This window comes from Rhinolophus sinicus, linkage group LG02, assembly GCF_036562045.2.
Source record: "Rhinolophus sinicus isolate RSC01 linkage group LG02, ASM3656204v1, whole genome shotgun sequence".
Lineage (NCBI taxonomy): Eukaryota > Metazoa > Chordata > Mammalia > Chiroptera > Rhinolophidae > Rhinolophus > Rhinolophus sinicus.
In genome coordinates, this window is record NC_133752.1 from 112,532,643 (window position 1) to 112,676,821 (window position 144,179).

Here is a 144,179-nt window from a genome sequence, read left to right on the forward strand (position 1 = left end):
ACCTCTAAGATTCCTTCTTCCTCTGAAATTCTATGATTTAATAGTCCCTTGTGTTTTGCCTGGCATCAAAACAGCAAGTCACGAAAAGCCAATTCCTTAAATGTTAGGAAGAAAGGGTCATCCACTTACGGATATATACCTCTAAAGCCCAGGACTGGTCCCTCTGAGAATTTCTGTCCAATACACTAGTGAAAAAAACTTGATCTGGGGGGCAGCGGATGTTTCAGTTGGTTAGAGTGCAGTGCTCTTAACAACAAGGTTGCTGGTTCGATCCCCACATGGGCCAGTGAGCTGCGCCCACCACAACTAGATTGAAAACGACTTGACTGGGAGCTGATGGGTCCTGGAAAAACACACTGTTCCCCAAAAGTCCCCAATAAAAATTTAAATAAATAAATAAAATTAAATTTAAAAAAGGTAGCATTTTCTTCCTACTGACCATTTAATCACCACTTTCCTTAACACAAATATGAAAACCTGAGCTCTTTGCTTTCTCCTGGGTAAATCATGATGATGACATACCAAGCTAAGACCAACTGATTTCGCAGAGGCTGTCCAAAATGATACACAATTATTTTGCCCCAAATGCACAGCAATTTGCCTAAAAAAGGACAAAGGTGAGACAAATGGATAAAGTTCCAGTGCCATCACCACTATCTATTACCATCAACCCCAGATGATTTCAAGGGAGGCGTTTCGGAAAACTTTAATACTTGTACAGGACTGCAGAGATCATGGAACAAGTAAACTGAGTCATTAACAAAGTATGTGGTTTTAACAAGAAATTATGAAAGAACTCGGAGTCTATTTTCAATTATATATTTTATTGAAAAATAGTTAATTTAAAATATATAATTTTTTGAAAAAAACACGTTATTGGTAAAATACTGAACTTTTCATACAAGGATCATTTTAAGTTTTACTCACTCTTACCAAAGTGGCATCTTTGTTTTACTAAACATTTTGCTTAAGAGTAGGGTCTCTAGTGCCCTCTGGTGAAACTTTATGAGATTGGGTCCAAAACGGAATTCAGGCCCTACAGCTCAGGACTGAAGAAAGTTAAACAGCAGAATTACTGCCTATTCACATTTGACAGTTGTTGCCTCTCCCATCTGCCTAGAGAAAGGCAGCCTCAAGGGAAAGTGTTCCTTCTACTGACACTCAACAAGCTCATAGCAAAAGTCCTTTCTTCCTAAGTTTTCATCGTCACTGGCTTTTTACAATTTTTTTTTATTTATTTTCAATTAAAGTTACTGTCAATATTATTTTATATTAGGTTTGGGTGTACAGCATAGTGGTTAGACATTTATATCATTTATGAAGTGATCCCCCACGCCCCCAATTAGTCTAGTGCCCACCTGGCACTATGCAGTTATTACATTACTGACTATATCCCTATGCCGTACTTTACATCCCCGTGACTATTTCGTAACTATCAATTTGTACTTCCTAATCCCCTCACCTTTTACACCCAACCCTCAAATCCCCTGCCCATCCGATTGTCACTGTCTTCTTTAAAAAAGCAAAAACATGTCTTTATAAATAGAAATAAGGGGAAAGTCTCTAAGTAATTTAGGTTATAATCTAGGCCAAAAAACCCAAAAAGGTTAATAGGACAGCATAAATTATCGACAAAGCTTAGCATGAGAGAAAGGCTATTTTGGTGGTCCCTGATTCTTCACCCTATCTTTATAACAATGGACACCTCCACTCTAGTCAACTCTGCCTCGTTTCTGGGAGAAGACGGCCGTGATCTCGGGTTTCAGAAAGCAGACTCGGTACAGGAGAGGGCCACATCTAAAACTAAACATCAGCAAAGTCTAAGTTCATTCTCCAGACCAAATAGTTTGGACTTGAGGTTCTTCAGTTCTCCTTGGATCTTATGTGCCCGTCTATTGCTGTCACGGACCTCACACAGAATGGCGAGATCCTGGTTTGCCCGGGAATTAAGAGTTGCCTAGAGATTTGAAAAAAAAGAGGAAATGGTTACAGCATATGCCAGGAGAGAGACATCAGCCATAACGACTAGGCTACACTGGCTCCTTTTTATAAGACTTTTGGCACACAGGATAGATTCAATCCTTCGTTTCTTTAGTGACTAACTAAAAGAAGGAAAACAGAGTAACATTAAAGCAGAAAAGGCATGAGACTCTCTGCTTTCCCATACAACAGGAAAGGAGCCTTGAGATAGAGATCAATGAACAATTAACAATGAGTAAAAAGATATAAACATTACTGGTAAATTTACCAAAGAATGAAAGAAAGCACCTTTTCTTTTCTATAATCAACTTTGTTTGGAATGTAGTGATCACTTAGGATATGTGAACGACTGATTAAATCTCTTTTAAGAAGGCTTTGAGGCAACTTTGATTCTAAATAAGGCTGAGTCTGAGAGGGAAAAATTACTTTATTACTCAACTACTCACTTTCCCCATTTGTAAAACAGTTTTTTTAATCTATTAGGTTGGTGCAAACATAATTGCAGTTTTTGCATTGCTGAAATTTGCCTCTGATATTGGAATACATTCTTAAATAAATGTAGTTATGTTACACATCATTTTAATGTGCATTTCTCACTTTATGTTTTTTTGCTAATGACTTATTACTTGCTGTTATTTTATATTTATTTTAGACGATGGAAATGTTAGAAAAAAAGCAAATTCGAGCGATTTTCTTATTCCAGTTCAAAACGGGTCATAAAGCAGTGGAGACAACTTGCAACATCAACAACACATTTGGCCCAGGAACTGCTAAGGAATGTACAGTGCAGTGGTGGTTCAAGAAGTTTTGCAAAGGAGATGAGAGCCTTGTGGCTGGCAATCGGAGCGTAGTGGCCAGCCATGGGAAGGTGACAATGACCAATTGAGAGCAATCATCGAAGCTGATCCTCTTACAACTACACAAGAAGTTGCCAAAGAACTCAACGTCAACCATTCTATGGTCATTTGGCGTTTGAAGCAAATTGGAAAGGTGAGAAAGCTTGATAAGTGGGTGTCTCATGAGCTGACCGCAAATTAAAAAAAACCGTCGTTTTGAAGTGTTGTCTTCTCTTATTCTACACAACGATAACAAACTATTTCTCAATCAGATTGTGATGTGCAACGAAAAGTGGATTTTATATGACAACCAGCAATGACCAGCTCAGTGGTTGGACCTAGAAGCTCCAAAGCACTTCCCAAAGCCAAACTTGCACCAAAAAAGGTCACGGTCACTGTTTGGTGGTCTGCTGCTGGTCTGATCCACTACAGCTTTCTGAATCCCAGTGAAACCATTACATCTGAGAAGTATGCTCAGCAAATCGATGAGATGCACCAAAAACTGCAATGCCTGCAGCCGGCATTGGGCAACAGAAAGGGCCCAATTCTTCTCCATGACAACGCCCGACCGCACATTGCAAAATCAATGCTTCAAAAGTTGAACAAATTGGGCTATGAAGTTTTGCTTCATCCACCATATTCACCTGACCTCTCGCCAACCACTACCACTTCTTCAAGCATCTTGACAACTTTTTGCAGGGAAAACAGTTCCACAACCAGCAGGATGCAGAAAATACTTTCCAAGAGTTCATTGAATCCCAAAGCTCGGATTTTTATGCTACAGGAATAAACAAACTTGTTTCTTGCTGGCAACAATGTATTGATTGTAATATGTGTTGATTGTAATAGTCCCCATCTTGATTAATAAAGATGTGTTTGAGCCTAGTTATAATGATTTAAAATTCACGATCCGAAACTGCAATTACTTTTGCACCAAACTAATACTTCTTGAATTGGGATAAAAATTTCTAGGTTTGACTTAGATGAAAGTATAATGATGCAGTCATTCAATTATTTCAGCCTATTTTTGTCCTCCCTCTACTGTGTCCTTGTTAAACCGATTTTAGTGAGGCTTACAGGATGGTGATCCATTAGCACCCGCCATCAGGGAAAGAGCACATCTTTCTTCATGACGTATTGTCTCACTTGTACCCCTTTTCTCCCTTTCAGTATTCAGGATCAGCAATTACCTTATAGAGCATTTGCTCCAAGTCCTTCAGTTTCTGCCGGAGAATCTTAATATCTGTCTTAAAACCTTCGACTTCCAAGATACGCCGCTTCTCCAAGGCCTCGTAGCGTTTTGTCATTACCTGTAAACGCTTCCCCATCTTGTTAGAGCGATCCTAAATTTTGGGAAATGAGAAGGCATTTATGAATGAGGGAAGCATTTCTTGAGCCATTGCACTTCCCACTCCATCATAAGTGGCCGAGAATTTTGTACCTTGAAGATCTCTCTCCTCACTCCTTCTTCCTCACGAATTCGTGCAAGTTCTTCTTCTAGGGAAATGCACTGCGTTTGGTACATGTTAGACAGCTTTTTCTCTTGTAGTAACTTATCCTTTAGCGACTGCCAGTCAAAAGGGAAAATAATTAATACTCAGTTCTATAATTTAGGTCATTCAAATAGCATTTAGGTAAAGAAAGAAAGGAAAGAAAGGATTTCCAGAAGTACAAAATGAGTTAAGGAACAAGAGAACAAGGAACTTTGGAGAACATTTGAAAGAGGATTCTCTTAACCTTTTTCTAGAGTGTACATAGTAGACATTCTTTAAAATAAGACAAATTATTTTTGGCTCTGGGAAGAGTAGATAATGGAGCTCAGAAGTATCCCAAGTAAGCATAATGATAGTCGGCCCTCCAGTAGTGCCCACAGGTTCCACATCCAGATTCAACCATGGAACAAAAATACTCCACAAAAAAGTTACACTGTTGCTGACATGTACTACCTAGTTAGGACTACTGAACATGTACAGACTTTTTTTTTCTTGTCATTATTCCCTAAATAATACAGTATAACAACTATTTTCATAGCATTTACATTGTAGTACGCATTATAAGTAGAGACAATTTAAAATATACAGGAGGATGTGCACAGGTTATACACAAATACTATTCCATCTTATATACGGGACGTGAGCATCCATGGGTTTTGGTACCTGCAGGGGGCGGAACCAATCCCCTGCAGATACCAAGAGACTACTGTATACGTTTGGGACACATTAATGAAGTTCTTCTTTAAAAAGGAAGAAACATCAACAATGCTTACTATACATGTTCCACTGAGTACCCAGAATGATCTTTAAAAATCCAAATCAGATCATGTTACTTCCTTACATACAGGCCCAGGGGAAGAGCATTCCAGGCGAAGGAAGAGCCAGTTTAAAGGCCCTGGAGTATGTTTAAGGAGAAGGATGTCATGGTTATAGAGAAACAAGCAAGGAGGAAGTAGAACACAAAAGGAGATTCGAGTGAGCAGCTGCCAATCACGCAGCGCCACCCCTCCAACCTCCTTGGGTACCACTTCCTCCTTGAGCATACTCTGGTTGAAATTTGCTCTTCTCCTACGTCTGTATGGCAAGCTCAGTCCCATTTTTCTGGTCTCAGTAAAAACACCAGACTTAAGAGTATCCTAGTGCTTCTCTACAGAACTAGACTTCCAGTAACTACATATAATCTTCAAATACTCCTTTTAAATCCTTAATACCTTTTTAAAAATAATCTATCATTTTCTTGGTTGTTAATGTTTCTGTTCTTTATCATCCATTAACATGTAAATGCCATGAAGGCAGACCTGATCTAACTTTACTGCTGTAGCCCCAGAGCCTAGTCCCTAGTAGGAGTGAAATAAATATTTGTTGAATGAATGAACCAAGTTTCATTTTCTAAATCCCCAAACACTGTAAAGAGCTACTCTTTGAAACCTATTTCTTGAGGTTGTTACTATATCTGCTTACTGTACCGTATGGATCTTGTATGACAATTCTTAGGTTCTTTGGAGTTCTGAGTTTTTTCAACTCTTCCAGAAAAACACACAATTTTTTTAAGATATACGGAAACTACCTTAACGTATTCATTTTGCTTATAATGACTCTCATGAACTGGCCAAACTTTTCCAATTTTATCTTCTTTCTTCTTACACTGTACCCTGTATTGCTTAATCTTTGACATCAAATGATCCTTTTCAAGCATCCACGACTTCTCCTTATTTTGGTTTTCAAATCTGAGTTGCAAAAAGTCTTTGGTGCTCTCATAGAGCAGTTCCTGGGTGTGATGGAGACTATGAAAGAAAGCACAAACGTGGACATGCAGATGTATACACAGCAAGAGGACATACAGTTATTCCAAATAAAGGTATGTTCTTTAAAAATTGTACAATATGGAAATTCTGTAAAATATTACTAGCAGTTTTTAAAATATGCTTAATCTGCTCACTGGGAATCTTACATTTTTTTAACTAGACCAACTATAACGTATATACCCATACTCACTGGTTTACAGACTGGTCTTTACAGATATTTTCCCGAGTGCTAATTTCAGGTTATGTAATTAGAAGGACTATAGACATATTCACACAGTCTGCGTAAATATGGACTCTTCCCAGGCACTAGACTTTGTAATAAAGAACGAAACCATGGTGTTCTGATGACAGTAACACAAGTTCTAAAATGTCAAACCCAGTTTTGCTTTTTTTGTTTATGCTGTGCTCCACACGTAACTGCCTGACAGCAAAGCTTGTCTTCTTTTCAAGAGCAACTTCCTCTATGAAATCACCTCGACAACTTTAGCCCACTTCATTTCTTCATTCTCTGAAATTCTTTATCAGTTTAAATCTATACTCTTGTGTTATAATCCAACACTTGCTTCTATACTGTGTCACGTTTTAACGGTCGACATGCGTGTTTATCAACCTGAGTGAAAGTGTACACTTATGTATCATTCATTTCTGCCCTGCAACCATCAGACTGTCAAGGATAGCAGCAATTACTGGACATGTACAGGGTACTAAATAGATTCCTGCTGACGACTGAGATTTAGGAATAGACAAATAATGTTTCTACCTTCAACTAAGAATATCCCTAGAAGTAAACAACCCATCAGTTTAACAACACTTAGAAAAATACTGTCTCAAATAATCAAACTGCTTGTTTGCAAAGAGTATTAAGTACTGTGAGGCAATCACTGTAATTTTCCACTGAACAAATGTCAGATCCACTTAGTTATTTTCATGAGTAATAGAGTACACACATAAGGGGAAAATGATAGCATAATGCTAGGTACAAAGGAGAGTAACTGTCAGCAGATGGGAAAAAAACCCCGTGTGTGTGTGTGTGTGTGTGTGTATATATATAAAATTATTTATATACACACACACTCATATATATGTATGTATGTATATATCAGGTATATGTATGTGTGTATAAAGGAGAGATTGATTCAATTACCACAAGGCTATTTCTTACTTTCAATGAGTTATTTTATTCTATCTGACATTATGTTCTCAATTACAAACTGGGAAAGCATGGTCTTGTTAACGTACAACTGGTTTGAAAGTGACACTGAAAGGTCAGTCATTAATGGTTTTGGATTTCATGCCATTCAATATCCTTAGGATGATGTAATAGAAAGAACTGATCATGTACTCAGATATGCAGATGATGCTAAACTAGGATGGTTACTAATATTCTGGAAGACAAATATAAAATTACAAATTACTGTGACAAAAAAATATTGTTCCCTTAGGCTAGGGGGGGAGGGGGAACAAGGACATAATTACAGTAGATGGTGATAAGTGCCATCATAGTGCTAATCTTTATGGGAATGTGGAGGAAGAAAAAATTCTGCCCGGGGAAGTCTTCAGAGAAGGGGTGACATTGCATAACAAGGTACCTGCCACATACCAAGTGTTCCATAAACAACAGATTTTACTAGTTTGGCTGAAGGACAAAGTGAACTACAGTGACAGAAAACGAGGTGAGACTGAAAGGTTAACTTGGTGCCAGGTGACAATGCATGCTAAGGTATCAGGACTTTATCGTAAGCCAAACAGGGAGCTATCAAATGTTTCTCACCAGCTGATAAGTCCTAATGGAGGACCTACCTCGTAACAATGAGGAGGACTACTAAGAGGGAACAGAGATAGGAAGAACACTTACATTATTGCAACAATTTAAATAAGAATATCAGTTGAACCAATATAGTAAGAGTGAGAGGGCAGAGAATGGATTTGAGAGGCTTCTCAGGGTTACACTTGATAGGGTTTGGAATTAGGGAATAAGAGTGGCGAGTTGAAGATAATTCTGAGGTTTCAAGCTTGGGAAATTGGATGGATGTGATATCATTAAACTAAATGAGGAAAACAATGAAGTAGTAGGTTTGAGAGGGCGGAAGGAGTGCTTGTTGGGACAGAGAAACAGTTTGGTCTCAATCTTGCTAATTTGAGGTGTTCAAACATATTCAACCGAAGATGTCACAGCACAGGTCTGGCCACTGGAGCCAGACAAAAGGCTGAGGCGGGTTAGATAGGGAGAAGAACCAAAAAAGACAGGTGCTGCAGAAATCCAGGGAGATTAATTTCAAAGAGGGAGTGATCAGGTGTCAAATGCACAGAAAGATACTAATTATATATAATGAGAACTGTAAAGAGGTAACTGGTCAGAGAAATTAAGAAGTCACTGATGACCTTACAAAGGGCATGCTTAGTAAAATGGTGGGAATGAAATAATACTGCAGAAAGGTGAGGGAAGGCAGGTAGGTAAGGAACCAAAGCTGAGTACAGAGAGTTTGTGTTTTTTTTTGTACAAGTATATAAAGTCATATTTTTCCATACTAATGAAAGGCCAAATAAAAGAAAAGGGTCCCGGTAGCTCAGGTGGTTGGAGCGCTGTGCTCCTAATGAATGCTGAGGTAACCAGTTCTATTCCCACACTGGCCAGTGAGCTGCGCCCTCTACAACTAAGATTGTGAACAACAGCTCTCCCTGGAGCTGGGCTGCCATGAGCAGCCGGAGGTTGGCGTGAGCCGCCGTGGGCTGCTGTGAGCACCGTGTGCCACCGTGAGTGGCCGGCAACTGCCATGGTCTGCTATGTGCTGCCGTGTGCCACCGTGAGCGGCTGGCAGCCAACGTGAGCAGCCAAGAGCTGCCATGAGCTGCTATGAGCAGCTGACCAGTGACCAACTGCCTCGGCCAGGGGGAGCGCAAGGCTCATGATACCAGCATGGGCCAGGGAGCTGTGTCCTACACAACTAGACTGAGAAACAACGGCTTGAACTGGAGTTGGGGGAGAAGGCAGAAGGGGAAAACAAAAAAGAGTCTCATTATATTGAGTCAGATAAGATATCAGTGGATAAAAGAACATTTCTGAATCAGTGATCAAACTAAACACTAAAATGGGTTTAATAGAGTATGTGAAATACCCACCAGCTCTTCAAGGAAACAGTCAACAGCATTCCTAGAAAAGTCTGGATACCCACCTACACAGAGGCAGGGGTGTCTGATGAGGACAGTTTTTGCAAGGTCCCTTTCAGTTTCATGATCCTGTGCTGCTAAAAGTGCGGAACTGTTAACTTTTAAGCCACTCAGAAAATTTTTTGAATCTGTTACGTACAGCTTTATTTTTTATTTTTTAAAGATTTTATTGGGGAAGGGGAACCGGATTTTATTGGGGAACAGTGTGTATTTCCGGGACTTTTTCCCAGGACTTATCAGCTCCATCCAAGTCAGGTTGTCCTTTTAGTCTTAGTTGTGGAGGGCGCAGCTCAGCTCCAGGTCCAGTCGCTGTTGTTAGTTGCAGGGGGCACAGCCCACCATCCCTTGCGGGAGTCTAACCGGCAACCTTATGGTTGAGAGCCCGCACTCCAACCAACTGAGCTATCTTGGCCACCCGGGAGCTGAGCGGCAGCCCATTGACTTCATCCTAGTTGCAGAGAGCGCAGCTCGCTGGCCCATGTGGAAATCGAACTGGCAGCCCTGTTGCCCAGAGCTCGCGCTCTAACCAACTGAGCCACCCGTCCGCCCCCATATAGCTTTCTTGAACACTCACTTTTTGGTAAGCTCTTTGATTCTGTCCTGATTTCTCTGGTGATGAACTTGTATTTCCTCAAGGCGAATCCGTCTGTCCTCCATAAGCCCTTCAACTTGCTCTTTAGAAAGTCTGGTCTGTTCTTCCAGCTGAGCCTGCAGTGCTTCCACCTAGATAGGCCACGGGGGAAGTGTCCAGTCCTGCCTCGCTTCCACTCATTTCTTAACTCTACAAGTGAGCCTTTCTCCAGAAAAATTTAAAAACAAACCAAAAACCCACAAACAAACAAAAGCACAGCAGCAAAACAAATAGAAGAAAAGCCTCAACTATGTTCTTCATTTAGTGTCACAAATGAGGTTAGGCGACACAAGAAAAGACTGCTCACACGCAGCGAAGCACCGACATCACACAGAGACAGCTAGAAAATCCGTTTCCCCACCCCAAGACTCTCACCTCTTCCCGACAGCCCTTTTTGGACTTTCAGGACTGTCTCACTTTTAAGACTCCTGACTTGCATAGAAATAGAATGACTCTTTTCGTTTTTAATTTAAAGAGTGGAACAAAGTGAGTATAATGTAACTTCCTTCTCTGAGTCTGGCTATCATGACTCCAAATGGAGATACTGGCTACACGTACAACCTGTCATTTAAATCAACAGAGCCTCCTGAGAATGACAGGAACTTGAGGGCAATGAGATGAAAGATCATGGTTGCAAATGACACACAATTACCAAGTGGTAAGAGGGTGATTCATTACTTCCTTAGAACATATGCACTAAATAAACTGATATACCCCTAAAGGTTGATCTATTAGCACAGACAGCTGCAAGTCTATTTATCCCCCAGGCCAACCACAAAGGGAATTCTTACTGTATGATGGTTTTGTTGCCTAGGGCATAGCATATAAGCGGGATGAACTGAAGGTTCAGAATAGCATCTCTAGAATGGTTGAATACAGAATAATGGTTGTAAAATATAATCTGCTATAAATTAGGAATATTCTCAATTTTAATTACATGATGCCTAGATGTAACGTGTACAAGGAGATACTTATACGCTAATGAAGGTATGTCACACAACCTTCCACAACCAGTTGGACAGAAACTGTTTTGGTCTGACAAAATAAATTCTTTACCTGTAGGATCAGTGTTTGTATATCTCTTTGGTATTGCTCAGAACTTTCTTCCTTCTCTCTCACTGCTGGTTTTCTTTTGCTTACTTTACAATCTAAAAGAGAAAAAAAAATGAAGACCTTTACTTAGCTTTTCTTTCTGATATTCGAGTATCAGCATTACCTTTGCAGACTTCATTTTCATTTATCTATAAGAGAAGGAAAGGAAGAAAAAGGAAAACATACAATAATTCCAGTGCTTAATTTTTCAATAAGGGAACTCTGCTAGGATGTCACCTGGATAATAATATCCATCTTTCTGAAGAATAAACTACTAAATTTTCCTTTGGAGTCGTATCTATTTTCTTTGCAGTCTTATTTAATCAGAAAGGGTAAGGAATAAGAAAAACTAAACCTAAACATTTTGGTTATGATGTTATCACCCAATTTTTAAAAGACAAAATTATTTTACAAATAAGCAACACTAAAATTGCATGGAACAAAATGTATTTCCTTGGATAATTCAAGAAGCTCATGCTAAGAGAGTAGATCTTAAAAGTTCTCATCACAAGAAAAAAAAATTAAAACTATGTGTAGTGATAGATGGTAACTAGACTTTATCATGGTGATCACTTCCTACTACCGTGTTTCCCCAAAAATAAGACCTAGCTGGACCATCAGCTCTAATGCGTCTTTTGGAGCAAAAATTAATATAAGACCCGGTCTTATGATAGATAAGACTGGGTCTTGTATCATAGTGAAATAAGACCAGGTCTTATATTAACTTTTGCTCCAAAAGACGCATTCAAGTTGATGATCTGACTAGGTCTTATTTTTGGGAAAACACGATATATACAAATATCAAATCATTATGTTGTACACTTGAAACTAATATAGTATTATGTGTCAGTTATATATCAGTAGAAAGAAAGGGAGGGAGGGAGAAAGGGAGGGAGGAAATTGGGATTTCCATTAAAAGAGAGTGAGAAAATGACTGAGACTTAGAGAGGCTAAGTAATATTTTGTGATTCCAGCGCTGTCCAAATTTTGTTTCATGACTTATCACCGTAAGCATGTTAATTATATATTTATTTCTACTCTATTAAAACATCATGGAAAGGTTTTAAAAAAGGTCAGTAAGATCTTAGACTACCATTCATTATCACTGTACAGTAAGAAAAAGTTTCTAATTTGCAGTTTTTGAATTCTGAATCAATGAGAATTTATAATATGCTTGGTACCTGCTCTGACAGCTGACGATTCATTCTGTTCACATATACCTACAGCCTTCATAGTCTTTTGGAGAATGGTGACCTGAAAAAGCAAAAAGAAGGTATAGAAATAGCCTTCTTGTAAATGTAACTTTTTAGCTTTAGTTCCACGGATCAAACACGATTCATAAATGAAATGGTCAAAACTGACAAAATCATATGAGAACGTCATACATATGAGACAAAGGAGACAAAGTAACAAATTGGATAAAACCCAGGATTGGTGATTTAAACTAAAAAAGTAAAACTTCAGGGTAATTTAGCAATACCTGCTTTAAAAAAGGGGTCTCTGACAAGGGTCTTTAGGAAAGTGCTGGAAACACCGAAGTATACACATGTAAATATACATGCTCACTGAGGCACTGTTCATAGAAGTGAAAAAATGAAATCATATATACACATATAAATATTTCTATATGGATGGAAAAAGAACTTTATCTTTGGAATACAGATTATGGGAGCCACTACTTTTAGGGTAGAATTCTGTGTGTTTGTTTTTAACAAAGACCCTGCATTACTTTTGTAATCGGTATAAATGAAGATTACAAAAGAAACCTGAGTATTGAAACTTGCTCCCACATTAAGTCTGCTCCCGTTTTCCTCTCTCATCTCATCTAAAACACATATTCCTCTGTGCTTTAGGTTTCCAAGTCGTTAAATGGGTAAAGAGTGCTACTTCCCAAGGATTTTGAAGAAAAAGAATAAAATCATAAAGCTCTTTGTAATTATAGAAAATGCTTTGTAAACAGGTAGACACAGGAGGGAGTATGATAGCTAATTCTCCTAACTTTAGCAAGCACCAAAATTGCTCTGATTCTGGACCCTAGCCTGTATTCTGAAAAAGCCATGTTTACCCTGCTGTCTGCACCAAATATTACTTACTTTGTTGGGAGGCTCCTTGTAAAAATAGGTCACTTCTCCAGTGTCTGTTCCCACAAGAGCCAAGAGAGTCTGAATCTTTTTCTTGTCTTCTAGCTCCCTGCAATTCTCATAGAGAGTAAGCACACATTGTGTCCACAGTAAGTAAAATTTTCTGTTTGAAGGATCTCCCTTCTGACTTTTTAAAATAGCCTCAAATTAAAATTGAATAGGATTTATCTAGACCTCAGCTCTAATTTTTAAAACACCAGGTACTTACATTTAGTAATTCAGAGCGAAGTGGCCAGAAACGAATTTCTCAGTTCTAGAAATGCAGTAGATGCTGGGGTACACTGCTCAGGTTCTCCTCCCACGACTGATGGGTTCATTCCCCCAACTGCCAGCAACATTGCAAACTGATGGCTCACAGCTCAATCTGTCCCCAGAACTGCCATGGGTTGAGAGGGCCTGCCTTACCTAATTACATGCCTAAGGGACAGCCTGCACCCAGTGCCTGGCTAATGAGGGATATGAAAGCCAAATCTCCTTGCCTCAATTCAAGATATTTCAGAAGGGTCTTCCCAACTTTAGAGCGCCCTGTGGTATTGGCTGAGTCTGGGTGTAACTAAAGCACAGTTCAACCTCTGCCCAATCAGACTTGCCTTATTCCCTCATAGGAAGTTATTCCTGAGAGCACTCCCCAAGAAATCTCCTGCAAGTAAATCTCCTCTGTTTCCCAGGGAACCCAACGTAAGACAGTTATATCAGAAATGGAGCAAGGGGGGCCAGCCCGGTGGCTCAGGTGGTTAGAGCTCCATGCTCCTAACTCCGAAGGCTGCCAGTTCGATTCCCACATGGGCCAGTGGGCTCTCAATCACAAGGTTGCTGGTTCAACTCCTCGAGTCCTGCAAGGGATGGTGGGCAGCGCTCCCTGCAACTAAGATTGAACATGGCACCTTGAGCTGAGCTGCCTCCCGGATGGCTCAGTTGGTTGGAGCGTGGGCTCTCAACCACAAGGTTGCCGGTTCGAGTCCCGCAAGGGATGGTGGGCAGCGCGCCCCTGCAACTAAGATTGAACACAGCACCTTGAGCTGAGCTGCCGCTGAGCTCCCAGATGGCTCGGTTGGTTGGAGTGCATCCTCTCAACCACAAGGTTGCCGGTTCGACTCCCGCAAAGGATGGTGGGCAGCGCCCCCTGCAACTAGCAACGGCAACTGGACCTGGAGCTGAGCTGCGCCATCCACAACTAAGACTAAAAGGACAACAACTTGAAGCTGAACGGCACCCTCCACAACTAAGATTGAAAGGACAACAACTTGACTTGGAAAAAAAGTCCTGGAAATACACACTGTTCCCCAATAAAGTCCTGCTCCCCTTCCCCAATAAAAATCTTGGGGAAAAAAAAAACAAAGGAAAGAAATGGAGCAAGGAAGCAAACTCTAAACTCTAAAATGAGATTTCAGAGCCTGTGATATGGAGATGATTTATAGGATACAATGTTCTCAGCAACAAGACAGATGGGTCAACACGGTATAGCTTAAACAATTAAAATAAATCAAAGATGGAGAGAGGCTGAGTGCTGTGCCCCACATAAAAATCATGATCTCTGACCCATTTTCCACATCTCAGCCAGTTTTAAAACCCAGGGACTATTACCTGAAGGAGGAACTAGGTCTCCCAGAAGGTAGGACCCGGTGACACCACAGTAAATGTACACAGTAATAATCCCCTTACCCCCCCATCCTTCCCCAAAGGGCCTAGGGCCAATTATTCAAGTAATTGTACATGGGGCAAAAGGAAATACACAGGCATTCCAAAGAAGACTAGATATGGTCTGAGTTCACATTGACACCTGGTGACCCAAAGCATTATCACAAGATTGGGGCTATGGGGACCATGGAATAAATGAAATTTTGGCCCAGGTCCAGCTCACAATAGGTCCACTGGATCCAATTATGGTCATTTCCCCCATCTCCAAATGAATAACTGGAATGAACACATTTGATAGTTGGATAAACCTCCAAATTGGTTTCTTGGCTTCTGGGTTAAGGCAAGTAGAGGCCTCTGAAACTGCCCCTCATCACCCCAGCCAAGATGATAAATAAAGACCTAAAGGATACAGGGGTGGAGGTCTCCATCAGACCCTCATTTCCCTCACAAGTATGACCTATGCAACACCAGGTGGGTACCAGTACACTAGTACAAAGTAGGTCCCAATTGCAGGCACTGTGTCAGACGTAATATTTGCTAGAGCAGATTAACCTGGACTTGGGTACGTGGTATGTGGCTACTGATTAAGCTAAGGTATTCCTGTCCATTCCTAAAAAAGCCACAAGCAGTTCTCAGTCACGTGATGAACAACATTATTTGTTGTAGTCTTTCTTTAGGACCATTGTTAACTTTTCTGCTCTTTATCCAATCAGTCCGGAGGGACCAGGATCTGGCCATTCTACAGATCACATTTGTTCACTATTGATGATATCACATTAAATCAGAGTGGATAGATATGAAATGGCAAGTGCATTAGGACCCTTGGTAAGATACACGTGCTTAAGAGTGTTGGAGGTAAACCTTACAAAGCATATCAGTGAAGTTTTAGGGGTCCAATTTAGGCATGCCAGGATATTCCCTTGAGAATAAAGGACAAATTATTGCATCTCACACCTACCACTACCAAGAAGGAAGCATAATTCTGAGAAAGACTCTTCAGGTTCTAGACACATGTTCCATACTTTGGAATACTGCTCTGGCCCACACATCAAGTGACATGGAAGACGAGATTTCAATGTGGCTCAGAGTTGAAATACAGAAGTTCTGCATCAGGTCAAGGCTAAAACTATTAAGGAGACTGAATCAGTAATCAAAAACCTCCTGACAGGGCCGGCCCAGTGGCTCAGGCAGTTAGAGCTCCATGCTCCTAACTCCGAAGGCTGCTGGTTCGATTCCCACATGGGCCAGTGGGCTCTCAACCACAAGGTTGCTGGTTCAACTCCTGGAGTCCGGCAAGGGATGGTGAGCTCTGGTGGGCTTCGCCCCCTGCAACTAAGATTGAACATGGCACCTTGAGCTGAGCTGCCGCTGAGCTCCCAGATGGCTCAGTTGGTTGGAGTGCGTCCTCTCAACCACAAGGTTGCCAATTCAATTCCTCGACTCCCACAAGGGATGGTGGGCAGCGCCCCCTGCAACTAAGATTGAACACGGCACCTTGAGCTGAGCTGCCGCTGAGCTCCCAGATGGCTCAGTTGGTTGGAGCGCGGGCTCTCAACCACAAGGTTGCCACTTCGATTCCTCGACTCCCGCAAGGTGGGCTGTGCCCCCTGCAACTAGAAATGGCAACTGGACCTGGAGCCGAGCTGCGCCCTCCACAACTAAGACTGGAAGGACAACAACTTGAAGCTGAACGGCACCCTCCACAACTAAGATTGAAAGGACAACAGCTTGACTTGGAAAAAAGGCCTAGAAGTACACACTGTTCCCCAACAAAGTCCTGTTCCCCTTCCCCAATAAAATCTTTAAAAAAAAAAAGAAAAGAAAAAAAACCTCCTGACAAACGAAAACCCTGGACCTGACGGCTTCACTAGTGTATTACACCAAACATTTAAAGGACTAATGTCAACCATTCCCAAACTTTTCCAAAAATTGAAGAAGAGGCAGCACCACCTATCTCATTCTATGAGGCCAGCATTGTCCTGATACCAAAGCCAGACAAAGACATTACAGGAAAGCTACTACAGACTAATATCCCTTTTGAACATTGATGCAAAAATCCTCAACAAAATACCAGCAAACCAAATTCAGCAGCAAAATAAAAGGATTATACGCCATGATTAAGTGGAATTTATTCCTGGAAAGCATGCATAGTTCAATATATGAAAATCAATCAATGTGATACAGCAAATTAACAGAATGAAGGGGAAAAAAACACAATCATCAATTAATACAGAAAATGCATTTGACAACATTCTACACCGTTTTGTGATATACGAGTTCTGACAATTAAGTTCATGAACTTGTTGCAACGCTGTTGCTAACCTTTTATTGATATCAGGGGGATTATTCATTATGAATTTGTACCAACTGGACAGTTAACCAAGTTTACTATTTGGAAGTGCTGAAAAGACTGTGTGAAAAAGTTCGACGACCTGAGCTTTTTGCCAACAATTCAAGGCTCTTGCATCATGACAATGCACCAGCTCACACGGCACTGTCTTTGAGGGAGTTTTTAGCCAGTAAATAAATATTAGAACACCCTCCCTACTCACCTGATCTGGCCCCCAATGACTTCTTTCTTTACTCAAAGAGAAAGGAAATATTGACAGGAAGACATTTTGATGACATTCAGGACATCCAGGGTAATATGATGACAGCTCTGAAGGCCATTACAGAAAAATAGTTCCAAAATTGCTTGGAAGGGTTGACTAGGGGCTGGTGTCAGTGCATAGCTTCCCAAGGGGAGGACTTCGAAGGTGACTGTAGTGATATTCAGCAATGAGGTGTGTAGCACTTTTTCTAGGATGAGTTTGTGAACTTAATTGTCTGACCTTCGTAAACGCTCAACAAACTAGGAATAGAAGGAAACAACTTCTACAAAATAAAAGTCATATATGAAAAAGACCACAGCAAAGTCAATGGTGAAAGACAAAGTTTTTCTCTAAGATCAAGAACAAGACAAAGATGCCCACTTTCACAACTTCTATTTAACACAGTACTGGAAGTCCTAACCAGAGCAAATAGGCAAGGAAAAGAACGAAAAGACATGCAGATTGGAACGGAAGAGTAAAATTACCTTTGTTCAAGATGACACGATCTTGTATGTAGAAAACCTTATGGGTTCCACCACAAGCAAGCAAACAAACCACAAGACACAACTCTTAGAACTGATAAGTGAATTCAGCAAAGTAGAGCACAAATTCAACATGCAGAAATCAGCCACATTTCTGTACACTACAAGGAATAATCCAAAAGGAAATTAAGAAAATAATAATTCAATTCACAATAGCATCAAAAAGAATAAAATACTTAGGAATTAAAATAGTCATGGAAGTAAAAGACTTGTACACTGAAAACAGTGCTGAAAGAAATTAAAGAACACATAAATAAATGGAAAGACATCCCATGTCCAGGGATTGGAAGACTTAATACTAAGTTGTCAAGATTACCCAAAGCAATCTGTAGATAGATTCAGTGCAATTCCTATAAAAATACCAATGACGTTTTTTGCAGAAATAAAAAAATCCATCCTAAAATTCATATGGAATCTCTGGAGACTCCAATGTCAAAACAATCTTGAAAAAGAACAAAGTTGGAGGACTCACACTTCCTGATTTCAAAACTTACTACACAGCTGCAGCAATCAAAACAGTGTGGTACTGGCATAATGACAGACATGTAGATCAATGGAATAGAGAGCCCAGAAATAAGTCCTACGTATATGGTCAAATGATCTTCAAATTTCAATGGGGAAAAGACAGTCTTTTCAACACCTGGTGCTAGGAAAACTGCATATCCATGTGCAAAAGAATGAAGTCGCACCCTTACCTAACACCATGTACAAAGATTATCTCAAAATGGATCAAAGACTTAAATGTAAGAGGTAAAATTATAAAACTCTCAGAAGAAAAAATAGTGATATTGGAGGCAACGATTCCTTGAATATGACACCAAAAGCAGAAGCAAGGAAAGCAAAAATATGAAAATTGGACCTACAAAAATTAAAAACTTTTGTGCATCAAAGAACACAATCAACACAGTAAAATGGCAACCTTCAGAATAGAAGAAAACATTTGCAAATCACTTATCTGATCAGGGATTAACATCGAAAATATATAAAGAACTCTTAAAACTAAACAACAAAAGCAAACAACCCAGTTCAAAAATGGGCAAAGGACTTGCATAGCCATTTCTCTAAAGATATACAAATGACTAATCAGCACGTGAAAAATGCTCAACATCACTAATTAGGGAAATGCAAATCAAAACAACAAGATACCACTTCACACCCAGTATGATGGCTATTATTAAAAAAATAGAAAACAAGTGTTGATGTGCATGTGAAGAAACTGAAACCTTTGTGCACTGCTGATGGGATGTAAAATGGTGCAGACAGTGTCACAAAATTAGCATCTGATCCAGCAATTCCACTTCTGGGTAAATACACAAAAGAACTGAAAGCAGGAACTCAAACAGGTATTTGGGCACCAATATTTATAGCAGTGTTATTCACAATAGTTAGCAGGTGGAAACGACTCAATTGTCCACCTACAGATGAATGGATAAACAAAATGTGATATGTCCATACAATGGAATACTATTTAGCCTTAAAAAGGAATGAAATTCTGACATATGCTACAATGTGGATGAACCTTGAAAACATTATGCTAAGTGAAATAAGCCAGACACAAAAGGCAACATACTATATGATTCTACTTTTCTGAGGTTACTAGAATAGTCCAACACATAGAGACAAAGCAGAATAGTGGTTACTAAGGGCTAAGAGGAGGGGGAATTATTGTTTAATGGGTAGAGCTTCTGTATGAGATGATGAGAAAGTTCTGGAAATGTACAGTGGGGTATGGCTGCACAAAAATGTGAATGTACTTAATGTTACCTAACTATACACTTAAAAATGACTAAAATGGGGGCAGCCACATGGCTCAGTTGGTTAGAGCGCGAGCTCTGAACAACAGGGCTGCCAGTTCAATTCCCACATGGCCAGTGAGCTGCACCCTCCACAACTAGATTGAAGAAAACGAGCTGATGCTGAGCTTCCGGAGGGGCAGACAGATGGCTCAGTTGGTTAGAGAGCAATCTCTCAACCACAAGGTTGCTGTTTCAATTCCCCATGGGATGGTGGGCTGCGCCCCCAGCAACCAAAGATTGAAAACGGTGATTGGATTTGGAGCTGAGCTGCGCCCTCCATAACTAGATTGAAGGACACTGACTTGGAGCTGATGGGCCCTAGAGAAACACACTGTTCCCCAATATAACCCCCTCCAAAAAAGTAATTGCGGTTTTTGCAATTTTTAAAACAAACAAACAAATGACTAAAATGGTCAATTTTATGTTAAGTGTATTTTATCAGAACTAAAAAGAAGTGCACTGTGCTGGAGGCTGTGCAGCACCGCTCAGATGCCACCATCAGGACCAAGAAGCCCCCAAGCTGCTGAGTGCTTCTCAGGACTTGGCTTTGGCTGACGGGGGCTGCCTCTCCCAAGTTTACAGCGCCTCCCTGGTGGCAGCCTACATCCCATGACAGATCTCTGTGGTGGTACAAAGTCTGACTCCGTGGCCTCTGAAAGGCTGTTTTGCCTCAGAGCTCCCCATGGGGTTGGCTAAAGCCTGCTATCACGTGTCACCATTCAAATTTTCCCTTTGCCCAACTCTGCGCACAGATGCTATTCCTGCGAGCCTCCTTACTAACCATCCTGCAGGCAAATGTCCATCTCAGTCCGTTTCCTGGGGAACACAACCTGAGAGTTACCACCGAGAACTTGATCTTGTCGCGTGTAACTTAGAACTATAACTCCAACATTTCCCTTCTCCCACTTGGTACCTGATTCTCAGCCGGTCATTTTCTGAGTAGAGGCGCAAAACATGTTCCCGTTCCTGGAAGAGACAGACCTGCATATCACTCAGAGCTTTCTGCAGTTCAGCAATCTCCTCCTCCCTCTGCTGCAAATCCCATTCTAGTTTGTGCTGAAAGAAAAAAAAGTAGTTGAAAAGATAATGGGCTTCACAGAAGTAACGTCTTACTGGATATGGAAGAGTCAGTTTGTGTAGAAATAGTACAAAGTGAATGGTGTCACTAACACAGAATTCAAATAACAACAAGTTGTGTTTAGACGCAAGTTTAAAAGCCACAGGGTAAGTGTGACGTATGCGTATAATGACAAAGCTCTCTCATCTTCTTTTTAGACGACAGAACCCAGAATACCATATGATTCACCTGTTCTGGTCACACTTAAAAAAAATGCTTTCTATGTAATAAGCATTATGAAATTTTTGAAAATAAAGATACAAAGTATTTTATGGGGAGACAGACATGCAAACAATGAAAGTTACTTAATGGAGGAATACACATGGTAAAATGGCAGAGAGGGGAAAGTACAGCAGCAGTAAAACCTCTGATCCAATCAGGGCCCCAAAGGGTAGGTAGCTCTGCCTTTTTGGGAAGTCAGAAATCAACCTACCAAAAAGTTAAAACTTGAAAAATGTAGACAAGCAGAGGGTGGGCACTCTCAGGAAAGAGAACAGGAATACAGAACCAACAGAGTCTTAAATGTTTGGACAACTACGAGTTTTTCCGTGTTACTGGACTGAAAAATGAGAGGCAGACTGGAGAGGTGTGAGACTAGAAGCTGGGATACTGAGTAAGGAGGACATTTCAGTGTCTCAGGTGAGATACAGTCTGAAGTAGGGTGAGGCAATATGATGAGCATGTTGGAATGGATTAAGGGATATTTAGGAAGCAGAATCAACAGTATTTACATGATTGAATGTAGGGGCTGAGCGGAATTATAAGCAATGATACCACTAACCAAGACACAGAATAAGAGAAAGTTAAGAAATAAGAGATGGAGAGAGGGAAAATGGTAGTGGTCTCTGTGTATGTGTGGGCAGAGTGGAAAAAGCGAGATTAGTTCACATATGTACATATTGTCATGGAGCTCAGGAGAAAAGTGAGTCCGTGTTAGTTATTTTGGACATCAGCACCCCATATGGAGTCGTATGGTTAAAAATGAGATCATTTATGGTGGAATCTGGAAGAACTGTGACGTTTAAGACTGACAAAGGGGAACTGTCAATGCTAACTGAGAAGAACTGTTCAGAGAGGTGAGATAAAAACAGAAAGAAAAATGACATAGAAATCAAGAAAGGAAGAGTTTTCAGAAAGCAGAGGTCAACAGTGACAAACACTGGAGAGGTCACAAAGAGATCATTCTGGCAAATGGGCACTGGAGACCACAGGAGAAGCAGTTTAGTGGAACAGTGAGGATGAGACCAAACTGCAGTCAGAGCGTCATGAGTGGGTGATAAAGTCACACGATTCCAGAAATGGGGCTGAGAGAAGAAAGAGCCATCTACAGCAGAGAGTAGGTGGAGAGGGAAGCACAACTCATGTAGTTTTTTGTTAAAAAGTCAGGAAAGACTTGAGTATGTTTATACACAGTACTGAGGAGAAAAGGCCAATCTAGGCAAGAGTTTAAAAATAGAACACACAGAGAAGAGAGATGATGAAGGGTTTTTTAGGAGGAAAAAGGGATGGGGCCAGGGACAGTGGAGGACCAACTCAGCTTGAAGAGGCAGAGCTATCCCTAAGCTGTAAGAAAAAGAGAGATGGGGAAGATGTAGGTAACTGTGGGGATGGGCAGGAAGGAGTTCATGCATGATGGCTGGTACCTCCTCTGTGACCTAGGAAGCAAGACTGCTGCCTACTGAGAGGGCTAAAGGGCTGGAGGACAGCAGGTAAGGTCTGGCGCACATGCAGAGCGAGAAGGAACCAACTGGACCGCTAAGGAAATGGCTGTGGAGTGATTGAGGACACAGGTGAATTTCTTTACCATGTTTTATTCTTTAATGGTTTGTGACCTTTCTAGGACAGTGGTTCTCAACTAGGAACCATTCTGCCTATACGCCAGGAGAAATCTGGTATCGTCTGCAGGCACATCTGATGGTCACAACTGGAGGTGTGTGTGTGTGTGTGTGTGTGTGTGTGTCACTGGTATCTAATAAGTAGAGGCCAAGGAGGCTGCTAAACATCCTACAATTCAGAGCACAATCCCCACAACTAAGAATTATCAAGCCTAAAATGTCAATAGTGCCAAGGTTGGGAAGCCCGGCTGCAGAGACGTAGGTGCAGTTCCAGCGAGGGTTTCACTATGAAGTGGAGCACGAGAATAAGGCGTAGTTATTGCTGAAGTGAAACACAACGGGGTTCAGGTGAGCGGGGAAGGACCTAACGTCAGAAGCTGACACGCAACACTTACAAGGCTGCCAAGTCAAGGAGCCTGGAGGTGATAATGAAGCGAAACGAAGTCAGGTGCGAGGGGTGAAAGAACCGGAAGTGACAGAGACCGAGATGCAAGAGTTAAGATTTTAGGGGTGGCTGGGTGGCTTGGTTGGTTAGAGCGCGAGCTCTGAACAGGGTTGCCAGTTCAATTCCCACATGGGCCAGTGAGCTGCGCCCTCCACAACTAGACTGAAGGACAATGACTTGGAGCTGACGGGCCCTAGAGAAACACACTGTTCCCTAATAAAAAAAAGTAAAAAAAAAAAAAAAAAGTTTCCCTGTTTGTAGGGGGAAAAAAAGATTTTAGAGGTGGAGCAGTTTGCCGGGGATTATGATCCAATCAGGGCCCCAAAGGGTAGGTAGCTATGCTGGGATAGAAAGGAATAAAAAATAAAGTTTTCTTAATAAAACATCTACTTATGATACAAACCAGTACTTCTAAGATCTTCTCTGGTAATGAATAAATGTAACTAGAGTCCTAAGAGGGCATGTAGCATCTTTTGTACCTGTCCTTCACAAGCTTCTCTGTACAGCTCCAGTTTCTTCAGTAGGTCCTCATTTTCTGCCTCACACTCAGTCATCTTCTTCTGATAATATTCCAGAAGCTCCTGAGAAGGGCAGAGGATGGCCAGACGATCTTCGATGGAAGGCAAGGGAGTTGACTCCACTGAATCTGAGAAAGACACTCCCTTCCACCTGGTGGAACCACTGAAGGCAGCACCATGTTTGGAGACAGTCGTCGGCCTAAGTGAAATTAGAAAGGACGCGTATTCATTAAACTGTCTAAACATTAATGAGACATTATAAGTTCTTACATAAAAAGGGGGTTTATGTTCTTAAGGTGCTTATAATTAAGGTGCTCATAAACCTTAAAAATTTGATGCTACAGGTTAGTGAATAATCTTATGAATTGCTTTCCAAGTATTAGAGGTTTAAAGTTGAATGCAAAAAATACATGTAGAGTATAAAAACATCATTTAAAAAAACAGAATATAAAGTCGAAAGATGTAACAGAAAATTTAATACCACAAGACATACAGCAACAGGAACACTTGTACATTGCTGATGAAGTGTAACTTGGTGAAACTACAGAGTAAACTGGCAGAAGCTACTAAAACTGCAATTCCTCGTCCTAAAGAAACTCATGCACCTATGTACAAGATGACACATAAGAAAATGTTGATAGTAACATTATTTGTAATAACAAAAACAGTAAGCCTTCCAAATGTCCATCCAATAGGATAATAAACTATGGTATGTTCATTCAATGGAATATTATTCAAAGTTATCAGAAACTGTGAAATAGATATACATGTATACATATGAATGAATCATCCAAACAATACTAAATGAAAAAATGTATGTAGATGCATATATAAAAGATATTACCATTTATTTAACACTGGAACTTGCAAAATGCAAGTATTTTTAGGTATAGGTATACAAGTGGCAATATTAAGGAAGGGAATGACAAATATGAGAGTCACAATTAGAAAATAAGCCTGTAACTAGGCTTATTTTCTAATTGTGACACTCATATTTGTCATTCCCTTCCTTAATATTGCCACTTGTATACCTATACCTAAAAATACTTGCATTTTACCACACAACCACATCAGGTCGTAATGTCTAGCACTAGAGACGTTTGAATGACACAGATAAAGACTAGACAACAACTAAGGCCAATCAAAAGCTGGACAAGAAGTTTTGTTCTTTGTTTGCTTTTAGCAAACAAGAGACTTAAGCTAAAATAACGAAAGTTAGAAAATAAATGGTATAGAAGAAACCCTCATGTGAAAACTAATCCATGTTGGCTAACTGCCTGCAATTTACAACACAACAAAATAGAAAGCAGAGTGAAGAACGTTTAGACCAGAAGCCCAGAATTGTAGTTAATGAGGGTTATGGTCAGCATTTTAATAGGTGAGCCTGTGTGGAACAGATACTAAAATGTACTTTCAGTTAGCATGAAGGAAAAAAACCACTATTTTCTCAATCATTTCTCAATCGGCTCATGACAGGGCCAGCCCGGTGGCTCAGGCAGTTAGAGCTCCATGCTCCTAACTCCGAAGGCTGCGGGTTCAATTCCCACATGGGCTAGTTGGCTCTCAACCACAAGGTTGCCAGTTCAACTCCTCGAGTCCCGCAAGGGATGGTGGGCTCTGCCCCCTGCAACTAAGATTGAACACAGCACCTTGAGCTGAGCTGCAGCTGAGCTCCCAGATGGCTCTGTTGGTGGGAGCGCGTCCTCTCAACCACAAGATTGCCGGTTTGACTGCCTCAAGGGATGGTGGGCTGTGCCCCCTGCAACTAGCAACGGCAACTGGACCTGGAGCTGAGCAGCGCCCTCCACAACTAAGATTGAAAGGACAACAACTTGATTTGGGAAAAAAGTCCTGGAAGTACGCACTGTTCCCCAATAAAGTCCTGTTCCCTTTCCCCCAATAAAAAATCTTAAAAAAAAAAAAAAAAATTTAAAAACTCATGACAGAAACACTATTTCACGTGATGTTTCATGTTTTCAAAGGGGGTTACCTGACAACAACCCTGGGAAATAGGTTAGTAGGTGAACTTAGAGGTATTTCTGAGATTGTACAGATGAGAGCTGTGGCAGTGAGGATGAGGAAGATGTGTCACGCAGCAAGGTGAAGGCAGAACCCGAATTACAAGTCCCCCCGTGTATGCTGGTTGTTTGCTCTGCAAACCAGGATGCACTGGCACTGTACTAGGCCTGCTCACACTGCCTGGACTTTGGTATTAACATTTAGTACGTCCTCGTTTTCTATCTAAATTTCACATAATAAGGATAGAAAACAGAGTCTAACATAGTTCAAACCCAGAGTTTGGAAGTCTGCTGCCAAAACTCTTCTAGTTCCTAAGCTAACTTGTTACTAAGGCTACAGAAGTCTTGATTCTTTATTTTAACTCAAAAAATAAGCAAATGTCTTACTTTCTGCAGACAGGGGTATGTGTTGGCGTAAAGTTCATGCTGTCTTTTCCACACCTGTCAAAGACACAAAAATTCAGAATGAGAGGTCAGGAACAGAACGAACAGTAGAGACTACACTGACAGGTTCCCTCTCCAACATCGCATGAGCCTGCTATGAGAAAGGGATGTTTTAAAATGCAGTTCCAAGTCCTCAAGGTCTACAACTTTTGAATTTTCATAAGGTATTCTTTCTCATTATTTTCAAATAAAATCAGAATGGTATTTAATATTTGGATGGATAACACAAACAAAAAGAAAGCCTCCTTAGTGTAAGGATTATCTGCAACAGTGCAAAACAAATTATTATAATTCTTTCGGTGAAATTACAAGAAAGGGAGATGCAGCAAGTTTCTAGAAGAGATAGTAAGTGGAAATTTAGGTAGAGGACCCATTACGCTAAATTTAAGATAAATACAAAGTGATTGATTTTATCTTTATTTAGTGTACTATTATTTCATTTTAGATAAAGAAAAAAATTACTTATAAGCTTTCAGTTTCATTCACAATCTCCATTCCAACTGATTAGATAGATCTTGAGTGCCTCTACTTTGAATAATATTATCAGAGATTTTCAGGAAGATAAACCCTCTCCTCCAGAATTCCAATGTCACTTTGATGAAGTTCTCCCTGCTGCTCTGGCATTGCCTTACCACCTTCTTATCACCATCTGACATGTTGTGTTTATTTTGTGACTCTCCTCACGGGAATGTGGAAACTCACCAAGGGCAGGCATTTTTTATGTCTTGTGTTCACTGCTGTATGCCCAGTAACTAAAATAGTGCCTGCTTCATAGTAGGTGCTCAACAAATTTTTTTAAATAAAAACAAATGTAAATCCTCAATATGAATTTGATTCTGTTCAACATCTTTTTCTTCTACTGGTCAATCTATCCGATCTCGTTAGAAAACCTGTTTCTGATTCTGTCACTCCATTTGCTTTCTCTTACCAGCCGACCTTTTAAATATGCCATCTCTTCTTATTCTACTTGCCTCCTTCAAATTTACCTCCTTCTACAAAACCTCCAAATTCAGCCAATTTGCCTCTTGTGAAAAATAATCTAGAAAATAAAAATGGTAGCTGGGTTGGTATGGTTAAGATTATGGGTGACATTTTTAGAAAGTTTTATTGAGATGTAATTCACAATCCATAAAATTCACTCATTTAAAGTATACACAGATTCACAGATTTTCGTATATCACAGATAGGTCCAATCACCACCACAATTGACTGCATAACTTTTTTTTTTTTTTTAAGGTTTATGAAAGAAATGCAAGTCAACATATTTGCACATAAATATCCAGGTGTAACTCAGCTTTGTTTTCATTTCAGATTGCCTTACACAAATATTTTTATAGAGAAAAGTCACAGTTTTGCTACTGAGAGCCTTATGCTGTGCTTTGACTCATTGTTTCTTGGGAGGTAATCAGCAAAGGGTGTGAGGAGGCTGGGGCGCTGCACAAAATGTGGAACGCTTCAGAAATCTGCGTGTCATCCTTGCACAGGCCACGCTAATCTCCTCTGTGTCGTTCCAGTGTTAGTATATGTGCTGCCGAAGCAAGCACCAGAGCATTTTCTTAATCCATAGAGATTTTGCTTCCCAGCAATTGTCCTCAGTTTGGCTCAAATAAACTGATTAAAAATTCTCTACAGGTTTGGAATTTCTTACGTCAACAAACAATGAATAAAAGGGCTGAGCATAGCGTATGATACATACAAGCACTCAATAAATGCATATTATTATTTTTACTGAAAATATTCCTCTCTTGGTTCAAAAGGTTTTGTCTTCAATTTTCTTGACTACTTCCTCTATCCATTTTTCGGAAACATTATTGCCACTGCTTTTATGATTACCTCCATCATCAAAACATGACTACCTGGCATAGAGTAACAACTACTTGTTGAATGAACAAATGACCTCTTTCAATGTCCTGATTTGAATTTCCAATTATGTAATGGGCATTTTCACATATATGTCCCATTGGAGCTTGAAATGTTTAAGAAAAAAAAAAAAAATCAAGTCACATTCTTTAGCACCTCAAAGCTAACATTTCCCAAACCTAACACATCATCCTTTTCATCCAAACATGCTTCTCTGACTTTCCTATTTTAGTAGTAGCATCTTCCAAGCAACTTGGATTTGAAAATTTAAATTATTTCTTTCTGTTGACCCTTTTATCCAACCATGTGAAAATCATCTAAATTCTATCTCAACAATAACCATTCTAACTGAGAATTTCCATATCTTCTTACCCACTCTACCACAATGGCTTAATTGTTCTACCCACCCCTGGTCTCCCCTGGACCATCTTCTCAAAAATCATAAATTTCATAAGCAGCTCCTCATGGCCTAATACATTAAGTCAAACTCTGCTTAGAGGTCACTACTTCTAAGGACCAAACCTATCCCTCCTACCTCATTTCCCCTCTACTCCCCTAACCTCAGTTTCCAGATAACTTTTCTTGCATCCACACTTTGTTCCTCCAGATGGAACATAGCTCCCTCCACTCATTAATTTCATTTAATAAAATTCTGTCTGCACACAAAAACTCAAACACTACCTCCTTCATCTCTTGCCTGAGTCTCTCCATCCAAAATGATCTTTCCAAATGATCTAACTGTAAAAGAACTGCATTGTAATCTTCTACAAGTTAACACATTAAAGTTCTCTATTGCTGTCATTTCTCCCAAGATAGTGCATATTCCTTGCAGATAGAAACTGTGCCTTATTCATTATTGTATCTCGCAAAAGAACAATGGCCTTGCTTATAAATTAACAGGTTTCAGCTAGCTTCCATTCCTCTATCTCTGCAATATCCTTGTTTAGATATACGAGGTGTGATCAAACAATCTGGTGAATGTTTAAATAAAAAAAGTTTATTACGGTAAAAGACCCATTGCCATTAATCCCCCTCAACATACTCCCTCTCGTTTCGAACACACTTATCCCATTGTTCTTGCCACTTTCTGAAGCAGTTCTGGAAGTCCTCTTTCGTGAGTGTCATTAGTTGGGCTGTTGTGGCTGCCTCGATATCCTGAATCATTCTGACTTTGGGAAAGAGCCGGAAGTGGCACAATAAATAAGGTGGGTGAGGAAACACCATAACGTTTTTATTTGACAAACTGTCGTACCAGAAGTGATGTGCCACACAGAGCGTTGTCATGATGGAGGATGATTTACAGCACACTTTAAAACACCCCTTCTCCCAACCGTAGCTCACACCCAACTGACTGCACCAAACAAGTTGAAACTTGTCACACACTGTTACTGAGGTTCTATGCGCTGCTTCTGGTATTGAAGATCCCTGCCTTTCCGTTGGATGGCTCTCGGCTGCAGCATTCACCGTATTTTATGATCACAACCGTGTCACAAATGGCTTCTGATACAATTTGTCAAATAAAAATGTTACGGAGTGTCCTCATCCCCCTTATTCACCAGATCTGGCACCGTGAGACTTCTGGCTCTTCCCCAAAGTCAAAATGATTCAGGACATCGAGGCAGCCACAACAGAACAACTAAAGACACTCACGGAAGAGGACTTCCAGAACTGCTTCAGAAAGTGGCAAAAACGATGGGATAAGTGTGTTTGAAGCGAGAAGTATATTGAGGGGGATTTGTGGCAATGTGTCTTTTACTGTAATAAATTTTTTTATTTAAACATTAACCATATTTTTTGACCACACCGTCGTATTTTTTTATAGCTTGTCTTCTTACAGCTAACCTTTATTTAGCACTCAGACATTTATTATTTTATCTATGCCCACAACGCTGTGAAGTATTTTTATTATCCCTTAATTTTACAAATGAGTAAATAGAGGCTTAGACTAGCGTGGGGGGAGGAACTACCAGAACCCAGCTCCAGGACGTCCAAATTCTGTACTTTTCCCATTTCATCCCATTCTTGACTCCCTCATCTCTATAGCTCCCCAATCCTCCAGCACCCCCTAAATCTTTCCCTTTGCAGATTCTAACTTTTCTCTTCCGGCCTCAGCCCTGCTGCTAACGACCCCCATATTTTCAGGCTCACATCCCTCTCTTCCGTACTGCTTCCACAGTTACTCCTCCCTCACCAGGTTTTTCCTTCCCAAGTCCCCTTGCCTATCCCTCTCACCCGAAACCCGAAACTTTATACTCACGCCACACTAAAGCCACCGAGGCAGAGAATCCAACCGAAAAACAAATGTTAAATCAGGGAGCGCCGCAGCGCCACCGGCCGTGCACGAATCCGTCCAATCACCCAAAGGTTTACACGGCCCTTTGGACTGCGCACCAATAAAAAGGCTAATTACAAGAGGCACGCCCCCTCCATTCCCGCCCTCCCTCGCGCGCTTCTTACAGTGCAGAGATCGTCGGGAAATGTAGTTTCACTTCTGCACACAACTGTCCGGGCTGAGGATGAAAGTCGGCTTCAACCCAGCTTATCCCAGGACTGGTGGTAATATGTATGATGTTTGGGATCAGAATGAACTCGTTCTGGGCACCCCCCAGTTTATGCTTGTTCAACTAGTTTGTTTTCATGAAAAATGATGCAGAAACGCTATGCATCGTTATGGAAAGGATCACAGGATTATTATGTCTTATAACGTACAAGCTTATAAGAATCTTCACCAAGAAGATTCTAAGACAGTTTCTCCTTCATGATCTGGTGTCCTAAGCCAACATAGGAACTTTGGTTCAACTTGTACAGTCAGGGAGTTATGTGTCTAAATGCTACTGTTTTTGTCAGATAGCAGACCCTACTTTCTTTTCCTGAGAGGTGTGAGAAATTGGCTACAATAATATAAGCTAGTTTAAAACTCAGTTGTAGTCTCATCTTTCCAGAAAAGCAAGGTGTCACAGGAGTAAGGGGAAAGGAACCTTAGTCTCAGAGATGCAGCTACTGCTATGGAAAAGCTGGAACTCACTGGTGTAAAACCTAAGGATGCCCCGAAGAAACTTGCCATCTTCTCTGAAATCTGCCTTTTTCCCTGTTGTGATTTTCTCTATTAGTTATATCAAGATCTTCCCAGACACTTTGGCTCAGTATTTTTATCTCTCTTTTGGCCCTTACATTTTAAAAACCCAAATCATAGTGATCTTATGTTCATACTGGTTCTCAAATATATATCTTCCTGTTTATTTCCACTCCAGGTCTCATTACCTTTCAGTTGAACTACTACAATAGGTTTCTAACTAGTGTTTTTGCTTCGAGTTTTTCCTTCTCCAGTCCATTCTATAAAAGATGATTATTTTTTTTAAGCACTCTTCTGGATGTGTCACACTCGTGCTCATAGACTTTTGGTGATTCCCCACACCTAGAGAATGAAGTCCAGATAGTAATATGGCATTCAAACACTACTATAGTCTGACTCTACTTATCTCTATTATCATAAATAACTGGTTATTTCCTGAATATAGCGTGTATTTTTCAGCATTGTCTCACACTCTTCCTTTTATTTGGATTGACCCTTTCCATGAATCATCACCCATAAAATTCCTACAAAGGCCAACACAAGCACCATCTCCTTGATCGGAAGTAATCCCTCTGCTTTGATATTCTTGTCCAATTTGTCATTGTATGTTTATAGCATAGCTTCTGTTCAAATATCATCAATCTTGAGCCCTTCTCCGACTACCCTATACTCCTTTACCACCCTCCCTTCTCTCCTTTTCAAAAGACCTTATACCACCTAAAATAGTATGTATTTATTTACTTGTGCTTATTATTTTATCTCCCCTCACCACTAGAATATAAGCTCTATGAGTGGAGATAATTTGTTTTTGTTGTGGTCATATATCCAGCATCTGGAAGAGTGCCTGGAACATAACAGATGCTCAATAATTGTTTTTGAATGCATGTATAACATTTCTCCCTACATATGTGTTGCCTCTCCTGTTAGGTTGCTCTCTTTCATTCTATATCTAGGTTAATGTGTCATCATTCATTCAAATGCCAAAGTGTCATTCTCAACCCATCCATCTCTTGCAACCACCCAACATCAGATTGACAATTAACAACAACAAAAAGTCATTACAATGGCATAGGATGAATTAAGAACAATGCTTGAAGATCTGGGAGGTTACAGTGATAATTCATATGAAGGCAAAGGCCTAAACAAGGGTGGCAATGATGGAAATATGATGAAAGAAATGGAAGATATTTAAAAGTTCCAACTGACTGGACCCGAGATAGGGAAGCTAGCTAGAGAAGCTGACATTAATCAGAATGGGAAGCACAAGAGGAAGAATGTATTTGTAGGCTGTGAGAAGAGCAGCCTGGGGAACACTACCTTTATATATTCTCCTGCCCCAGGGTTTTACTTTCCTACCCCGCTTAGTGCTGGGGTGCATACATTTGACTGTTCTTGCCAATAATCTCACCTCTTTTTCTTTGCCTTCCTGTTGTAACTGTGCTGATAATCCCTGCACTTAAGATTATTCTTACTATCCACCTTCTATGTATGCTGCTGGAGAATGGCTTACATTTATGGGAAATGGTATCACCATAAATTTATGGTCTCCAACCTTAGTTAAGCCCTCAGAAGTAAAGAACAACACTTCACAGAAAATGTTTGCTCCTCATTTCCACAGCAGCCATTTTGGACATTCATTATTTGCCTCAAGCCCCCAAGGCAGCCCTCCCAATACCTTCCTCTCTATTTCTCAATTCACCAACTGTCTCAACTTCTTGGCATTTCTGTATTTTTACTTCCTTCCTTCTTTCCCCCTGCCTTACAAACAGACGTGTTCCTTTCTCTTCATGCTCTCCTTTCTTTGATCTCTTTAGGGGCTTTGGTTTTTCTCATCTATTCAACCTCCATTTCTCCAGTAGTTCTTTCTTCTCAGCACTTAGACAAACTTATCTCTCCTAGTTTGTGAAAACTTTCTTTGGTTCTCCTTTGGTAACTTCCATCTTCCCATACCCTGCTTTTCCTCTACAACCAAGGAATCTTCAGTCTATGCTTGGCTCCTTTTCTTCACCTCCCAACTCACTGGAGACTGGATTTTGACTCCGTAACTTTATTTAAATTGCTCTATGATCTACTAATTGCTAAATTTAGTGATAACTTCTTATCTTGTCTTATCTCACGTGATCTTTTTCTGGCATTTTACACTGTCACCAATTTTCACCTTTTCTCCAATTTGATGCACATGATGACTATGAAAACACTCTCAGATCTCTCTCTCCATTCATTCTTAGCATTGTATGCTGGTTTTTCTTCTTCTAGTGAAGGAACCATTACCTTCCTGGAAAAAATTAACTTTTAATTAGGTCAGTAGAAATAACTGAAGAGCAAACTTTTAGTTTCTCTTAGTTGTGTAGGAGAAACCATGGGCTTCACAGCAATAGTATCTCTCAGAGTAAGAACCAATTTAATTGAAGGAGCATATATTTAGTATGCTCCCATCTTCATTTAATGCTAAATTTAAGAAATAACAACTCTTGTCCTCTGAGAGATCACAAAAAACAGGCAATGCACATACAAACACATTAAAAGAAATATGAGTACACAAAAAATGCATAGCTGTTCAGGGAGCCTGCACCAAGAAAACAAAGAAATAATTGCTAAGCATATTTTAATTTTGAAAAATCACAGAGTAGAGAGAAGATAGAAGACTAATATTTATCATCTCTCTATTATTATTATTATTATTTTTACTCTCATGTCTAGGTTGGTAAATAGAGAAAAAGGTTTCTGTTACCTGTCTCCTGTAAAGTCATGTGTGATATAGGAAATTATTATTAAAGTCCTTGAAATAAATTTGGGCTAGTCCAAACCAATTATGAGAAAATACTTCACTCAGTTTTTTAATTAAAAACTCTTGGTACATTTTGGTATATTACTTCACAAATTACACAAATATTTTGGCAAAAACATATTTAGAGATTAAAATGATATGTTTTACCTAGCTAAATGATTTTTTTTTTACAGTACACTTTGAATGTTACACTAGTTAGTCTATGGAATAAACGCAATTTGTCGTTTACCCCCACTTGCAATAGGGGATATCAAATTAAAATTCCAAACTAAATCATAATCCAAGAAAGACAGCAAAGGACGTTGTAAACCGAAAAACACAGACTATTTCCATAATATATATCCATGGTCTTACTGCTGACTAGAACAATTCACAATGCACCCAAATTCATTGATAATCTTGTACCTTGCCTTACAACAGCCTTTTAGCTCCTCTGTAGAAAAGAATCGGTGATTAGGAATCCATTAAAGGTCATGTAAGTGTAAATAATATTCAAGTAAATAATACTGATGTCTTGGGTAGAACAGAGCTGTGTGTACTTTGAGGGAAGGTAGACAGACTGAAAAGGAATGTGCAAATAATCTGATTGTAGATACTTTAATGAAGGGAGGACAATAGAGAGTGATAATTGACAAGTAGTTTCTGTAGACCTCAATTTTAGGTGCAAATATTTTCACTCATTATCTTGAAGAAGAGATAAAAAACTTGTTTCAAAAATTGTGGAACTTTAAAGCAATGGTGAAACCAAGGATAAAGTTCAGTTAATATGGGATAGTATTCCCATACTGGAGAAGAAAAAGAACGCATGTACAGAAGAGCTTTGGTTAACAGACTACATTTATACCAGAATTTTGAACATAGTGACTAACAGATCTTTCACTTAAACATTAAGATGTATAAAAGGAAGTTATTAAGGAAAGGATTAGTTCAACAATGCATGGCAGTATTTCATAAGAATTTGGAGATAACTTATAAATCTCAGGCCTACATTATGTTCAATGGCTCTCATAATCTAGGTAGTGATCTAAAGATTTTTAAATGCAGTATTTCAAATGATGATTGTTTCCCCGCCCCCTTCTTTCACCTCCCGCCCCCCTCCGGTTCAAGCCGTTGTTTCTCAGTCTAGTGTAGGACACAGCTCCCTGGCCCATGCTGGTATGATGAGCCTTGCTCTCCCCGGGGCTGAGGTAGTCAGTCGCCAGTCGTCAGTGGGCCACTCACAGCAGCTCTGGCCGGCTGCTGGTCACGCTTGCTGCTGCCACTCACACCGGCCGCTGATGGCAGCACACAGTAACCCACAGCAGCCCAGCTCCAAGGAGAGCTGTTGTTCACAATCTTAGCTGTAGAGGTGCAGCTCACTGGCCCATGTGGGAATCAAACCAGCGGCCTCGGTGTTAGGAGCCGGGGCACTCCAACCACTTGAACCACTGGGCCCGCCCACAAGTATGTATTTCTATTAATTGAGTCTGTTGGCTTTTACTTTCTCTAGTTTGTTGTATAAATAACAATTTTTGTCTGTTTTCTAAATACTAAATCTGAGTTTTCTAACAATAATGCCTTTTCCAAACCCTACTCTGACACACAGTAAGAAGCACCGGTTTAAAATGATGTTCAAACATAGCACTGGTGGGAGCTAAATGGAAATGTTTACTGAACTGAATTGTTGAACGTAATCGAATTCAATCACAGATCACCAGATGCAAAATAAACTGTCATTATTTTGGCCTAAATGAATTTAAAGGTTTGTCAACTATATTTGATTTCTTGTACTGTTAAAGTATGTAAGAGAACCCATTTTAATGCATTTTGGAAGAATCTAGTGTAAAATTTAAATGTTTAAATACTTAATAAGCAAAGACCTGTTGTTGAAACTGTTGCTTTCATACGTTATTTACTTTTCTTTTTAAAGCAGGTCTCCGCCAGCCTTTCCATCCCTTATTATGTTAATTCAAATTATAGGACAAACCAGCAGTGCTCAAAGTGTTGTCCACAGATCCCTGTTTGTTCTCAGACCCCTACTGGTCCCTGAAATACTTTCTGAAGATCTCGAAGTCAAAATTGTTTTTATATTAATACTAAGATGCTATTTGCCTTTTTTCCTGTTGACTTTTGCACTGATGGTACAAAAGCAATGTGGGTAAAACTGCTGGTCCCTTGGCCATGAATTATGGCAAAGACACCAAACTATATTAGTAGTTATTGTCTTTTTTTTTTTTTTTCAGGACTTTATTGGGGAACAGTGTGTACTTCCAGGCCTTTTTCCAAGTCAAGTTGTCCTTTCAATCTCAGTTGTGGAGGGTGCCATTCAGCTTCAAGTTGTTGTTCTTTCAGTGTTAGTTGTGGAGGGTGCAGCTCAGCTCCAGGTCCAGTTGCCGTTGCTAGTTGCCGTTGCTAGTTGCAGGGGGCATAGCCCACCATCCCTTGCGGGAGTCGAACCGGCAACCTTGTGGTTGAGAGCCCACTGGCCCATGTAGGAATCGAACCGGCAGCCTTTGGAGTTAGGAGGATGGAGCTCCAACCCCCTGAGCCACCGGGCCGGCCCAGTAGTTATTGTCGTAATCACACACACTCATGGTTTGTTTATTATGTTTTTTTAAAGCCAGTTTCACTTAAGAATTCCCATGATGAAGCAGCAAAAATGATTAGTTTTAATACACCTTGACTCTTGAATATATGTCTTTTTAAATAGTCTGTGTGATGAAGTAGGAAGTACACATGTAGCACTTCTGCTGCACACAAAAGTAGGAGGGTTTGCTCAAGGAAAAGCACTTATGAGCTAAACTGGCCACTTTTTTCATGGAACATCAGGAGGCCTAACAGACAGACTATGGCTATTCAGATCTAAGTATTTGAAAGACATATTCTTGAAAAAGAAAAATATGAGTCCAACTCTTCAATGGAAACAACTAATGTTACTTGATGGTGAAAATTTCAAATTTCAGGTGAAAATTACAGTTTTGGAAACTTGTTTCTGTCACTAGGAATTTGACAAATTTTCAGAAGATCGATGAGGATATCTTTGTGATTCTTATAACTGAAATATAATGATATGTGTCAACATTAGGAAGAACTGTATAACTCAGTGAACCAATATTTTCTAAACGATCAATGAATGATGTTACAAAATCATAACTGAGTAAAAAAATCCATTCAAGGGCAATGTTGATTACCATTCTAATGTAACAGAGTACAAAACATCCATTGATAAAGTTTAAATTCCACATTGCCAACCTTTAAGAAATAACAGTTATGTGAAAAAGCTAAATATTTAAAATATATTTCTCCCTTTTTCCAACTACATATCTGTGTGATGCTAGATTTTCGTCATATACTTCAACTAAAACAACATATCATAACAGATTGAATGCAGACTGATATGAGAATCCAACTTGATCCCCTAAGCTAAATATTTTAAATTTTTTCAAAAAATGTAAATCAATGCCACTCTTCTCATTAATTTGTTTTGGAAAATATTATTATTTATAAAATATATTTATATTAACGTGTGTAATAGCTATTTTATGTGTCAACTTGGAACGTGTCTTTGGATGAGATTAACATTTAATCAATGAATTTTGGGTAAAGCATATTTGCCTGCCATACTGTGGGTGGGCTTCATCCAATCGTTGAAGGACTGAATAGAACAAAAAGCCAGCCTCCCAAAACAAGATGGAATTCTCCTGCAGACTGCCCTCAGCCTTCATCTGTACCATCAGCTGTCCTTGGCCTCTAGCCTGCCAGCTCACACTGCAGATTTTGGACTTGCCAGCCTTCATAATCATGTGAGCCAATTCCTCATCATAAATTTCTTTCTATCTATATACACATCTTATTGGTCTTATTTCTCTGGAGAATGTAATCCAACATGCAATGGGTTTACTATTTTTAATGAATATTTTAAACACTTAGTTTTAATTTCTAATATAATAAATACCTACATGTAATCCATAAACAAGACCTTTTTAGGGTTTTCAATTATTTTTTAAGACTGTAAAGGGATCCTGAATCCAAAATGTTTGAGAACCACTGGTAAAAACTGTTTAAATAAAATGGCCTTAAAAAGTAATTTTGGGGGCAGCTGGTTAGCTCAGTTGGTTAGAGTGCAAGCTGTACTTAGCAACAAGGTTGCCAGTTTGATCCCCACGTGGGCCACTGTGAGCTTCACCCTTCACAACTAGACTGAAACAACTATTTGACTTAGAGCTGATGAGTCCTGGAAAAACACATTTAAATAATAAATAAAAGTTTTAAAAAATATTTTTTAAAAAAGAACTGTTCAAATAATGAAAATAACACCTTTAAAACTGCAGCTATACTCAACTGTTCTGTCCAGAGACTCAAATACTATTGACAGTCAATTTAACATCCTGTGTGCAGAATACCCTCATAAGAGCTGATAAAACATGACTTTTGCATTGTTACAATAGTGATTCTCAAAGGGGTGGGCATGAGGGGTGAGGCTGGGTAAAACTCCTTGAGGGGAGCATCAGAATCTGAGGTGGGTAAAACTGGAGAAGGTTTTTCCATCCCCAGCAGAGATATTTACGGCCCTTCTCTTATAGACTCACGGTTAGCAGGAGAGACTGCTACAGATATCTCAGGAGTATCAAAGCAAATAAAAATGACTGAGAATCTTACTCTATGATTTTATACTCTACCAGGGAAATAGTTTAAAATAATAGGTATAAAGTATTACTTGAAAGAATAACAGGAAATAAACGGGATCAAACCTTTCACAAGTTTGTGCTTATACTGAGGGTCTATCAGGGCCTTGCTGCTCTAATAATAAAGCAAAACCATTATATTTTAATTCAGTATTTCATGAAATTAATTATTTCAATATTATTTGTTTTACTTAGAATTTCATTATTTCTCCTTTTGTGTGTGAATAATATGGTGTCCAGATTTAAGTAGTAAAAAATCTTCGATTTTGCTGTGTATCATTATAATTGTATGTAATGAATCACACCTTTCTTTCTCTACATCTCTTTGCAATGTTATGTTGTTGCTCTTCCTGTCAAGAAATGGAAATAATTTTACTACCCTCTTGAATCAGGGCTCGCCGTATGACTTGCTTTGATCAACAGAATGTGATAGAAGTGACCTTATATATTTTGGAGTCTAGACTTTAGGCCTAGGCATCCACTGTCATACTCTTGGAATGTTAAGATGACATGCTATGAAAAAGCCCTGTCTACCTTACCAAGGATGAGAAGTCATGTGAACTGAGCCTTCCCAGCCAACATGCCAGACATGTGAGTGAGGTCATCTTGGATCCTCCAATTGCAGTCAAGCTGTCAGATGACTGTAACAGCATGAATGATCCCAGGTGAAACCATGAGATCACCGGATTGCCAGCCCATAGAATTGTAATAATAAAGTTTTCATTTTCATCCACGAAGTTTTGAGATGGTTTGTTACACAACAAAGGCTAACAAACAGAACTATCCCCTCAAAGTGTTTGTGTATGGGGTTTAGATTGGTGGATATGAGCAACTGGGCATTAACTTTTGTGGATGCTATAATCAAATGGAGGGATACTATATATATCACATCCTAGTAGAGTCTCAAATAAAATTTATAGTATGCAAATGTAGGATGAGGCAATGAAACACAAGGTAAATTTATTGGGTGGATCTATTCATTCGTTCAACAGATATTTATTGCACACATTCTAAATACCGAGCACTATTCTAGGAGCTGGGGTTAAAAAGTCAGTAAGACAGACACTTCCCCTGACTTCGTATAGCTTACAGTCTGTGGAAGAAAGGCAATTAAACAAGCAATTTCAAAAAGTTTGAAAAGAAAGTACAGGCTCCTGCTGACTAAACAAATTTAGAGTATTACGAATGGCTTTCCAGAGGAAGTGGTCTTTAAGTTGATAATGGAGGAGGAGTAGAAATTTAGTCAGAAAGGGGATATGGGAAACTGTGGGGTGGGGTCAGGAGTACAAATATGTTCCAACAGAGGAAATATTATTTATAAAGGCTCAGAGGTGAAAGTATGGTGCATTAAAACCACTACAAAAATTTCTGTGTAGCGTGTGGAGAAGTGTATGAGATGAAGGTTGGGAGTAGGACAGCAAATAATAATTCGTTTGGAGGTGTTGAGTTTAGCAATGAAAAATGACAAGATGAATTACAGATTTTAGACAAAGCAATCTGACAACTGAATGCAGGGAGATTTGACAGGGGCAAGAACGGAGCTGTTAACATAGTTCAGATGAGAAAGAATTTCAATTAGGACAGTGATAAAGATGGAGAGACGTGGGTGGATTTAAGACTTTTAGAATCTCCAGTCTTGAAACACAATTGTACAGGGGTATTAACCGAGCAGAAGTTAAGGATTATTTTAGATTTTTGGCTCCGGCAACTGAGTAGATGGATGAAGTCATGGAAACTGGAAACACCGAAAAAACAGTGGGGGATTAACTGTGAGTTCATGGTACTTTAAGTTTACCAACTGGAGTTGTCTAGTAGGTAGCTACATGTACTGCCTTACAATTTAGGAGAGAAGCCTAGGATGGAAATAGAGATTTGAGAGTCATCAGCCATAGTTGGCAATTTAGGTCCTGGGGGTAGCTGAGAGCACAGGGAGTATGAGAACGAGCCCAGGGAAGTAAGTCTTTTCAACAAATACCAGGAACTACACTCTCACGATTTCTTTAGTCCTTTCTGCGTTATTCGCCACGATTTGGAGGAAGTGGTGATGGACACAGGCACAGAGATTTTTGACAGGCAAGGTCAGAACAGTTGCGATAACTTTTACACCAAATTGAGAAAGGATTACTGAGTATGTGGTGCTACAGGAAAGTGATTGCTGTTGCGATGACTTGGGGGTTGGCAACTGTTGGAAAAGCAAGGTCAAGAGCCGCTGGTCCTATGCGGGCAAAACGTAATTCTGCCGGCCCGCAGGATTTGGGGCATGGGTTCCACCCGAACTTGTTGTCATGGAGACATAAAGTGGTCAAGAGACACTAACAGTCAGAAGACTTAAAAAAAAAAAAAAGAAAGAAAGAAAAAAAAGAGAGAAAACTGAAAAGGTTAGTTACTTGGAAAATGTCAGACAAGTAGGTTAAATCAAGCCACGAAGCATTAGCAGTAAAGTAGGGTTAACCTGGGTTTATTTTTCCGTCCATTTATACACAAAGGGGAACCGGACCCACCTCACCGGAAGCAGAACCTCTGCCCTACGGGCCATTACACATTCCTCCGCGCCGGAAGAGCGCGTGCTGACTCCTTCCGAGGGCTTCTCGTCTCAGGCGAGCTCGCGGGACCTTCAAGGTGTGCGGCTTGCACTGGTCGGACAGCGCGGAACTTTCACGGACAAGGAGACAAGGAACAACGCTGGGCTGCGGGGGAAGGGAGGGAGAAGGACGGTGGTTCACGAGGCGTCGCGTTGCCGCGGAGGGATTCTGTTTCTTGGGGTGGCGGAGGGATTTTACAGTACGTTAACTTCCGGAAAGTCCTGGCCCCGTGAGGAAAAGCCCCGAAGGAAACAATAACAAACGAGAGGAGGAAGCGATTCTGGGGTTCCTGTGTTGAGCAGTTCTTGTCCGAGAAGATGAGCTTTGGCCCCTGTCAGGGGACGTGAACGGATTTGGTGGGCTTCAGCCAGCCTTTCTTCACCTGTTTTCCCCACTGGGGCCCCCTGGGTATTGCCATGGCGGGCGTGGGGACGGGGGGCTACGCGGCGGAGTTCGTGCCACCCCCGGAGTGCCCAGTCTTTGAGCCCAGCTGGGAGGAGTTCACAGACCCGCTCAGCTTTATCGGCCGCATCCGGCCTCTGGCAGAGAAAACCGGCATCTGCAAAATCCGACCGCCCAAGGTACCGGCCTCTGAGGAGCGGGGAGAAGAGAGAGTGGGGGAGTCGATACACTTGGTTTAGCTGTACTCTTCCGCTCCTTCTGCCCTTTCATATTTGCTGTCCTTCATTTTTCTCAACAACTAGAAGCCAAGTTTCTGGATATTTTTGCCTTGGTTTCTTTTGATATAGGCTTGTCTGAACGCGAGAGTGGTGTCCCTGGGGCCTTTCCGCCTAGAACTCGGGAACTGATACTTTTCTTCTTTGGATTGTGGGCAAGGATGACAAGGCTTTAGGCCTTTCGTTGGCGGTTAAGGTGTTTGAAGAATTATCGCATGACACGTCCTACACTCATGTTCAGTCCTTGTTACGGTACGATAGTAAAAACTGCCCTCCGTCGGCTATTTATCCCAGCCCTATGAACGCTTAATTTACTAAATATTTGCAGGCCTCATCTCAGGGCTAAGATTTCTTAGACGGTAATTTGAGCTCTAGTTGTCCCCTAGGATGGTATCACCAAACAAGAACCCCAGACTGATTACTGCCGCAATGAAAAAGTATTCCCCCGTGAAAGAGAAGGGACAGCATTTAATTTTGAAAGTGTAGAGGTTTAGGAAGAATTTGTCAGTGATGCATGTGGAAGAAAACGTTGAAATATTTTGATAAAGGGATCCATGGGTCAAAGATTTACGAATCGCAATTATTGCAAATACCTGGGTTTGCCTATAGGTTAATTATTCTCAGTCTTTAAGGTAAGGAAAGCAGATACTACTCCTTGTTTGGGGGAAGTAGTGCCTCAAGAGGTGGAGTGATTTGGTCAAGGTCAAAGGATTTCTTGACCCATTAGACCAGCGCTTTCCAAATGATGTCCCTGGTGCACCTGCAGATTGCTAGGCTCGGTTCCCAGACTGGAATTATAATCGTTTCTGAATGTGGAAGGTCTAGAATCTGCTTTGCTCGCAAGCATTCGCACGTGATTTTTTTTCCCGTCGTAAAGTCGTTTTATTTAGATTCCAAACAAACCAAAGCAGAGAAGAGGTGACCATAAGTTAATCCATTCACTCAGGAGCTGGGAAGCTTGCAGATGATTCTTAATGCATATTCAAGTTTGTGCCTTAGTGCTTTTTAAAGGGATGCCTTGCTTTATGTTTTGTCTACTAGTAATAAAAATAAAATATTAAGTACCGTTACCCATGTTGCATTTTAAAAAACAGCTGCTCTAACCAGACTACTATAGTGGTGTGCACCACAGTAAATAAAAAGTTTAGATGGGTGGGAGGAGGGAGAAACTAATTTAGCACTTACTTCATTTAATGTTCTTTGAAGCCCTAGTAGGTAAATAAAGTCTCAATTTATAGATGATGCAGGTCTGGATAAGTTATGAAATGTATGATTTGGGGCATGTGGCAAAGTAGATTTTGTACCCAGCTCAATCTGTTTGCTTCTAAAACCCAGACATGCCACTCCCATTATAATAAATGAATTTGATTAAGATTATAGACTGTTATTTAGAAGCAAAGCATTAACAGATAATTGCTATGATGAGTGATGATATTTGCATTGCCATCCTCCAAAAGCTTCACTTAACTCTTTTTCTATCAAAATTACCTAATATTGACAAAAAACTTAAGCACTGCAGTGTTTCCTAACCCATATTTTCATCTACTCTGTTGTCTTCATGAATTGGAAACTCTGTTCAAGGTCCCTTTTGGTTAAAGACAAAAACCCCAAACAATATACTTTTTTTACTACTTAAAAGAAGGTTGACAGACTTTATATATAGTCACGTTATTGAAAATTTCAATTAATTTCATTTCAGTATTTGTGGATTTCTTTAGTTTCCAAGGTAAGATAAATTTTTGTAGTACCCAGATTTTTAAACATATTTATTATTTAGGCCAAATCAAGCTATGTTCTCAGAAACCCTACTTGAAATATGCTATCTCATTTCAGTTATACCACGTCCCCAATCTGGAAATTGTCCTTGTTCTAGTGGGTTTGCTTATTTTTATTTATTTTTTTAATACTTGGGTGCCCAGAAGCTGGGGTTTGAACAAAACATTTATATAACGTAGACTGTAAAGTGCTGTGTCACATTACACACGAATGAAAGAAACATTACCCAATTATATAAGCACATTAAAATACTACTTTTTAATCTTTAATTGTATCCTTTTTTGTTTCTTTCAAATTCTGTTTTCCTTTTTAATTTGTAAACTTGAATGTTTACTGGACACTATTGAGATACATATGCTCACTGCATACCACTTGAGTAACTGGGGATGTAATTGTAGGCTGTAAATAATGGGACTGGTGAGATTTGACGATTTATAGATAAAATAATTTTAATACTAAGAATGTTAGAGATACGTAATTGGAGATACTAAAAATATTACTCTTTCTGTCTCTACAATAAGGAAGACTTATACATTGTTGTTATCATCATGATTTCTGACAACTCACCCCTTAAATTAAAAGAAGGAATAATGCATTCCTTGCTTGTATACCAATATGCTTAACAATCTTTCTATTTAGGATTGGCAACCTCCATTTGCATGTGAAGTAAAAAGCTTTCGATTCACTCCCAGAGTCCAGCGCCTGAATGAACTTGAGGTGAGTGTTACATCACCACTTCTGCCTCCTGCTTCAATCTTTATGTCAGGGCTCCAGGTAGAGAACTTTGAGAAACTCATGCACGAGGGCTCAGAATTCATGTGAGTTAATTGGGATTGAATGGAAGGAAATTTCTGATTAAAAAAATTGTTTCAGGTGGCTGTTATAGTTTTTCCACTTAACTGGGATTATGGGAGACTATCTCAAGCCTTATTTTTCATAGCTTAGTTAGTGTCAAAGATCTGGAATTCTTAAGTTGTACTTTCTTCAGTGTTTATTATTCTAAAATATTTTGTTAATGTTGGAAGATCCTGCCTCCTGTGGTCTTTGGAAAATGGTTTTTAAAATTCTATAAATATTAAAAAAACACTTAGTTTTCAGAGGTTTTTTTTGGGGGGAGCTTTAAAAGAACTTTTCCAGAACTGTTAATCTGATTAAGATCTGACTTTGACTATTACTAATCTCTCTAAAGCATTGTTTTTCTTGTCTGTCAGATTTTCTGTGTTTATTTTTCAATGATTCCACTTATCTGAAATACCTTTTTTTAATTGTCAATTACAATTGATATTCAGTATTTTATGTTAGTTTCAGAAGTACAGCATAGTGGTCAGACATTTATATAACTGACAAAGTGATCCCCCTGATAAGTCTGGAACCAACCTGGCACCATACATAATTATTACAATATTATTGACTATATTCCTTATGCTGTACTTTACATCCCTATGACTACTTTGTAATTACCAATTTGTATTTCTTAATCCTTGCACCTTTTATACCCAGCCCCCTATGCCAGATTTTCAGAAGATTCCTCAGTGTGGTTAAACACTGTTTCAGAGTACAAAAGAGAAATTTTAGCTAAGGCTTAATATGTCATGCTGAGGTTTCTTTTGTTTTTCTCTTCATGCTCCTAAAACATTTCCTGAGATTTTAATACATATTTTATTTCCTTAAGTCTCTTGTAATTAGATACTTCACAAAGGATCTTAATATCAATGAGGTAGAGAGTTAGTGTATCTTAAGTATGTATATTATCTGCAGATGAAATGGCAGATTCAAAATGCTTAGAAATAAAATAATCCGATTTGCTAAATTTTCTAATTAGCTTAAAGTTAAGCAAACTTCCAAAAATTGCTTTGATTGGTAATAGGAGAACTGTTCACATATTTTAGAGTAACTGTTTTTACTTTAATGAATAAAGTTTATTAGAAATATTTTGCTTTATTATTAGCTTGCTTTACAAGGTTGGACTAAGTAATAATGTAAAGTGAATTTTTTTAGAGAAATGAATATCTTTATTAAATAAAACACATTTATTTTCAACTGTAACATATTTCTAATTTCTGTATTTTAATCTTAGGCAATGACCAGAGTGAGACTGGACTTCTTAGATCAACTAGCAAAATTTTGGGAACTTCAAGGATCTACTTTGAAGATCCCTGTGGTGGAGAGAAAAATCCTGGATCTGTATGCTTTGAGCAAGGTGAGGCTTTTACTTGGTTTAGAAATTGGAGCAGAGATTAGTGACTTTATAAAGTTAGGAGTTTCAAATAAACTAGATGGAAAACATCACTTCCTGTGTAGGATTTGTTTAATAATGAAATGCAAGCATGACTAAATGGAAGTGAGAGATCTAAAAGTTATTTGTCAAATAAACTACTTTATAATTTATTATGATATTAATATTTAATGATTCACTCAGATTAGTAGGCTTTGTGAGACACAATAATGCAAAAAAAATGACACAAACCTACCAGTATTTTGTGTTGAGTGTATAATGTCTTATGTTGAACTTGTTATCTTTTTTCCGATTTATTAATTGTAAATTTGGTATATTAAACAGATTCTTACATGTGGTTTTCATATCAGTTGCATTAATACCTGTAATAGCGTTAATGGATAACTGAGGTCAGCATTATCCAGTAGAATGAACAATAGCTCAAAAAATTAAAGGTGAAGTGTTTAGACTTCACCTTTTTGCTTAAATTTAGGTTAACTTTATAACATTATATTATGAAAAAATAAAAAAAAAACTAACTGACCTGCACCAGGGTTTATTCGTTTATTAAATACTTTGAAGACATATTTTGTTATACAGTAGTAAAAATCTACGACTCTTGTAACTTGTGAGTGAAGACAGCTTGATTATCTGAGGAATTCTGCAAAACCACTTTTTTCTGTGGCCTTGCATATCCTATGATTGATATACTATTTTGAAATAAACTTTTATTCTCATTTAAATTGCAGTTAATTTTGGAAGGTTTTACTTTCATGGAAAAAAGCGATAATTGAAATTACTTTTTATAATACGTTTTAAAATTAACATCAGGTCAGAATTCTCTAAAAAAAATTTTTCATACTAATAATTCTGGGAAATGTAATCTTATACTAAAATACAGTTCTAGGTTTGTTTTATCAGTTCGGGAATGATGTCAGTAATTAAGCACTGTGCTAAGAATTTTCTACTTCAGTTGTATGAAAATCTTATGATACCAAAGGGCAAATTACAGTGGATTTGAAGGGTGGGTTTGTATCTTGTAGTGAACCATTAGGGTAAAAAATTTGTTTTAAGAATTCTCTTTTTTGACAATTAAAAGATAAACATTAGGTTTACTCTGATGGTAAATTAGGTTGCATTGTTGGTTTTACAGAGTTATAGGATTTCAAAATTAGAAAGGGGCTTTAGAAGTAACCTAATATGAATACCTTGTTCACAATTCTATGTAACATTTGTCATCTGGACTGTTTAACGCTGTCTTGAAAAATCCAATTCCTTTTTGTGCAAAGGGAAAATACTAATATCTTGTTCAAGTACTTAGAAAATGTATTGCAAATATATTGATTAAAGGTTAAGTTTGATTGTCCTGAGGCTTATTGTAGTCTTACCTTTAAGTCCCCACGGACAGTTCTTTCCCCTAACCTTTGAGAATGCTTATAAAACTGAAGATTTAAAGATAAAAGGCAGACAAATTTTAACTTGTAGTAATTTTGTTTATATTTCATAATCTTTTGTTCCCGAAATGTCACAGTGAGATTGCTGTCTCTCGATGTACAGTTGGATAAATCTTTATATAGGTGTACACTTGTGGAACCACTACCCAGATCAAGATATATAATAGAACATTTACAGCACTCTAGCGGGCTCCTTTATCTCCCTCCCAGTACTTCTCCTCAGAAGTAACCACTGTTCTGACCTCTATCATTGGGTGACTATTTCATCAGCATGCCATTTTGCTTTTTAGCAAGAGGCTCAGGCTGAAAACTGCAGAAAATATTCAAAGTTCTGATATTTTTAGTTTATTAGGTATGCCTTTAAAAATTTTTTTTGGCTGACAGCTGATGAGCAACTTTCTTTTTTTTTTTTTTTTTTAAAGATTTTATTGGGGAAGGGGAACAGGACTTTATTGGGAACAGTGTGTACTTCCCAGGACTTTTCTCCAAGTCAAGTTGTTGTCCTTTCAATTTTAGTTGTGGAGGGTGCCGTTCAGCTTCAAGTTGTTGTTCTTTCAGTCTTAGTTGTGGAGGGCGCAGCTCAGCCCCACGTCCAGTTGCCGTTGCTAGTTGCAGGGAGCACAGCCCACCATCCCTTGTGGGAGTCGAGAAATCAAATTGGCAACCTTGTGGTTGAGAGGACGCACTCCAACCAACCGAGCCATCTGGGAGGCAGCTCAGATCAAGGTGCTGTGTTCAATTTTAGTTGCAGGGGGCGGAGCCCACCATCCCTTGTGGGACTCGAGGAATTGAACTGGCAACCTTGTGGTTGAGAGCCCACTGGCCCATGTGGGAATCGAACCAGCAGCCTTCGGATTTAGGAGCATGGAGCTCTAACCGCCTGAACCACCGGGCCGGCCCCTGATGAGCAACTTTTGAGTGTGTTATTATAGACATGATTTTTTTTTTTTTTTAAGATTTTTTTATCATTGGGGAAGGGGAACAGGACTTTATTGGGGAACAGTGTGTACTTCCAGGACTTTTCCAAGTCAAGTTGTTGTCCTTTCAATCTTAGTTGTGGAGGGCGCAGCTCAGCTCCAGGTCCAGTTGCTATTGTTATTTGCAGGGGGCACAGCCCATCATCCCTCGAGGGAGTTGAACCGGCAACCTTATGGTTGAGAGCCCGCGCTCCAACCAACTGAGCCGTCTGGCCGCCCGGAAGCTGAGCGGCAGCTCATTGACTTCATTCTAGTTGCGGAGGGCTCAGCTCACTGGCCCATGTGGGAATCGAACCGGCAGCCCCATTGCCTAGAGCTCGCGCTCTAACGAACTGAGACACCTGTCCACCACTAGACATGATTTTGAAATACTTCGATTCAACTGCTTTTTAATGGGAAGCAAATTTTCAGTCTTCTGAGTCATTAAATTGTTATTGTGATGGTTTCTTATTTTGATTAAATCGCTTTGTCTTTCTCCCTTTTTTTTTTTTTCATTTTAACAGTTTTTAATGAAAGCTGTATATAAGATTACTTTATTCCTGCATTTTCTCAATTGTTTCTTCCTTATATTTGCCCTTTTCCTTTCCTACTTGGCGAGATTTGGATTTCCGTTCAAGGATCTTTTTGCGGTCTTTGTCCAGCTTTAGTCTAGTGATAACCACCTTGCTGGGGTGAATGCCCACATGAACTGTCGTGCCATTTGCCTTCTCCCGCTGCACTCGTTCAATGTAGATGACATATTTCTTCCTGTAAACCTGGACTACTTTGCCAATTTGCTGCCCTTTGTAGTGTCCTCGGACAACCTGAACTTCATCATCCTTTCGGATGGGCATGGATCGAACATTGTACTTCTGTCTCAGCTCTTTGGAAAGAGGAGAAGACATAATCTTCCTGTGAATGTGGGAAGGTGCATTGAAATGTCTTTTACGGTTCTTGCTCCGGTCAGAAGTCACAAAGGGGTTGAACTTCATTTTGGCCGCTGGCGCTTCAGCGATGGCCGCAAAAGGGAAGAGTCTCCCTTATTTTTGATAAAAGTATTACTTGGCAGGTATAATTTAATGGAGTTTTACATTAACAATTACTGGTTTATAATCAGTGCAGCAAGGAACATTCATTCTAGGCCTTTAAAATTATTATTATATATTTTTTTATTGTAAGACCAGGTTTTCCCTTCCCCCCTTCTTCCGCCTCCCCCCCACCCCGGTCAAGCCTTTGTTTCTCAGTCTAGTTGTGTAGGACACAGCTCCCTGGCCCATGCTGGTATTATGAGGCTTGCGATCCCCCTGGCTGAGGCAGTCGGTCACCGGTCAGCAGCTCACAGCAGCTCACGCTGGCCACCAGCCGCTCATCGCAGCACATGGTAGCCCATGGCAGCTCACACTGGCTGCTGGCCACCGGCCGCTCATGGTGGTTGCTGGCCACTCACACTGGCTGCGGGCCCGCGGAAGCACTCAGCAGCTCATGCCAACCTCCGGCTGCCCACGGCAGCCCTGCTCCTGGGAGAGCTGTTGTTCACAATCTTAGCTGTAGAGGGTGCAGCTCACTGGTCCATGTGGGAATCAAACCGGTGACCTCAGCATTAGGAGCATAGTGCTCCAACTACCTGAGCCACTGGGCCGGCCCAAAGTAATATATTTAAAAAAAAAAACAGCATTCTTCCTTCTCCACCTCTCTATTCCCATTTCTACTCCTTAGAACTAATCAGTTTCACTTCTTTTAGTTATTTCTGATGTTGATCTTCGTATTTCCTAATAATATATTTATTATGCTATTCATTTTTCAGTTTTAAATATTATATACTGATTTTCTACTGTTGGAAATGGGGGATGAGTGTAAGAAATCTAAATCCTCACATATTTCAGGTCCCGTACTCCTTTCTAGTGATTCGATCAATTTTTATTAATTAAAAATTCTATTTGTACTCGAGCCTTGTAGTGTGCTGATTGTTTCCTTATACCAGTTTTTATTTTCCTTGGAGTTAATAAATCCCCTTCCCTTTTTTCATTTTGTATGTTTTCTTTGTAACTTTGAAAAATGTATTTTCTGATTTTCCAGCAGAAGTATAACTTTCTCAGTATGCTTTTACCCATCAGATAGTCTATCAGTTTCATTTTCTTGGAGCCATTCCTCTGGAGTTTTCTTTCTTGTTCCAGCCCAGGCTGGTTGTTTTTCAAGGTCAGCTGTCAGCCTTGAACTTCCTTTCAATATTATCATTCTGGGAGTTCCTTTTACCTCTCCTTGTTTCAAGTCTTCCTATTACAGTAACCCCCACATAACATGGTTGTTAGGTTCCTAAAAAATGACATGTTATGCGAATCTGTGTTACACGAAACAAAGAGCTAGTACAAAAAAGGGGGCTAGGGTTAGGTTCCAAAAATTAAAAAAGCATACTATTACATTTTTATAATTAGACAAATATCTTTATTAAAGCAGTTTTCACCAAAAGTATAACATATTAATATGTATTAAATAATAGTTTCTTCGTCATCACTGCTAAGCACCATTAACCGAGGGCATTTTCTTTTTGACAAGATATCTTCATCCTCAGAAGTTAATACTCCACGAACAAAATGGATTTAAAATTCTGCAGTCAAATCTTATATGACATGCACACTCAAATGAAAAATTTCAAATGAGATATCTTTTGCTCTTAAAAGCCCTTATTATGCTCCGTGTTGTTCAGGGATTTCTCTAATTCTCAAACCATGTTAGAGTGAAACCGTATTCTAGGATGCCGTGTTGTGCAAGGGTTTCCCTCAATTCTCAAACCGTGTTAGAGTGAAACCGTGTTCTAGGATGCGTGTTATACAAGGGTTTCCCTCAATTCTCAAACCGTGTTAGAGCTAAACCGTGTCATAGATATGCCATGTTATACGGGGGTTACCTGTACTTTGTTTACTCCTATTTTGGTGAAACATTTCTTCTACTAGTTTCATGAGCAAGAAGGTAAAGGAGATGTAAATTTTTTGTTTGTCTAAAAATGTTCTAAAGCTTTATTAGTAGTTTGGTGGGGGTTAGAAGACTAAATTGTGAATCATTTTACTTCAGTATTTTGACTGCTTTACTCCATAATCTTCTGGCTTACAGTGTTGCTGTTGAAAAGAATGATGCTATATTATTTATTATTCCTTTGTATGTGACTTTCTTATTCTTGAAGATGTTAAGATCTAATCTTTATTACCAGTGGTTTGAGATTTCACAGTGCTATGCATTGGTACGTGTTTATTTTTATTTAATATTTTTATTACACTTGATAATCTCTAACCTGAACTCATGTCTAAGTTCTTGTAACTCTTCTTGTGTGCTTTGACAATTTCTTCCACTTTTTCCTCTCTTTGAACTCTTATTAGTTGGATGTTAGACTATTAGGCTGATTAGACTATGAGACTGATCCGATAGTTTACTTACCTATTTCTTAAGGTAGAGTCTCTTTTCAAACTCTCCTGAGAATAAATCTCCAGTCTTCTGCTGCTGGGGTTAGAGAAGGAGAGTTGCCTGGCTGTGCTGACTGGTGGTGGTCTAATTGCTTTTGTACAGGTTTTCAGCCAATCCTGTTCTCTGTTCATCGCCATCCCTAATTTTACAGGTACTCCTGCTTCCATTTCTTAAGTTTATTCAGGTTCTATGTTGCAAAAGCTTCTCCTTGGCTTTCTTCTATTGCAGGTGCTTGGTTTTTTTGTATTTTGTTTGTTTTTTGCCTGCTAGGTTTTTCACTCATACACCTGCTTTCTCTTGGTCTGTTTTCCCTCTTGGGAGTATGCCTTTGTGTTCCTTTTCTGTCTTGTTAGTGGAGTTTTAAGAGGGAGCTTTTAAGTATAATACTGCTAGTACTTTATGTCTGTTAAAATTATCTGTTACTAGCCAGACTTAGTTTGTTATTGGACGGAAATTTTGGCCTTGATCGACATTACTCTTTGGTCAGTTTTGACTGAAGGCTTCTCTTTATTGTCTTCAAGCACATGTCATGTATCTTTATAGGGCATGGTTCTTAAGTGATATATTTCTAGTGAGAATGCTGTGATACATTGCATGGCAAATGCTTGGAATAAATGGTTTATAGTTTGAAATTATGTATGTAATTCTTGAATCTGTCAGCTGGAGAAACACAAGTGTAAAGTTTTGTGTTTTTATAGTATTAGGCTTGGTTAGATTGTTAGGGTATTGTGCTTATGAAGCCAAAGTCATGCTTTGATTTTTTTGTGTGAGATAGCTTTGTCGTATTCCTTGGCCATACCTCACTATGCTGGCTGTCATTCTCCCAGCTGTTGTGCCAGTGATCAGAACTGGGTAAGAAAGCATGGCTGCACCCATGCAGATATATCAGTACTAATGGAAATTTAGCTTGAAGTGCTTTGACTACAAAGCAGATTATTACGTAATGGTGGTAATTGCAGTGGATAATAAACATTACTGAGAGGACTTCTGTTTCCTCTCTGACTTCTTTACTACTCCTCCCCACTTGTCAGCCACATTGGCTTTCTTACTGTTCCTCAAACACTCTAGGCATGCTTCTTAACTTAGGGCTCTTGCTCTGGCTATTCCCTGCTTGGGGAACTACTTTACTTCCTTCACATATTTGCTCAAATGTCACCTTTGTAATGAGGCTTTTTGTGACTGTTTAAAACTTCAATTTACCCTCATTCTTCTACTCTTGAGGCCTTTTAACTGTTTTAAAACATTTCTTCCACAGGATTTATCACTTCAAAATTTATATATTATGTTTAATTTCCTCTTTTCTCCCACTAGAATTTAAGCTCCAAGAGGGCAAAAATCTTTGTTTTATTCACAGATAAATCTCAAGCACTTAGAATAGTAGTTGACAGTATAGAAGCACTGGAAAGATGTGAAAGAAAGGCATACTCATTCATCCATTTGCTTCCATACAGCCTTTTATCTAACCCCCCATCATTCTGTCTTCTACACTACAAAGTTTGAATAATGAATGTTTTTCTTTTCTCCTGTTAGCTCTTAACAGAGGAGCTTCTCTGAGGTATGATAAGAGAAGCTAAAGAATTAGAGATGTGTTCAACTCTTATGCATGTGAATTTATGTGTTTCTATCAAGTTTTCAGCTATTTCACTAGTGGAAAGTCTTGCTTTGACTATAGGTTCATCTTTGTAGTAGCATCCTAGAGCACAAGAGTTGGTGACATTTCTCTTCACTTATTTATAGCATGTGCACCACCTCACACACACACACACATTGGCCCATACACATAAACATTTATACTATAGCTAACATTGAAGTAGCACTTACTGTGTCCTGGTTCTTTTCATGTTTTATTTATTTCATTTGTCTTCACAGTAGCTTCATAATGAGGTGCAGTTACTGCTGTTACTACTTTTTTAAATAATAGGAATCAGAGATGCAAATTACATAACTCAAGATCATACAACTATTAATTAGCAGAGCTGGAATTTGAGCTCTGGTAGTCTGGCTCCAGAGTACATACGCTTAACCTTTTTAGAAAAATTATGGTAAAATATACATAACATAAACTTCACCATTTTTAAGTGTACAATTTCATGGCATTGAGTATATTCAAAATGTTGTACAACCATCACTACTATCCATTTCCAGAACTTCCCCCCTCCCTGTAGCCCATGGTAAAACCTCTGTTCTACTTTCTCTATGAATTTGCTTATTCTAGGTATGTCATGTAGGTGGAATTACACAACATTCATCCTTTGGTGGTTGATTTATTTCACTTAGCATAATGTTTTCTGGATTAATCCATGTTGTCACATGTATCATAATTTTATTCCTTTTTAGGTCTGAATAATATTCCATTGTGTGTGTATACCACATTTTATTCATTATTTCTTGATGGACATTTGGGTTGTTTCCACCTTTTGGCTGTTGTGAATTATGCTGCTGTGGACATGGGTGTGCGAGTAGCTATCTGAATCTCAGCTTTCAGTTCTTTTGGGGATATATCTAGAAGTGAAATTGCTGGATCACGTGGCAATTCTTTGTTTAATGTTTCTCTTTTGTGTAGTAAAATACGGTAATTATATTCAAAGAGGATAATTATTTTGAGTTCAAATAACTATGTCACAGTCCTCTGTATTCTGTTGTCAGTGAAACTGAAAACTGCCTATATTTTAGCGTGTGAGAGATGTCAATATCAGCTTCTGGAAGATAGGGAGCCTTGATACATATACATTCTGTACAGTGCCAGATTTGATGTGAGCATTCAGTTAAATTGGCCAATTTATCTCGTCACTTACTACCTTAATACATTCTATGCTACATTCCAGTAAATCTGCTGTAATCTGATCTTTTCGCATCACTCCTTTATAATCTTTCATGCAAAACTTTTCTTCTTTTGAAAAATTATAGCCTCTCTTTTAAAATACCCTCTGAATCCATTGTTTGGTTGATATTTTTGTTAAATTTTATAAGTTATTTGGTACATTTTCTAATTTCAGGATCATGTTTCTTTTGTACTATATAACTTACATTTATTCTCATATCTATTTTTGGTCTATATTCCTATTTTGTATTTTGAGTTCTTTGAGGATATGGGGTACAGATATATGTTTAGTTTTCTCAAGGTGTATAATGTACAAAGTGTAAATGTTTCATTAAATGTTTTTAAATGCCTGGTTCGTTTAAGATAGGCACAATAACAAATGATAGTTTAAAATTTCCAAAAATCGCCGTCTCATTCCATATTTTAAAATGTTGGCAGGTTTCCGTTTTGTCAGATATTTGTTGAAAGGAAATATGAAATCTGGGCCTAGAATAATTTTTATATTTAGCAAGCAAGATGTATCTACCTTCTTTCCCTAAATAATTTTTACTTTCTTTTCAGGTTGTTGCCAGCAAAGGAGGTTTTGAAATGGTCACCAAAGAGAAGAAATGGTCTAAAGTGGGTAGCCGCTTGGGATATCTGCCAGGAAAAGGAACTGGGTCTCTTCTGAAGTCACACTATGAAAGAATTCTCTACCCATATGAGCTTTTCCAATCTGGTGTCAGCCTTATGGTGAGAGGCATCATTTTTTTAGGAGTGGGTAATTCCAGTGAGCCAAATGTAAACTTTGGACTGTTTTCACCATAATAAGTTAGTAGTTGACTATGCATAGCAAGTTAAAAAAGATTTCTCCCAGTACCAGAATTTGGGGGAGCAAGGTGTAGTTTAAAACCAGCTATTTTTGGTGGTTTACAAGATAAAGGATAATGGGAATGTTTTCTTATTTATTTAAATAAGTCCTTTTGTTTAAGCTTTTTGAAAAATTCCTCCTCTTGGTTTCATTTATTTTTTTAAACAGCTTTATTGAGGTATAATTTAGTGTAGAATTCACCCATTGTAGGTAAGCTTTAATAAATTATACACCACACTCTAGTTTTAGAACACTTCCATCAGCCCCAGAAGTTCTTTGTGTTCCTTTGTAGTTGGTTCCTGCTCCTACCTCCAGACCTAGACAACTCCTGATCTACTTTCTGACTCTATAGTTTTATCTTTTCTAGAAATTTCATAGATGGAATCATACAATGTGATTTTATATCTCGCTTTTTTCACTTAGCCTAATGTTTTTAAGGCTCATCCATGGTTTAGTATGTATTAGTACTTTGTTCCTTTTAATGGCTGAATATATTCCATTGTATGGATAGAACACATGTGTTTATCCATTTACCAGTTGATGGACAGTTGGAATGTTTCCAGTTTATGGCTGTTATGAATAATGCTGTGAATATTCATGTATAAGTCTTTGTGTGGACATATGTTTTCATTTCTCTTGGGTAGATACCTAGGAGTGGAATTGCTGGGTTATATGGTAAGTTTATGTTTAACTTTTTAAGAAACTGCCAAACTGTTTTCCAAAGTGGCTGAACCATTTTACATTCCCACCAGTAATGTAGAGGCTTCCAGTTTCTCCACGTCTTTGCCAGCACTTGGTATTGTCAGTTATTTTGCTTTTAGTCATTCTAGTGGGTGTGTAGTGGTATCTCATTGTGGTTTTAGTTTTCATTTTCCTAATGACTAATGGTGTTGTGCATCTTTTCATGTGCATATTAGCCATTTGTATATTTTCCTTTATGAAGCGTCTGTTCCAATCTTTTTTTTTTTAAATAGGTTGTTCTCATACTTGTTCTAAGAGTTCACTATATATTCTAGATACAACTTCTTTATCAGAAAATGATTTTACAAATATTTTCTCCTACCTAGTCTGTGATTTACCTTTTCCTTTTTATAATGGTACCTATTTGAAGAGTAATTTATTGATTTTTTTTCCCTCCCCATTTATGGATCGTTTCTGGTGTCATAGCTAAGAAATCTTTTCCTAACCCAAGACCACAAAAATTTTCTTCTTTCTTTTCATCCAGAAGTTGTATAGTTTTAGCTTTTATGTTTAGGTCTTTGATCCATTTTGAGGGTTTTTTTTTTCCTGTATAGTATGAGGTCAAGGTATGTAAGTTTTATTTTGGGGGAAGGGTGTATGACTATCCAGTTGTACCAACACCATTTGTTTAAAAGACTACCCCTTTCCCGTCGATTTACTTTGGTACCTTTGTTGAAAATCAGTTGACTTTAAATATGTAGGTTTATTTCTTGTCTCTGTTCTGTCCTTTGTTCTATATATTTATCCTAACACCAGTACTATGCTGTCTTGAGGTACTATAGCTTTATAGTAAGTTTTGATATCCAGTAGTATAAGTCCTCCAGCTTTGTTCTTCTTTTCTCATAATTTCTAAACAATTTGCATTTCCACTTAAATTTTAGGATCAGCTTCTCAGTTTCTACAAAAGCCTGCTAGAATTTTGATAGGGATTGTCTTGAATCTATAGCTCAATTTGGTGGGAGAATTGTCATCTGGTTTCATGTAGTATTAGTGATTTATTGGAAATTTATTATTTTTCCCCCCGAGTCTCAAACCTGATCTCTTATCAGTGAATCTGGTCTCTTTCTGTGCTTTGATTCTTTAGGGTGTACAAATGCCTAATTTAGAGCTTAAGGAAAAAATGGAGCCTGAGGTTCTTGGCACTGATGTCCAAACTTCCCCAGAGCCGGGCACAAGAATGAACATTCTGCCAAAGAGAACAAGACGGGTCAAGTCTCAGGTATCAATTTCTGTGGGCTATTTTAACAGGAGTTTTCAGGGCTTTGACTGCAGAATTTGGTTATGTGAGATCATTTACATACTTTTGTTTTTTGAAACTTGAAGAGACCTATTTTTCATTTACTTTTGAGATTAACAGAAGAAATTATAAAATTCAGTCTGATTTTATTTAAAAAGCTTATTGTTAGTTTTGAACAGTTCTTGTCAGGGATGACAAATCAGAGGGTGACTGGATACTGTAGGGCCAATTTCACAAACGTGCACAAATGAATTCTAATACATTTTATTTTCATGGTTAGCAGAAGTGAGAGGACTAGGAAAGTGGTTTTATACTTGTCATTCTTTTAAAAACTGGAGAATAAGTTTCTTAGTATCTGGATCATTCCAATGTAACTTCTACTTATATAGTGTTCTTATAACCTAAAATGATTTCAAAGCCTAATGAATGCATCAGAAGAAAAGTGCCCGTATTTCTTTTTGTCTGCCCCTCCCACCCCATTCCCATTTCTTTGTGGTCCTCAAATTTGTATTTTTTAAGGTTTTTGGTAAAGGTCAATCTGTCGACTGGGACAGTGAGGTGCCCTTACAACGCTGAGATGTGGTCCATTCAAATTAAACATATGAGTGGACCAAAATAGCAACTTAACTGGATTCCAGTCATTGACTTTAACGTGTCTAAAAAAACAGTGTGTTAAAAGAATGGAAATGGTGTACATTGAAAGTGGGAATAGAGAAGGGAGATTGTCTACTACAAGAGACATTGTATATGGGGTGGTAAGGAGTCCTGTCACTGGAGAGGTGGCTAGTGATACTTTATCCTGCTTTTCTAGAGCTCAGGGGATATCTCTCTTTCATGCCATGTCTCCTTTCCTTTTCTGAGTTTATGCTTATTAAATAATCTCCTGATTAATAATTTAGCTTCTTAGGTATTTTGATAGCAGAAAGGTAGGTGTCTTGGATGGGGAATGTGAATTTAATGGAAATTCATTGGAAAGTGATAGCCCCACTATAAATTGGTAAGCTCTGGTTTAGTCATTAAGTGATTTTTATTACTGTGATTGATCTCAGAAGTTCTGATCATCTTTGGGTACATAGTGATAATCTATTTCAAGACGTGAAACTCTTGAAGACTAGTCTCTGACATGATAACTCAACCTGAAGAGTTGCCCTGGGTGGGCTTGTCTAATCAATTGCCAGCTTGCAATGAAATCCCTTTTGATGTTCCTTCTCAATTATTTTTTCATCTCTTCCAGTCTCTGTGGACAAAGTGTACCTTTCTCTCCAAAGATAATCTGCTTCCATCCTTTCTGGCTTCTTTAGTGATTTCACTATATCAGTTATAAAATCTGTCTCTTCTACCTCCTCTGTCTGCTAAATCTCCCCTCCTCCCATGTAAATGTGTTCAAGTCTCTATCATCTTAAAAGCCTTCTCTATGAATAGTGCGCTACTCCTTGCCTCTTTTCATGGACAAGTTTTTTTAAAAAATAGTCTATATTGTCTGTTTTCTCAGAATCTATTTAGTTTTTATACTCTGGAATCTGACTCTAAAAAGTTCATTGAAACTGCACTGTACAAGTTACCACTGAGTTAGTAATTGTGGGATGTTGAGAACCTCTTTTCATTTCTTATCCTACTTCTTCGCTGGTCATGTATACATTTAATATGGTGGCTTATTTCTCTCCTTGAAATTTGATTAACTTGATTTTTTTTTTTTGGCTTCTGTGACACTGTTGGTTTTCCTCTTCACTCTGACCACTCCTCAGTCATCTTTGTTCTCCTCTCTGTTCTTCATGTGGTAGTTTCAGTCCTTTCCTGTCTTTACTCTCCCTAGCAATCTTACCTACCCTGTGATTTCAGTTACTGCCTATACACTGAGGCCTCCTAAATGTGCCTTGACGTGCTTTTCTGTTCACAAGGGTGAGGGTGTGTGTGTACATACACGTGTACTCCTTGGGGGCCACAGCTCAGGTATGCCAAATTCAGAATGTCTCAAACCAAACATTAATCACCTTTTCTCAGTCTGTTTTTCCTTTAATATTTTCTAGCCTGGTGACAGTGACAGGCACAACCATCCAATAGTCTCAAACAAGAAACAAGTTATGAAAGTTATCCTACTCCTCTTTCTTATTGTCTCTTATCACATCGCTTACCATACTGTGTTTTCATCCGTGACCTCACTAGAGTGAGTTCCTTGAAAGCTGGGATCAGAGTTTGTCTATATGAAGAATTAACAAATCCTTAGCACATTTATACATTAGGATGAGTCCATAATGCCAATATGTCCCATTATTGATGATACTAAGTTTAAGCTTTCTCCATTATAAAGCATGTATTCTCTTTGTAATAGAAGTAATCAGAGTAAACGTGAGACAGTGGGAATAACCTCTTTTCCAGTTTTATCCAGTGGTTTTAAGATTCATTGATGATCCTTGCCTGAATTAGTTATGTTGGTGATTGCAAACTGGGTGGTTTTCTACTTGTGTCATTCCTTCTGCCTTTATTAGTTAGCCTTTTTCTTTAAAGAGCAACCCATACTTTTTTTTTTTGAGCTGTATTTTTTATACAGTAAACTATATATCTTAAGTGTACATTATGATGAATGTATATACCTGTGGAACCATGTCTGACCTCCCTGCTTTTTAGTATCATTGTTTAAGATTATGGGCTTGTTTATTTATTTTATTAGTTTCTGGTAGATCTTTTTCTTAATACATAATTTATTCCTTTTTGATAATCAAATTGTTCCAAATTTGGCTAATATGAGCCCTTCAGCCTGATTCTTGATGTTCTTTTGACTTTTCTCCATCAGTTTTTGAAAACAAAAAAGGTTCATTGTCTTTTTATCCTGCCTTAGACCTGGAATCAGTCATTTATCCAAAGAATCCTGGTTCGTTTTACTGTGAAGTGGTATTTAGAAACCAAGATCTGAGCATGAGGTGTACTTGTTCCTCCTGGGATTCCATTGTTCATAGGCCCTTTTAGTGTCAGGGCTGGGAAAATCAATTTTAAAATTATTGTGACTTAATATTTTCAGTTCATCCTGATAATTCCAGTTCTAATCCAGCCTCACAGAGTTCTTTTGGTTTATGTTACAGTTCTTTTCCTAGCATTTTGAGTTGGGAACTTCATTTATTTCTATTCTTTTGTTTTGATTGATATATTTAAGACTATAAAATTTCCTGTGATCACTGCTTTAGTTCCAGACATTCTGATATATAGTCTTTTTATTATCATAATTTTAAACATTTTTTTTTTTTAATTGGGGAATATTGGGGAACATTGTGTTTTCCCAGGATGTCAAGTCGTTGTTTTTCAATCTAGTTGTGGGGGGCGCAGCTCAGCTCCAAATCAAGTTGTTGTTTTCAGACTAGTTGTGGAGGATGCAGCTCACTGGCCCATGTGGGACTTGAACCGGTGACCTTGGTGTTATGAGCACTGTGCTCTAACCACTGAGCCAACCAGCTGCCCACCAGCGGCTCAGCTCCAAGGTCAAGCTGTTGTTTCCCACTGGCCCATGTGGGAATCGAACCAGTGGTGACCTTGGTGTTATGAACACTGCTCTAACCACTGAGCGAACCAGCCTCCTTATTATCATTTTAAATAGTAAGTTTAAAAATTCCAGGTGGAAGGGCCTTTTGATTTTTATTTTGTTATTTCTAGTTTTATTCCAATAAGATCAGATACTGTTATTTTATTATTAATATTTCTACTTTTTTGGAACTTTATTGTTTGTCTGAAAAGATTGTAAGGATTGATTAAAATCCTTTGACATAGCACATGTTATATACTCAATGCTAGTTTTTATTATTACGTACTTTGCTTTAGTAGTGGTAAAGAGTGTGTAGCGTTGTGTTTATCAATGGACTATTTGTAGAGGTTGATAAGTATAGCCAAATCAATTTACTAAAGAATTTTGAAATGCCATTTTGGTCAGTTTGATCCTTATGACTTTTTATTCTAGTCCGCATACGTCAGCTGTTATATAGCCATAGACTAGTAAAGTAGTCAGTTTTGTCCTGGTTTATTTTTATTCTTACTGACTAAGGATATATTTTAAATAAACTTTGATTATTAGTCTACAGTCAGAGAAATTAGGGTTCATCTAAATTCAAGATGTAACAGTGGTGTCTGGCAGGATGCCAGTACTAGAATACCAAGTGACAGCTTAAAGTACTAGAATACCAAGTGACAGCTTAAACATTAATAACACAGTTCTCACATAAGATTTTTGGAGATACAGGTAGTTCTAGGATTGATATAGCTGCTGCGCATTGTCGTCAAGGGCCTCTGCCTTGTTTTCTTCAGTGTGTGGATGATACAGCTCCTAATTGCAGTGTAGCTGCTGCAGAGTCTGGCACTATGCTTTCACCAAGCTGAGGCCCTCCTACCAGTTTGGAAGGAAGTTGGGGCAAAAGGGCTTACTCTTTGAGAAGCTTTCTCTTTTATTAGAAGATGAAAATCTTTCCCAGAGGCTTCCAGTAGGTCTCCCTTCTCATTGGCTAGACTAGGATAACATTCTCTCCCCCCCACCCCCGTAGCTACGTCATCACCAACAGAGAGAAATGGTATTGTCATAATTGGCTTAGGAAAATCATATTTATCTCTTGGGGTGGGCATATTGCCCTCTAATCACAGTTAGTGTCTATTAGCAAGTTAGAATTAGAGATTTCTATTGCGTTATTACCAGTTATTACCAGTAGCGTCTGTCTGCACAGAACCTAATGGACAACTGTGCTTTTATGAAAGATAGATTTTCTTTCGTGGGACGGGATCTGGCTGTTGCATAGTGCTTTGATGACACGTATTCAACTGTTGTAATCAGGCAGCCAGTGGAATTAGAGGAAATCAAATAATTTTTTTCTTCATTTGAAGAGGATCTTGAAACTTTGGTAAGAAATGTGTGAATGAATCAGAATAATTAGACTAATGTGAGTTTTATTTTTTAGTCAGAATCTGGAGAAGTAAATAGAAACACAGAATTGAAGAAACTTCGTATTTTTGGGGCTGGGCCTAAGGTCGTGGGCCTGGCAATGGGAGCAAAAGATAAAGAAGGTAAAATCTGTTATTTGGTCATGAAAAGAAATAAGGTACAACAGTATGGTTATGGCATGATTCAAATAATCTTTGAATTGCAGTCTGCTTTGGGCTTTTCTTAAGAATTGTAAACTTGCGACATAGTTCCTAGACAGATTGCCTTTTTTATGGCAGAATCTTAAATTTAAGGTGCGAGGAGCCATATTATGTTGAATTATTGTAACATTTTGGAAGAGAAATTTTCCTCCTGCGTGTCTAATATGTGGCACAGGAATTTATTATAGTTTTTAAAGGCTAGTTTATGAGAGAATGGTGAAATTAATGGTTCTCACCTGGTGATCTAAAGCTTTTAAATTCAAAGAGAAATAGAGGATTCTCTGACTTTTAGTATCAAAAGATAGTGGAGAGTGCTTATGACTTAAATTCTAATTATAATGTGAGATATAGATAATGTAATATAGAATTGTACACCTGAAATCCATGTAACTTTAGTAACAATTGTCGCCCCAATAAACTTTAATTTAAAAAAAATTCTAATTTTTATATTTTCTATAAATTACCTTAATATATCACTTCATTTAAATAAACTGAGGAAAGCCTCCTATTCTCAATTTAATGTGTTTGAAATTCTGAGTAAAATTCTGATGAAAGATTAAGGTCTACTTTTCTGTCTGTATACGTGTCAGTTTTAAAACTCAGTTCAATCAACAAAGATTGTGTTGGATATGTTTTTACTGTATAAGAATTTAATGAAATGTTATAAGCACAAGTCATATTAACTATACATTTTATGATCTCAGTAATTAAATCATAATTCGGATTGTGGACTGAACTCGTGAGGGTCATATAATATTGTTCTATCATTCTCAAAATGTGATAGGACTTACAAAATACATTATAATGTTTATTATTACCCTTTTAAGAATTAAGCACTTTCATTATCTTTTCCATTCTTGTAATTATTGTATTGGCTAGCAGTGATCTGAAAACTAGTCTCAAATTAGTCCCTGATAAGTACTACATACAGTCAGTATAGAATTAATAGTTAAGCTCTCTAGAGCTTTATTGCCTGAATAGAATCCCAAATCTGCCACTGACTGGCTGTGTGATTTTTGAGCAAGTATCTAACTTCTCTGTACTTCCGATTCTTTATCTTCAATGGGGGATAATAGTATATCTGCCACATAGTGTTGTGAGATTTTAACAATTTAAACAATTTTAAATAGTGTCTGGTCCAGAGTAAGTTCTCAACATTAGTTTTTACTATTATTATATAACTATTTTTATTTTAAGATGAGGTCTCCCGAAGACGAAAAGTTACCAACAGGTCAGACGCATTTAACATGCAAATGAGACAACGGAAAGGAACTCTCTCTGTTAACTTTGTAAGTGTTCTGAGATGTGTCAGGAGGGAAAGGATTTATTTTTATTTAGTTTTGCACTTTTTATCTTGCTCTAGTATCTTGGTATGCCGTTTACTTAATTCATTTGATTAGAAGACTTGATGGTGACTCCAAAGTTGCAACTTTGGTTTATGTAACGTTAACCTTGCTTTGTCCCGTATACGTAGGCTGTTCCCCTAAGTTATAGACCTTGTGAGTAACTAAGTGAGAGAATAAATATGAATCTGTAAATCCCTGAGCTGTATTATAGACAGTGCTCAGTATTCATTCTCTACCAAAGAGTATTTGTATTTAGGAAGGATGACATGGTATATTTTAGCTCTGTAAATTGACTTTCAAGTACCCTAGATTTGTAGGCTTTCTTTATTCTAATAACTTGATTAACATGCCTATTAGAAGCTCTGAGGAAATTCAGGAAGTTCTATGAAAGCTGTTTGAATACAATTATTTAAAAAAGGATTCAGGATTTAAGTTATGTTTATTTTTTAGTGTACGTTATTTTGTTTCAGTTGAGTTCCTGGTAAAAATTTAATATTACTTATTACAGAAAATACACTTTCACTTTGTTTTTTAACAGGTTGATCTCTATGTTTGTATGTTTTGTGGTCGGGGAAATAATGAAGATAAATTGCTTTTGTGTGATGGATGCGATGACAGCTATCATACATTTTGTTTAATTCCCCCACTACCTGATGTGCCCAAAGGAGACTGGAGGTGTCCTAAGTGTGTTGCTGAGGTACAATTTACGGATTCTTTATAAACTAAGAACAATAACACATGCATACACACATAGAGTAAACACATTCCCCAAAGCTGCTTCCACTCTCTCTTTGTTTCTCAGTGTTTAAAATCTCCAGGATTTTTAAACAGCGATACTGAATGGAACTGTAAAAACGGTTTTGTGGCACCTTGCCTTTCAAAGTTTCTTTTTCTGACTATGGTTTGACAGATCTGTTTATTGCCGCAGATGAATGAAACTTTTGTTCAGAATGTTCCTATTCCTGGAAAACAATACAAATGAAGAAAGGCTGTAGGGTATTTCTGGTTTTTTTTTTTTTTAATTAAAAAAAAAGTCACACATGAAACTCTAAAACTTAGGAATTGTGCATTATTTTCTTGCTACCAGATGAAATGATGGTGTCTATCAGCTTGTTTAAATTTTTATTTGATCGTAAAAATTATTTTTATTGAAAGATTATAATGTCATTGTCATGAAATAAATGCCTAGGCTGTTTACTTATTTTAACAAAACGGGACAGGAGGGGAAGGAGTTGGCTGTATATAGAAGCTGTATGTAGAAAGCGTATATAGATGTATTCAGAGATCTTTTATGGCCTTTGAATTATTACTTATTCTCAAAGTTGGGTGATTCAGAAGCAGTTCTATGCGAGTATTTGTGTTAAGATATTGGTCATGATGATTGAGTGTGAAAAGAAGAGAAAACATTCTTCTAGCTAGATATCCTAGCAATCCACTGTATACACACTTATGAATTACCTTCCTTCCTTCATGAACATTTATTAATATGTTCTGCATAGCTAGATCTACTGGTGTTCTGTGAGTGATAGGCATCCCTGGGCTTGATTCCAAGTGAGTCGTCCTCTAGGTGCCAGAGCATAATGCCAATTCAAAAGTTTAAAGGTGTCTTATTACCACCTTCCTACAGGAAAATTGAAAAATGCAGTTAAGGTTCTAGAACTTTATTTCCTGATTCCATATTGCAAGTAATTAGTACTTGTTTTGCTGTCTGTGGTTGATTGGATTAGCTTCACCTAGGGAAATGGTCAGAGAAGATAGTACCTGAAAGTCTTATTATACTTGGTTCAGGTCAGTTTCAGTGAGTTAATCTTAGATGTTTTTCTTTCCAGGAATGTAATAAGCCTCGAGAAGCCTTTGGATTTGAACAAGCTGTACGAGAATATACACTTCAGAGTTTTGGAGAAATGGCAGATAATTTTAAGTCTGATTATTTCAATATGCCAGTCCATGTGAGTATCTGTCTTTAGGTCAGTTTTGGGAGGTAGGGAGTCTAAAACTTTTGGTTTGCTTTTTACTTACGTTATTTTGTAGAAAACAGGGACCACATGAAAAAGATGATAGACCACCAATTCTGAAGCCTAGGGGCCTGGAATCTGTTTCTGTTTCTTTCACACACTTATGTGGCAGTATCCACTCTCCTGTTGAGAAATCTACTTTGATCTTTGAATTGTTTATTAGTCCTCTGAGTTATCTTTTACAGAAAAGCATGAAGTATGTGGTAGTTGCTGCTTTTGTTCAGTTATTTATAATACGAAGTTTGCTTCTTTTCTTAAGGGATCTTGGACTTTTTAAAATTTCTAGCAAAAAAATTTGCAAAAGCTATTAAAATTTGTTTCCCTTTTTTCCTTGATGGCCTAGGTCATCTTTATCTGTCTTAGTAAACAGCTTGCAGAAAAAGGCAATTCAAGTTCATTATGTTTTTCTGAACATCTGAGTTGTCTTTAGCTTTTCCCCATCCTCAGTGGAAAAAGCTAGGACTCTCAGACAGGAGAAGGTTTTATGTTTTATCAAGGGTTTGTGTTTACTTAACCTGCATATTATGTTACAGTGCGTTATGGTTATAGTGAGTTAGTAACATATAATCTTTGTTTTCCTTGTGTAGATGGTTCCCACAGAACTAGTAGAGAAGGAATTCTGGCGGCTGGTGAGCAGCATTGAAGAAGATGTTATTGTAGAATATGGAGCTGATATCTCCTCAAAAGACTTTGGAAGTGGATTTCCTGTAAAGGATGGTCGGAGAAAGATGCTTCCAGAAGAAGAGGTGCAGAGCAGATAATAGTATCTAAACTTCTGCTTATCCCCCAAGCTGATTTAATCTTTGCATGGTTGAAAATCACATTTCTCTAAACATGAGGGACCGTGTTCATTTAAAATATTAAATATGTAGGATTTGGACGTTATAAATAATCTTCAGTTTTAAAAACAATAAATTCAAAGCAACTTTAAAAATTATTTAATTTTGCATTTTAAAACCAATTTAATTAGTTTAAAACTAACCCCATTTAAAAAAAAAAAATCTGCTTAGCTGTTTCTCTTTGAAAATCTACAAGGTGATTTAAGATTAAAAAAAAAAAATTACATTTCATTGCTAAGTCCACAATTTAGATTCCTTCAGCATCTGAGCAGGTAGGTTTTCAAATACATGTTCAAACTGGAACATATAATGAAGTCCCATCACATAGGAGATGACCTCTCTATGTCGAAAGCTGAATTAAGATGATCATTCAGTTCTTTTTACTTTAGTCCTTGTCACTTTTTCTGTCCCCCTATAATTGGCGGTGATTAAAAGTTTTATTTCCTATTAAAAGACTTATACATAGTTTTAAAAAAGTTACATAGTGACATAGCAGAAGGATTACAATTAAAAGTATAGCCACTCCAGCTCTTTTAAGGTTACCATTTCCATGGTAAATATTTTTCCGTTCTTTTACTGTTTTCTTATGTCTCATGTCTTTTGTTCCTGTTTCTCCATTATGGTCTTTTGATGTTAAGCAGACATTTTTCATAATACTATTTTAATTCCTGTGGGGTTTTTTTTTTGTCTATATATTTTTGAGTTATTTAGCGGTTCTGAGAATTATGCATCTTTTTTTTAAACAGCTTTATTGACAGTGTACATCTTTAACTTATCAAATGCAGCAACTTCGAAACCGTCTCTCTTCATTTCTTCCTCTATCTTGTGCATTGTGTCTACATAGTATATAAACATGACAGAGCAATGTAATTATTGCTTTAAACCACCTTATTTTTTTAATTGAGAAGAGAAGAAATACACTTTTTTACATAATTATTCAAATATTTACCATTTCTGGTGCTCTTCATTCATTCTTGTGGATCAAAGTTACCATGTGGGGTAATTTTCTTTCAGCCTGGGACTGCTCCTATTTGTAGTGCAGGTCTGCTAGCCATGAATTCTTTCAGTCTTTGCTGCTTATCTGGGAATATCTTTATTTAGCCTTCTTTCAGTTTTTCAAGAGTAAATGGCTTCTCAGTTTGGTTTTTGCCTTTGATTAATTTCTAGTGCCTTGAAATGGTTGTTCTCATAATCTTTTTTTTGCCCCCTCTTCCACCTCCCCCCAACCCCCACTCCGGTTCAAGTCGTTGTTTCTCAGTCTAGTTGTGTAGGACACAGCGCCCTGGCCCATGCTGGTGGTATTATAAGCCTTGCACTCCCCACCCCCGGCTGAGGCAGTCTGTCGCCAGTCATTGGTCAGCCGCTCATGGCAGCTCTCACCAGCTGCCGCCCGCTCATGCTGGCTGCTGGCCACTCACCTTGGCCGCTGGCTGCTCCTGGCAGCTCACAGCAGCCCACGCCAACCTCCGGCTGCTCACGGCAGCCCAGCTCGAGGGAGAGCTATTGTTCACAATCTTAGCTGTAGAGGGCGCAGCTCACTGGCCCATGTCGGAATCGAACTGGCGACCTCGGCATTAGGAGCACGGCGCTCCAACCACCTGAGCCCCTGGGCTGGTCCTATTTTCATAATCTTGTCCAGATTTGTCCTTGTTTTCTCTGAAGGGGAATTTCCCAACCTCTTCACATTATCATTTCTGGAAGTCCTTTCCGATAAAAGGTCTCCCTCCTACCCAGATTTATAAGCTGATAGAGGAAAACCCTATTTTATCTTCTAGTGTGTCCTTACAGATACAATGTATCTATACAGTAGTTATATATCATGCATACAGAGTTACATATTCCTTTTTAAACAGAACTGGGAGTATTACTTTCATGGTTCTGTACCTGGCTTACCTTTTTTATTTTTGGAGTCCCTTCATGGCCTGTCCAGTCCATTCTAATTCCTTATAGCGTTACCTACCCAGTTTATTCATAGTACCATCTCATTTTTTTGTTATGCTAGCCATCCATTCAGAAATATCTGAGTACTTGGTATGTGCTGAATGAAGTTTTCGGGTTTTTTTTTTTTTTTTTCTGATCGAATGTTGTGTCTTTTGGCTTCTTATTTTAGCCTTACTGATTTTTTTTCCTCCTTTGATGGTAAAACACAGGTTAGGATAATCAGATTAGGATAATACCATGTTTCCCCGAAAATAAGGCTGGGTCTTATATTAATTTTTGCTCCAAAAGACACATTAGGGCTTATGGTCAGGGGATGTCATCCTGAAAAATCATGCTAGGGCTTATTTTCTGTTTAGGTCTTCTTTTCGGGGAAACATAATACTGATTTGAGAATAGACACTGGATTTTACTAAGGGAGTGAGAAATGATCACAATGGGTGGAGAACATAGATTATACATGGATGGTTTCTATAGGAGGAGTTCAGTGTTGGGACGTATACGAGTATTTGTTCAATATGACTAAATTAAACCTGGATTGTGTAAAGTATGAAGAATGGCATCAGTCTGGGGTTCTTTGTACCCTTTCATTGGCAAATGGTAGGCAGTTATCTAATTACTGGGAAGAGACTTCACTTTATAGCTCTTTTTCTGAATTATTTGCTGTTTTGAATGTTTAAGTTGTTCTTGAATAGAATTTCATCTTGTAATCTTAGAAGGTTACAGAATTTTTAAACATTGTCAACCCTAGGTAACTAATATTAATAATATAAATATGAATCCTTCATATTTAAATTTTGTATGAACATTCATTTTATCTATTTCTGCTTTTGCACCATTCACCTTCATGTAAGAATGTGGAGAAATGCTAGGCTTGAAAGACACCACACATAGTATGAAGAGATAGGTGATACAGCCTTTTTTTCCTAGACTGGGTCATGGATTTACTCTTTATTTTCAAAATAATAATGTTTAACTCAGAATTCTGTTTTTATGTTGTAAAATGGAATGAGAGAACACATTTAGCACAAAAAGATTGTAAGGATTAATTAGAAAATATGTGTAAAACCTTCAGACTTTTTATACTTACATTTTATGTCAGTTTGATACTCTCCTCTGAAAGTTACTCTGTTAGAATGATAGATAACTACTAGTTTTTCACCGGGAGTTGTACATTTGTGTTAAACCTTCTGTATGAGTTAGTCTTTTGGTATCTGATAGCACAGTTCTCTGGTATCATAATTCAGTGGAAAAGTACTTTCGAAGTTAATACATTTGTCTTATGAATACAATGTGCTTGACAAACAGGGCTTCTGAGGAATAAAGATAGCATGGAACTTGAAACCTTCCTTGGAAACATTTTTTCTTCTTTTCCTCATTCCATATTAAATCATTGAATCCTGTTAATTCATTCTTCATTATTTTCTATAGGACTGGCCTCTTTCCATTCCCACTACTACCATCTTTGTCTTGGTCCTCTGTCGGGATGATTGCCATGGTCTTTCTTACATAATGACCACTTGTGATGGGGATCCCCAAGACCATCTCCAGGTTCAGGGATTTTCTAGGAGGACTCATGGCTGTGATTTATTACAATGAAAGGGTACAAAGCAAAATCAGCAAATGGCAAAATGCACGATCAAAGCCCAGAGAAAACCAGGTATAAGCTTCCAGGAGTCCTCTCCCAGTAGAGTCACACAGGATGCACTTCATTACTTCAGTATCAAATTAATGACAGGTGAAGGTTGCCTACCTACCAGGGAAGCTCATTAGAGACTCTGTGCTAAAGGTTTTTACTGGGGGATGGCGACATAGGCATCCTTTGCCCAACATACAGCAAAATTCTATACTCCCAGAGAGAAAGAAGTGTGCATAAGCCACATTGTATAGTCTGGGCACTGTGACCCACTCTATCATTGTAGGGCACTGTTTACCATGCAAGTTCTAATGCCACCCAAGGGCCAAACTTTAAGCAGACCTTTTGAAGGATAGGCGTCGTAGGCCTGCTATATTAACTGTTTTCTGCTTATTGCTTCTCTCTGCAGTCTTTCTTACATATTTCATTTAAAGTTTTAAGATTGGTGAGTCTTTGGGAATTTATTATCTAATTCTGTCTACTCTTGTTGAAATTTTCTATAATCAAAGTTTAAAAATATTTAAGATATATTTGTTTTCCTTTTGAATATAAGATTAAATTCAAGCTTCTAAGTTTGAAACTTAAGATTAAAGATACAATCTTTTTTTCTAGCCTTATTTCCTGTATTACTGAGTATGACTAGTCCAGTCTGCCCCTTCACCAGCTAGACGAGTATATTCTGTCTCTTTGTCATTTACCTTCAAATTTTGTCTATCCTTTCAAGCTCTACTCATGTTCTTCCTTTTCCATGAACTTTTCTTAACAATGCAAACCCACAATGATTACTATTTTGTTGTCCTTTGAAGAACTATATAATTTACTCTTTTGTCTGTAATTGGAATTTAATGTATAGTGCCTTATCCTGAAACTTTTTCTATGTAGCCCTATCTCTAACTAGATTGATTATTTTTATCAGCCAGCCAGCTGACCAACCAGCTAAAAAATGTATTGAGTAGTATTCTTTGAAAGCCTTTTTTTTTTTAATGCCCTTTGAGGGTAAGAATCATATCTCTTATTATTTTTTATTGGAATTCCTAGTTAAACCTATGTTGGGCTTTATCCTCTGATACTCATTTTTTTTCCTTTTTTTTTTTTTTTTAAAGTTTATTGGGGTGACAATTATCGGTAAAGTTACATAGGTTTCAGGTGTACAATTCTGTAATACATCATCTATATATCACATTGTGTGTTCACTACCCAGTCAGTTCTCCTCCTCTGATAATTACACTTCTATAGTTTCTGTTTGTCTAGTTACAGATTCAGTCTCTTCAGCTTTGTCACTGGATGTTTAACCTCTTACGTTGAGGGTTTTATTTTCAAACTCTGTATTATAGAAAGTCACAAATGTATAAAAGTAAACATAATAGTTTATTTCCCTCCCTCCCTCAGTACTTGGCATCCAGGTTCAACAGTTATGAACCTTCTAATGGGAGCCAGTTGGATTCTGCTGGTTGTTTCTACATTCAGTCATTGCGATATCACATATCTTGTGGAAAGCTCACACTACATTCCTGCAAGAATGGTAGTGAAAAAGGCAAATAACATCTCAGAATTATTATAAAATAGTTGGACTTTGCAGATCCTCTTAAATAGTCTTGGGCTTCCCCGACCCTGCTTTGAGAACTGTCCTCCACAAGGATGATAAGAACTTTGAGTCTCTACCTCATATGGCTTTAGGAGTGGGTGTTTGAAACTCAGTGACAGGTGTTTATTATATTCAGTTAGAAACCTCTATGAAAACAGACAACTGCTTTCCTTTTTTCTGGCTGTACTCCCTTTCTTTGTTTCTGGAAACTGGGAATTCTTTTCTCTTTTGAATTCACCTATGAAACAAATGTTTTTGTTATTGTTACAATTTAATATTTCTAGATGAGCTGGTAGTAGGTGGTGGTGGTGGGGACTTGCAGTATTATCTGTCTTCAGTGTTGCCACAAATTCAGGATAATGTATCTCATTAGGTCCTCAGTATCTGACGCCGTTCTGAAAATACAGTGATAGACATCTTGGGAAGTTATGCTACTGGGGATCAAGTAGAAACATAATAGTGATCTATTAAAATGAATCACTATTGATAAGCTAGGATGAGTAATAAAAAGCCTTGGTTATATGCTTCAGCGTAAACGAGGTATCTGAAGTAAAGGGAAATCTATTATAAATAACACCTAGACAGCAGATAGGATTCAATATTTAGGTATATGTTAAATGTATTCAAGAGCAGGGAGTGCAAACTCTCTGGATTAGATTGTAAATATGAAAGTTTTACTTTTTTTTTTTTTGAAGACTCCCTTGAGATTTCTATTAAGCACTTGTCATTTCTGATACCTCATTTACGTTTTCTTTACAGGAATATGCGCTTTCTGGTTGGAACTTGAATAACATGCCTGTTCTAGAGCAGTCTGTTCTTGCACATATCAATGTAGACATCTCTGGTATGAAAGTGCCATGGCTCTATGTGGGAATGTGTTTCTCATCTTTTTGCTGGCACATTGAAGATCACTGGAGTTACTCCATCAATTACTTGCACTGGTATGTACAGTCTTTGTTAACAGCATACATACTTAGTAACCTTTTTAAAGATGTAGTAATATTAGGTGATATATTATGGAGAGCTGAATTTCAACGTATTTCGTACCCAAAAGTAGGACAATATATTGAAGAAAGAAGTCTAAGTGGTCTAAGGATACATCTCACGCACCTTCCCTTTTAAAGTATGTGCATGCCCAGAGCCTAGAAGTATAGACCAAATGATACCTGTTTGGTATACATGAAAATTACTTTGGTATATCTTTTGATATGCAAAGTAGGATGTTAAAAGTTTATATACTGAAGATCTAACGAAATCTTTAGAATTAGAAATATTCAAATGATTTTTTCCTTTTAATAACATTTTCCCTAAAAATGCTTAAGTTACATGTGTATTCATTAAATTCTTTTGTTGACTTTTTGTATCTTACAGCTTTTATTTACTTACCCAGTTCCTTGTCCAGATTATTATCTTAACTAAATGATACTTTTTCTCTCCATTTGGAAAATAATACTCAGATAACACAGGAAAATAATACTCAGATCACAGTGGAAAACTCGAGTGATTTTCTTTCTCTGCTTTAGTGCTGGGCTGTGTAATATGATAGCCGCTAACCACATGTGGCTATTTCAATTAGTTAAAATTAAGTAAAATTAAAAATTTACTCAGTTGGGTTTCAACAATTTCTAGCCTAGGCTTATTTCCTGGCATAGTAAAATTGAACTCAGTGAAGTTATATAAAGGTATTCTAGAGAACATTGACTTTTACTTTGATCATTGTGGAGGTAATTAGAATATACAATGGACCTATGAATCGAGGAAGTATGTCAGTATCCTTTGGAACAGTGTGTACTTTTCATATAGTATCTTTCCTGTGTGAAGATAGTGTTTACTGACTCACCTTAAAGAGTTCATGTGTTTAGAATTACTTTTCTAATAGCAGTGATAAGTATGTATCTGTCTATCCATACACTCTTACCTCCTATTATGAACAATAGCACAGATGGTTGCAAGGCTTCAGGGCATGTAATCTGTGGCCATGGAACAAGACAAAGTTAATTTTAATTTAGTGGATTTGAATCAGACTCTGGCCTCATTGGCACCATGCTCTACCTAGCTAAACAGTGATTTCTTTTGCTAGGGGCGAGCCAAAGACATGGTATGGTGTGCCATCTCATGCTGCGGAGCAACTGGAGGAGGTGATGAGGGAGCTGGCCCCTGAATTATTTGAATCCCAGCCGGATCTTCTACATCAGTTAGTCACCATCATGAACCCCAATGTGCTAATGGACCATGGTGTGCCTGTGAGTCTTTGTGTCTCCCTGCAGTATTTTCAATTCAAAGTTATTTTAGCTTTTGATTAGATAGAATCACAACATATGCTTTGTTTTGTAACTGGATGTAAAAGACCATATCACCTTCTAGCTAAATTAGATTTATATTCTGAAGGGAACAACATTTATTTGAATGAAAGGGGTACTTTAAAATATGAATCACACTTTATATATAGCTATTAAAATAGCCTTCTGTTTTCAGTAAACAATTATATCCTGGTTTTTACAAAAATCTTAATTCTTTATTATCCCTATTTAATCAAAGTTTAAGCATATTAAGTGGTAGTTTTAATAACTAATACTTTATCCTTTTGGAGATCATTTAAAGATTTCACAACTTTTTTTTCATACGAGATGATGAAGTAAACATGAATACCTTTTCTACTTTTCCCCTTAGTTTTGGAAATGATTAAATTTAAGCTACTAACACCTGATAAAGTATAAATTTAATAAGTTTGTTACATATAGTTAGATATTTATTGTAACCTTAATGAGATAGTACATTAGTAGTAGTGCTACTTTGTCTTTAAGGAGTGAGTTTATACTAGAATCTGGGACTTTCCAAACACACTTAGTATTATCATAAAACAAAGTGAGATTCAGGAAGACTGATATTTGGGATCTCTCCATATTACATATGAACTCATCAATTACTTAGTTTCCAAAAAAATTAAGAGTGGCAAGTTCCATCCTTTACCTCTGTTTACAACACAATGATACAAGAAATAAAAATTTCTTAATTATAAAAATTTTATCAAGTTAGGAAACTGGTAGCTCAGTGGGAGTAATGTTTTCTCTTTGAGAATTTCTTTTGGTGGCTAATTCTTGTCATGAATTATTATTATTTTTTTTTTTTTAAAGATTTTATTGGGGAAGGGGAACAGGACTTTATTGGGGAACAATGGTCAAATTGTTGTCCTTTCAATCTTAGTTGTGGAGGGTTCTGTTCAGCTTCAAGTTGTTGTTCTTTCAGTCTTAGTTGTGGAGGGCGCAGCTCAGCTCCAGGTCCAGTTGCCGTTGCTAGTTGCAGGGGGCACAGCCCACCATCCCTTGCGGGAGTCAAACCGGCAACCTTGTGGTTGAGAGGACAGGCTCCAACCAACAACTGAGCCATCCGGGAGGCAGCTCAGCTCAAGGTGCCGTGTTCAATCTTAGTTGCAGGGGGCAGAGCCCACCATCCCTTGCGGGACTCGAGGAATTGAACTGGCAACCTTGTGTTTGAGAGTCCACTGGCCCATGTGGGAATCGAACCGGCAGCCTTCAGAGTTAGGAGCACGGAGCTCTAACCGCCTGAGCCACTGGGCCGGCCCCTGTCATGAATTATTATACCTTGTTATCAGTGACCATTTTAAGAAGGTGGAATTCTGGCTGCTGCTTAAAACTTTATCATCATCATCTGATGTGTGTAGATTAATGCTTTATTGTTTTCAAGTTTAGAAAATACTTCTGAAACTGACTGATAAAATCTGTCTCCCTTTTTTTTGTTGTTTTTATTTTGTTTTTTTTTGTATCACTGTTCTCAATTTGCATTTAGGTGTACAGGACCAATCAGTGTGCTGGCGAGTTTGTTGTGACGTTTCCTCGTGCCTATCATTCTGGATTTAATCAGGGCTACAACTTCGCTGAAGCGGTGAACTTCTGTACTGCTGACTGGGTCTGTTCTATAGCAAGTAACTGTTGTACGTCTACTAACATCCCTGACAAATGCACCTTAGTTGCCATTTCCTTAGTTGGGGAGGTTGGGTTCATGAATATTTCAGTAGAGACTGGAGTGGCTGTGGTAATTTAGAAAGTTCAGCTAGAGTTCCCATTACAGTTTTTATTTGGAAGATTTTGTAGTTCTTCTTATTCACTCATTATTTTCCCCATTCTGTTTGAATATTAAATGGCCATTTGATATTTTCTGAATCTTTTCTCAGAGAATATGGTTCCTCTAAGGTCCTTCCTTTCTCTGAACACTTTTGGATTTTGTAAAGATACCCAGATGTTTTCAAGAATTAATTCTACTGTATTTTCAAATATCTAGCTCTGTGACTTTTATTTTAAAATACTATCTTTATTATTTCCTTCTGATGGACAAATAGGTGATTTTATTCTTCCTGCCGTTTTATGTTTTCTATATTCCCTCTTTAAAAATCTATTCTAAAGAGTAACTGTAGTATTTAGATATCTGTGGGCTCTACTTCTGTGTAAATGATGCCAGTGATTACTATTTTGCTTTTGTATGAGGTAGTTATCAAAAAATAATTAGTTATAATTATGTCATATTGGTTGGGACAAGACTGCAAATTTATAATACACTCTTTGCCTTTAACTTTCTTTTAGTGATACTTTTTGCCACCTCTCAACATTTGGGGGGATATTCATTAGTACTACTGGATCTTATGTTTTCTGTGGGTACCTTAATTAAATTTCATGATTCACCATTTTTGTTTCCTTGGCTAATGAATGAAATGATATAATGAACAATCTTATTTGATGTAGTAATTTTAAACTTCTTTCTTAAGCTTAGGAAGCAGCAAGAGCAAGATCAAACTTAGGATTTTGCCGGCCTTACACTCTATTTTTAAAAATTCAGCTAACATTTGTTAAGTGTTTTTGATTACTTGCTCTTTGGCAAGGTGTAGGGTGGGAAATGGAGATTCAGAAATGAGTTAGAGATGGCTTCTCCCTTTACTGTGTTCACTACTATTGATGTTTGGTCTTGGGCAGCTTTTATTTTTTCACTTCTCTTTTTCAATTATAGTTGACATTCTGTATTATTTTATATTAGTTTCAGGTGTACAGCATAGTGGTTAGACATTTATATAATTTATGCAATGATCCCCCTGGTAAAATCTAGTACCCACCTGGCATTATACATCCCTGGGCAGCTTTTTAAATTTGGGCCTAAATTTTTTACCTGGTATGTAAAGATGCTAAGATTCACTTAATAACCTTGAACAAGTGAAATGATATACGTGAAAGACCTGGATACTCTTTACAAGAAGAATATGTTATAAATGAAAAGTTACATCAGCCTTATATCTGGAATAAAATGATAATACTAATTTTTATAAGTCACAATGGATAATCAGCTCTGTTTTGTGTGGCTTCTCTCATATTGTAATAATTGAGAACTGTACATCTCACAGCTTTATTTTCTCTTATGAGAAATGTATTAAGACCATATGAGAAATGTTTGAAGAGTAAATATGTAAAAATCAAGAAAAAAAGTTGTATATCATTAATGGACAAATATTTTCTTATCATAAGTTATATATATATTTTCTTGGGTAATACTTTTTTCTTTGGAAGAGTATGGAAATACAGGTTTATTCAGAGATAGTTTCATACTCTTGAACTGTGATTCCTGTTATTCCTTTCTGAAAATGGAGGTGAATTCTGGAAGGTTCTTAACGGTCCATTTTCTTATTTTTTCTATTGTACATACAGTTTTCAAAGACAAAAACTCTTTTTAGCCACATAAATTTTTCAACTAGAGTGTAGGAAAGAAGGAGAGAGAGAGAGACAGAGACAGAGACAGAGACAGAGTGTGTATAGTACAGCTAGTATTTTCATTTGGTGTAAAACTTGGTAGTTAAAGAAATTTTCAATATTTAGCTCATGGAATGTATCTGTTGATTTATGAAAAGTGATCATTTAGTGACTTATTTCACTTCGGGAAAAGCAAGTATATAATCTCAAGATTTACTCTGAATTTGTATTTTTTGTAGGCCAGACAGGTTTTTTGTTTTTTTCAGGAGGGTGCAGCTCACAGTGGCCCGTGTGGGGATCGAACCGGCAACCTTGGTGCTACCAGCACCACGCTCTTAACCAACTGAGCTAACCGGCCACCCCCAAGTCAGGTTGTTTTTAAAAGAATTCCTAAATGCAAAAATCTAAATCATCTTTTGCTTTGGTCCTTATAAAAAAATTAAGTCAGTGTGAATTGCTTAAGTAGTACTCCCCCATCTCTCCCTTCTTCCCTCCTTTCCTTCGTTCTTTCTTTTTTACTTCTAATAACATATGTGGAAATGTCAATGCTGAATATGTCCACCGACCCCTTTTTAGCCTGACTTTTTGTTTCTTTTTCTTATAAGGGTAGCCTTATGTTAGACTGGTCTAAAAGAGTTTGCTACCTCATTTATGTATATCAAGGAACTTGTACTTCTTGATGTAGATAATGAGTACAAAGTCAGCAGTTTATGCCTGAAGCTTAGCATCTAAAAATTAAGGGAATTTTCTGTAGGAAGTCCTTTGAAATTCCTGCTGGGCCATAAAGGTTTAATATTTACACTTGCCCTTTATATTCAAATGGCATTTGTTATTCTGTCTTCTTTATAATAAAGGAGAGGATCTGGCGGGTAAATATAGGTTCTGTTTTGGAATATGCTATAAGCAAGTAATTTAATTCGAGACTCTTGTCTTGTTTCAGTTGCCAATTGGACGACAGTGTGTCAATCATTACCGACGACTAAGGCGCCATTGTGTCTTTTCACACGAGGAACTCATTTTCAAAATGGCAGCAGATCCAGAATGCTTAGATGTAGGGCTGGCCGCCATGGTGTGCAAAGAATTGACTCTCATGACTGAAGAAGAGACACGATTAAGGGAGTCTGTTGTACAAATGGTGAGTTTGCTGAGCACATTTCCTGTATTTGATATTGCTTATGGAATGTGAAAAAATTAAACATATAGAAGAATTCATTTTCATCTTTGATCCCTTTAGAAGTTGAATGCAAAAATCAGTAGTTTGGAAAAGGTTTCATATTTTTAGACTTGCTGTTTTGGTTTCAAGTTGAAAAAGTATTTTTTTAAACTTTTCTTTTTTTAATTTTTCATTGGGGAATATTGGGGAACAGTGTGTTTCTCCAGGGCCCATCAACTCCAAGTCATTGTCCTTCAATCTAGTTGTGGTGGATGCAGCTCAGCTCCAAGTCCAGTTGCCGTTTTCAATCTTAGTTGCAGGGGGCGCAGCCCACAATTCCAAGAGGGAATTGAGCTCGTGCTCTAACCAACTGAGCCATCCGGCCACCATCTGGAAGCTCAGCAGCAGCTCATTGTCTTCTATCTAGTTGTGGAGGGCACAGCTCACTGGCCCATGTGGGAATCGAACCGGCAGCCCTCTTGTTAAGAGCTTGTGCTTTAACTGACTGAGCCATCTGACCAACCATCCCTGGCTATTTTGACCTTTGTAATAACTTCCTTGCATTTTTAAAAGTTTTATCAGTCAGATGTGCATTCTTAGACACCAAGTTTTAGTCTTTCCCACTTAAAAAATATTAGTAATGATTATTTTTAGAAAGTATTTTGATGATGTGCCATTGTACCTCCCATGTTTATATCTTAACTCAGAGATTTACCTGTAGGAAAAAATACATAATAAGTTAATTGCTGCTTGAAAGACTAGAAAGACTTGATCTAATGACATAAATTGTATTTCAGGGTGTCCTGATGTCAGAAGAAGAAGTGTTTGAACTTGTCCCTGATGATGAGCGACAGTGTTCAGCATGCAGAACCACATGTTTTCTCTCTGCTCTCACTTGCTCCTGTAATCCTGAGCGCCTTGTGTGTCTCTACCATCCGGCTGATCTGTGCTCCTGCCCCATGCAGAAGAAATGTCTTAGGTATCCAGAAGTTTCTCGTGTAACTTGCATTACCTTCTTTTAAAGCCCAGTATTGATGCTGCTCTCTGTAAGTCCTCTGTGTCTGGGCTGGTGCCTCCCTGCTCGCCCACCACTCCTTTAAATTTGGCTCTCAACTTGGCAGCAAAAATCAGTTCTTTATCAGTTGTTTTCACATGTCCTTGTCTGCCCCTGTGGTGGAACTCTGGCTTTGTTGATTTTCTCTTCATTTGTACAGGATCCCATTCTTCGGGCTGTTGTACTCTCCTTAAGCTGATTATACTTAAATTTAATTGACTTTCAAGTTGTCAGTTTTTGAAGTTTTTATTTCCATGTTTTTTGTTTGTTTTTTTGTTTTTAGATATCGCTACCCATTAGAGGACCTCCCTTCTCTGCTATATGGTGTGAAAGTCAGGGCACAGTCCTATGACACGTGGGTCAGTCATGTTACAGAAGCATTATCTGCCAACTTCAACCACAAGAAAGGTTAAGTCTCCTCCTTTAGTTTGTATACACTGGAAATTGTTTTCACTTTGAAAGAGGCCTTGTTTTATGTGTGTTGCTCCATTAAGCAAAAATCCTAGGCTTCATATGAGATTTGAGACTAGTGGATTAGTTGATTATAGTCCTAATTTTTTATTTGAGAATCTTTTTTTAAGTGAAAAAATTGATATGTATAAAATAGGACAGATAACTAATTTGCAGTAGATGCATATTTTGGGGAGCCATTGTTATCAGTGGACTAACATTAAAGACTTACTGAGATAGAGAAATTGCCTTACCTGAGAGACATTGTCTATAAGGATGAGGAATAAGCACCTGGTCATAAGCTTTTATTGCATTGGTGAGATTTTTCACAGCTGCAGTGTGTTTTTGCTAATAGGTTGATGACTCCCTTGAGAGAGGTTGGTGAAGGTTTTTAAACGACTTTTTGTATCTGTGGTCATAGTATGTGGCTTTTTATTTATTTTTACAGATTTGATTGAATTACGAGTAATGCTGGAAGATGCTGAGGATAGGAAGTACCCAGAAAATGATCTCTTCAGAAAACTCAGGGATGCTGTAAAAGAAGCTGAGACCTGTGCTTCTGTGGCTCAGCTGCTTCTGAGCAAAAAGCAGAAACACAGGTAAGACTAAGAAGAGTTTAATTCTTCAATGGTTTCCTGCTTTTTTCACAGTAAAAGCCAAAATTTTAACTGGCCGGTGAGGTCCTGCATTATCTTTGACCTCTTGTGGCCATGTCCGTCCCTCCTCCGGTAATGACCTCATGTATCTCCTGCGCCGCTGCTTTCTTGCCCAACTCTGCAGTCCTCTTCCCCATAGCGTTCATGCGCACCAGCATTCCTGGTTCGGGCCCTCACACTTGCTCTTCGCTCTGTGTGTACTTATCTTCCCCTGAGATCCAGGTGGCTTGTTCCCTTGCTTCTTTTGAGTCTTTTTTCAGATTTCACATTCTTCTAGAAGCCTTCTCTGACAACCCTTTATAAAATTGCCACCTTCTTATTCTTCTTTTCTGCTTTGTTTTTCTCCTAGCCCTGTCACTTTCTGATACACTAATTCACTTATTTATTGTCTGTCTCCTCCTTTCTTGCCCAGCCCCACTAGAATGTTTGGTAGACTAGAATGTCGTGAATTTTTATCCTTTTTTTTCATTACTATATTTTTTGTTCTTAGTACAATGCCTGGCACATAGTAGGTGTGCAATAAATATTTGAATAAATTTACAATGTTACAGGCTGAGGGTAGGTTGTAGCAAAGAGTAATAATCTTCATGGATGTAGAGGAAGCTGTTACTAAGGAGTATAGAAGAATGCATCCTTGATTTAATGTAATTCATATGTGTTACATTTTCTGTGGTATTGTTTCATATTCATTCCATTCCTTGTATCTGAATGGCTTTTTCTATAGCAATTCACATTAGGTTTTAAATTACTTTGTGCATTTTTTATCTAACATTTCATCTGAAAACTTTCCTTAGAGACATTGATCAGCAAATCTTTCCTTAGAGACATTGACCAGTCATTGGGTCACTGATCCCCTTAGAAATCTGGTGAAAGCTTAGGAACCCTTTTTTAGGTAAATGCACATACAAACAAAATTTTGAATCAGTTTCACAGAGGATTTATTGTCTCCTAAGCCAGGTTAAGTGCCTTGTTCCTCATTTTAAGCTTCTTGAAATAGAGGATTCTGTTTTATCAATGAACATAATACTTTACTGTGAGGAATTTATTGAATATTTGAAATATTTAATACTTGTTAGCTAGGAAGAACTATAACTTGGAGAGATGAATCTTTAATCATTAACTAAAGAGCTAAAAACCAAATTTAGAAGTGATCACCATTGCAAGGGGAATCCTTTAAATACTAGTATTCTTAGAAGCCCCTTTAATATCAGAAGGATCGTGAATTTTTCTTACTTATGTCATATTATTTTACATCAGGCAGAGCCCAGATAGTGGGAGGACTCGGACCAAACTGACAGTGGAAGAATTGAAGGCCTTTGTCCAACAACTTTTTAGTCTTCCTTGTGTCATCAGCCAAGCTCGACAAGTAAAGGTGGAGTATTACATTCTTTTCTTGGGTTATATCCTTTGTAGTATGGGCTACGGTTTTAGGCAAACAGAATAGAGCATTTAGACTAGTTTTGTTCTGTTTGTTTCTTTTCTCACTTAAGTGCTGCTACTTAAGATTTTTTTAGTAGGTGGTAAGAATTTCTTGATTTCATTCTTAGCCTGTAATTCCTCCTTTAGTATTCTGGAATTAAGACTAGCTTAGAGTTTTCTGTATTAATTTTAAGTCAGAAACCCCATTTAACTTAGGTTTAACTGAAACACACGAAATTGGTTAAAAGAATCTGAATGTATCAGTGAGTTTTTATTTAATGAGCTTTTAGAAAGGCAGAGCTCTGAAATTACCAGGGCCCTAATGGTTTAATGAATATGTAAAATCCCAAAAGTATATGTCAAATATAGTAATCTGCATAGTTAGTAATCTTTTGATAGTTTGTGTTGTGTTTTTGTGATTTGGTGGTGGGTAGGTTATCTAAAATGGTTTTTATCAAGGTTATCAATTTTTGTTTTTGTCTTATTCTGTGTCATAAGAGCATTTTGATAGTTGACCATACTTTCCTTCCTGAGAGATTTTTCTCCTCTAAACATCTGTGACACCACACTCTGGTTTTCTTACACAATTCCTTCTCTATACTCTTCTTTGATGATTGTTTTCTCCTTGGCTGGAGTCTCACCCCCTTTTTTACTCTTGGTCCTGATATTTGTCGAGTCACATTAAGTATTACCTATATCCTGTTGAGTCCCAGATCTCCAGCTCTAACTGCCTTTTTTCTTTTCCAAGACTTGGACATCTAGTCGTATACATTTCTCTTCGGCAGACTAAGGCATCTTAAAAGCCTTTTAATGAATCAAAATCCTTGATTCCTTTATTTCCCTTATACCCTACACCCAATGTCTATAAACAAGTGCTGCTATTATCTCTAAAATGTATCCTAAAGTATATCATTTGTTGTCAGCTCCATTGCTTAAACCATGTTCTAAACTGCAGCCTCTTAACTGGTCTCCCTTCTGCTCTTGTCCATGACAGTTTATTTTCATTTAGTACCCAGAGTGATCGTGTGAAATATAAATCAAATCATATCACTTCCCCATGGTTAAAAATCCTCCATTGGTTCCCCAAAGCCATTAGAATGAAATCCAAACTTAGAATCTACAGTCCCTTGTCCACTTGCTCTCCCATCATTCACTTTGGAGCAAGACACCAAGCTCATTTCTATTTAAAAGCTTTTGCAGTTTTTATTTGTCCTGTCTGAATTGCTCTTTACGCAGCGTTTCATAAGGTTTCCACCTCTACCTTCTCATTTTTGTTTTGGTTCATCTGTCTTCCATTTGCAAAGTAATATGTGCCCCCTTCCAGTCATTCTCTAGTGTGTTGCCCTATTTCATTTTCATAGCACTTAAACTAACGTTTTATTCATGTATTCAGTGGCCACTTACATTGAAATGTATGTTCCTTGAAGACAAGGACTTTCTATGTTTTGTTTGATACTGTGTCCCTAGAACAGTGCCTGCCTACATGTAAGTCAGTAGTCATTAAATATTTTTTAATCATGTTTTAAAAGTAGGAGTGTGTAAGTCATTACAGAGAAGCATATTTATGCCCTTCACTATCGTATCTATTTGGTACTATGGTGGTGAGATTATTAGATGGTCTAGAATTTGATAGTTCTGTCAAAACTGTGTCTATTCTGTTGCCTATCAAATATGTCTATTACATACTCATTCTGTGTCTTTTAAATTTACTTTTTATTTTTATTTTTCTGATCTTTTCAGAATCTGCTTGATGATGTGGAAGAGTTTCACGAACGTGCGCAAGAGGCCATGATGGATGAAACCCCAGATTCTTCCAAACTCCAGCTGTTAATAGACATGGGCTCTAGTCTCTATGTGGAGTTACCTGAATTAGCCCGACTAAAGCAAGAGCTACAACAGGCTCGATGGTTGGATGAAGTGAGACTGACTCTGTCAGATCCACAGCAAGTCACTTTGGATGTCATGAAGAAGTTGATAGACTCTGGGGTGGGGTTGGCACCCCACCATGCTGTGGAGAAGGCCATGGCTGAACTACAGGAGCTCCTTACAGTCTCTGAGCGATGGGAGGAAAAGGCTAAGGTCTGCCTACAGGCAAGGTGAACACATATGTTGGTGACTGTTGCCTCTTTAATAACTAAGAGAGTAGGACGGGAGGAGGAATAGAAGTGTCTGTTTCATTAAGTATTTATTTAAATGTTTTGTGCCTTCCCTGAACAATCAGTAAGTTATCAAATGAGTCTGCATGTAGACAGTTTCAAATTTTATGTGCATACTATATGCAGAGTACTTTGTTAGGTACTTTAAGTGATATCAGGTGGTATTTTGTTTAGAGCCTTCCATTACTGATATTATTGCTAGGAGCTAAGAAATATAAAGCTCATTACACTGTGTTATTAACTGAGAGGTACAGAAAAATGCTGTAGGAATTCAGAAGAGGAGAGATAATTGTTAGCTTGGGTGATCAGAAGATAATCTTGAGAGAAAAGTAAGAACTTAGATAGATCCTTGAAGAAGGAATAGGATTGAAGTGGGGGGGCAGGGAAGGGAAATGTCATAAGCTAAGTTTAAGGAATACCTAGGGTCTATTCATGTGACAAGTTAAATGGGTTTTACTGGAGTGGAGGATTTATGCAGGAAAGTAATGAGAGGCAAGCATCAGACATGAGAATGTTAAGCAGTTGAATTAGCATTGGTACCCCATTGGATTTCTGAGTTGTAAGTAAAGCATTCATCATATTTGACTGTATATCTATCAACTAATTTGACTAATGTTCTTTTCAGCGGCTAAGGTTAGAATTTATATAATTTCTATTGTGAGGATGAGGAAACGGATTCATAGAGAGCTCACATAGTTATTAAATAACACAGCTCAAATTTAAAGCCTTTCCATTTTATTCCAGAGTCTCTATGTACTTAACTTATTTTGAATGAATTTGGTAGGGGGAAAAAACTATTTGATTATTTAATTAGCATAGTTCTTCTCAGCCAAGAAAATACTCCGTATTTTGCTCTCCAGATGCTATGGAGAATACATACTATATTTATTCATAGCTTCTTATCCAAAACGTTCAAATTACTCTGTGTCTTCAGATTCATGACAGTTAATTCCAGGAGGTAGGAGCATATTAAATGGGAAAAACTAAATAACTTTGGAGTGCAAAACATGATTTGCATTCCAAATATTATTTGTATATCTGATGCAACTGATCATAGTCTGAATGAAACTTTTTTGGTAGTATTTGAAAACTCTTTTCCGTTTTCCTACATTTAATTAGTCACCAGTTTTGGGTGATTTTGCCTCCCAAATGTCTTTAATATGTATCTTCTTCAATTCCATTGTCACTGACCTAATTAGAGTACTCATCTTTCCCCTTGACCATCACAATTCAGTGAGTATTTACAGAGTACCTACTACATGCCAGGCATTAATTCTAAGTGCTTTGCAGGCAGTAGGGGGAAAGACACACAGGGTCCCAGCTTTAAAATATTAGCGTCAACATTCTGGTGGGGAGAGATAGTTGCATAAGTGAAGGAATGAATAAATTTCAAATATTTAGTGTCATGAAAAAAATAAAATTGGTAAAGAAGTAGAGGGTGATGGCATCAGTGGGAATAGTGGGAAATAGAATCTTCCCCTTTTCTGTCAAAATTACCTTTCTGAAACACATCCTTAATATTCTTCATTTCTTAGCGTTGGTTAACTGCTGACCATTCTTTTCTTGATATCCTCCTCTTTGCATTTGACCTTCTCTCTCTGACTCTTAAATAATGGCTTTCCTCAAGATTCTGGCCTAGACCGCTTCTTTGCTCGTTTTGTACATCTCCCTGGAAATTTCATCTGAATTCTTGTCTCCATTTACCATCTTTACACTGATTAACTCCAAATTCTCATCTATAGCATAGATTTTTTTTTATAGATACCATCTGCCTTTTAGATAATTCCATTAGATATCCCATCAGTACCTCAAATTCCTGTATCCAAAATTAACTCCTTCCCATAATCTCTTCCTTTGTTCCTTTTTTCTTTGAAGTGTACCATCTTTCACTCATTTGAACAAGCCAGTACTTTGGAAATTAACTGTGACCCCTGCCTTCCATTTCCTTACCCTCAAACTTAGTTAACTACCAACTCATGCTGATTCTGTTTCCTCGATGTTTCTCACTTTCTTTTTCTCTGGGCTGCTATCGTAGCTGGTCTGGGTTATAGCAACAGGGTGAGATCTGTGATCTCACCCCTCTCTAATCTGTTCACAATGCAACTAGTATTTTCCTAAAATACAGGTGTGACTATCTGCCTCTCTTCCTTAAAGTCCTTCATTGTTTCCCATTCCCCTTGGGATAAAGTTCAAATTCCTTAAGCTGATTTATAAGCCGAGCTGTAATCTAGCCCCCTGTTTAAAATAGCTAGCCTCATCCCTTGCCATTCTTCCTCTTGCATTCTATGTTCCAAACATAGTGACTCCCCACCGCCACACACACACATCAGTTCCTCAAATGTGCCATGTTCTTTCTTGTCTTTGTACCTTTTGCCCTTCTATGAACGGTCTTCTCTGTGCTCATCTCCTGTGGTGCACCTCTATCACCCTTCCCTCCCCCTGGCCCCAGCTTTCCTGACTGATTCCGATTCAAAAAGAATAAGAAAGCTTAGAGATCACTTCTGGGAATCCTTCCTTCACCTGCTAAGTCAGTCAGGCCCTCCTAGTATATATCCTGACAGTATCTTTACTTTCCTCCATCATTGCACTTATAGTGCATCATAACTCCTTATTAATAATCCCTTCCTCCACGAGATTAAAAAGTTTCATGAGGCAAGGACTGTCAGTTGTGTGCATTAATAATCTCTAGGACCTAGCACAGTGCTTGGCACGTAGTAGGATTTCATGGATGATTACAAAACTTTTCTTATCCTCAGTAACTTCCCATTGCTTACATAGTGAAATTCATGGCTCTCAAGACAAGACCTCTTAATCAGTTTGCATCTTTCTTTCCTCCCAAATCCCCCTACTTCTTGCTCTTACTCTTTACTCCTTCCCTCCCCTTGGATATTCACACCGATTCCTCATTTTCAACTAGTACCAACTCACGTTTCTCTTTGTCTTTGTTTATTATATTCCTGTATTTTTTTTTCCCATTAACCTTTCACTTGACAAAATCACGTTTCTTAATGGCCTAGCTCAAAGCCTTTCTTTATCCTCCTAGGCAGAATTAATCACTACCTTTAATAGTAGTGAGCCTATGGTAATTGTTCTTAGTGCCCAGTACTGTTCTTATCTTGTACTCTGATTAGTTGAGGATAAAGATCTGTATTTTATTCATATTTGTGTAACTAGGTGTTAATGAATATAGTTGAATTAAATATACATAGTCAACATTAATGAATTTCTAGACTATTGCTTTCTACATTGCTATCTAATGTATATCTGACAATTTTAGGTATTGTGGAGAACTAAAGTAGAGGAAATTTAGTATAGTGAAGAGCATGGGATCTAAGACATCTGTGTTTTAGCTGTGCCATTTACTACATTAAATGACTTTGGGGAAAATGATTTATCATCTTAAAGTTATATGTAAAATGGAAATAAAGATAATACCGTGTTTCCCCGAAAATAAGACCTAGCTGGACAATCAGCTTTAATGCATCTTTTGGAGCAAAAATTAATATAAGACCCAGCCTTGTTTTAGTATAAGATCAGGTATGATGTAATATGATATATGATATGATATGGTATGATATAATATACCAGGTATAATGTAACATAATATAATATAGTAATAGTATAATATAAGACCGGGTCTTAACATTAATTTTTGTTCCAAAAGACTCATTGGAGCTGTTTGTACGGCCAGGTCTTATTTTCGGGGAAACACGGTAGTTACTTTGCCTTCCATATAGGATTGTGGTAAGAATTAAATGAAATCATGTATATGAAAGTTCTCGAAACATTCTAAAATGTTATGTAAATGTTAGTAGCAGTTTGACTTTTTGTCATGCATCGGCCCGGTTTTTGTATTTTTTAGACCACGGCACAGCGTGGCTAGTTTAGAAAGCATCGTGAATGAAGCTAAGAACATTCCAGCCTTTCTACCCAATGTGTTGTCCCTGAAAGAAGCCTTACAAAAGGCTCGAGAATGGACAGCTAAAGTGGAAGCTATTCAGGTAAGGAGCCTTTAGAATTATCCTACCACTTAGATAATGCTGTTTCACAGATGAATCCTTTAAGCCTTTAATTTTTTAGAATAGAATAACCATGATAAAATAATTGTACTACTTAAAATTCACTTGTTCTTCCATCTGACTTTATAATTCAAAATACGTACTAGCTATTTAAGCATTACTTGTTTCTCTGGACTCCCTGCTGTAAAAGGTGATGGAATTAGCTATTTATTTAACTCTGAGCAGTAGGGAGTTTATACCTTGCTGTATTCTTTGAATCTTTTGCCATATGCACAAATTACTTTTTAAATAAGAGGCAGAAAAAGCAAATGAAATTAACATGTACTGAATACCAAATATTCATGGTACTATTCTAGTTGTTTGGGAGCAGAAATGTAAGGCAAGGGTGTAAAGATAGGACTCGGGCTCTCAGAATAGCATATTCTCTCGTTGGAGAGACATGTATATTTGTAATTCAAAACAGAATGAAATAAGTGCTAGACAGAGATGAAAGTATGCTTGAATACATAATGTTTCTTCTGAATTATAAAAACCATTAAGCAGCATTTACAGTACTCAGTATATAAGTGCTCTTTATTATAGAACTATACTCAGAAAAAGGAAACCAGCTCTCTTCTACTGAACTGCTGCACCAGCAAAGAACATATTCTAGGTGTCAAGTACTAATGACTTTTTTTTTGCTTTCTCTTCAATTGACTTTTCCTGGGACCTGCTTAGCTGCAACTCTTTCTTGCTATTTTTAAAAATTATTTCTGTTTTCATCAGGACAGCTCCTCTGTTTGTTTCATCTTTGACCTATTTCAGGCAGTTGGTTGTCCTCAAAATGTCTGATAATCCTTAGCTAGCTGTTTATTTATGACTGAAGGACTAAGTCAGCAAATATAAGTAGCTGTCATGTGTTTCCTCTGTGATTTTGAAGGACTTTTTGTCCACCAAACCCTTCTTTTCAGTAGGACGATTGATTTGTAGACTCTTAAGTAAGTGGACAGCTTCTGTTCACAGGTGAACTCTTTAGGATAGCTTGGGAGCAGACTTTGTCTAGGCTTAGAACATCACAAGATATTCTGTAGTTAAATGGTTATAGTTGGGCACAAGAAGGGAGTACTAATCAATGTGGTTTTTCTTGACCCTGTCTGAATCTGAGTTTTCTGTTTTCTTTCAGTTAGCTGTCTGTTCTTAATTCTAGTACTATGGTGATTTAAATATACCATTATAATACATTAGGGCTAAAACCTTCTTACATACTACACTCTTTTAAAAAGTTTCTTGCCTATGTATTTTTCCACATGTTTCAGTATAACTTAAAATGAATTTGTAGGTAGATAAGTCAGTTAATACATGGGAAATAACCTTTTAATAGAATGTCAATATTTAGCACATAATACTATGCCTTTCCTTCATAGCCTCTGAGTAACACTGAATGTAATGGGAATATATACAGTTTCTTAGAGGAATACTTACATGTTTTGTTTGCTAGGGGATTCATCCAATCTAAGATACCGCTCTGAATTATTGTCTGCAGGTTGCCAACCCACTTCAGGTGTTCTTGCCAAGACCCTGGAATGGATTACATGTTAACCCTCTCACCTGAAATGATTCAGTTATTTAGTAAATTTAAAGCAGTATGTTAAGTTCTAAAAACAATGACTTCCTTAGATGGAAATACTGGAACATTGTGACTTAGAGGGAAAACACCTATTCTCATCTGTGTTTGTATAACATGGTTATTAGAACTAAAGTACTGCATTGTAGTTGTTGGAAAAATTGTGAAAGACTTTGAAATGGGCAAAGAGATGTCCTTTCAGTGGAATACTGGATGTGGTCTAGTGGACACTCCACAATTATCTGATTCTAGGAGTGTATGCCTTAGATTTTCTTTGACGAAGCTATTTTACAACTGTCAGTTATTAAAAAATGATAGTAATACAAATGAATTATGTCTGTAGAAAGGCAATTAAGTTTGTCTTTGGATATGGAACAATTGATTCCACACTGTAGAAAAGATAATTGCATTGTCCTGTATGACATTAAGCATCTGTTTCCATCTATTAGCAAATTCCTCTCCTCATTCCTAATTACATATCTACCGTGTTTCCCCGAAAATAAGACCTAGCCTGACCATCAGCTCTAATGCATCTTTTGGAGCAAAAATTAACATAAGACCTGGTCTTATTTTACTATAAAATTATATTATGCCCAGTCTTATATAAGACCTGGTCTTACCTACTGTAACATAAAACCAGGTATGATATGATATGATATATATAATATAAGACAGGGTCTTACATTAATTTTTGTTCCAAAAGATGCATTAGTGCTGATAGCTAGGTCTTATTTTTGAGGAAATATGTTATGTCTATTCTTTAGATTGTGTTTTGAATTAGTTTTTACATCTTACTGGTCCCCTCATTGATTAATAAAATTAAAATCTTTGCCAACGTGAATTTACAAAAACAATTTTTAAGATTAAATTTATTGGGGTGACATTGATTAATAACAAGTTTCAAGTGTACAATTCTATAATACATTATATATTGCATTTACACAGACTTTTTATTAATAAAAAGGACATTGATAGCTCTATTAATTGAAGAGATACAATTAGATTTAATTAATAATGTTTGATTAAAAACAGTCTGAACTCTTTGTGAGGTCTTCTGACAACATATTGCCAGATTGCATAAGAGAATGCAAATTGTGTGAAAATGTACTTTTGTTTTTCAGAGTGGCAGCAACTATGCTTACTTGGAGCAACTGGAGAGCTTATCTGCCAAAGGGCGCCCTATCCCTGTGCGTCTTGATGCATTGCCCCAAGTAGAATCCCAGGTAGCAGCAGCTCGGGCATGGAGAGAACGAACTGGGCGGACCTTTCTTAAGAAGAATTCTAGCCATACATTGTTACAGGTAGAGAACAGTTTACTTTATATATACTTTCTTCAATACCCTCATCAGAAGGTAGCAATGTTATTGATGGGGTTTGTTTTCACTTTATCTGGTCATGGTTATACAAGTGATTCCTGTTAGGTAGTATCAAATGTTGACCCAAAATTGGAGCTTTAGGCAGACTTATTTCCAGTTCATCTTGTGCTGTGTCCAGAAAAAGCAATCAGCCTGGATCTTATCTCTGTTGTTAATGGACTCTGTCACTGAGAGATCTTATTTCTCAGAAGCACACATTTAAATACTCATTATCCTGTTCATCATGAGCATTTAAACATACCATTTCTCCGAAAATAAGACCTAGCTGAACCATCAGCTCTAATGCGTCTTTTGGAGCAAAAATTAATATAAGACCTGCTATTATATTATAGTGTATTAATTATATTGTATTTCTATTATAAAGACCCGGTCTTATATTATATTAAAATAAGACCGGGTCTTATATTAATTTTTCTCCAAAAGACACATTAGAGCTGATGGTCCGGCTAGGTCTTATTTTCGGAGAAACACGGTAGAACTTAAGAGCATAGGCTCTGGAATAAGATGATTTCATGTTTAAGGATGGCCTCCCTAAGGACTAACCCTGTCTTTGGGTAAGTTGTTTCCTTTCTGAGCCTCAGTTTCATTTGTTTGTAAAAGACAGATAATACTACCTACTTCCAAGGGTGTTTGTGAAGATTGAGTTAGATCATGTGTAAAAAGTCCTTACGAAAGTGCCTAGGACTGGGTGGGTGGTCGATTAATGGTTCCTTCTATTATTTGCAGTTTTAAAATTGTTTTAAAACCAGAGCTCATTATTTGATTTTATTTTTGTAGGTGCTAAGTCCCCGTACTGACATTGGTATATATGGAAGTGGTAAAAACAGAAGAAAAAAAGTAAAAGAATTAATAGAAAAAGAAAAAGAAAAGGATCTGGACCTTGAGCCTCTGAGTGACCTAGAGGAAGGATTGGAGGAAACCAGAGATACAGCCATGGTGGTAAGAAATTACGTAATGCATCTTGCGTTTGCATGGCGAATACAAAATTCTGTGAAGATATTAGCAGATTCACTGTTTTTATGTTCTTAACTGTTTTTATTTTTCTATACTTTGTCTTTGGCCTACGTTTATATATATTTCACATGTTTTTAAATATTTATAATCAGTATATAAAAAGTTTATTCTGCTCTCCCCTTAAAATTGTCTATTCCATATCTCTGTTGTTTTTAATAGTTGTCTAATATTCTATCAGATTGTCTATAATTTGCTGAACACTTTCTGATACTGAACATTTGTTTGTTACTAAGTGTTTGCTATTATGGCTGTCAAAGAAGTGAACTTCTTTGTATACCCTTTTCCTTTTGTCAAATGATTTCGCTATACTTGACTCTTAGGAATGGGATTACTGGGTTAGAATTATAACATTTCGTGACGCTTAATACTGTTGTGCTTTTCAAAGGAATTGTTATCAGCTTACTGATAACCAGCTACTGTTTAAAATGTCTCCTTTCTCTTAGCATTCAACAGTAGGATGAGTGCTCAATAAAATATTTGTAGCTAATTATTAGAATTACGGGTTTGTTTTGGAGAGTAGAAGAAATATGTTAGGATTCCTAAGAGCCTGAGGAATAGAGAGAAAATAAAAATGAGTTTGGGCAATATGTAATAGTAGGGAATTGCATACCTTATGTAACTCTACATGGCTGTTTCTGCCTACAGATGATCCTGTTTAGAAGCCCGTGGAAATGATTGCTTATTAGAGAGCCTGCCTAAACAGGCCAGTCTTGCCAGACAAGTAGGATGGGAAATTATTTCAAAATTGTTTCAAAGCTATGAGAGTTTACAAGATAATTAAATTTTCTTTGCTTTTATTTGTTGAAATGAGTTACACAAAATCTTGTTATGATTGGTTATTCTACTTCTATGCAAGTTGGAGAAGCCTTCTAAAAAGAACTGAAAATTGATTTGTATAGAACTTGCCCCCAAGGAATGAATTACAAGGGAATGAAGAACTAGTATTTATTGAGTGCACCAAGTTAGGCATTTTGATGTGTTATTTTATTTAATGCTTAAACAACAAAGTGAGGTTGGTGTTATCCTCATTTCTCAGAAAACTTGTGCCCCAGATCAACAGTCTATAAGCACAAGAGCCAGGCTTCATACCTAGGTTGTTTGACTTCAAGGCATACTGTACCCTACAAAAGAATTGAAAGTATTCTGCTGATGTCAGTTGTCAAATATGGTAGCACCTCGCCCATTTCACAGATGAGGAATGTTTGCATGGAAACTGTCAGGCTGCCCCAAATTTAGGAAGTGATTGACATCTGATTATTTTTTAAAGGACAACACTTTGTCACCATGAGGCCACAACTTGGAGATGATTCCTCAGCCTTGGGGATTTGGTATTTTTGGAGTATTTTGCAGTGACTCCTTTCAATTAAATGTTTGTTGTGTACAGGTGGCAGTTTTCAAAGAACGGGAGCAAAAAGAGATTGAAGCCATGCATTCCCTCAGAGCAGCCAATCTAGCCAAGATGACAATGGTGGACCGCATAGAAGAAGTAAAATTTTGTGTTTGCCGCAAGACAGCCAGTGGGTTTATGCTACAATGTGAGCTCTGCAAAGACTGGTTCCATAACAGCTGTGTTCCCCTGCCTAAATCAAATTCCCAGAAAAAAGGGTCTAGCTGGCAGGCTAAAGAAGTAAAATTCCTTTGCCCTCTTTGTATGCGGTCTCGAAGGCCAAGGCTAGAGACTATTCTGTCACTTCTGGTATCCCTTCAGAAGTTGCCTGTACGGTTGCCTGAAGGAGAGGCCCTGCAGTGTTTAACAGAACGTGCTATGAGTTGGCAAGATAGAGCACGGCAGGCCCTGGCCACCGATGAACTGTCCTCTGCCCTGGCCAAGCTGTCTGTGTTGAGCCAGCGTATGGTGGAGCAGGCAGCTCGAGAAAAAACTGAAAAGATCATCAGTGCAGAACTCCAAAAAGCAGCTGCCAATCCAGACTTACAGGCAAGTTTAGGATTTTCTTTCTATTTCTATTACATGGGATAATAATATATAAATAGTAAATCAAACCTATGTTACCAGTTGATTTGGAGAACAACAGTAAGTTGCCAGCAACTATATTATCCACAGTATCTTCTTTCTTCGTATCCCCATAGGGTTTTCTTTGGATTCATACCTTGGCCATTTTAGTGAAATACAACCTGGAAATATCATTCAGGTTGATCTTGGCATCACAATCAAATAATTTGACCTGTACTAACTGGTGAACTGTGTTAACCGCTTTGCAAGTTCATTACATTTTGGTGGTCGTAATCACATATTACTCATGTTTATTTAGTATGTCTCTGTTCATTTTGAAATTGTTTGTTGTTTAGGGACATTTACCTAGTTTCCAGCAGTCTGCTTTTAACCGGGTGGTGAGCAGTGTATCTTCTTCCCCTCGACAAACAGTGGATTATGATGATGAAGAAACAGATTCCGATGAAGACATTCGGGAGACATATGGGTACGACATGAAGGTAATTACATGGTCAGGTTGTGTGGGTACATACCTTACCTCTGAGTTTGTTGAAAAGTTACTGAACACTCATGTTTGAGGCCTGAGAGTGGAAGAGAAAGTTAGTCATCTACTTATCTTGAGTTTATGGTGATAGCGTTTTTCAAAGCTCCAAAAAATGTACTCCTATATTGATGAAACAATAATTGTTTTTAAAGGATAGAATTTTCTAAATCTATTTATTTTCCTCACCTTGTAACTCCCTATCGTTAGAGGGATTAGCAAAATTATGCATTTAAGCTACTGAAAGCTTTCATGGCTGATTTCAGTATTTTTTTCTTTGGGTTGTTAACGTCTGTATAGTTGTATTTTAAGAATCCCATTCTGGCTATGCTTTGAGTCCTTTACTCTGGTCTCTCATCTGGATGGTGATAGAAAGAGTGTCATATTCAGAGATGGGTCATACTTGGGCCTGCAGTTTGAATTCGCAGCTACAGTTGCATTTAGAATATATTATTTGCCCTCAGTATTATTTTGATAATGACCGCACACTGGTGGTGAAGAGAAAGTTTTGTAAGTTTGTTTTATGTTGGATTTTATTGGCCTTTTGTTATTTCATGTCAGGCTGAAGTCTTTGTTTTTAACCAAGTAATATGACTATTGATTGATTTGTTTAGAATCTATGCCTGTATCCAGGGTGTTTGCACTCTTAACATATGGAAAAACTAGAGTGCAGTCTTTTCCGTATCTCTTAACTATCTTTTCTCTGTCTTTTCAGCATGCAGATTAGGTCAGTAAGCTCATACCATCAGCATTAAAACTCCCAGGATACAGAATTAAAACCATCCATCATAGATGCTTGTAAATTATCTGCTGGAAAATATTTTTCTCGTGATAAAAGTGGATCTAGGGGATGTTTTAATGAGGAAATTTTTAGTTACATGAAGTAAAGACTTGAGAAAAGTTGAAACTTGAATTACCCTGTTTAAATAAGGCTCTAAGCACCTTGTTACTCTGAAGTTAATGACCATCTTTGGTTATAAAGTTGTATAGGATGACCAGGAACAGTAAAAAGGGAGTGCAGCCCATGCCTCATATAAGTTAGTTAGCTGACACTAGAATTGCCTGTTTGCCATAGCTTAGAGGCCTCCAGTAATCTGGGTTATCTTTCTACCACATTAATAATCAACCACTACTCTAGAATTGCTGAACATTATGGACTTTGCTTGGAAGCAAATTGGTAACCTATGAAAACAAAACATCACAAGTAGTACATGATTTCAGGGCTAGGGATCAAAACTGGTTTGATCTGGTTTATATGATGGATGGAGTAGTCTTTTTTCATAAAATTTGTATGAAAGTCTCAGCCTTCAGTCTCTTATTTGGTAGGGGGCATTGGCAGAGTAGAAGAATAAAATTATGGATTTTATAGTGTTAACAGTGTATTATTTCACAGCTTAGAAGAGTAAGAATGGTGACAAGACTTATGGTAATTCAAAGTAAAAGTTAACTTTGATGTAGGTATCTTTGCATTAAAAAAATTATACTCCTGAGTATTTTCCCACAGAGTAAGCACTGATTGTAATGAAATTTTTATTTGCTAATTTATTTGCGGTTGGCTTGGTGATTTTTCCCTTTGTATGGTGTTCCCCTGATTGCAACCATAAGTTCATCCTTAAAATAGTTTTAATTGAATATCTTTGCTTGAGGAAGAGCCTCTTACTGGTTTAGGAAGAAGAGTAGGTAATTATGCAGAAAAATAAAATCAGTCATTTGATCTTAGTAATCGTACCATTTAAATGTTTTAAACAGATGGTTTGTGCTTTGCATTGTTTGGTTACTTCATTGTGCATGTAATATCCTTTGATCACCTCTAAAATACTCTGAGCAGCAATTTGAGAAAATCATTACTTAGGAAAATATTTATTAATGGAGCAGTCTGTCACAGATCTTTTGTGATTGTGTCTGGGATAACCTTTCAAATATTCATATTATTTTCTTTTAAGGCATATTGTTGACTTACTGAAACTGTTCCTGTGTATTATAGTTTGTTTATACTTTGCAAATGCTTATATATGCATAATTACCCGTCAGAAAGGAGTAGCTATAATCTCACAGGAAGTTTTTTTTCTTTTGTATTTCAGTAATTGCTTATTTTAGAGAAAGGCAAGTTAAGCACTTAAATTCATTTATGTTTTTTTTCTTCTCCACCCTTGTTAATACTTGCATTACTTGATCTTTAGTGGAAATAGAGTAGATTTTGTTTTAGACTTTAGTCTGACCTAATACCAGGTAAGATGGAGTGACGGATCCACCATGTTTCCCCGAAAATAAGACCTAGCCAATCAGCTCTCATGCATCTTTTGGAGCAAAAATTAAATAAGACCTGGTCTTATAGTAAAATAAGACCAGGTCTTATATAAATTTTATAATTATATATAGTTATATAATTAATTTATATAAATTAATTGTATATTAATTTTTGCTCCAAAAGATGCAGTAGAGCTGATTGTCCATCTAGGTCTTATTTTGGGGGGAAACACGGTATATATAAAACACATTTCTCCCTGAGAGGCTATTCTACCATTCTTGCATATTTGCAAAATTACAGTTCAAGTGGGCCTGAGCTGTAATTTTCCGCCTTGGGAAAGTGATTTGTTTAAGCTTCCTGTTTATCTGTCTTTTACTTCTAACCTATCTGTGTCTGTATATTTAAAGTGTGTTTCTTATAGACAGCACATATTAGTAGGGTCCTTTATTGTCTGTATTCTGCATATGTATGTATAAAATAGTTCGAGTCTTGTTTTTTTTTAATACTACAATCTCTATCTTTTTAACGGGGTATTTAGTCCATTTACATTTAATGTAATTGTTGACATGGCTGGTTTTAAGTCGACCATCTTGCTATTTATTTTTCATTAAGTTCTTTGGTTTTTTGTTTCTCTGTTTCTCTTTTCCTCCCTTTTTTTGGGTTAATTGAAATTCTAAAAAATGTTCCATTTAATTTTTTTGTTGGCTTTTTATTATACCTCTTATTTTTTTCAGTGGTTGATCTAGGGCTAACAATGCATCTTTAACTTACCTCTTCACATTTCATGCTTCACCTTGGGGAAGTAATCTTTTTTAAAATTTCTTTTTACCTGTCATTACTTTACATCATTATTTTCTCATCACTGTCCTTTCCATTTTGAAAGCTTAACAGAAAGTTCCCTGTATGAATTACAATGAAGTGAGTAGAGTCAAGGTCATAAAAGACAGTTCCAGTCACTAAGAAGAAGCATCTGGGAACTAAAATAGGAAGGTACAGTAGTACTACAGTACTCCCATCTGGTGCTTTTTAGGACTTAAATTTTGACTAGGGAAGAAGACTTTTGAACTGCTATTCCTAAATTTTCAGTCAGAGGCGTTGTCTTCCAGAATCTTCTTATAAAACCCTTTAAATATCCTGTTTAATTAAGGGTAGTCTCATGATAAGGATAGTCCTTTTACACATCCTACAAAATCAGGTATTATGTAGTCATTAACCTGTTTTCTCTCTTCTAACCCATTCTTTTATAATCTGCTTTGTGTTGCTGGTACTGGGACTCTACTCCAGGGTTGGTAAACTTTTTCTGTAAAATAATATATATTAATATACATTATTATGTTACTACCTACATAATAATGTATGTTAATATATAATAGTCTATGTAATAATGTATAGTAAATATTTTAAGGTCTCTCGCATATTTTTTTTTAACAGTTCTTTAAAAGCGTAAAAATTATTCTTAACTCACATTCCATACAAAAAACAGGCTGCCAGCTGGGTTTGATCCACAGGCTGTGCTGTGCCAACCTCTACACATTTGTCCTTTGCCTGCTGCCTCCCTTCTGCCAATCGAGAACATTAGAGAAAATTAACGGTCTGAATAGTGAGAAGGGACTTGATCTTTCCCATTTTATTCTCCATTCCTGCCATCATCTGAACTGCATGTTTTTTTGGTGTTTTTTTAATCCTGGCAGTGGCAACTGTTTCCAATTTCTAGTTGTTGCCTTTTCCACACACATCCGCCAGCCCCAAACCAACCACATCATGTTCCATTAGAGACAGCAGAACTACCTGGCCGTGCTTCCTCCTCACAGATCTGGATCCCAACTCTCCAGTGCTCCTCCTCTGAGTTTTTAGGTTCAAATAACCCCACTTCCCTTTGTTACCTCAAGCCCTTGGGATGACAACTCTTTTCTTGTAATTATCTTGGTCTTACCTCAGTGTTTTTCTTTTGCCTTTTCAAGCCTTTAATATACATTTAACCAGTTTATTTTTTTTACATATTCCTTGTTGAAATACATGTGATTTCTGTCTTTCTAATTGCACTCTGATCATTAAAGCTCTGACGTGAGTTTATGGAGGCTAACACAGCAGAGAATCATCGGAGACCTAATCAGAGCTGTCAGAATTGTATAATTTGAATATGGTCAGTCAGGCTCTTTACTGTCTTAAGTAAGAGCAATTGGTAAGTTTCCAGGTTTGAAAACCTTTAGAGAGGATTAAATGATTTGTGTCCTTAAGATATCACATCTAAACCTATCTTTTCCTCCTAAGTCCATTTTATTTTTTTCAAAGGGTCAGAGTTCTTAAATTGTGGGTATAGGAGTTTCTATGAGTTGTAGACTATAGAAGGCAAATTACTTAATAGTAATTTTGTAGCTGTATTATCTCTGTGGATTATTTTTGAGCTTTTTCCCTTTTGGCATGAAACTGGTCATTACTATTCTTTTCCCTACTGGACATTTTCTGTCTTATTTAATATTAACATGACTTTAATTTTTAAAGTCATATTTTTCAGTGTAATATTAGAAGTTTTAACCTGAAAGCCTGTATTTGTATTTAAATCCTTGTCATAGGATAAGTGGTTCTAATTCTGGATACCCCTCTTTGTTTCTTCTTCAGGACACAGCTAGTGTGAAGTCCTCCAGTAGTCTGGAACCCAATCTTTTTTGTGATGAAGAAATTCCCATTAAGTCTGAGGAGGTGGTCACACACATGTGGACAGCGCCTTCATTCTGTGCAGAACATGCTTATTCTTCTGCTTCTAAGACTTGTTCTCAAGGTATTACCCTTTAAAACAGAGTGGAGAAGATAAGGCTGAAACCAATGAGAAAAAAAATGTTGTGGTTAACCAAGACTATTAATCTCTCTTAAATACAAATGTTTGCCATGAAATGCTGCTAGAACCTGAAAATGCAATTTTGGTTAGGAAAAGCTAGTCGCTATTTGTATTTTCTGTCATTAGGTGATAACCTGAAAACTTACATGAAATTATTGAATCTTAATTAGGAGAACTTTAGAGGCCATCTAGTCTCATCTCTTTTTTTGTTTTCATTTTATAAAATAAGGTTTATTTATAATAACTATCTTTAATAACTATATGTTTACCCTGGGAAATGCATAAGTATAGATATTGCTAGCTTTAACATTTATTAGAAAGGTGTACTCTTTATATTACTACAAAAAGATAAGCCTCTTCTTCCCACTCTAAAAATCTCTTCTTTACTATAAAGAATTCTCAGTGCACCTGAACTGAGACTCCGGAGCACTCAGCAGAGGGGTTTGGGGTGACTGATCAGAACCAGTAGGATTTCTCCCTCCTCAGTTAGGCAGCTGAAAATAGGAACTCTAGTTCTAAATATTAGAAGCCCTGTCTAAATATTATAAAATTAAAGAGGGAATATAACAAGCTGCTTCCAAATATACGCCTGGCGTGAGGAACAGCTTGTACTTTCATTCTGTGGCAGCTTCCGGATTAAATCTTCTTTGGTTTTTAATCTTTCGGTTTGTATTTTGCCAGTCTTTTCCTCAGGTCTTTGATTTGGTCATTTTCTTGGTAAAAATGTCTTTCGTCGTCGTTCTCAATCTAGTTGTGATGGGGGGCGCAGCTCACTGGCCCATGTGGGACTTGAACCTTGGTGCCTCCCACAACTAGATTGGAAAACAAAACAAAACGATTCGACATCCTGGAAAAACACACTGTTCCCCAATATTCCCCAATAATAATAACAATAATAATAAATCTCTTTCATATTTTGTTAAGCTGTTTTTTCTTGGAATTTCTTATCTAATTCCTTTTCAGCCATGCTCAGCTGCTCCTGAGCCCTGAGTAGGTCGTGCTTCGTTGTCGCTAAACTCTCCTCCAGGGACTTCCGGTTTTTTTCTGTCTTGTCATTAAGTGTCTTCTGAAACTCACTTTAAAAAAAAATACCTTTTATTTATTTATTTATTTTGAATATATTTCCCCCTCTTTCTTTTGCCTCTTCCCCCCAACTCCGGTTCAAGCCGTTGAAACTCACTCTTGAAAGTGGCAAAAAATCCTTTTGATTTCCTTGATCAAGATGTAAATCTTGCAGTGCTCTTTCTCATTTTGACTCCTCATCCAGTGCATTTGTAGCCTGTATTTCAGTGGTTTTCAGGCTTGACTTCAGTTTCTCCTTCTTAAAGTCTTAAAATGTCCTTGTTTTTCAGCTTTATGATGTCTATGATGGGCTTTTTATTTGAAGATGTAAATTCTGCAACTTGTTCTAATAATTCTGTTTTCAAGTGCAGAGGTATCTGTGGCTTGAGATACCACTTCTCAGCTTGTGAGAAAAGCTGTGCAGAAGTAGCACCTTGGGAATAGGCCGTGCTGATGAGCTCAGACTCCACCGCACTGTGGAGCCTGTAAACTGCTCAGGAATTTGGGGATTGTATCTAGTGAAAGTCTCCTCCACCAGCCTGCTCTCCTTGAGGTCTTGGAAGCAGGAATACACGGTTTTGAGTTTCAGGCCTCTTTTTGAATGAGCGAAATGTATAAAATTAATAACTTCCTTTTGATGGTGCTCATTTAGGCCCAACTCTGCCATTGCAGCGGGTGGGAGTCACAGCCTCAAGGAGCAGGAGCGGCCAGGCGAAGCCTCGCTGAATCTGCAATCACAGAGGGTGGTTGGACCACAGAGGATGAGGAGAGAGGTTGGGCTCATCTCTCACTTGTATAAAATCCCGAGTAGTAGTCATTTAGCCTCTATCTGTTCATTACCAGTTGTTGAGGAACTTGCTGCTTTCTAAGAATATTCATTCTGATTTTGGAAAGCTTTAATTGTTAGAAAGTTCTTCCTTTCCTTGATAGATAATTTCTGTGTTGTGTTCACTTTTTTTCCCCCCAGTGAAACTAAGTCACAGTTTTAGGTGACACCTCTGAAAAATGGTGGGTGTTTATCTCTTCACAGTAAAATTTAGAATTTTATGGGACAGCATATTACAATTAACCATCGAAGAACGAGGGGCTTAGGGGAACCGGGTCACCACAGTTGATTCCTATATAACGTAAATTGGCTCTGCATACACAGATTCCCAATTTTGGATTAAAAATACAGTTGACCCTTGAGCAAGGTGGGTTTGAACTGCACAGGTCCACTTCCACTTATACGTGGATAACTGTGTTGGTCCATTTAAATGCGTTGTGTTTTTTTTTAAATCCACGTATAAATGGACCTGTGCAGTTCAAACCCGCCTTGTTCAAAACAATTGTCTGTTTATTAGGGAAAAAACCGTTTATTTATCTAGGGTAGCTATATGCTTAACCTTTTGACATCCTCTAAAAAGGAGAGAGAGAGCATGGGTTAAGAAATTGTTTCTTATTCCCCTTCCGTCACAGTATAAAGGATCAAGGATCAATAAGAAACCAGTTTTTTTACTCTAAACCAATTTTTTAGAGTGGGCATTAGAATTCTAGATCTTTCTGTTCTGTCTTTGTTTCTAATTTCATTTTCACTTTCATACTGATGCAATGAATCCAGATACATCTGAGTAAGTATTGGGGGAGAAGGAACCATTCCCCTAAATTTTTTCTTTGAAAACATTGCATTTTTCCCCCCACAGTTTTCATTTTTTGTGTTTGTTTTGTTTTGAAAGGTTCTAGCACCCCGAGGAAACAACCTCGGAAGAGCCCTTTGGTGCCCCGAAGTTTGGAACCTCCCGTGTTGGAGTTGTCACCTGGGGCTAAAGCCCAGCTGGAAGAACTTATGATGGTTGGAGATCTCCTAGAAGTATCTCTGGATGAGACTCAACACATATGGCGGATTTTGCAGGCCACACACCCACCCTCTGAAGACAGATTTCTGCATATCATGGAGGTACAGATTTAAAGCGCACTTAAACAGTGGTTGTAAAACTGTTTAGAATGCCCAAGTTCCTTGGAGGTACCACAAATGCTGGCAAAGGGGGATGGCTGAATGGGTAGTATTCTGGCTATCCTACTTTCCTTCCCATTAAGTCAAAGTAGTTCTACTTTGTCTTTCGTGTGGTATTTAATTGGGGTTGGGGGCGGGAGGTCATTTCTGTTAAAAAGAAAGGGGAGTACTGAAAACCACTGGTTGTTCTAAACCAGTTGTTTAGAACACCTCTCTCTATTGAAAGGCCCAAACGTTAGGCAAGAGACAATACAGTGGTCAAAAAAGGAAGCTTGCCAAGGAAATAGTTAAATAGAAGTGGAGAGGTAGAGTCCACATACGTATATTACACTTGCATAACAGTTTATAATTTATACAGTGTTTTTATATCCATTATCTCATTTGATCTCCACTATAGTCCTGAAGAGGAGAACAGAAAGGATAGACAAGGCAAGCATTTAGCCCTTCTGCATATGAAGAAATTAAAGAACAGAGAAGTGGAAACTTGCCTAAGGTCACTCATCTAGTAAAAACAAAAAGACCTGGATTCTAATCAACTCTGGAATTTAATTCCCCATTATTCATTTCATTGTTCTTTACTTGTTTCCATGTAATGGAATGATAAAATGTTCACCATCATTTGATACTGTTTTTCCCCAAAAATAAGACCTAGCCGGCCAATCAGCTCAAATGCGTCTTTTGGAGCAAACATTAATGTTTGCTCCAAAAGACGCATTTGAGCTGATTGGCCGGCTAGGTCTTATTTTCGGGGAAACACGGTATAGGTATACTTAGCATATGGCTTTTGATTTGGAAGTCAGATTGAAGGTAGCCTAAAATAAATCGAGTTTTCCAGTCGGCAGAGCATTTTTTCACATTCATTATCTCATCTGATCCTCTTTATTTTACATATAAGGAAACACAAAGTATTGAGAAGTTAAATATCTTGTTCAAGATGTGATAGACATCTATAAGGCAGTGTTTTTTTGGATTCTGCAGATTCTTAGGTTCCTGTCAAAGATTTTCCCGTCGCAAACCTGTGGAAAAATGAATTCTCAAGTGTTGTTTTCTAAGTAATTATCAAGCTTATGTTTTTCGGTATTTCTTTTTTCTGCCTCCCACTTGTTTCTGTTACCAGACATACTTTAACTATTAAAATTTTTAATGTTTATTACATTGGCACATAATAGCAATAATATTAGAAAGTTGAAAATAAAAATAATAAATTTTTTTGCTTTGTTGCATCAACAATTTTCTAGCCCTTGTCAAAGTCACTACATCCCTCTATAATGAGGTCATGGATACCATCTTATATGTTTTGGTAACATTTTAAATAACATTTTTTTTTAATTTTCTTTTTTAAGATATTAGCAAATTGCATCTGACAACATTTTTTTTTTTAACTTTTTAAATTTATTTAAGTGTGTTTTTCCAGGACCCGTCAGCTCCAGGTCAAGTAGTTGTTTCAATCTAGTTGTCGAGGGCACAGCTCACAGTGGCCCATGTGGGGATCGAACTGGCAACCTTGTGCTCTAACCAACTGAGCTGACCGGCCGCCCCCTTAAATAATTTCTTAACCTCCAAGAATTTACTGAGTTAATAAAATACTTTAGTAGTGGTAGATGAAGACCAAAAAAATTATTACATAATTTAGCATACATTTAGTACATTTAGCTTTCTGTGTACATTTCCATCTCTATTAAACAGAGGTACTACAGACTATTAATATATGCTAACAGTGAACTTTTTTTGCCCCCTTTTGCCTCTAGCAAGCTAAAAATAAATGAGACATTTTATTTAGGGCTTGCCCTTATGATCTACTGTTGAGTTATCTTCATCGAATATTATATTTGCCTTCTTAAAATGTCTTTTAAATATCTTTAGAATATTTATTGTGATATAGGGTACACAACACAAAATTTACCATTTTAACCCTTTTAGTTCACTTGTGTTAATTACATTCACAATGTTATGCAATGATTACCACTGTCTATTTCCACAGGTTTTTAAACATCCCAAATAGAAACTCTGTACCCATTGAACAATAAATCCCATTTCCTCCTCTCTGCAGTCCCCACTAACCTCTGTTATACTCTGTGTCTATGTATTTGACTATTCAAGATACCTCGTGTAAGAGAATAAAACTTTTTAAATGTGTTGCTTTAAAATTGTTTCTAATTCTGTATTTTTAAAGGATGATAGCATGGAAGAGAAACCATTAAAAATAAAAGGCAAGGATTCTTCAGAGAAGAAACGGAAACGGAAGCTAGAAAAAGTAGAACAGCTTTTTGGAGAAGGAAAACAGAAGTCCAAGGAGTTAAAGAAAATGGATAAACCTAAAAAGAAGAAATTAAAATTAGGTGTGGAAAAATCAAAGGAGCTGAACAAACTGGCCAAGAAACTAGCAAAAGAAGAAGAGAGAAAGAAAAAGAAGGAAAAGGCTGCTGCAGCCAGAGTTGAACTTGTCAAAGAGGATACTGAGAAGAAGAGAGAGAAAAAAGTGCTGGACATCCCCTCCAAGTATGACTGGTCAGGAGCAGAGGAATCTGATGATGAGAATGCTGTGTGTGCAGCACAGAACTGCCAACGGCCCTGCAAAGACAAGGTGAGTTATCACTAGGTACAGTCAAATGTGAGCCGGCAAGAGGCAGCTTGTGGAGATGTTTGATAAATGATAGTCTGTTTTTGATGCCAGGGTTTGGGGTTCCAACATAGTATGTTTTCTACAGTTTCTATAAACTGTTTTGAATTATGAGGCTGCTTAGTAGAAGAAATATTGTTTTTAAAAAATCACATACTTAGTGAACATAATGAGACAAGAGCAGAGAGAAGCTGTGGTAACGGGGGGGCAGCAATGCATTTCATAACCAGTTGGCATAACAAGTTTCAAAATGGTCTTGTGCCTTCCTTGTAGGGTGACTTGGGGAACTAAGTACCTTGTCAGTTAGCCACAGTGGCCTGAAAAAATCCTGCGCCAGTATTCTAAGACCTCTGGCAAATAGCATTAAGATTTGGTCTAACAACCTAAAACTAAGGGGTTAAATCTTCCCTTTCGGTCTGTGTCTTATCCACACTCAGTCCTCTGCACTCTCCTAAGTGGAATATGATTTTTTCAGATGCCCTTATAAAAAATAATAAACAAGGTGTTACTTTAAATTTTCTAGCCCTAAATTTTAAGTATTGTTATTATGTGTAATGGCCGTTCTTTAGGTAACATAAACGTTCTGAGAAAGATGGATGGCCTTGATGAAAAATCCCAGTTCATTACATGACTGGAGGCATCTATTATAGTTCCCATCAAGATTACTTGTAAATTCATAGTTTTAATGTTATTATGCTTATTATACCACTTGATATTTAGAGTTTTAATAGCTCTTCAATTTGAACATATGAACAAAATAAATATAACTGCATTATTATTCCCTCACTTCCCTCCTCAGTCAAACACTTGTTAGAGCTTGAAAAGGTCCCATTGTCCAGGGCTCTTCATTTTACAAACAATGAAACCAGGACTCTGTGAAGATAAATGATATGACCAAAGTCACAGAGCTAATTAGTGGCAAAACCAAAAGTAGAAGCTTGGTTACCTGGCTCGCAGAACAGGTTCTCTCCATTAATTCCGCACCCTACCAGTAACTGAGATGGAAGTAAAAAACACATTCCAAAGCTTCATGACATTTTCCATATACATATTAAAGATTTTCCACTCATTTTTGGAAAATAAATATGTAGCAAAATATATATTCCATAGTCTGACCTTACACTAACTACAAATATTTTTGTGTCTCCTTCCAATCCTTTTTCTATATAGTTTCTATAAGTTTATTTTATATCATGTCATACTGTCTATTTTGTATCTTTATCAATTTCGTAAGCATTTTTACATATTATAAACATTAAAACATTTTGGTAGATACATTATATATGTGTGTACTATTTTTATCTTTTATTTTAAACTTGAAATGATGAAAGGTTAACTGTTTCTTTTTGGGTACCAAAGTGTTAGCAACACCTTCTCTCTTTTCGTTCTCCTTTAATTAATTTTATGGTAGTTTCAGTACTGTCAGCAAAATACATATCTTTTTCAAGCTTTATTATTATCTTTCTTAGAGTGTTTATAACCATCATGAGCCTTTTACTTTCTGTTTTTTCTCCTTTTCACTTAATCTCTTCCCTCTCTGCTCAGAATTTTAAATATAGCTTAGTTCATCTATTATCCCTATTATTATCTTCAGGTAGTATATAAACACTACAGGGAGTTTTTTTCTCATCTGCTGTAAAGTTGTTAAATTAACCCATGCCTTGCTTACTCTTGGGGTTATGCGAATGAGTGAAATAATCTACATGAAAGCACTTGTTAACCGAAAATGCAATGTAAATGCTAAGATGTGATCATTATTTTTAAATGAGCTCTGATATTTGCTCCTAACATTATAGATTTTTTTTTGAAACTCTAGAAAGTTATCTCATTTTAATGGAGCAAAAGGACATTTAACTGAATATTCAGAAAAAATATCTATTTTAAACTGTTAAGACACACATAAAGGTTAGCAGTGTTTGCTTTAACCTGCCATTAGTAAATGTTGTATTTCTATAATGTGTTTAATTTTAAACAAATTATTTTAGATTTTAAGCATTTTGTTCATCACTACTGTTTTACAATTTTTGTCGTTCTCTTGAGTGTTCCTGACACCAGTTTTACTACATAAAAGGTGTACTTCTTTTTTTTTTTAAATTTTATTTTATTAAATTTATTGGGGTGACAATTGTTAGTAAAATTACATAGATTTCAGGTGTACAATTCTGTATTACGTCATCTATAAATCCCATTGTGTGTTCATCACCCAGAGTCAGTTCTCCTTCCATCACCATATATTCGATCTAGGTGTACTTCTTTAAAAACTTTGTAGAGAATTTTACAACTTTCTCAATTTGAAGTACAGTGTTTCTCTAAGAAAACCAAATTAATGCATGGCACACATCTTTCGAACATAATGATGACAAGAAAAGAATAATTTTTAGGGAAGTCTGTGTTCTTTAAAATACACAGCAAAAAAATAAAATAATTTCTAGGGTTAGTTCATATTTAGGTAAATGGACATTTTCCATTTTTCTAACCAATAATTACTATTAACTTTTTCCCCAAAATGCAGATTGAGAAAACTTTGAAGGATTAAATGTTACCTAGATTAATAAGGCTAGATAAATGTTACCTAGCCTTAATTTCAAGATGTCTTAGAAAGACAAAAGAAAAATATATCAGAATAATGTAAAAGGTTTTTTAAAAATATCTCTCCGCATCATTGTCAGATTAACTCCAAGGTGAAATTAATTTTTAAAATAATAATGAAAAATTATTTTTAAAAAATTAGTTTTAAGGTTCAGAATCTTTTTCTGTCTAAACTCTGCCCCTTTCATTCAGTCTTACAGGTACTAAGAGTAAAACAAGTTAACTTGAAGAAGCGTATTTTTTTTTCTACATGAGACAGAACTTTATTGATATAGGGCTTCCTGGGGAGGGGTGTGTGGGCCTCAGGGCAGGGCCTGTAGCACCATGATGGGGGTGGCTGGGATGTTGGGGTCCCCCTGGGTAGGCCAGGCACAGGTTGGGGTGGATCTTCCCAGCTCTGCCCCACTCCTGTAGCTGGTCTGGTCAGGGGGAGGGTGTTGGGGGTGCTGCTAATCCTCTCCCCTTGGCAGAGACAGACCCCTTCCAGCTCAGAGTGGAGGGCTAGGGCCGTGCTGGAAGTCAGGGTTAGCACTGGCTAAGCCCCCTCGCCCACTCCCACTCTTCACAGTACATATTCTAATCAAAGGTGGGAGGCGTGGGGGGGATCCCTAGGGGTGGGTGAAAAGGACGCTAGTATGAACAGTTGTTCCTCCAACCCGCCCCAGTTTTTCACTGTGGACTGGGAGAGGCTGAAGAGGAGCCCTGGGGGTGGCGAAGGCACATGTTCTTTCAAGCTAGTATTTAAGTAACTTGTTTTTGTTTATTAGAATAAACATTTAATCATCTTATTTATTAAAATAGACTTTTTTCCCTTTACCTTTTATATCCTCTTCCTGTGGGCCTTTCCCTTACCCCTTACTACTTCCATAAGAAGTTTGACATGGTAAATAAAGAGAGATTAAGTTGATAAACTTGTATTTCTCCCGTTTACTATTTGTTAGTCACTCTGATTTTAAAAGCTTTTTGCCCATTAGTCTTGGGCAGACTGGGAGGTTAGTTACCTAATGCTGAGATCACCAAGAAATACAAGGATTCTGAACATACGTTATGTTGTATTTCATTAAGCAGATTGTTTTAATTTTTCAAACCTGACTTTTGCAAGGAACCTTGGTACAAAAAAGATTGAATGGCAAAATAACGAAAGCTCAATTGGGTAACTAAGCTAAGAATATCAATAAATCACCAGGCTTTCTTTTTTCATAGTGCAATAATATGCTCTAAGGAATGAACAAAATATGCCAAATATTTTTCTTAAGTGAAATTTTGAAACCATACAGTAAAACCTGAAATGTCAAACTTACATGATTTCCTCTGTTTACTATATTTCTCTTTTAAACATTCAAATCCAAGCCCAGTAACCTATTTGTACTATAATGTTAAATCTCTAATCAGTTGATATTTGAACAGCTCATACCTATAAAGTTTTTAAATAATTATTTTTGTGATTTGATAAGTACATCTCCCAGAAATAGTGAAAGGGGAAATTATTATTAGAACTTAATATGCAGTTAGCCAAATTCTGTGTCCTTGAATTTTTGGACTACTACAGTCTGTTGCCTGTGTGTCAAAATTTTCTGTGGATTCAGTTGATATTTCAAACTTTAGTTTGCTCTGTGATCCTGTGGATCTTTTCAAACAACTGGAATTTGACTGTTAGTAGATGAACATGATAAAAAGATATCAGTAAGAAAAGGACTGTTTTATCCCTGCTAGATTATCAGCGTAAATTGTTATCTAACCTATAGCCTGGGAGAGAATCTGTGTACCAGTGAATATCTCAAGAAGTTATATGCTTTTTGGAATTGTGGGAGAACTAGGCCTAGGAATGGACCTCTAGCCAAAATCAAAAAAGGGAAAATGTTGTCTTCCTTATTTGAGAGTGATAGATTTAGTTTTTAGAAACGGAGTCAGTGAGTATAGTGCAGAATTAGGTTTTAAAAGACATGAGACCACTTTTCTTGGCAGAAGATACTGGTAAATTAGTAACTTTCTTACTCTATGGATTATCAAGACTGGGGACTGGACTGGATTAAGAGGATTGGAGGTAGGAGTAGAGTTATCTTCATTCAGGGGTGGCATCACAAACAGGATAGTATCTCAAATCTGGGTGGCCCAAAGAAACAGTTTATCTTTCCAGTTTCCTTCACTGGCTCCAAATAGCCAAAACACTTATCCTGAGTTTACCTGTTGTCAGATTAGCACTGTAAATCTTTACCTGCTTGCAGTACCTTTATTTTGTTGCACAGAAGTCATCTCCCTTTTCTATCCATTTTGATCAGTTATTTTCTTTACTACAGATTTCAGAAGCTAAACATTTACACAATTACAGAAAAAAACCATTGTGTTTTAAGAAAGAATTACGTTGCGCTGAATTTACAGAGAGCAATATCACAGTGTCAGTGATGATCAAATTTACAATGTATAAGAAATTATTAAAATAATTTAGAATATATAAGAATTACATGGGGGCTGTAAAAATGTAGGCTTCTGGTTTGTACCCCCAAGATATTCTGAATCTGTAGGTTTGGGATGGGTTTCAGCTACACTTTCAGCAGTTATTTCAAGGTGTAAAATGTTTTGTGTAAAGTAGGATAATGAGTAGAGCCCGGAAACTGATATTAAAAAGTGCCTCCACTATCCCAGGCAGTAACTAGGTGTTTTGCCGTACGTTATTTCATTTGGTCTCCTAAATAATTCTGTCAACAAGATGTTATCGCCACTTTACAGATAAGGAAATTGAGCCTTAATGAGATTAAATGACTTGCCATAAATTATACACATTGGAACTCAGAACTTCTGACTGAATTCAATCATCTTTATACTACACAATATAGTTTCTTAAACTGTAGAACTCGAGAATAGGAACAGTAAAAGCAGAAAGCTTATTTTGACAAATGATTTCTCCCACCCTTTATAATAACCCTAAAACTACTAACATGACTGTCATAGTTTTGACAAGTTTTTATAGTACATGGAAACTAATTTTGAAAACTCATTTTCCCTGAACTCATTTACCTAGCTAAAACCTCCTTCCTCTGTTTTTTTTTTCATAAGCTGTGCTGGGGTACTTACTTGATCCCTTCATACTGCTTACTTTGATATCTGGCAATGCTCATTGTTTTAAGCGGCTTCCTACATTGCCAGTGAAATGATCAGCTTTTGTACTGGGGAGAGAAGAGTAGCTCTTTTAATTTTAAAGGTTCTCATCTGCCATGACATCAGCTTTAAAAACTACCACAGTCACCTTCCAAATATACAAGCCAGAAATTACCTTATTTTTAATTCTAGGCCCAAGGCTTAAAGTCATCAGATGACAGTCCCTTTCTAGCCTCCTGTAATCATAGTATTCTCTGAGGGGTCAAAGTTCACCTGGCATCTGCCACTGACCTATCAGTTATCCACACTTTAATTTTAAACCCCAGAGTGATCTATTGACCTGTGTCTTTTGACTGTTTTAATTGGTTAATTTGTAAGATTTGACCTCTGATATTTGCTAACTTTTTATAGGGAGTTGTATTTGTAACGGAAGAAGAGAAGAATAAAAAATAGTAGTTTTAAAAGTGGCCTATGTGACTGCTTTTCTAAAAAGGTATTTAATGCTCTTAGTACTTTGGCTTATCTCTTTGAAATAAAGCTAATACACAGGATTGCCTTCACATTGTTGTACTCTGCCTTTCTTGATTGATAATTGCATTGTCTTAGAGCCTAGAAATTGTTAATATTAGCTAAAACTACTTGGCTGCTCTATTAGAAGTTCCTTTTTTGTCAAGTTTTTCTCAAACATGTTTCTGCCTCACAAGGAGCCCCAGGTATTATGAGGTAATGCAGTACCTACGAGGCCTCATTTAGTGGACACATTCTGGTAAAAATACACTTTTGGGGTATTCACTTCCTAGCTTCTTTCTTTAAAAAAGAACCCCATAAGAAGTCATTGTCTATCTCTGGACATCCTGATTATTTGCTATCATTTAAGCCAAGAAAGCTTTTTGGTTTGCTTTTATTTTAGGCTCAGTGATTATGTAATTTAACCATTTCCCAATCTTGTCTTCTGCAGGTAGACTGGGTACAATGTGATGGTGGCTGTGATGAGTGGTTTCATCAAGTCTGTGTGGGTGTATCTCCAGAAATGGCGGAAAATGAAGATTACATCTGTATAAACTGTGCAAAGAAGCAGGGGCCAGATAGCCCAGGTCAAGCACCAGCTCCCTCCTTCATAATGAGCTACAAACTACCAATGGAGGACCTTAAGGAAACCAGTTAGCAAATGCTGGGTTAGTTTGGGACATGGGGAAAATGGACCACATTGAGAGACCTTAGGCATCAAGTCAGGTGGTTTAGATCCACTCACAGTGTTGCTTCCAAAGACGAATGGCCTTCAGAGCAAGTCTTCTTAGCTGACTTCCTCTGCATGGATTGTGTGATCTACGTTCTGTATCAGCACATCTGTGCAGAGGGTGTCTTCTTTGGTACAGCAGCCAGTATTTCAGTTCGTGTCTCCTCTGAGTATGGTTTGTTAAATTAAGGCCAGACATTTGATTGAGCTCCAGGGTGGCCGGCTGGCATTAAATCCATTGGTGTGCCGCAGGGCGTGTGGGGTGTGGCTTAGGGCCAGTTGCTAGCAGTTAGAGGTTTACAGCCTGGGGTAGCAGCATCTGGTGGTGCTGGTTATTGTATCTCCTTAGTTAGGATAGTTGCAGAGGAGTCAGAGTTCCACGTTTTTCCCACTGTTACCTGGCATTTAATGCCCTGCAGATACAACTAGGAGAGGAACAGGGCTGAAGTTAACTCCTGTTAGATGTCTTGAGATTGTAGCACAGTCCGTATATCTCAGCTACTTGTGCTTGTTTGTACCAAGAAGAAAACCCCAAATGAGAGGCAGGTCACCATATCTTCCTAAGGAGGAGGATGGCATCTAGTTCAGAAATCTGACCAGATTGGATTCTGGGAAGAGGAGCTTGTATTATTTCTAGGCAAGGAGCCCTTTTTGGCTTAGAGAAGTCTTGCTGTCTTGGGTCTACATTTTAGAGAAGAGCAGGTACACGGATCCAGGCTTCGGCAGAAAAGAAGAAGACAAGCCAATGTTTTACTGAGCCACAGTGATGCATGCTTTTTGGGGAGCCTTGCATTCCCCAATACCAGATACCACCAGGCTTCAGGCATGGCCGTGAGCAAGACCAGCACATAACAGCTTTTGCCTTGCAGCCCTGACGCCATGTCTACTGTGCCCACCAGGCGATTCATTCCTGATTGTGGCCACAGCAGATGCTGCTGAGTAACACCATGGCTTCATCAGAGGATGTCGGGCTGGAGGACCTTGGGGTGATGAAGTTGTTTTAGTAAATCCATTTTTTTTAAAAAAAAAAAGGACTTGTTTTTACTTTTTTCTAAATGTCTCTGACTACTGACTATTCTATAAATAGATTATTTTTCCTTTTTTAATATACATATATCAATATATAAATATATATATTTACTGTTACCAGCAGCATATGACAGAGTTTCAGTATCAAAAATCCATTTGGGGGCTTGCTTACTCTTTGTTTGCTTTTCAATAAAGAAATCCCATTCCTTCCTTGTAGTACAAGGAGTTAGCACTTCCTTCTCCATCCTAGCCTGACCAGATCTTCCATATTGTTTTTGTTCAAATAAATAATTATATTTCCTTTGTGTGTTGGGACTTGTCCCTCTCTCTTGGGAAACTTGGTCTTACTATATCTGTGACAGCTATTTTATTTTGTGTTTGTATGTGAATGTGAATGTTTGAAACTATGGTGCTGTGTTTCCTCCCTCCTGTTGTGTTATCTGTTCTTGCTAAGGTGTTAGGTAACCTGTGTGGAAACTCTTATTAGAAGGGTGAGAAGGGGACTAAAATTTTTTTTTTAAGAAAAAAAACCAAACAAGCTAAAACTAGTGTTTTGTCTTCACTATCCTGTGTCCCTTTAATTTGGTTTAAAAATCTGTGGTTTGACTTAAATTCATCAGTTTTACTTTTAAAAGGGGGGCAGCGTGGTGGGCCTAAAGAATAGCTTATTGTCTCCCCTTCCCATTTTGCCCCAATTTGTTTTAAAGAAATGTCTTCTAGTAACTAGAAGTGAAATGTACTGTCCAGTTACAGTTTCAGTGGGTACGAGATTTAACTCAAAAGGCATCTTACTGAAAAGAAAAAAAGCTCTTCTATAAAGTCCAGTTGTGTAAATGCTTTCGCTGTCGTTCATACAACCTATTTTTTTAGCCACTCTTTCCTTAATCGTGTATAACATTTTGAGTGTTTTGACCTGTTAAGAGGTTCACAAGCATTGCTCTGCAGGTGTCTTGAGACTCTCATGTCAAGTGTGTGGGATTTAAGATTTCAGTGGATATTGCAAGATAACCAATTTCATAAGTTTCCATTTTGCCAAGCTATATAAAGATATTACTTAGTTAAGAATTTCATTTGGTTGATGTTATAGAAGAAAGCACAATATTTTTTGCCTTTTGGTCTTTGTAAAAATCTTCCAATACTTGTGGGTTAAAAATTGAACGCAGTTTTAAGTGATGGCTGTGTGGAATACATAAAAAAATTCTATTTTTCCTTCCTAGTCACCCATTAACTACTCCATCATCAGTGGAGGGGCATGAGGAAGCTGAGAAAGCTGGCTGAGGTGCTTTGCTTCCTGGAGTATGGTAGATGAATATAGGTGGCTGTTTAGGGAATACTTTATGTTCTTAATAAGGTATTTGCCTTCTAGAGAGACCTGAGAGAAAAAGGCAGGGCAGTTTCCAACCATGAATAATAGCTTCCTGTTTTTCTTCTGACATTTTGAAACATATATATCATTTAATTGATAATGTTGGATTTTCTGTATTTATTTAAAAGTCTTAAGAGGATTTGGTATGACTCTTGACCATAGATTTAGACCAAGGTCGAGAAGAACAGGTGAGAGAAATTAGTTTAAGAGAGAGAGAGAGAGAAGAAAAATTAATGTGTACAAATCTACAATTTTGGAATTGAACTGAGATTCATCTATTTAAAGAATGCTGATACTCGAATATAAAACATTGGTTTCAGTTAGAGGAAATTACTGTTTACAACTTAAAAATGGTAGGTCTTTGGTAGTTTCAAAGTGTAGGTCATTGGAACTATGCAGACCCAAGTTTACAAATACAACTAAAGCATTGGTAGTTCGTAGCTTTCTTGTTGGGGGAGGGACTAGTTTCCTCTCACAGGTGTTTATTTCCCTTTCTGATAATTACTGCAACAGTTGTGTTGAGATGTAGATACTCAGCTTGCTACAAACCAGCTTTGCACTACTGATTCAAATTTGTGTCTCAGTAAAATTATAAATTACTGTATATCATACTTTGAATAATTGAAAAGGCAAACATTAAATCTGTGATTGCATACCATGTACTTTAATAATCAAAACCCTAGCAAAGGCTAACAGACTTGTAAGATTAGAACAGTATTGCCTGTGCTTCACATCTGTTCTCTGGTTTGTTTTTTGTTTTCCCTTTAGCAAATGTCCAAGAAATTACTTGTTTTTCTTAATTTTTAGATTCTGGGTGTGATTCAGCACAGATAAAACAAACTCACTGCTTGTCAGTATTTTAATTCTATAGTAATTTGTGTGAACATCAGCCAGAACTTAAGATAAAAGGAGAAATTCAAGACCTTCTTTTAAAGTGGGATTATCCACCTTTTAAAGAAAGTGACAATTTGAAGTGGAATTTGAACATTGTAAATTGTGGAAAAATTAGGCTATCAAAGCCCTACATATAACCAGGTTCAATAAAAATTTATATATGAACAGGTATGTAGAAAGTTGCCTTTGCAGTAGGTCCTTAAGTATAAATTTTTAAAAGCAGGCAATTGATTTAGTGTCCCCCCTACCCTTTCTTTGAATTGAAGCATATCATTATTTCTTTGGATAGCATAAGAAGGAAAGAATAGATGTCAATATACTTTGGAATTGCAGCCTTCTTCGCCTTGGATCATATCTAGTCACCACTATGCAACAAATGATGTGTATGGACTGGAAAGGTTAAGATGGGTTTTTAAAGATGTATTCTGCCTGTTTCTTTTGAAATATTCCAAGATGTCTAAACAGGAATGTCTTGTAAACCTCAAGACCCTCTATTGATTATTCCCTTACATATTTATTTGTCAGTGAGACACTTAAATATAATATGGATTCTAATTTACCAGGGTTTTTTGGTGGTGCCTTATGAAAAGTATAACCTGATTTCTTGTTTTTTGAGCATGTTTTGCAATTTTCTTTGTTTTCTGAAAGAATATTAGATATGGTTATTTGCATTACATCTAAAAATAAAAAACATTTGTGTGTGTGCTCAGGTTACCCCCTCCTTCGTCATTTACATTGGTGGCAACTCTAAATGGTAACCAAGTAAAGATAAATTTTGATGATGAATACTAATGATCCTGAGAAAAAGTAGCGATTATATGAGAGCCACTTTTGACCTGTGCTAAAGCAGTTTCTAGTACCGTGTTTTCCTGAAAATAAGGCTGGGTCTTATGTTTGCTCCAAAAGATGCATTAGGGTTTATGTTCAGGGAATGCCATCCTGAAAAATTATGCTGGGGCTTATTTTCTGGTTAGGTCTTATTTTCAGGGAAACACGGTATTTCATTTGCTGTCTATAAAGTAAAGAACTGGTCTCAAATGATTTGATCAGTACTGTGATTAGCCTAAGACATTGCTGGAAATAGTGTTTTCAGAAAGTGAAGTCGGTCGAAGAAGTGATTTCTGAACATTTCACCTCTAAGCAAGAATCTAGTGATGACCCACAGACATTTCCCCACCTTTGATTCTTGAGCAATTTATTTCTTTGCAGCCAACCAGTAATAGGAACATGAAGAAATACAGTTGACTCTTGAACAACACGGGTTTGAACGGCCTGGGTCCACTTACACACATTTTTTTCAGTAAGTACTGTAAATGTATTTTCCATAAATTTTCTTAACATCTCTAGCTTTATTGTAAGAATACAGTATAAAATACATGTAACATACATAATGTGTTAATCAACTATATATGTTATCAGTAAGGCTTCCAGTCAGCAATAGGCTATTAATAGTTACGTTTGGGGGGGACACCAAAAGATGTATGTGGATTTTTCAACTGCGGGAGGTTGGTGCCCCTAACCCCTACGTTCAAGGGTCAACTGTACTTTCCTTTGGCTTAATGCTTAAAACTAGTTCAAACTGCAACTTAACTTCAGCGAAGTAGCACTTTTTTCTCATTGCCAAGGTTACAAGGCCATGCAGCCATTGCTGAAAATGTTAAGGTTTGCTTGCCTCCAACATGAAGTGTTGGGGAGGAGAACTGGTGGGAAGGTGGAAAAATCTGGTTCTCAAATTTGGAAAGGAATTTTCTTGCCAACAAAGACAACTGAAACTTCATAAGGTGATATGTTCTTTTTAAAATTTGTGTGGGATCTTCCCAGTTTAGATCAAGTATTTCTTGGGACCTCGGCACTGAAGTTGATAAAAAATTGAAGATCCAGAATCTCTTCATGGAAAGCCTACCATTAATTGGGAAGTCACGTGATACATTTAGAGAAAATTACAAAGAATAGTTAATATATGGAATAAACTGATTTTAGAATTCAATATTTTTATATAGTAAAGTTCCATGAAATGACTAGGCAAGGATTTTCTCTAACCTTGTCTTTGGTGCTAGGTTATATATCTTGGCAATGGAGAAAAAGGCACCACAAGAAGCTTTAAGAACAGCTTGGTGGTTCTGGCTGGTGCAGCTTGTATTAAGGAATCCTGGTGAGTTGCCAGGGACATAGGGATGAAGTGAGAATATTCTGTAATGTAAAAAAACCCAAAACTTCAAAAGCCCAGATGAGGACTGTACGATTACAAAAGGTAAAGAACACCGGATTTAGGAATCAAGTCTGGGTTTTAGTTGTAAGTATGATCTTGTGTTAGCTACTTATCTTTTTTTGAGTCTCAGTTCCCTATCTATGGGTTAATTCATATGGATACAAAGATATAAATTACACAGAGGGTAAAACATGATTTTTAAGGATGTTTCTTACTAAAACTTGTACAGAATTTAAAAGTAAGATATGGAGAGATTTTGGATATGTATTTCAAATCCTCTATTTAATGATGGAAAAATCTATTCAGTACTCCTGAGGAGGGAACATACAGCCTATATTGAATATATAGTCTGTTTTTAGAAAATTTAAGTATTGGTCATTAACATCCATATTAGAGCTTACCCACAGCCCTACCTTCACTTGGGCCTGAAGTTTGCAGTTCATCATGGCCTTGAATGTACTTCGTATGCCCCAAGACCCGCATCTTGCCATTCTCTTAGTGCCAAAGTCCGGAGGTAAGGTGAGAGTATCAGGCACATTTTGACAGACCTCACTGTGCCCCTCCCTCCTCCCGAACTGACCTGGCCTTTGTAAGCTTTTTCTTTCTCCAAGCCCAGGCCCCTTCCCTCTCCTTATGAGACTGCACTGCTGAAACTATTGGGCCACCTGGACAAGTGATAGCTTTAGTCCTGCCATCAGCGTCCTGTAACCCTGTCATCCTATTGGGCTAAGCTTCATTAAGACCCCAAACAGATTACCACTAACACTCCTTTTGGAACCAGAACAATAATTCAAACACATCTAGTCATGGGCAATGCCCAGTGCTTGTTTATTTTGTCATAGAAACATCACTCCAGAGTTCTAGTTGGAACATTGAGGATGGTTTAATTCACTTTGCTTCTTATCCCTGTAATTCATTGCTGCCATCTAAAATAGAAGCCTATCTAAAATAGAAACCTGTCCAATCATCAGTCCTCTTTCCTCATATTCCAATACTGTTACCTGCTATCCTCAATTCACGGTCCCACTGCTGCCCTTCCCTTCCTGCCACTTTGCATTATAAAGGCCCTCACATCCCTATTTTCTTAATAAATAAACATCCCTGCTTTTTCATTAACTGGAATCTGGCTCTCAGCCACATTTAGGATTATTTCAAGTGGAGGGTGCCCATTTTCTCACTATTACAAAATGAACGGGTGGGTTATAGGGGCTTGTTACCCCTATATTCCTGATCCATTGCCATACTTTTTTTTTTTTAATGATTTTTTTTAAATTGGGGGACATTGGGAAACTGTTTTTCCAGGACACACAAGCTCTATGTCAAGTTGTTTTCAATCTAGCTGTGGGAGGCGCAGCTCAGCTCAAAGTCACGTCATTTTTCAATCTAGTGGAGGGCGCAGCTCACTGGCCCATGTGGGACTCGAACTGGCAACCTTGGTGTTATGAGCACTGTGCTCTAACCACTGAGCAAACCAGCCGCCCCATTGCCATACTTTTGAGGCCTGTGCTATTCAACTGTACCATCTATCCTCATCATTGTCACCTCTGGTTACTCTTCTATTCATTGAGGCCTTTGGTGGTTCTTGGGCACCTGTACCCCAGGCCTTCTAGCATTCTGGGCCATATCATTGATCATGGGTGACCTTATAGTTTCTGAACCTCCACCTTCAACAATCATTTTCACACCAGTCAGCAAACCAGTTCCAAGGCCATACTTTGGACTCTGTCAAAACTTTTTTCTGAAATGTTAAAATTCTAAGATCCTATTCATACTGCTCTGGTTTTTAATGTGTTGTCCTTTGATCTCTTCACTGTATTTACTCTGACCCCAGGAAACCCCAAGTTCCTTAATCACTTTTTTCTTCCCTCTGGCTTCATTCCCTCTTCCATTTGGCATAGATTTCATGGCCTATTACCCACTTGTGACCTGTTTCCCCTTCACTCTGGCCCTGCAGAAGCTGTCCGTGGATCATTATCGCTACCTGCCTTTGTTCTCATGGGCTGCTGAATACTACTGAGTTCACACCATTGATTGGTAGCACAACAAATTGACTCATGTTAGGCTGTCAAAGCAGTTTAGCAGCCCCAGTGGTCCAATAACTTCTTCCATTCATAAGGCTGTTTCAGACTTTCATCTCTTGTCAAATCCCCATCCTACTACCTCTTCCCTCAGCAGAGGCCTACCATCCTAACAGAGAAACTGAAGCTGACAGAAAAGCTCCAAGCTTTCCTTGTCACCTATACCATCAGCATCTCATCTCAGAAGAGGTGTCTGTCCTCTGGCCAACACTATGAAGGGACAAACAAGTCAATGAATTCCATCCCAACTCCTTAGAGACTTTGTTCCATCAGTCAGCCCCTCTCCTTTACCTTCAATGTCTCCTCACTTCCTCATTTAGCATATAAACATTCTAGAGTCTCCTGTACTAATATTCTCCCTTCAACCTGTGTTCCCTCTGCTGATCTTTTTCTAATTTCCTTGGTAGCCAAGCCCGATTTGTTCTCTCTCAAATCACTCCTCAATAATTGTAATTTTGATTCTACCCTCAACACTCCACTGAAATTCCTCTTACTGAAATTTAACCACATACTGCTAACTCCAGGGAGCACTTCAGTTCTTACTTGGCCTCTCTTCAGCATTTGACACTACTGTCTTCTCCCTTTTAAAAACTTCTCCATTGGCTTCTTGGCCACTACTTTTTAATAATTTTAACTTTCTCTAGCTGCTCTTCAGTCAGTCTCCTTTTCTGTTTACCCCCTTACAATGATGCCATTAGAGGCTCCTTTATATTCTCCTTGGATGCCCTAGTCCACTTCCAGTTGCCACTTTTCAGGCATTTCCGAAATCAATGTCACCTGCCCATGCTTTCTTTCTTTGCTCTTTAATCAGCTGTCTGATAAACATTTCCACTTGTATTTGTTTCAATCCCTCCAAACTCATTGTGTGAAAGACCACATGTACCTCCTTCCCACCCCAAACTAGTTTCTCTGTCTTCATTCCCTATTCAAAAGAATAGCTAGTTGCCCAAGCCAAAATTCTGTGAACTATCCTATATACTTTCTGATTGCTCACTTCCCCTTTATTAGATGGTCACAAAAATCTTTTAGCTTCATCTCTCTTTTATCTCCATCTCCTTTGTTCCCATTGTGATGTATTAGTTTAAGTCCTCATATTTTACCTGGGTTTCTGTACTAGTCTTTAGTCTGGCCCATTTTTGGTTTTCTTCTAAATTACTATCAGAATGAACCATCTAAAGAGCCAATCTGTTCATTACATTTTCCCATGGAATCTGCCCCTGGGTGTGTATGCTGGGAGAGCTTCCCTGTGTCTTTTGATTGAAGCATTTTATCCATGTACATTTAAAGTGATTATTGGTAGGTACATAGTTATTGCCATTTTATTATTCATTTTTATGGGTTCTTTCCCCCTTCCTAAAGAAGTCCCTTTAACATTTCTTATAATATTGGTTTGGTGGTGATGAACTCCTTTACCTTATTCTTGTCTGGGAAGCTCTTTATGTCCTTCAATTTTAAATGACAGCCTTGCTGGGTAAGGTAGTGTTGGTTATAGGTCCTCACTTTTCATCAATTTAAATATTTCTTGCCAATCCCTTCTGGCCTGCAAAGTTTCTGTTGAGAAATCAACTGACAGTCTTATGGGAGCTCTCTTGTAGGTAACTAACTGCCTTTCTCTTGCTGCTTTTAAGATTCTCTCTGTCTTTAACCTTTGGTGTTTTAATTATGATGTGTCTTGGTGTAGGCCTGTTTGGGCTCATCTTGTTTGGGACTCTGTACATTCTGGGCTTATATGTCTATTTCCTTCACCGGGTTAGGGAAGTTTTTACTCATTATTTCTTCAAATAGGTTCTCAATCCCTTGCTTCCTCTCCTCTCCTTCTGGTACCCCTATGATGTGAATGTTGTTGTTTGATGTTGTCCCAGAGGTCTCTTAAACTGTCCTCATTTTTAAAAAAAATTTTCTTTTTGTTTGCCAGTTGGGTGTTTTCTGCTATTTTGTCTTCCAAATCACTGATTTGATCCTTTGCTTTATCTGATATGCTGTTGATTCCTTGTAGTGTATTCTTCATTTCAGTTTTTGTATTCTTTTTTTCTGACTGATTCTTTTTTATGATTTCTGTGTCCTTTTTTACACTTACTACATTTCTTTATTGAAGTTTTCACTGAGTTCTATTCTTCCCCTAAGTTAATTGAGCATCCTTATAACCAATATTTAGAACTCTGTATCTAGTAGATTGCTTGCCTCCATTTCATTTAGTTATTTTTTCTGGAGTTTTCTCCTGTTATTTCATTTGGGACATGTTTCTTTGTTTCTCATTTTGGCTCTTTCTTAGTGTTTGTTTCTATGTATTGGGTAGATCTGCTACATTTCCCATTCTTGGCAGGTTGGCCTTATGTAGTAGTGTGTTTCCCTGAAAATAAGACCTAGCCGGACAATCAGCTCTGCCTGCGTCTTTTGGAGCAAAAATTAATATAAGACCCGTTATTATATTATATTGTACCCAGTCTTATAGTAAAATAAGATGGAGTCTTATATCAATTTTTGCTCCAAAAGATGCATTAGAGCTGATTGTCTAGCTAGGTCTTGTTTTCAAGGAAACACAGTAGATGCCCTGTGAGGCCCAGTGCTGCAGTCTCCCTAATCACCTGCACTAGTGATCCAGGAGTGTCCCTTATGTGGGTTGTGTGTGCTTTTCTGTTGTAGTTGAGACTTGATTGCTGTTGGCACATCAGTGCATGGGGTTGACCCTCAGACTGACTGGCTGTGAAGATTGGCTACGACCACTGCATACATTCTGTTGTGCAGCAGCTGCCCCCCACAGAGTGCAATTCACCCCAGTGGGGCTATTGTGCCTACCAAGACCACCCTTTGGGTGTGCCCCCTGTGGAACTAATCAGGTGGTACTCTGTTGTGGTCTGAAGCTGACCACCAGGTGTGTTTGTTCTAGGGCCTCATAGGATGGGCTCCAGTACAAGATAAAGTCAGCTGCTACCTGTGTTGGTCTCCTGGCCTAGTAGGAGCTACAGAGCAATCCACAGCTGGTAGCTGTATGTGCTGGACCTAGAGGTACATGGGAGAGGCCACTCTGTGAACCAAGGCCAGCTGCCACCAATACCAATCTTGGGCAGTTCAGCAAAAGGCACAGGGCACACCAAGGCCAGCCACTGCCCTCTGGGTGACCATAAGGCACAGCTGCTAAAAGAGCCTTTAGCAGTACACGAGTAGCATGAGGCAGGTTCTTAGGGAGTCACCAGGGTGGGACAAATGGTGTTCACCAGGTTTATGCAGATTCAGATTTGGTGCCAGTGCTGAACCTGGGGCCACTCAACAGAGGCACCGGGCATACCAAGGCAAGCTGATGCTTGCCTGGGGCCTGAGAATCTTTGAGAATTTTAAAGAAAGACTGTAGCATGGGCCAAAGTGGACACTTCTGAAAGAGCCTCTGGCAGTTCACTGGCTGAGGCCAGCTGCCTGCTGCTGAGTGAGCTTCTGGTGGTGTGTGAGGTGGGTGGGGTTGAGTCTCAGAGAGTCATCAGGGTGGTAAGAGTAGTAGTTAGCAGGTTAATGCAGATTCAGATTTCATGCTCACTTGCAGGGTGTGTGGGAGCAGGGTTCAACACAGGGACAATGGCGTTTTTCCCTCCTGCCCTCTCTCTGAAGCCACACCACTTAGTTTTTCCCTGTATGTCTCTGGCGCCCTCTGAGCCACTATCCCTAGGCTGCACCCCATGGGGGAGAAGCCCTGTGAGTGAGTTTGTGTGCAGGCCCTTTAAGAGGATACCTGGGTTTCTAGCAGTCTTCCTTCTGACACAGAGGGATGGAATCCCTGCTGATTTTCACAGCCAGATGTTGTGGGAGCTCCTCTTCCTGGCACTGGTGTTCCAGACGGGGGAGCCCAGTGTGGGGCTGGGACCCCTCCTCTGAGGGGACCTCTGCAGCTCAGATAGCCGTCCCAATTCTCAATCACCACATAGGTGTATGGGACCAGCCCATTTTTTTTTGTCTTCACCCCTCCTACCAGTCTCAATGTGGCTTCTTCTGTATATCCTTAGTTATAGGACTTCTGTCCAGGTAGTCTTCAGATGGTTCTCCTGGCTGATTGTTCTATAAGTTAATTGTACTATGGGTGTGGTCATGGGGGGAGGAGAGCACAGCATTTAGCATCTTGACCCAAGGAACTCCCAAGTATTAGGATTTTTAAAATAGTTTCCAGGTGATTATAATCAAGAGCCAGGTTTGAGAACCACAGTTCTAAATGCATTATAAGGAATCTTAATTATTTTTAAGCATTGTATATAATAAGGGTATTTCACATATTTTCAAAATTTGTGCCTCTCGTCTATGCCACCATGTGCCACCATCACTAATATGACAAGATTATTAATTTGATAATGGAATTTAATAGACCATTCTATTATTTTCCCTTTATACCTTTTAGTATTTATTTCTGTCCCCAAGGTATTGTAAAACTTCTCTAGTTTGCTTTTTCTTCTCTAGTTTACTTCTCTAGTTTGGCTCGTAAATTATCAGCAATGGAAGTTATCTTCCTGAGATAATGTAGTCTCCAGAAATGATTGCAACATATTGTTGTTGACCGCATCTGTAAAGTCATTTTTTAAAGTCTTTCACATTGTTGGTTTCTTCACTAGATGTTTTGCTGTCTGATTAACTTCTCTGCCAAATGTAGATTTTGCTTTATAAATACACTAATATTTCCCAAACCTTTTGGGAAAATATTTCTTGTTTTTTAAGAACATAGTACATGCACATTTGTTTTAAAAAATACTAAAAAGAAATAAATGAAAAATCATCCTCTACAAAATATGACCACTGTTAAGATTTAACCAAATTTACTTTCAGACAGCTATCTATATATTTATGTATGCATATATACAAATATATATACCTTTATATAAATGAAGTCACACTATGTACTGCTTTCTATCTTGCTTCTTTTACTTAATAATGAGAACATTTTGTGTAAGACAATAGATATAGATTTGTTTTATTTTTTAGTGGCTATCTACTTTTGCATTAAATGGAATTTTAATGATATTTAAGAGCTATGTATATTGAGGACATTGTTTCTTTGTCTTGTGTTGTAAATTTTGGACCACTTTGTTAGTCTTTTACCTTTATTTATATTTTTTTCTTTATAGAGGTTATTAAATATTATGCTATAAGCTTAACCTCTTTAATTTATAATTCCTAGTTTTCCTGACATGCTTGGAAGGACCTTCTCCTCTACAAGATAATAAAAATAGCTCCATGATTTTGCTTAATATTTTTATAGTTTTATTGATACTAATTCTGTTTTCCATCTTGAATTGATTGGTTTGGGAATGCCAAGTTTCTTTAGATGATTCCTCTCTTGACTACATTTCCTAAATTTTTTACAGCATACTCTTTCACTCTTCTAAGTATTTGAGCATCTGCCTTGCATTTCTATACATGTATAAATATAGTCATTCCAAAACCTTTAATATGCAAACACAACTTTACATATGTATATACATCCAGTATACTCACTGCGTTAGTTATCTTTTGCTGTATAACAACAATACCAAAAATTTAGCAGCTTAAAACAACACACATTTATTACCTCACAATTTCTGCGGGTCAAGAATCAGGGCATAACTTTGCTGGGTCCTCTGCTTCAGGGTCTCTCACAAGGCTGTAATCAAGGTGATGTTTGAGGTTTCTATTTCATTTGAAACTTGCCTTTCAAGCTCACGTGTTTGTTGTAGCATTTAGTTCCATGTGGGTCATCATACTGAGGACCTCTATTTTTTGTTGCCTGCCAGCCGGAGGCCATCCTCAGTCCCTTGCTTCATGCAATTTCCCAACATGGCCACTTGTTTCCTCAAAGTCAGCAATGGAGAGACAGATGTCACAATCTTATATGTTGTAATTACATACATATGTGTATAATTGAATACATCCTTCACCTTTGCCATATTCTATTGGTGGGAAGTAAATCACAAGTCCTGATCACACTCAAAAGGAGGAGGTCACAGAGGATGTGACTACAAATAGGCAGGGGTCATAGGGGGCTACCTTAGAGTCTGTCTTCTACCCTCAGTCAGTGTAATACGCTGTATCAGATTCAAACTAAAGTGCTTGAGAAAGAAGCTAATCCTTAGCTAATCCTTGAGAAAGAAACTAATTCCTTAGGTTTAACAGCATTCACTCTATCCATACTTTCCTATTCAAGTTAGTTTGAAAAACAAAAGTGTAATGGCTTTGTTTTCCTAATGTTCATGAGAAGAAAAGCAGTAACTTTCTTCACTTGGGCTAAACTTCCATCAGACTGCAGCAATTTGGGGTAATTATAACTGCCCTTTGGCCAATCCCTTTCTATGTTCAATGGAACAAATATTCTGCTTCTTAAAGAAATAGAGACCTCCAAATCTCATCAAGTCTATTTCTATGTGTTCTGAGTTCCTGGACTCTACTGGTAGTCTTCCAAACACACTCCAAATTGTTCATATCCTTTTTAATGTCTATGCAAAGCATTCTTTTAATCTTTAAACTACAATCTGGATGAAGGAATCAGATCTTGAATTTTTTAATTCTTAAGTTTCACAGTATGCATAGTTAAGAGTCTTGGCAAATTTATTTCCTCTTCATGTATATATTTTTCCTTCTGTGGCCTCATGCTTTTAAAGGCTGTCAGCAAAAATTGCTGTATTTTCCATTCACAGATAGGGAAATGTGAGGATTCTTTCATCTTTGAAATTACTCACATCTTTCCCATGCATCCTTAAAGTTTCTGTTTTGTTTCTAGGAATGTAAGTTGGGAGTTTAGTAAATTGATTTCTTTATATGTCGTAAGAAAGGATAGGAGGCAAGAGAAGAAACCAGAAGCAGAATTCAGAGTTTTAAAGAATCTCATCCCAAGTTTGTAAACTACTAATAATTCCTTTCTAAGGTAATAAGATTGTCATCTCTGCTACTGATAGGCAATTCCTATATATGCACTTAATTTGTTTGCAACTCAGCAAGGGCATGAGTCAGTGGTGGCTTTGTTTATTTGCAGTTCTTTTTTTGGAGGGGGCGGATATTTAGGGGACAGTGTATTTCTCTAGGACCCATCAACTCCAAGTAGTTGTCCTTCAGTCTAGTTGTGGAAGGCGCAGCTCAGCTCCAAGTCCAGTTGCTGTTTTCAATCTTTAGTAGCAGGAGATACAGCCCACCATCCCATGCAGGAATCGAACCAGCAACCTTGCTGTTAAGAGCTCGCACTCTAACCAACTGAGCCATCCGGCCACCCCGCCAGCAGCTCAGCGGCATCCGTTGTCTTCAATCTAGTTGTGAAGGGCACAGCTCCCTAGCCCATGTGGGAATCAAACCAGCAACCCTGTTGTTCAGTACTCATGCTCTAACCAACTGAGCCATCCGGACACCCTTGCAGTTCTTTTCTTGGTAGTCTTATTATTCTATTTCTCTAGGTTCTGTGGAGATATATATACCGGAGGTGCCAAAGCAATGTATATACATGACTTGTAGTCATCTTTTGTTATCAGTATATATTGAGTATTACAATTTTAGTACAGTTTTTTCCTTTCTTAAAATGTGTATATGGGCGTGGCTGGTTGGCTCAGTTGGTTAGAGCGTGGTGCTCTTAACAAGGTTGCCAATTTGATCTTCACATGGGCCACCGTGAGCTGTGCCATCCACAACTAGATTGAAACAGTTACTTGACTTGGAGCTGGTGGGTCCTGGAAAAACACACTTAAAATAGGTAAAAGTTTTTTAAAAATGTGTATACATTTTTTGGATATATATTTATACCTATATCTATGTCTGTATGTATATCTATAATTTCCATCCTAAATCATGTCTTAGAATTACATAGCCCTAAGATTTCCAGGCACCCTAATGTAAACTTTTCCATGCTTCTGCTGCCAGTAGAGTAGTACCTAAACTATTCCTATAAGATGGCTAATGCTTGCCTGAAAAATATGTCTGGGAAATATTATGTATAAATAGCCTAGTTCCATCTTGTTTTTTCAAATATTACTAATTAAGCTACTATTGCACGATAAATATTTGTTTACCAAGAAACGATTTTTCTGTTTTTGAGATGGCTGCAGTTGTGGGGAGGTATTGAGTCTATGGGAGATGAGTGGACAGGCAGAGTGAGAAAGAGGTGTTGTGTTGAGTTCACATGAAATTCCCAGTTCCCAAGGTATTTCTCAGCTAAGCTGTGGTTTTCCCAAGTTTTATCTGCACCCTCTCTGGTTGGCAGAGAAGGGAGGAAAGAGAGAAATTTTGTTTTAATCTAAAGAACAGAAATTGTTCTAGAACAAATGTTTGTTCTAGAAGCTGGAATGAAATATGAAAAATTCTGTTATGAGGGACTACTGATACCTACCAGAAATTGAGGGATAAGACACTCGGAGTCTCTTTTTCAAGCCATTCTTTTCCAAGTGATCAATAAGCACTCTTTTTAGGTCACTGTGGAGAAGTGGGAAGTCCCCTTTCTCTCCTCTGGTTCTTTTTGCATGGATGGATAATCAAATCAACAGGAGGCAGACTGACAAGAGAAAATCAAATTTAATATTGTGCACACACAAATCCCACATATATGAGAGGATCAGAGGTAAAAAGGGGGGTTGAGATAGATAAGAAATTGTGAGCTAGGATGAGGTAATGCACCTTGGGGGCTTCAAAGGTCATTGCATGATGATAAGAAGAGCGGATGTTTAGTAAATGGAAGTTTGCCCTGCCCTATAGGTATCATGTTTCCCCCAAAATAAGACCTAGCTGGACACTCAGCTCTAATGAATCTTTTGGACCAAACATTAATATAAGACCCGGTCTTATTTTACTATATATTTTACTATATAAGACTGGGTCTTATATAATGTAATATAATATAAGACCGGGTCTTTTATTAATGTTTGCTCCAAAAGATGCATTAGAGCTGATTGGACCAAACATTAATATAAGACCCGGTCTTATTTTACTATATATTTTACTATATAAGACTGGGTCTTATATAATGTAATATAATATAAGACCGGGTCTTTTATTAATGTTTGCTCCAAAAGATGCATTAGAGCTGATTGTCCAGCTAGGTCTTATTTTCAGGAAAACTCGGTAGTCAAAGAAATTATCTCTTATGGGCAAGACCTTTAATTCAAATTCTTCTAGGTATTTGGGGGAGAGCACAGAAATTTCTCTGGAGCCTGAAGCTAAAATTGACTTTAACTCAAAGTAATCTGCATACCACTGAGGCACATCTTGGGGTGGTTCATTCTGAACCCCCACAGTTCCCTCCTCTGAAATTTCTCTGGAAGTTTCACATATTAAAAGCTGAGCTGGGCCTACCTAAAGAAACAAGAAACATCACTAATCAACAGTTTATCTTCACACTTAAGGGATCTGGAAAAAGAACAACAAAATAAGCCCAAAGGGAGTACAAGGAAGGAGATAATAAAGATCAGAGCGGAAATAAATGAAATAGAAACCAGAAAAACAATACAAAAGATCAATGAATCCAAGAGTTGGTTCTTAGAGAAGATAAACAAAATTGACAAACCTTTAGCCAGACTCATTAAAAAAAAGAGAGAGAGGACCCAAATTAATAAAATCAGTAATGAAAAGAGAAGTGACAACAGACACCGCAGAAATACAAAAAATTTTAAGAAATTACTATGAACAACTCTATGCCAACAAATTTGACAACCTGGAAGAAATGGACAATTTTCTAGAGGCGTACAACCTTCCAAGGCTAACTCAAGAAGAAACTGAAAACCTGAATAGACTGATTACCACCAAGGAAATTGAATCAGTAATCAACAATCTCCCAAAAAACAAAAGCCCTGGACTAGATGGCTTTACACGTGAATTTTACAAAATGTTCAAAAAAGAATTATCACCTATTCTCCTCAAACTCTTCCAAAAAATCCAGAGGAAGGGACGACTCCCAAACACTTTTTATGAAGCCACTATCACCCTGATCCCCAAATCAGACAAAGACACCACAAAAAAAGAAAACTACAGGCCGATATCGCTAATGAACATAGATGCAAAAATCCTCAACAAAATATTAGCGAACAGAATTCAACAATACATTAAAAAGATCATACACCATGATCAAGTGGGATTCATCCCTGGTATGCAAGGGTGGTTCAACATCCACAAATCAATTAATGTGATACACATGAACAAAATGAAAAATAAAAATCACATGATCATATCAATAGACGCACAAAAAGCATTTGATAAAATCCAGCAGCCATTTATGATAAAAATCCTTAAGAAAGTGGGAATAGAGGGATCATATCTCAACATAATCAAGGCCATATATGATAAACCCACAGCTAACATCATACTCAATGGGGAAAAGCTAAAACCCATCCCCTTAAGATCAGGAACAAGGCAAGGTTGCCCACTTTCTCCACTTCTATTCAACATAGTGCTGGAAGTTCTAGCCACAGCAATCAGACAAGAAAAAGAAATAAAAGGCATCCAAATCGGTAAGGAGGAAGTAAAATTGTCATTATATGGAGATGATATGATACTATATTTAGAGAACCCTAAAGACTCCACCAAGAAACTATTAGAGCTGATAGATGAATTTAGTAAAGTAGCAGGATACAAAATTAATATTCAGAAATCAGTTGCATTTGTATATACCAATAATAAAACATCAGAAGGAGAAATTAAAACAGCAATCTCATTTACAATTGCTCCAAAACCTATAAAATACCTGGGAATATTTAACCAAAGAAGTAAAAGATCTGTACTCAGAAAATTATAAGACACTGAAGAAAGAAATGAAAGAAGATACAAATAGATGGAAACACATACCATGTTCATGGATAGGAAGAATTAATATAGTTAAAATGTCCATACTGCCTAAGGCAATATACATATTCAACGCAATTCCTATCAAACTACCAACAACATTTTTCACAGAAATAGAACATATAATCCTAAAATTTATATGGGACCATAAAAGACCCTGGATAGCCTCAGCAATCTTGAGAAATAAGAACAAAGTGGGAGGTATAACAATACCTGACATCAAATTATACTACAAGGCTACAGTAATCAAAACAGCATGGTACTGGCATAAAAACAGACACATAGATCAATGGAACAGAATAGAGAGTCCAGAAATAAATCCATGCCTATATGGCCATTTAATCTATGACAATGGAAGCAAGAATGTACGGTGGGGTAAAGACAGTCTATTCAATAAATGGTGCTGGGAAACCTGGACAGACACATGCAAAAAAATGAAGCTGGACCACCTCCTTACACCACATACAAAAATAAATTCAAAATGGCTTAAAGACTTAAATGTAAGATCTGAAACCATAAAATTCCTAGAAGAAAATATAGGAAGAAACTTCACAGACATTACCCGGAATAAGATTTTTACTGATATATCCCCTCGCACGAGGGAAGTAAGAGAAAAAATAAACATGTGGGATTACATCAAACTAAAATGTTTTTTTTCACAGCAAAGGAAACCATCAATAAAACAAAAAGGGATCCTACTGAATGGGAAAAGATATTTGCCAATGATATATCTGATAAGGGGTTAATATCACAAATTTATAAAAATCACTCAACTCCAAAAAAACAAACAACCCAATTAAAAAATGGGCAGAGGACATGAAGAGACATTTTTCTAAAAAGGACACACAGATGGCAAACAGACATATGAAGAAATGCTCAACCTCACTAACCATCAGAGAAATGCAAATAAAAACCACAATGAGATACCACTGCACCCCAGTCAAAATGGCTGTCATCGATAAATCAACAAACAACAAGTGCTGGCACGGTTGTGGAGAAAAGGGAACGCTTGTGCACTGTTAGTGGGAATGCAGATTGGTGCAGTCACTATGGAAAACAGTATGGAGTTATCTGAAAAATCTGAAAATGGAACTACCTTATGATCCAGCAATCCCACTCCTAGGTATCTATCCGGAGAAATCCAAAACTAATTCAAAAATCTTTAAGCACTCCTATGTTTATTACAGCACTATACACAATAGCCAAGACATGGAAACAACCGAAATGCCCATCGGTAGATGACTGGATTAAGAAACTGTGGTACATTTATACAATGGAGTATTACACAGCCATAAAGAAGAAAGAAATCTTACCATTTGCAACAACATGGATGGACCTAGAGAACATTATGTTAAGTGAAATAAGTCAGACAGAGAAAGACAAATACCATATGATCTCACTTATATGCGGAATCTAAAGAAAAGAATAAGTGAATGAACTAATCAGAAGCAGTTTTGGAGACACAGAGGAAAAACTGAGGGTTGCTAGAGGGGCGGGGGGGTGGGGATAAGGGGAAGGTGAGATTTAGAAAATAGTCGGTAACCACAAGATGACCACGGGGTTTTGAAAATTAATTTGGGGAATGTAATCAATAATGTAAAGATGTTGTAGGGTATCCGATGGACATGTGTCCCATTTGGGAGACCACCTCAGGGATGATGTAGATGCCTGATCTCTGCACAGTACACCTGAAGCTGAACAATACTGAATGACAACTATAATTTTATATAAATATATATGTATGTATATTTATATATTTGTATGTATATTGTTACAGGAAGCGGAGTACAGCATTAGGAATAGAGACAGTGGAAATGTATTGGCTCTGTGCGAGGTCAGAGGGATAGTGGATAGGTGGAGGGGGATTCACACAGTGTGAGGGATATAAATGATAAACGTCTAAGTTTTGCTTTGTCTTGTGCACCTGAAACTAATAAAATAAAAAATAAATAAATAAAATTAAATAAAGTTAAAGTAAAAAAAAAAAAAAAAGCTGAGCTGGTTGCTGTAGAGAGAGAGAGAATGTGTTAGTAAGTGAGTGGTAAGGGACCCGCAAAGGGAGGAAAGAACATAGGTTAGAATGAGAATGACTAAACAGAAAAGAACAAAGCAAAGCATGCTTCTGCACACCCCATCAAACCAGTTCCCCAAGCTTGGCAATATGTCAGTCCAGTAAAATGTCTTTGCTTCATTTATCTGATGGAAGATATTAATCCTGGCTCTTAACAAATTTTAGTTAGATACTACTTGTCCTGTCTGGTTTACATAGAAGCAGCATTTTCACCAGTGATCACACAAGCTCCTTCTTGTTGAGCTGTCAGTGTGTCCAAAGTGCATCTATTTTGGAGAACCACAGAGGCTAAGCTGTCAACTTCTAACTGGAATATTTTGAAAGTTTGCATGGTGGTATTAAACTCTTGGTCCATGATCACGGAAATGTTTATGATTTCCTTTTCCAATGCATATTCTCCAAAGCTTGGGAATAAGGTGCTTGATGCTGAAAAGAACTTAAGAGTTATGATACACAAGCAGATTTTCTACAACTTCTTGATTGGCATGTTTGTATGGCACAATTCTATGGACAAAGGAGCCCATAGTGGAAGTTTTAGAGAGTGAGGAAATAGAGTTGATAGAGACAGGTACTCTGCAGTCAGCTTTCTGATTAATAAATATAGAAAATTATTAATAAAAGGTGTTTGGTTTTTTTAGTGCGTATACATAAGGGGGGGTGTCAATAGGGATTGAAGATAAGTGGAAGCAGTTTCTTAATTTGAGATCTTGGCAAAAGCTGTCTGCTTTGTGGTGCCATCGGCTTCTGGGGCCTGCGAATCCTTGCCCTGGAAATCCTGTTTAATGTCACCTGTTGGGACTGCCTCCCAGTTGAGAGTGACAGCGTGGCTTGAACAGATCCAGGAGGACTTTTATTTTGGTGGCAGTGTATGTGATCAGCAGTATTTCATCAGGGCCTTCCCACTGAGGTGACAGTGCTTATTTTCTTTTGAAGACCTTGATGTACACCCGGTCTCCTGGTCGAAAGGGATAGCAAGGCTTGTCAGTTGGTGGGGACCATGCCTCTTTTACCTGTTGATGATACACTTCAAGTATACTAGTTAGTTCACGTGTATAGCTAGTCATAGTACCAAACTGTTCACTTAAGGTCCCATATGTCCACTTAATCCACAAGTGGGAGGTTTAGAGATGCCAGTAGGTACCGGGTGTCCAAAGACTATTTCAAAAGGGGATAATCCATGTCTCTTATTTGGAGTACTCGAATCTTTATAAGGGCCAAGGACAAAGCTTCCAGCCATTTAGGCCCAGTTTCTTGATAGATTTTTCCTAAAGTCCTTGTTCCTTGTTATATCTAGATTTATACGTTCCACTTGCCCTGCTGTTTGAGGATGGTATGGGATATGAAATTTTAATGAGTACCCCAGAGATTTTTGCACACAAGTGGTTTACCTCTGCTGTAAAATGAATTCCTTGGTCTGATTCAAATCATAAAGGAATACCAAACTGAGGAATAAACTCAGTTATTAATTTCTTTACCACTGTAGTGTAGACATCAGCACGTCTAGTTGGATAGCATTAGGTCTACCCGTTACATGCAGACAATCAACAAACAGTGAGAATAGCCTAAAGTCTGTAACATCCATTTGGAGCGCCACAAAGGGGCAGTGTAGGTCTCGGAGGACTTCCTTGGGTACATTGATTTCTCCCAGGAATTCGGTGGGATTTACAAGTAGTGCACCAGGAAATAATTTGGTCACAAATGTTGTGCATGCCAGAACAAAAGCAACTGTCTTTAATTATCCCACTTGATGGGACATAAGTACAAGCAAGCCAAAAAGTTAAAAGAAAAGGAGCTACAGGAAGTAGCAATTATATGCCCATTACCATAGGAGTACCCGCAGAAGTTAAGAATCCACGGGATTTCCAAATTGTGCCAACAGTGTGACAGACTCCAAAGGCATGTCTTTTCCTTCAGCCAATGTGCAAGCTCTCATAAGAGCTGTGAGTTCAGCGGCTTGGGCTGATTTTACAATGGGCAAAGAATATGCCTCAGGTGTTTCCTGTGGGGAAACTACGGCATAGCCAGTTACTGTGTTTCCCCGGAGATTTTGTTTACAGGAGCCATCACAAAATAAAAGTAAGCCTGGGTTGTCTAAAGGGATGTCTGAGAGATCCTCTTGTGGCTTTGAGACCATTTCTATCTATAGCTGTGAGGCAAACAGGTGGGGTAGAGTGGGGCTCTCCATCACTGGGAAGGGGAGGTAAAGTAACGGGATTCAAAGTGTTACAACGATGTAAGGTGATGGAAAGATTAGTTATAAGAGCCTGTTCATAGGTGGTCTGCTGCTGTGTGGAGAGGTGCTGTGCCCTATGAACTTGTAAAATAGCAGACATAGCATGGGGAACATAAAGGTGAATGGGGGAGCCTAACATTAGAGTATTGGCTTTGTCAATCAAGGTGGCAGCTGTAGCCACTGCCTGTAAGCATGGGGGCATGCCTGATGCCACAGGGCCTAATTGGCATGAGAAATATGCTATAGGAGGGAGCAGAGAGGCAAAAGATTGTCCTAGAATGCCTGCAGCAATCCCATTATTTTCTTGGCAGTATAAATGAAAGGGTTTGTCAAAATTAGGTAAGCCAAGAGTCCAGGGTGTGGACAAGGCTAATTTTAGGGCAAGGAAATAAAAATGCCCTTTTCATTACATTTTGTAGTGGTATTAAATTTATATAACAAATCTCTGCTAAGAAGATTTTCTGGTGAGCAGTTTGAAACTAGAAAGGCACAATGGGTGTTAAGAGGGCCTAAGGATATTCGGGTGGGCTGAGATATAGGCAATGAAATAGGTTGTCCAGAGATTCCAACAGCTTCAATAGAATCAGAGGTGACAAGTAAGACTAGTAGAGAAAGCCTCACTGAGGCAGGACATGTAGCCTAGGAAATTGACAACACCCTCCTGGGTACGGGAGGTGCCTCACTGGTTACACAAGCAACAAGTGACTGTACCCAGTACCTGATGCTGCTGAAGAAAAACAAGAACCAGTTTCTTCCAGCTAGGGTGGTCCCTATACTTGAACCTGACCATTAGCTAATTGTAATCTCATTTGCATTGTGATTACTACAATGGGGTGCTACCAAAACCTGCCTCCCGGAGGTATAAATACCCATGGTCAGGACTTCCTGGAGAGATTCTTCTCTGAGTTTGCCTGCACTTTCCTCTCAAGCATGTACGTACTTTCATTTTCAATAAATCACTTTCACATTCCTGCATCTGTCTCACTCTTGCCAGAGACAAGAACCCTGTCACTGCAGCTCTGGGTTGTGTCGTCTTGGACTTCACCATGAGCCTCCCGCGACAGCACCAGTGTCAATTAAGACATTCAGTTCTCCATCCTCTACTTTAAGCTTCATGGTAGGCTCTGGGGTATGACTGAGGATTGGCTGACCACCTCATTTGGGGGGAAATTGCCTCTCAGAAGGAGAGCAATGAAACTTCTGAGGGTGCTGGGACATAGGGGAGTTGCTTTTCAAACTTTCCTTCTTAAATTCAGGACAATTTCTCTTCCAATGTCCTGGTTTCTTGCAATATCTGCAATTGTCTCAAGACAAATAGCAAGAGCTGAGTGGGCCTTGATTTATTCTCAGTCATAATTTTGCTTCTCTAAAGATTCAAGTTGCAGAGCAAGAATTGTTGCCTTTAATTCCTTTTTTTTTTAAACTCACCCCCCCCCTTTTTTTTTTTTTAAAGATTTTATTGGGGAAGGGAAACAGGACTTTATTGTGTACATCCAGGATTTTTTTCCAAGTCAAGTTGTTGTCCTTTCAATCTTAGTTGTGGAGGGTGCTGTTCAGCTTCAAGTTGTCCTTTCAGTCTTACTTGTGGAGGGCGCAGCTCACCTTCAGGTCCAGTTGCCGTTGCCGTTGCTAGTTGCAGGGGGCACTGCCCATCATCCCTTGCGGGACTTGAGGAATCGAACTGGCAACCTTGTGGTTGAGAGCCCACTGGCCCATGTGGGAATCGAACTGGCAGCCTTCAGAGTTAGGAGCACAGAGCTCCAACCACCTGAGCCACCGGGCTGACCCTAATTCTGTTTTTATTCTGCTTTCCTATAAACTATTCTCAAAGAATTGCATGGCATCCTCCATTGTCAGACTTAGCAGTTTGCCTGACCAGCCAACCATGCTACATTTTGAATTTGTTTTTTTTATATCGGGGAGAAAATTTCCCACTAGAGGCTCGTCCCACACCTGTGTGAAATCATTACAAATTGGGAGGAATATCTCAGCTGTGGAGGTCCCCCCATGCCCTAGAGGAGCAAGAGGTCCCAGCCCCACCCTAGCCCAGTGTGGAGGAAAGAAGTTCCCATAATTTCTGGTTATGAAAACCAGTGGAGATTGTGACTGAGTGAGATGGAGGGTGCTTGGAGTCCCAGCCACTTCTCTTAAAGGGACCCTGCAAGGACTTACTCTGAGCTCCAGTGCTGGGGCAGAAGCTGGAAAGTTGGCAGGGACAACTGAGTCGTCTTGCTTGAGATGGGGGCTGGAAGGGCAGCTTTCTCCTGGACAGAGGAACTGGCAGAGGCCATTGTTTTTTATTGAGCCCTCCCGCCTCCCAGTGTGTGGACACAGGACACAGGCAGCTGCCCTATCTGAGTCTCTGTCTTTCATTTGCCACACCCTGGTGATTTGAGACCTGGCCCCGTCCAACTTTAGGGCACACCCAAAAGTTGGGTGTGCTTTCAGTAGCTTTTTCGTGCAAACCACCTGTTTGCTGTATATTTTCCTCTGGTCTCTCAAAGGTTCGTGGAACCTAGAAAAGCAGCATCTGACTTAAGCATGTCCTGTACCTCTTGCTGAGCAGCCCTAAGCTCAGCACTAGTGGCAGCCAACCTTGGCTCATAGCTTGGCCTCTTAAGGCACTACGAAGCTCGGCTCAGGCAGCAGCCATCTGCACATTTCTTTGTGGCTCCTACTGGGTAGCGCTGGGTGGGGCATCCTGGGGCTGGTGCTCCCAGTGGCCAGCTTCAAAATGAGCTGGAGCATCACCTAGCGGTCTCCAAGTACAACACACCCAAGGGACGGATTGGGCAGGCACCAGAGTGCTGCTGAGGCAGATCCTGCTCTGTAGCATCAGCCCCTGCACAGCAACCCTTCCACTGTAGTCAAGGCCAGTCCTCACAACCAATGAGACTGAGGGTCATTCCCTCCCATTGATGTGCAATTATCAACCAAGGCTCATCTACAAGAGGAGGGCACACACAACCCACACAAAGGACACATCTGGAGTGCGTGGCTCAGATGACCAGGAAGACTGAGCCACTGAACCCCACAGCACACCTACTACATAAGGCCACTCTACTAAGACCAGAAGACATAGCAGCCTTAAGTAATACATAAAAACAAACCAGAGAGGCAGCAAAATGGGGAGACAAACATTTCCCAAATAAAAGAACAGAACAAAACTCCAGAAAAAGAATTAAATAAAACGGAGATAAGCAGCCTACCAGATGCAGAGTTCCAAACACTGGTTATAAGGATGCTCAATGATCTCAGGGAGAATTTCAACAAAGAGATAGAAAACAAAAATGGACAAAACACAAAAAAGAACCAGTCAGAAATAAAGAATACAATAATGGAAATGAAGACTATATTACAGGGAATCAACAGACTAGATGAAGCAGAAGATCAAACCAGTGATGTAGAAGATAAGGTAGCAGAAAACACCCAATCAGAATAGCAAAAAGAAAAAAGAATCCAAAAAATTGAGGAGCATTTAAGGGGCCTCTGGGACAACACCAAGCATACCAATATTCACATTATAGGAGTACAGAAGGAGAAGAGAGAGCGCAATGAACTGGAAACCTATTTGAAGAAATAATGACAGAGAACTTCCCTAACCTGGCAATGTTAATAGATATACAAGCCCAGGAAGTGCAGAGAATCCCAAACAAGATGAACCCAAAGAGGCCCATAGCAAGACACATCATAATTAAAACAGCTGAGTTTAAAGACAAAGAGAGAATCTTAAAGGCAATAAGAGAAAAACAGTTACTTACCTACAAGGTAGTCCCCATAAGACTGTCAGCTGATTTCTCAACAGAAACTTTGCAGGTCAGAAGGGATTGTCAGGAAATACTCAAAGTGATGAAAAGCAGGGACCTACAACTAAGATTACTCCATCCAGCAAAGCTATCATTTAGAATCAAAGGACAGATAAAGAGCTTCCCAGACAAGAAAAAGCTAAAGGTGTTCATCACCACCAAACCAGTATTAGCAGGAATTTTAGAGGGATTTCTTTAAGATGAAAAAAAAAAAGTAAAAAATATGAATAATAGATTGACAATAAATACATACCTATCAACAATTACTTTCAATAGAAATGGGTTAATGCTCCAATTAAAATATAGGGGAGCTGAATGGATAAGAAAACAAGACCCTTACATATGCTGCCTACAACAGATGCACTTCAGATCAAAAGACACACACAGACTGAAAGTAAAGGGATGGAAAAAGATATTGCATGAAAATGGAAACAAACAAAGAAACAAACAAAAAGCTGGAGTAGTAATATTTATATTAGACAAAACAGACTTTAAACAAAGACTGTAACAAGAGACAAAGAAGGACCTAGTAATCCCACTTCTGGGTATTTATCTGAACAAACCCAAAATGCTACTTCGAGAGGACATGCTCATCCATATGATCATTGCAGCATTTCTTACATAAGCCAAGAGCAACGTGGGTGTCCCTGAATGGATGAATGGTTAAAGAAGAGGTGGTACATATATACAGTGGATTATTACTCAACTGTAAAAAAAGAAGGAAATCTTGCCACCCACGACAACATGGATGAACCTAAAGGGTACTGTGCTGAGTGTTATAAGTCAGACAGTGAAAGACAAATGTCGTATGATTTCACTTATAAGTGGAATCTAAAGAACAAAATAAACAAATGAAACAGAAACAAACTCATAGAAACAGAGAACATTTTGATGGTTGCCAGGTGGGAGGGTGGGTAAAAAGGGGAACAGATTAAGAAGTACAAATTGGTAGTTACAAAATAGTCACGAGGATGTAAGTTACAGCATAAGAAATATAATCCATAATATGGTAATAACTATGTATAGTTACTATATACATAGTTATGGGTTCTAGTCAGGGTGATCACTACGTAAATTATATAAATGTCTAACCACTATGCTGTACACCTGAAATTAATACAAAATAATATTTAATGTCAACTCTAATTGAAAAATTTAAAAAGGGGGGAAAGAGCTATAATATTGTGATAGCATGATACAGTGTCAGATGGTTGCTGGACTTATCATGGTGATCACTTCTTTAGCATAGGAATGTTGACAAAAAGACATCCAGCCTAAGAGAAAGCTGATAAGAGTTTATTTGAGGCAAACTGAATTGCCCGGAAGCAAAATCTCAATGGATTGAGAAAATGCTCTGCAAAATGTCAGTTTGCAGTTTATTTCATATGTAAATCAAGGCGGAGGGTTACATGAAATCCATTGTTGGTAGATAGATTAAGGAGGTGGGAGAAAGCAAAGCAGGGAAATCTCTGGAATTGGATAAAAGTAAAATGGAGAGACAGGTACTTATTTTACATAGGTGGATGCAGGATAGTTAGCAGTTTACTTTTTATAGCACATAGGGATTGTAATCAGGACAAAAATAATAATGAGGGATTCTATAGTTTCCTGCTCTGGTGGGGGAAGAGGGAAGGGACTACTGACATTCCAAGGACATGTTACCCTAGATGCAAAAAGACAGTAGACAGGCTCACTTAAGGTAGAGATTGACCTTTGTCAAGGAAGTTACAGGCTAAAGATGTGACTTCCCTCCATGGCCCATCTTAGTTAGGAATTTTTATATTCACACCATCCTATGTGGTTATTTTCAGTCTCCTGAGCTTGTCAGGTTTAACCTGTGGCCTCTTTTACATCTATAGGCAATATAATAAATAATGTGATAATAACTCTGTATAGTGCTAGGTGGGTGCTGTTGAATAACTATGATATATACTTGAAACTAATATAATACGAGGTCTGACAATTAAGTTTGCAAACTCATCCTAGAAAAAGTGCTACACACCTCATTGCTGAATATCACTATGGTCACCTTCGAAGTCCTCCCCTTGGGAAGCTATGCACTAATTCCAGTGCCTAGTCCACCCTTCAAAGCAATTTTGGAACTCTTTTTCTGGAATGGCTATCAGAGCTGTCGTCATATTACCCTTGGTGTCCTGAATGTCATCAAAATGTCTTCTTTTCAATATTTCCTTTATGTTTGGGTAAAGAGAGAAGTCATTGGGGGTCAGATCAGGTGAGTAGGGAGGGTGTTCCAATACAGTTATTTGTTTACTGGCTAAAAACTCTCTCACAAAGAGTGCCATGTGAGCTGGTGCATTGTCGTGATGCAAGAGCCATGAATTGTTGGTGAAAAGTTTAGGTTGTTTTCATATAACTTTTTCATGCAGCCTTTTCAGCACTTCCAAATAGTAAACTTGGCTAACTGTCCAGTTGGTGCAAATTCATAATGAATAATCTCTCTGATATAAAAAAAGGTACGCAACATCATTTTGACTCTTGATTTGAACTGATGGAATTTTTTGGTCATGGAGAATTGGCTGACTTCCATTGTGCATTTTGATGCTTTGTTTCAGGGTCATATTGGTACACCTATGTTTCATCACCAGTGATAAAATGGCCTAATACGTTGTCTTCCTCTCCAAAAGGTCTTGGCAAACTTCTACTGTCCTTTGCTTTTGGTCATTAGGGAGCTCCTTCGGGACCATTTTTGCACATACCTTTGTCATGCCAAGATTTTCAGTTAAGATTTTCCTAACTTTTCTCTATTGATATTTACTTGGTCTGCTATGCTTCTCAGTCAGCTGACGATTTTGACACACAATTCGATGAATTTTTGCAATGTTTTTGAGACAGGTTAGTTAGCATGCTGTTAGGTAAACAGGGAGGTCCCTGGTGGAATAAACAAAAGGCAGCCATATCCTGAAACTCCAGGTTCTGGAATGTCTCCTTCACTCCAGGACAAAGATATGAGAACACGCCTTGAGGTTAATAAATTATCTCATAAATCCCTTTTGGCCGGACAAAGGAGCAGATCTGATAGATAGGAATGGGTTTGTTAATCCCTTTAGAGTGGGCAAACAGGACAAACCTGATAGAAGAATTCCATTAGAAGGCGCCAGCCCCCTTCCCCAAGCAGGCAAGGGAAGGTATACTGTGTTTCCCCGAAAATAAGACCTAGCCAGACAATCAGCTCTAATGCAGGGGTGTCCAAACTTTTTTCAACGTTTTTCACCAAGGGCCATATGCGGTAAAATACACAAACAGCCGGGCCACTCACTCAAGGTGAAGTATGTATTGCCTCACCTGGTCTATTTAAGTAAACTAAACATATTTTTGGAATTTGTGGCGGGCCAATTAACAATGGATCATGGGCCGCATTTGGGCCCAAGGGCCGCAGTTTGGACACCCCTGCTCTAATGCATCTTTTGGAGCAAAAATTAATACAAGACCCGGTCTTATTTTACTATAATGTAAGACCCAGTATAATGTAATGTAATATAATATAATATAATATAATATAATATAATATAATATAATATAATATAATATAATATAATATAATACCAGGTATAGTATAATATAATATAACATAATATAATATAATATAATATTGGGTCTTACATTAATTTTTGCTCCAAAAGACGCGTTAGAGCTGATAGTCTGGCTAGGTCTTATTTTCGGAGAAACATGGTAAAGTGAGAACTTTTGCTTCAGTCACTGGGCAACCTGGTCCGGTCGGGACCCCCTCTCATTCCAAGATCTGCAACTTTTTACTCTTTACTTTTAATAACGTATCCTCTTTTACAATTCCTCGCCTCTCCTTGGTCCATGCTTGCATTCTTCAGTTTCACACGACATGACCCCAGCACAAAGAAAATATCCTACATCGTTTTCGTCAGTTCTGCTCATTACTAGCTGCCCTAACCTCTCTTCATCAGTGACACGTTCTCTCCCCTCAGAAAAACATTTAACCCGTTTGTACACTGCCGTTTTCTTCATGGCATTATCCCCATAAACTTGGACTAACATGTCCCTGATTTCACTTCCACTCTTGCCAAGTTTAACAAGAAATTTAATGTTTGTTCATTGCTCTAATTGAAGCTCAGACATTCTCATGCCACCACACAAAAACATGCAACAACAATAATGAACGCCACTCAGCAAGACACCGCCACACGTCGGCACAAACACAGCTGTGAGACACTGATATACCAAGGTTATGAAACCTTACCGAGCTGTTTGCACAGTGCCATGTAAGCACACCGTGGCAAGTTTGCAAACGTAATTGTCAGACCTCATAGTATATGCTACCCATATATATATATATATATATAAAATATATATATATATTTTAAAGATTTTATTGGGGAAGGGAAACAGGACTTTATTGGGGAACAGTGTGTACTTCCAGGCCTTTTTTTTTCCCCCAAGTCAAGTTGTTGTCCTTTCAATCTTAGTTGTGGAGTGTGCCGTTCAGCTTCAAGTTGTTGTCCCTTCAGTCTTAGTTGTGGAGGGCTCAGCTCAGCTCCAGGTCGAGTTGCCGTTGCTAGTTGCAGGGGGCACAGCCCACCATCCCTTGCGGGAGTCGAACCGGCAACCTTGTGGTTGAGAGGACACGCTCCAACCAACTGAGCCATCCGGGAGCTCAGTGGCAGCTCAGCTCAAGGTGCCATGTTCAATCTTAGTTGCAGGGGGCGGAGCCCACCATCCCTTGCGGGACTCAAGGAATTGAACCAGCAACCTTGTGGTTGAGAGCCCACTGGCCCATATGGGAATTGAACCGGCAGCCTTCGGAGTTAAGAGCACGGAGGTCTAACCGCCTGAGCCACCGGACTGGCCCCTATGCTACCTATATTTTAATAAAAATCTTAAAAAAAAAAAAAAAAAGAAATGAAAAAATAATTCCTGCTATAGCAGGTATTAAAAGATTTCTGTGCTCTGGGGCTTCTGGATTTAATACTGTGTGTCTTTGGAAAGTTTGTACAAAACATGCAATGAATGCTTGTGAATGTTCTCCTTCTGAGTACATAATTCAACTTTTGACCACTTGACTTTAGGAGGAAAGGCCTTTAGAATCGCTCCTATTAAACTTTGAATATCAGCCTACAGCAGAGCTATTTCTTGGTCATTTGTAGGAGGGTCTGGGAGAGGGTCTGGGCATTCATTTCCCCTATGAGGGGGGTTTTCTCCAGGGGGCTTTC

At 38.1% G+C, this 144,179-nt stretch overlaps 3 protein-coding genes, 1 non-coding gene and 1 pseudogene across 5 annotated transcripts; 1 reads left to right on the forward strand and 4 right to left on the reverse strand.

The window, feature by feature from the left end:
* Positions 1-803: 803 nt before the first annotated feature.
* Positions 804-30,302, reverse strand: CCDC77 (coiled-coil domain containing 77). 2 transcript variants are annotated; one of them, XM_019711336.2, is made up of 12 exons: positions 30,208-30,302; positions 26,034-26,087; positions 23,590-23,827; positions 20,627-20,679; positions 13,099-13,195; positions 12,187-12,259; positions 10,970-11,061; positions 9,857-10,005; positions 5,877-6,093; positions 4,258-4,383; positions 4,007-4,159; positions 804-1,957 (listed from the first exon to the last, which is right to left on the reverse strand). In XM_019711336.2, exons 2-12 carry the CDS (start codon positions 26,069-26,071, stop codon positions 1,811-1,813), a joined length of 1,383 nt encoding a protein of 460 aa, XP_019566895.2. In that variant the 5' UTR covers positions 26,072-26,087; positions 30,208-30,302; the 3' UTR covers positions 804-1,810. The 2 variants fall into 2 exon arrangements, with proteins under 2 accessions (XP_019566895.2, XP_019566894.2); XM_019711335.2 differs by having other exon boundaries at positions 20,627-20,769.
* On the reverse strand, positions 27,530-27,634 carry LOC141570241 (U6 spliceosomal RNA). Its single transcript, XR_012494251.1, has one exon. It is a non-coding gene; the product is annotated as a U6 spliceosomal RNA (small nuclear RNA).
* A 10,717-nt stretch (positions 30,303-41,019) lies between the features above and the next one.
* KDM5A (lysine demethylase 5A) lies at positions 41,020-112,521 on the forward strand. Its single transcript, XM_019711317.2, has 28 exons — positions 41,020-41,638; positions 44,150-44,227; positions 45,588-45,710; positions 54,974-55,144; positions 57,088-57,222; positions 62,169-62,274; positions 63,550-63,641; positions 64,237-64,395; positions 65,528-65,647; positions 66,301-66,459; positions 72,471-72,652; positions 73,792-73,954; positions 75,519-75,638; positions 78,402-78,596; positions 79,412-79,593; positions 79,952-80,076; positions 80,567-80,717; positions 82,032-82,146; positions 83,934-84,289; positions 88,212-88,350; positions 91,093-91,272; positions 92,125-92,286; positions 93,746-94,297; positions 94,669-94,812; positions 99,721-99,880; positions 102,715-102,935; positions 105,166-105,576; positions 112,256-112,521. Exons 1-28 carry the CDS (start codon positions 41,474-41,476, stop codon positions 112,460-112,462), a joined length of 5,073 nt encoding a protein of 1,690 aa, XP_019566876.1. The 5' UTR covers positions 41,020-41,473; the 3' UTR covers positions 112,463-112,521.
* Positions 48,674-49,174, reverse strand: LOC109434415 (large ribosomal subunit protein uL24). Its single transcript, XM_019711318.2, has one exon. It carries the CDS (start codon positions 49,125-49,127, stop codon positions 48,690-48,692), a length of 438 nt encoding a protein of 145 aa, XP_019566877.2. The 5' UTR covers positions 49,128-49,174; the 3' UTR covers positions 48,674-48,689.
* Positions 100,592-101,666, reverse strand: LOC109434414 (leucine zipper transcription factor-like protein 1; annotated as a pseudogene).
* Positions 112,522-144,179: the final 31,658 nt, after the last annotated feature.

Coding starts and splice junctions, on each gene's coding strand:
- CCDC77 (XM_019711335.2), bottom strand. CDS start 26,071: ATGAACTTTACGCCAACACATACCCCTGTCTGCAGAAA. Junction 20,770..23,589: donor GAGAAGCTTGTGAAGGACAG/GTACAAAAGATG, acceptor TTTTTCTTTCAG/CACAAACTAGAATGGGATTT. Junction 11,062..12,186: donor ATCGTCAGCTGTCAGAGCAG/GTACCAAGCATA, acceptor TTTCTCTTTTAG/ATTGTAAAGTAAGCAAAAGA.
- KDM5A (XM_019711317.2), top strand. CDS start 41,474: ATGGCGGGCGTGGGGACGGGGGGCTACGCGGCGGAGTTCGTGCCACCC. Junction 92,287..93,745: donor CCAGAGATACAGCCATGGTG/GTAAGAAATTAC, acceptor TGTTGTGTACAG/GTGGCAGTTTTCAAAGAACG. Junction 94,813..99,720: donor CATATGGGTACGACATGAAG/GTAATTACATGG, acceptor TTTCTTCTTCAG/GACACAGCTAGTGTGAAGTC.
- LOC109434415 (XM_019711318.2), bottom strand. CDS start 49,127: ATGAAGTTCAACCCCTTTGTGACTTCTGACCGGAGCAAGAACCGTAAA.